General features: G+C 49.1%; 2 protein-coding genes across 6 annotated transcripts; both read left to right on the top strand.

Moving 5' to 3' along the window:
• The first annotated feature begins 1,772 nt into the window (after positions 1 to 1,772).
• LOC119972347 (basic phospholipase A2 nigroxin A-like) lies at positions 1,773 to 64,655 on the top strand. 2 transcript variants are annotated; one of them, XM_038808889.1, is made up of 4 exons: positions 1,773 to 1,939; positions 22,790 to 22,982; positions 59,598 to 59,713; positions 64,273 to 64,655. In XM_038808889.1, exons 2-4 carry the CDS (start codon positions 22,804 to 22,806, stop codon positions 64,428 to 64,430), a joined length of 453 nt encoding a protein of 150 aa, XP_038664817.1. In that variant the 5' UTR covers positions 1,773 to 1,939; positions 22,790 to 22,803; the 3' UTR covers positions 64,431 to 64,655. The 2 variants fall into 2 exon arrangements, with proteins under 2 accessions (XP_038664817.1, XP_038664816.1); XM_038808888.1 differs by lacking the exon at positions 1,773 to 1,939 and adding an exon at positions 17,568 to 17,930.
• A 3,490-nt stretch (positions 64,656 to 68,145) lies between these two features.
• LOC119972346 lies at positions 68,146 to 85,033 on the top strand. 4 transcript variants are annotated; one of them, XM_038808886.1, is made up of 5 exons: positions 68,153 to 68,239; positions 76,072 to 76,323; positions 77,352 to 77,554; positions 80,616 to 80,725; positions 82,119 to 85,033. In XM_038808886.1, exons 3-5 carry the CDS (start codon positions 77,368 to 77,370, stop codon positions 83,583 to 83,585), a joined length of 1,764 nt encoding a protein of 587 aa, XP_038664814.1. In that variant the 5' UTR covers positions 68,153 to 68,239; positions 76,072 to 76,323; positions 77,352 to 77,367; the 3' UTR covers positions 83,586 to 85,033. The 4 variants fall into 4 exon arrangements, with proteins under 4 accessions (XP_038664811.1, XP_038664814.1, XP_038664813.1 ...); XM_038808885.1 differs by having other exon boundaries at positions 76,072 to 76,433; XM_038808883.1 differs by lacking the exon at positions 76,072 to 76,323 and having other exon boundaries at positions 68,146 to 68,239.
• The last annotated feature ends 17,566 nt before the right edge of the window (positions 85,034 to 102,599 follow it).

The following is a 102,599-nucleotide window of genomic DNA, read 5'->3' as shown; positions in this document are numbered from 1 at the left end:
TTTCAAAATTGCTAATATATCTTCCCTCAGAACATTTACCTCCTCCAGCCTACCCGCCTGTATCCTATCTCTTCTGACTCCATGCACAAGTTCCCACTACTGTCCTTGACCCGCCCTAACCTCACCCTGGTCATTCTTTTACTTCTCACATAAAAGTAAAAACCCTTGGGGTTTTCCTTGATCCGACCCACCAAGGACATCTCATGCCCCCTCCTAGCTCTCCTGAGCCTTTTTCTTTTTAGCTCATTCCTTGCTACCTTGTAACCCTCAAGCGACCCAACTGAATCTTGTTTTCTCATCCTTACATACACTTCCTTTTTCCTCTTGACAAGACCTTCAACCTCTTTTGTGAACCATGGTTCCCTCACACGGCCATTTCCTCCTTGCCTGACAGGGACATACCTATCAAGGACACCCAGTATTTGATCCTTGAACAAGCTCCACTTTTCATTTGTGCCTTTCCCTGACAGTTTTGTTCCCATCTTATGCTCCCTAATTCTTGTCTTATCGCATCATAATTACACCTCCCCCAATTATAAACCTTGCCCTGCCGTATGGCCCTCTCCCTCTCCATTGCAATAGTGAAAGACACCGAATTATGGTCACTATCTCCAAAGTGCTCTCCCACAAACAAATCTAACACTTGGCCTGGTTCATTACCCAGTACCAAATCCAATGTGGCCCCACCTCTTGTCGGCCTATCCACATATTGTGTCTGGAAACCCTCCAGCACACACAGTACATTAATTGTTTGAATCCAACCAGCCAAAGATAGAGGAAGGTTGTGCCACGTCTTTAAGTCCATTTTAACATTGTTGATCAGGCCAGGCTTCAGTAGTTCAGTTTCTGAGGTGAGACCCAGTTGTGGGCCACACAGACCCCCAAGTAGCGAAAACTTGTTTAGAGAGGCGGCAAGGTGACGTGCGTAACTGGGGTCGGCTTACAGGGGAGTTAATAGGAAAACATTCACTCTTACCTACATTTAAGTTATAGCCAGAGAAGGAGCCAAAGATATTAAGTATCTTCATTATGCGGTCAATGAAGGGAGTTGGGTCCATAATATATAAAAGTAGGTCATCTGCATAAAGAGATATCCGATGCTCCACCCCATCACGACAAATACCCCTCTTTTGACTAAAGGTCCTCAACACAATAGAGAGTGGCTCTTTAGCCAAGACAAACAAAAGTGGGGAAAGAGGCAGCCTGTCTAGTGCCCCTATTTAAGGGAGAGTAATCTGAGTATAAACTGCTGGAATCTTTACCACACATAGACATTCAAGCAGAGAGTATAATATATTGTATACTTTAGATGAATAGGAACAATGTAAAGTCAAATAACCAGATTAAAACTGCAGGATAAAGAGATGAAAAAGAGATTAAACAGTTCCATTCTTTTCACCTGTACTACCAAGCCACTGACTATTATAGTTACTCCTGTTCTCAGTACAGGTGAGCCATATGGACATCTCGTGCTTCTATTTATTATTTTGTTTCTCTCAGCACACTCAGCTCCTCCAGCTGCCTGCAAATCCATGGTCCTGAAATCAATGTTCGCCACACTGACTCCTGCCCATCTCATTCTATCCCAGGCCCTCAAAATAGGAACAATACCTTCAGTTTCCCCTGTCTCCTACTGGCGGGCTTTCAAAACCACAGCTTTGCAGCTGTTTGACTGTAGTTGCCAAGAATTGCTGGAGGTTCCACCCTTTAGATGATATCTGCCACAACGCCTCATCTGCCTGCTCCAGTAGACATTCAAGATCAAATTACATTATTCGGCGAAGAGTGGGGAGTTCTCCTGGAGTCTCAGCCAAAATTGCTCCTTCAACCAACATGACCAAAAACAGCTTGACTGACTGTTCGTCTGACTTCCATCTGTGAAAGTTCTGTGGGTAACCTGACTGCAACATGCATAACAACAGCCATTGCTGCTGAAACAGTGAATCAATTGGTGTTAAATGTTTCTGACATTATTACAGTGACTAGGCTTCATTAGCTGTAAAATGCTTTGGGGCATCCTCAGATTATGAAAGATGTTAGAGCGTGAGATATGACAAGATATTATTGAAATAAAAGCCTCCCTTTTTTCCCTCTTTCACCATTCCCCTCTTTCTTTGTTTTACATTGCATTGATTAAAAGATGAAGAATAAACCGGGTCATGGGTCCTTTAGCATAAAGAGAAGCGATGAAGTTATGATAAATATCAGGCCCCTCAAAATCAGCTGCTGGTTAACTACTGGGATATATGGCATGGCCCAGTGGTTAGCACTGCTGCCTCACAGCGCTGAGGACCCAGGTGCGACCCTGTCTGTGTGGAGTTTGCATATTGTCTGCGTGGGTCTCACCCCCACAGCCCAAAGATTTGCAGGATCGGTGGATTGGCATGTTAAATTAACCGTCAATTGGAAAAAAATGTTAAAAAACAACTTGAAAAAATCTCACTTCCCCGTTAGAATAAGTCATGGAAATGGAATGGAGGGATAGCATGGTGGCGCAGTGGTTAGCACTGCTACCTCACGGCACAGGGGTCCCAGGTTCGATCCCGGCTCTGGGTCACTGTCCGTGTGGAGTTTGCACATTCTCCCCGTGTCTGCGTGGGTTTCGCCCCCACAACCCAATGATGTGCAGGGTAGGTGGATTGGCCACGCCAAATTGCCCCTTAATTAGAAAAAATGAATTGGGCACTCTAAATTTGTAAAAAAAAGAAGGAAATAGAATGGAGATGCTAAGAGATTATGTGAGCTGTCGGATTCATTTTTCAGAGAGACAGTCACATTACTAAAGATCCCGCTGAACTATTTAAAGAAAGCTGTGAACTCTGAAGGTATATTCCTCCCATAATATTTAACAGCACAGTAACAGGTGATTTAACCCATTGAGCTCGTGCCCATTCTCTGAAATAGCTCAACTTGCTGTGAGCAAATTGATTGTCATGCCCTACGTTACATAGTGCACTTCACAATGTACTTATTGCTGTTCAAGTACTTTGGAAATTTCATGGTCCTGAAGGACGCTATATATACCAAACCTCCTTCTTTCGGCCATGGCTCAGTTGGTAGACCACTCACTTTCGAATGTCAAGGTTCTGGTCCAGGTCTTTAGCACAGAAATTAAGGCTGACATTCCAGCACAGTACTGAGGGAGCACTACATTGTCAGAGGTGTCGTCTTCTGGATGAAATATTATACTGAGACCCCATCAGCCCGCTCAGGTGGATGCAGAAGATCCCGTGGCACTATTTCAAAGAACAACAGGGGAGATATCCCCGGCGACCTGGTCAATAGTCATTTCTCAATCAACATCACAAAAAACAAATGAACTGGACATGATCACATTGCTGTTTGTGGGGGTTTGCTGATTACACATTGGCCGATGCATTTCCTTCACTTTAACAATGGTTACACTTCAAAAAGTACATCATTTGGGCAGTTTGAGCAGTTTGAGATACAAGCCATTCTTTCTTTTGCTTCATTCTGGAATTATTTTAGTAAATTCTTTCTGTACCCTCTCCATAGCCTTAACATCCTTCCTAAAGTAAGAGTACAACATTTCACATGATGTTCTAATTGTGGCCTAACCAATGATTTGTTCATCATTATGTTTTTAAATCAATGCTTACTGTTGATACAACTTGTATTGCACATAACATTTAGTTTTCTGATGTTGCCTTCTCATTCAGATGTATATATCTAAACCCTAAGGCTCAAGATTTTCACTCCCGGGTTGTGTTAATCATAGAATCCCTACAGTGCAGAAGGAGGCCATTCAGCCCATCGAGTCTGCACCGACCCACTAAAAGAGCACTTACCCAAGCCCACTTGTCCGCCCTATCCCAATAACCCCTAAATCTAACCTACCCATCCCTGGACACTGAGGAGCAATTTAGCATGGTCAAACCAGCTAACCCACACATCTTTGGACTAGGGGAGGAAACCAAAGCACCCGGAGTAAGCCCACGCAGACATGGGGAGAAAATGCAAACTCCACACAGACTGTTACCCAGGGCCGGAATTGAACCCGGGTCCCAGGCTCTGTGAAGCAGCAGTACTAACCACTGCGCTACCCTGTGCTCAGAGGTGCGTGACTTCCTGCATCGGTGAACCTGACATTTCAAACTTTAAAAACCTTGGGCTGGATTTTGCGTGCGGTGACACCGAAATCATGAAACGCGATCGGCAGGAGAAGTGGCTCCAACGCTGAAATCAGGCTTGACGCCCGTACAGTACGCATCTCATTATCTGCCGTGACGACCGATTCTCCAGGGCCTCAGCGATTCTGCGCCTCGGATGGGCCAATTTCATAGAATCATAGAATTTACAGTGCAGAAGGAGGCCATTTGGCCCATCGAGTCTGCACCGGCCCTTGGAAAGAATACCCTACTTAAGCCTACACGTCCACCATATGCCCGTAACCCCACCTAACCTTTTTGGATACCAAGGACAATTTATCATGGCCAATCCACTTAACTTGCACATCTTTGGACTGTGGACTGGGGAGAAAACCGGAGCACCCGGAGCAAACCCACGCAGACATGGGGAGAACATGCAGACTCCGCTGGGAATCAAACCTGGGACCCTGGAGCTGTGGAGCAACTATGCTAACCACTATGCAACCGTGCTGCCCTGATTTCCCAACGGCGTGCTTCTAACATTGTTTAACAAATCGTGAAGCTGACGTTCTGGCTGAGACTGCTGCGAGAGGCGGTAGGAGGTGGTGTGCAGGGTCTGCGGGCTCCTGTATCAGACACTAGCAATGTTTTCTGCAGGGGGGGGGGGCCCTGCCAGGGCCGGGGGAGGGGAGCGGAAGAGCGGAAGGGGTGGGGGGGGGGGGGGGGGGGGGAGGACAGGCCGAGCAGCCGGGGAGCCCCCAGCAGGACAAGGCGATGCTTACACACTGAGTGCCATTACGACGGCTACCTTGCTGGTCACCCACACCGGCCCCTGGGTGGACGCTGAAAAAACAGCCATATGGGTCGGTGCCACCACCCTCACGGCCACCCCACTCAACTGGCGGCACCCACTGGGGGACCATCCAGGGCCACATTGATGGCAGTGCCATCAAGCGATGGGCCTGGCAGCGGGGACGAGCACCAGGACCGGGGGCACCGATGGAGCCGGGATGCGAGGTTGGGGGACATGCTTGGCTGGGGCGTGCGGTGACAACCGGGCCAACATGTAGCCTATGGTACCTGGTTGTGCATGGGTGTATGCACCATGATATCATGTTTTCCCCTCAGCCCCAGCAGATAATTATGTTCGGTCATCAACCAGCGATGTTGGTCACCGTGGCGGCGGCCATTGCCCTGCATGCAGCCCTGTGGCAGCCTGAGTCGGGGTGCCTCAGAGAGGTGGCGGAGCCTGCAGCAGAGGAGTGGGCTGCAAAGGGGCAGGTGGCAGCTGCTCAGGCTGGAGCGCTGGCCGCCCAACAGGACGGGGAGGAGGAGGAGGAGGAGGTGGTTTCAAGGAGGCTCCGAATGAGGCCACGCGTATATCGCAACTGCACGTCCTTTGAGGAACTCCCGGACTGGGCTGCATGAGGAGACTGCAGATGAGCAGGGAGACAGCCAGACACATCTGCTACATGATGGCACACCTGGCACCGCGTGGGAATGGGGGAGGACACCCGCTACCGGGGCCATCAAGGTGACGGTAGCCCTCAACTTCTATGCAACGAGGTCTTTCCAGTCGCCGAGTGGGAACCAGTCCAGCATCTCCCAGACATTGGTGCACAGGTGCATCCATGCCATCACGGACGCAGTGTATGCCCTTGCAGACTGGTACATTTAGTACCCAGTAGATCGCACCAACCAGGATGCCCAGGCTGGGGGGTTCGCTGCTGTCGCCGGGATGCCAGGGGGTAATCGATGGGATGCATGTCGCCCTACGGCTACTGGCGGATAAAAGGCCACTGTTCACGAACAGGAAGGGGTACCACTCCATGAATGTTCAGGTGGTCCGTGACCACCAGATGCGGAACCTGCACATCTGCGCCTGGTACCCGGGCAGTGTACATGACTCCTTCATACTGGCACAACCTGTGATTCCCGACATGTTCGAGGGACACCGCCCCGGCTGCGGGGCTGGCTGCTGGGCGACTGGTGTTACCTGTCGTGGCTGATAACGCCTATATGGAGGCCACAGGCCGATACGGAGCACCGTTACAATGATGCCCATTGTGTGACCAGGGGTGTTGTCGAGAGGTGCTTCGGGGTCCTGAAGATGTGCTTCAAGTACCTGGAACGCTCTGAAGGGGCCCTCCAGTACGAGGCCAGGAGGGTCGGCCGCATCGTTGTGGTCTGCTGCGTCCTCCACAATATAGTCCAGCAGAGGGGTGATGTGCTGGAGGAGGATGAGTAGCAAGGGCATACCTCATCAGACGAGGAGGATGAGGGTGAGGGGGACAATGCGCGGGACATGGGGGCTGGCCAGGCATGGGAGGCTGCACAATGGAACTGCCAGGGCCAGCAAGCACATGACACATTGATCGAGACACGTTTCACCAACTAGGGGGGGTTGTTGGGCAGCGGAACGGACACCATAGTACCATACCCCTTCACCACTAGATATTCTCACCTCCCACACCACCGAACGCCCTCATTTCCCATACCACTGAACACCGTCACCTCACATACCACCGAACACCCTCATTTCCCATACCACCGAACACCATCACCTCCCACACCACCGAACGCCGTCACCTCCCACACCACCGAACACCGTCACCTCCCACACTACCGAACACCGTCACCTCCCACACCACCGAACGCCGTCACCTCCCACACCACCGAACGCCCTAATTTCCCACGCCACCGAACGCCGTCACCTCCCACACCACCGAACGCCCTCATTTCCCATACTACCGAACGCCGTCACCTCCCACACCACCGAACACCGTCACCTCCCACACTACCGAACACCGTCACCTCCCACACCACCGAACGCCGTCACCTCCCACACCACCGAACGCCCTAATTTCCCACGCCACCGAACGCCGTCACCTCCCACACCACCGAACGCCCTCATTTCCCATACTACCGAACACCGTCACCTCCCACACCACCGAACACCGTCACCTCACATACCACCGAACACCGTCACCTCCCACACCACCGAACACCGTCACCTCCCACGCAACCAAACACCGTCACCTCCCACACCACCAAACACCGTCACCTCCCACACCACCAAACACCGTCACCTCCCACACCACCGAACGCCCTCATTTCCCATACCACCGAACACCGTCACCTCCCACACCACCGAACACCGTCACCTCACACACCACCGAACACCGTCACCTCCCACACCACCGAACACCGTCACCTCCCACACCACCGAACACCGTCACCTCCCACACCACCGAACACCGTCACTTCCCACACCACCGAACACCGTCACCTCACATACCACTGAACACCGTCACCTCCCACACCACCGAACACCGTCACCTCCCACACCACCGAACGCCCTCATTTCCCATACCACCGAACACCGTCACCTCCCACACTACCGAACACCGTCACCTCACATACCACCGAACACTGTCACCTCACATACCACCGAACACCGTCACCTCACATACCACTGAACACTGAAACCTCCCATCATCGACCACCCTCACCCCCACACCACCAAACCATCCGCATGCATACCCCTCTCTGAATTATATATACCTGCGGCGCTAGGAGCCGGGAGCACTGGGTTGGCAATGACAGTGGGTCTGGTCCATAGGATGGAGGATGATGACAGCCCGCCCTGTGATGAGACTAGCAGGGAAGACAGTGGAACGGCAATGGCAGGAGTTTTTCGGGGTTATTCGGGAGGCACAGCAGAAATTCATCCCAAGGAGGAGGAAACTTGCTAAGAGCAAGTCAAGGCATCTATGGTTGACGAGGGAAGACAGCATAAAAGCAAAAGATAAAGCATATAAAGTGGCAAGGGTTAGTGGGAAGCCAGAGGATTGGGAATCATTTGAAAGCAAGCAGAGGGCAACTAAAAAATCAATAAGGGGGTGAAGGCAAAATGTGAGTGCAAGCTAGTTAGTAATATAAAAGAAGATAGGAAGAGTTTCGTTCAATATATAAAAGGTAAGAGAAAGGCAAAAATAGACATTGGACCACTGGAAAACGTGGCTGGAGAAGTAATAATAGGAAACAAAGAAATGGCAGACGAACTGAATAGTTACTTGAAAATGAAAATGGCTTATTGTCACGAGTAGGCTTCAATGAAGTTACTGTGAAAAGACCCTAGTCGCCACATTCCGGCGCCTGTCCGGGGAGGCTGGTACGGGAATCTAACCGTGCTGCTGGCCTGCTTGGTCTGCTTTAAAAGCCAGCGATTTAGCCGAGTGAGCTAAACCAGCCCCAAGACTTTGTATCAGTCTTCACGGTGGAAGACACCAGTGGGATGCCAGAGCTTCAGGAGAATTAGGGGGCAGAGGTGAGTGCAGTGGCCATCACTAAAGAGAAGGTCTTGGGGAAACTGAAACGTCTGAAGGTGGATAAGCCACCTGGACCTGATGAACTACACCCCAGGGTCCTCAAAGAGATACTGAGGAAATTGTAGAGGCATTGGTGGTGATCTTTCAGGAACCACTGGAGGCAGGAATGGTCCCAGAGGACTGGAAAGTGGCTAATGTAACACCACTGTTTAAGAAGGGAGGGAGGCAGAAGACGGGAAATTATAGGCCGGCTAGCCTGACTTCAGTCATTGGTAAGATTTTAGAGTCTGTTATTAAAGATGAGATCGCAAAGTACTTGGAAATGCATGATAAAATAGGACTGAGTCAGCACGGCTTTGTCAAAGGGAGGTCATGTCTGACAAATCTGTTAGAGGTCGTTAAGAAGGTAACAAGGAAGTTAGACAAAGGAGAACCAGTGGACGTGATTTATTTAGATTTCCAGAAGGCCTTTGACAAGGTGCCGCATAGGAGACTGTTAAAGAAGTTAAGAGCCCATGGTGTTAAGAGTAAGATCCTGGCATGGATAGAGGATTGGCTGACTGGCAGAAGGCAGAGAGTGGGGACAAAGGAGTCTTTTTCAGGATGGCAGCCGGTGATTAGTTGTGTGCCTCAGGGGTCTGTGCTGGCACCACAACTTTTCACAATATACATTAACGATCTGGAAGAAGGAACTGAGAGAGACTCGCGGTTGGTGTGTTGCCTCCCAGGTGCCAGGGTCCGCGATGTCTCGGATCGTGTTTTCGGGATCCTTAAGGGGGAGGGGGAGCAGCCCCAAGTCGTGGTCCACATAGGTACCAATGACATAGGTAGGAAAAGAGATAGGGATGTAAGGCAGGAATTCAGGGAGCTAGGGTGGAAACTTAAATCCAGGACAAATAGAGTTATTATCTCTGGGTTGTTACCCGTGCCACGTGCTAGCGAGTCGAGGAATAGGGAGAGAGAGCAGTTGAACACATGGCTGTAGTGATGGTGCAGGAGGGAGGGTTTCAGATTCCTGGATAATTGGGGCTCATTCTGGGGTAGGTGGGACCTCTACAAATGGGTTGGTCTACATCTAGACCAGAGGGGTACTAATATCCTGGGGGGGAAGTTTGCTAATGCTCTTCGGGAGGATTTAAACTAGTTCAGCAGGGGATTGGGAACCTGAATTGTAGTTCCAGTACACAAGAGGTTGAGAGTAGTGAGGTCATGAGTAAGGTTTCAAAGTTGCAGGAGTGTACCGGCAGGAAGGTGGTTTAAAGTGCGTCTACTTCAATGCCAGGAGCATCCGGAATAAGGTGGTTGAGCTTGCGGCATGGGTTGGTACCTGGGGCTTCGATGTTGTGGCCATTTCAGACACATAGATAGAACAGGGAGAGGAATGGTTGTTACAGGTGCCGGGGTTTAGATATTTCAGTAAGCTCAGGGAAGGTGGTAAGAGAGGGGGAGGGGTGGCATTGTTAGTCAACGACAGTATTACGGTGGCTGAAAGGACGTTTGATGAGGACTCGACTACTGAGGTAGTATGGGCTGAGTTTAGAAACAGGAAAGGAGAGGTCACCCTGTTAGGGGTTTTCTATAGGCTTCCGAAAAGTTCCAGAGATGTAAAGGAAAGGATTGCAAAGATGATTCTGGATAGGAGCGAAAGTAACAGGGTTGTTGTTATGGGGGACGTTCCAAATATTGACTGAAAACACTATAGTTCGAGTACTTTAGATAGGTCCGTTTTTGTCCAATGTGTGCAGGAGGGTTTCCTGACGCAGTATGTAGATAGGCCAACAAGAGGCGAGGCCGTATTGGATTTGGTACTTGGTAATGAACCAGGACAGGTGTTAGATTTGGAGGTAGGTGAGCACTTTGGTGATAGTGACCACAATTCGATTAAGTTTACTTTAGTGATGGAAAGGGATAGGTATATACCGCAAGGCAAGAGTTATTTCTGGGGGAAAGGCAAATATGATGCAATGAGGCAAGACGTAGGATGCATCGGCTGGAGAGGAAAACTGCAGGGGATGGGCACAATGGAAATGTGGAGCATGTTCAAGGAACAGCTACTGCGTGTCCTTGATAAGTATGTACCTGTCAGGCAGGGAGGAAGTGGTCGAGCGAGGGAACCATAGTTTACTAAAGCAGTTGAAACACTTGTCAAGAGGAAGAAGGAGGCTTATGTAATGATGAGACATGAAGGTTCAGTTAGGGCGCTGGAGAGTTACAAGTTAGCTAGGAAGGATCTAAAGAGAGAGCTAAGAAGAGCCAGGAGGGGACATGAGATGTCTTTGGCAGGTAGGATCATGGATAACCCTAAAGCTTTCTATAGACATGTCAGGAATAAAAGAATGGCTGGGGTAAGAGTAAGGCCAGTCAAGGAAGTTGTGCGTGGAGTCCGAGGAGATAGGAGAGGTGGTAAATGAGTATTTTTCGTCAGTATTCACACAGGAAAAAGACAATTTTGTCCAGGAGAATACTGAGATACAGGCGACTAGACTAGAAGGGCTTGAGGTACATGAGGAGGAGGTGTTAGCGATTCTGGAAAGTGTTGAAATAGATAAGTCCCCTGGGCCGGATGGGATTTATCCTAGGATTCTCTGGGAAGCTAGGGAGGAGATTGCTGAGCCTTTGGCTTTGATCTTTAAGTCATCTTTGTCTTCAGGAATAGTGCCGGAAGACTGGAGGATAGCAAATGTTGTCCCCTTGTTCAAGAAGGGGAGTAGAGACAACCACGGTAACTATAGACCAGTGAGCCTTACTTCTGTTGTGGGAAAAGTCTTGGAAAGGTTTATCAGAGATAGGATGTATAATCATCTGGAAAGGAATAATTTGATTAGAGATAGTCAACATAGTTTTGTGAAGGGTAGGTTGTGCCTCACAAACCTTATTGACTTAATTGAGAAGGTGACCAAACAGGTGGATGAGGGTAAAGCAGTTGATGTGGTGTATATGGATTTTAGTAAAGCGTTTGATAAGGTTCCCCACGGTAGGCTATTGCAGAAAATACGGAGGCATGGGATTCAGGGTGATTTAGCAGTTTGGATCAGAAATTGGCTAACTGGAAGAAGACAAAGGGTGGTGGTTGATGGGAAATGTTCAGACTGGAGTCCAGTTACTAGTGGTGTACCTCATGGATCTGTTTTGGGGTTATAAATGACCTGGAGGAGGGCGTAGAAGGATGGGTGAGTAAATTTGCAGATGACACTAAAGTCGGTGGAGTTGTGGACAGTGCAGAAGGATGTTACAGAGGGACATAGATAAGCTGCAGAGCTGGACTGACAGGTGGCAAACGGAGTTTAATGCAGAAAAGTGTGAGATGATTCATTTTGGAAGGAATAATAGGAAGACAGAGTACTGGGCTAATGGTAAGATTCTTGTTAGTGTGGATGAGCAGAGAGATCTCGGTGTCCTTGTACATAGATCCCTGAAAGTTGCCACCCAGGTTGAGAGGGTTGTTAAGAAGACGTACATTGTGTTAGCTTTTATTGGTAGAGGAATTGAGTTTCGGAGCCATGAGGTTATGTTGCAGTTGTACATAACTCTGGTGCGGCTGCATTTGGAATATTGCGTGCAGTTCTGGTCACCGCATTATAGGAAAGATGTGGAAGCATTGGAAAGGGTGCAGAGGAAATTTACCAGGATGTTGCCTGGTATGGAAGGAAGATCTTATGAGGAAACGCTGAGGGACTTCAGGCTGTTTTCTTTAGAGAGAAGAAGGTTAAGAGGGGACTTAATTGAGGCATACAAGATGATCAGAGGATTAGATAGGGTGGACAGTGAGAGCTTTTTTCCTCGGATGGTGATGTCTAGCACGAGGGGACATAGCTTTAAATTGAGGGGAGCTAGATATAGGACAGATGTCAGAGGTAGGTTCTTTACTCAGAGAGTAGTAAAGGTGTGGAATGCCCTGCCTGCAACAGTAGTAGACTCGCCAACACTAAACACATTCAAATGGTCATTGGATAGGCATATGGACGATAAGGGAATAGTGTAGATGGGCTTTAGAGGGGTTTCACAGGTTGGTGCAACATCGAGTGCCGAAGGGCCTGTACTGCGCTGTAATGTTCTATGAGGCACTATTGCTAAGTTTGCAGATGATACAAAGATCTGTAGAGGGACAGGTAGTATTGAGGAAGCAAGGGGGCTGCAGAAGGATTTGGACAGGGTAGGAGATTGGGCAATGAAGTGGCAAATGAAATACAATGTGGAAAAGTGTGAGGTTATGCAATTTAGAAAGAGGAATTTAGGCATAGACTATTTTCTAAATGGAGAAATGCTTAGGAAATCAGAAGCACAAAGGGACTTGGGAACCCTTGTTCATGATTCTCTTAAGGTTAACGTGCAGGTTCAGTCAGCAGTTAGGAAGGCAAATGCAATGTTAGCATTCATGTCAAGAGGGCTAGAATACAAGACTAGAATACTAGATGTACTTCTGAGGCTGTATAAGGCTCTGGTCAGACCCCATTTGGAATATTGTGAGCAGTTTTGGGCCCCGAATCTGAGGAAGGGTGTGCTGGCCTTGGAAAGGGTCCAGAGGAGGTTCACAAGAATGATCCCTGGAATGAAGAACTTGTCGTATGAGAAACAGTTAAGGACTCTGGGTCTGTACTCGGAGTTTAGAAGGATGAGGGGGGATCTTATTGAAACTTACAGGATACTGCGAGGCCTGGATAAAGTGGCTGTGGATAGGATGTTTCCACTTGCAGGCAAAACTATAACCAGAAGACACCATCTCAGACTAAAGGGACGATCCTTTAAAACAGAGGGGAGGAATTTCTTCAGCCAGAGGGTCGTGAATCTGTGGAACTCTTTGCCGTTGAAGGCTGTGGAGGCCAAATCACTGAGTGTCGTTAAGGCAGAGATGGATAGGTTCTTAATTAATAAGGGGAACATGGCCCTGTTGAATAGCTGGAGACGGAGTGATGGGGATAGTCAGGGGAGGGGGTGTGTGGGGGCTGCACGGTCGATCCACTGGGCCCCATTCATCCACCACTCCCAGTAATCATCACCGACCGCCCCACCCCCACACTCATCAGGCAGACCACCAAGGTTGGTTTCAACGGTATGAACATGTGTTTTTTCTGAACAATTAATTATCTACAGTCTGTGCCTTAGCCCCTACAACTCAACTGTGCCCTGCACCCGTGCCAACTTAACTGGTGTCTAACTTTCTGGCCTTACTCACACTACCGCTACGCCTTTGTGGTTCCCCAGACGGACAGTGTTCTCCCGCAGGATAGGGGTCACTTTGGGTTTGTGAAGTCTTGAAGCCTGCTTTCTTTCATGTTTAACACACCACAACAGGACAAAGCACAGCTGCAGCCTGTCTGTCTGTCCTAAAACCCTCATACAGGACAGAGCCATTCTGCAGTTTGCTTCTTGGACAAGCACTTCACTATCTTTGAAGTTTCAATAGGCTCTGTGGTTTACAGTTGCAGTCTGTCTGCTATTATCCCTTTGTACTTTCTGTTTACATTCAGTTCCACACCCCATTGACTTTTAAGTGCCTCTGTGGTTTAGCAAGCCGCTGCCTGCTTCATAGAACCTCTGGCCATTCTGTGTTTACACTGCATTTCATACCCCATTAACTCTCAAGTGCGTCCTGATTGCATGGCCAGTGCCCGGTTGAAATCACTTTTTTTTTTAGTCTATTATTCAGATCTCTGTGGATTGCTTGAGATCCTCTTTTTCCATCCAAGCAGCTGGCTGAACTCGGACATTCAAGTGCAAGGGTTATTTAAAAGTAAACTTTTCACATCCAACGTTGATTTTTCAGGCTGAGCACCGATGGGCTGAGCAGAATCTGCCAGATTTTGAGTCCTAATGGGCTGTGGGATGGAGGTTCCTGATTTGGGTGGAAGGGAGTAATAAGACTGTTGGTTGCCGTCTCCAGGAGCTGCCTGCATGTAACCCAGAGAGAGAGACGCTGGGAAAGTAATGTTCTGGGTGGCTCTGAGAGTTCTTGTGTCTTGTTACATTCCGCCAAGTCATGTTTGTCCAGCCAATTGGCCATCATCATTTATCCTTCACCACTCTCAGCTGCCCTCATTCTCCACATCAGAGATAGGGATGAATCCTTAAGTGTCAAGTGTTGAATGTTGGGTGATGGCCATAGGAGGGAGAGGCTAGCACCTAGCAGCAATGACCACCTGACTGCATTGGGGACTCCAAGAGCCTGAGCGTCCATGTGCCACAACACATGTTGGACATCCATGTGCCACAACACATGTTGGGCATCCATGTGCCACAACACATGTTGGACCCGACTGCTTCCAATGTGAAAGGAAGGGACAACCTGATAGAAGGGTTCAGTGAGTGATGAGTCTGTCATTCCAGGATGTCTGTCACTGTGGGTCTCAAGGGCTCTCAGTATTGGAACTGCTTGGCGGACCTGTCGGAGGACCTGAATTCAGATGGGGAGATAAAACCTCCTGTGGGTAGAGGTCAAATACTGAGATGATGCTGCTTTGCAGTGCGATATTCTTTAAATATGATTACTTACAGTGACAAGCATCCATACCCCAACTATGGTGCATGACGTCACTTGTGTCCACTCTGTGCTCCTAAAACTTACATGGCCCAATGCTGCATCTAGGTTTCCCCCCAGGATGTGAATGTGGCCTGCTGCCTTCCGTGCCTGCAGCCTGAGATGCCCTTGGCAGGCCCGGACCTGGAGGGATCTGGCCGACTTTCAGGTCATTGGTGTCACCGTGCCAGCCTGTTCTGCCCACTGCCACTGAGATGCACAGGTCAGGAAGAGGGGATTCAGAAGAGCTGGATACTTCGAGGGTCTCCGTGGTGGAACACCCCAGGATGGGCTACGGCGCTACCTCCTCTCTCTGGGTGCTTGTGGGATCCTGGAATACTCCATGGGATGGAGGGACAGCTAGAACGATATGGAGAAGTCTCTGCATGACCTGGAACTCCCAGGCCTGAAGGGCCGATATTGTCTGCACTATGGTTTGAAAACCTTCAGCAATGGCCCATTGCTTGAGAGCATGGACCATACTCTTGAGGCCCTCAGCCATGGTCCTCAGGTACTGCTCCATGCCTTGGACTCCACCACTCATGGCTCAGAAGTCCTGCCCCAGGCTTTCCACTGTGGTCGCCACCCTTGCAGTGTTGGCCTGGGTGCCACACAATGCTGGCCTCATCTCCTGCAACTGAAGGCTCCACCAATTAGCCTTGCAGTTGCAGGAATGTTGCTGACACCCCATTCTGGATTTCCCGGCTCTACCTTTGCCTCTCCAGCAGCTCGGGGAGAAATTCTTCCAGATTTTCCGCATTTGGCTGGGGCCAGCTGTGTCCTGGAATTCAGCAGACCTCGCGCTTGGAAGTTCCTGCCCCCACCTGATGTGCATCGGCAGCTGTCTGTTGCTCACCAGATAGTGACTCAGAAGCCTGTCTGCTGATATCGCCCACCGAGACGTGTGTCAATGTACTGATGGAGGTGCGGGTGATGCCTGATTAGTGCTTTCCTCAGAGTTTTCCACCAAGGTGCTGCTGTGGGTCGCAGGAAGGTTGGTGACTCCAGATGGCCCGGCCTCATTGGGTTATGATTGTGCAGGACAAGAGACATGGGTTCAGCAAAGGGGAGTATCAAGTGTTTGGGCAGCTTAGAGCTCACTTGTAACAGGTCATTGGGATGAAGATTCAGCTTAAGCTCACTTCATATGTTCAATGACGGGCTAATCTTTTTTTCCTGCTGATGAAGAGAACGTTGACCAGGACACAGAGAAAACTTGCTGTTACCCCATAAGCGGTAACATCAACCGATGTGACTGAGGTCTTCAAATCCTGCTAGTTGGAGGGAGCTGAATGCTTCATACAAGTGAAATCTTGTCTGTCTGTGTCCTTCTCAGAGTGACCCTGGCACTGCAGTTTAAAATGCTGCTGAAGATCAGTCTTTAAAATCTTTGGAAATGCAGAGGAGCAATTCACTATCTTCAATCCCTGGTCATGCCTGTATATTGGGTGAGCCAATAAAAATCATCTGCGGGATTCTCCATCAGCGGGATCTTCTGTTTTGCCGGCAGCGCATCCATGCCTGCGGGTTTCCCGATGGCGTGGGGCGGCCACAATGGGAAACCCGGGGCTGGATTCTCCAAAAATGGGACTGTGCCCACGCCGGCTTTAAAACGCTGGCGTTTCACGCCAGACTTTCCTTAAAAAAAGAGCAATTCACCTACTTCCAGGGGGCTGGCAGGGCCCTGGAGTGACTCTCGCAGCTTTAGCTGCGGATACGGGCTCCCGCACTTCCGGTTCTGAGTCCACGCCTGCGCATGATGGTGGCCTCCAGCGGCCGCACCGAACGCGATGGAGGACTCAGCCGGCGGACCTGGACCAACAAACAAGGTCCCAACGATCTGCCCTGCGCCGTTCCATCTAACCCGCCCGATCGCCGCACCGGAGCATCGCTGGGTGGGCCTCTGGCAATGGCCCCCCAGCCGCGGGAGGGGTGGTGGGCCCGATTATGGCATAAAAGTGGATTCACCGCCCCTGCGGCAAATGCGATTTTGGTACGGGGCTGTGGGGAATCCAGTCCCCCATTGGCCGGCTGCAGGAACGGAGAATCCCACTGCCGCGGGGGTGGGGGGCACCACGCTGCAAATGGCGGGACGGTAAAATCCCGCCACAAATATTATGGGCTGGATTCACCATCCCGCCATGCCTCATTTCGTTTTCATCCCGCCGGCGGGATGCTCCATTACGCCGGCCAGTCAATGGGGTTTCCCATTGTGGGGCAGCTCCATGCCGTAGGGAAACCCCCCCCCCCGGGCTGCCAGCAAAACGGAGCATCCGGTCGCTGGAGAATCCAGTCCTTTGTTTTCAAAAGAGTTGATTTCTTTCTTCTGTACAGAAGGAACTTTCCATGAGATTAACAACTGGAGCAGGTAATGCTGTCCATTAAATGGTGACATAAAAGGGTGTGATTCCCTCCCACCAAGTACACTGTCATCTCTACTTCAGCCATTCATTTGCCTTGTGCACTCTTAACCATTCACTGCCCTTTGTAACAGTGGGACTATGTTTCTGTGAAGTCCCTAGGATGTTTTTCTAATTTATATGGTTTCTATAAATACAAATTGTTGCTATTGTTGTTGTCAGTCCATGGGAATGATTCATGGATCTGTAGAGACAATATTAAAGTGGGTGCCTGGTTAATCATTAACTAAAATCCACCATCAGTATTAGGTGAGGAGTTGGACCCCTAAATTTCCCCAGATGCTCAGTCGAGGGAGTGAAGGATTCAGGCCAATTTGGCACAACGTGTATTCTCCTAGAAAGTAAATCCGTGCTTCAAGGGATCGGAGGGGAGTGTCAATGTGCGTAACTTTTGCATCTAATTTGCTATAATTACGGCAAATAAAAGCAAGATTAAAACCTCAAAAGAAAGCAGACGGAGTCATTGAGGTTTGGAGGGAACACGCAATGTGCAAGCAGAACAGAAAGTTGTTGAATATGTCAGCTAAACGTGGGATTATCCTGTGGATTTGCACTGGTGAGTAAAAAGCATTTTAATTTCATCAATTTATGGAATCTTCCAGAATAGTAAAGGGTTGATTCAGAGAGACAGGAAGTTTATTAATTCAAATCAAAGTTAATTTCAGTGTTTGAAATGGGCTATTTAGAAAGCACAAAATTCAGAGATTACAATCCCAATTATTCAGCACCGTGAGGCTGAGGGAAACAGTCGCATAACTACAGAAAGACTTGATTTGTATAGCAGTTTTCACGACCATGCTTTATGAAGTGTTGTCACTGTTGTAATGTAATGCAGCAGCTAATTTGTGCTCTCAAGCACCCACAAACAGCAATGTGACAACAAACAGATAATCCGCTTTTGTGATTTTAATTGAGGAAGTAAATATTGGCCAGAACACGAGGGATAACTCCCCTGCTCTTCTTCAATAGTGCCAAGGGATCTTTCACATCAGACTAATGTCTCAACTGAAAGATGGTACGTCCGACAATGCAGAACCCCTCAGCACTGAAGGACCAGACTCGAGTTTTGTGCTGAAGCCCTGGACTGGGACTTGAACCGGGAGGAAAGTGTGACACCAACCTAGCCACGGCTGACATGATTAGCACGGTTTGCACAACCTTCCTCAGTAAGAGCCCTCGATTAGGATAGCAGACAGGGAAATGTGACAAACACAATTTGGTTTGACTCAGATAGTAGCACAAAACAGGCAACGTGGAATAGGCATCAGCTGTTTTCGTTTATTGTCGATAAAGAAAAAGAAGGTCTGACAAACTGCAAACTGAGCTGTCAATTTATGATTGATTGTGTCGTGCTACCACCAAAGTTTAGCTGATTTGGCTGGAGAGCTGGTTTGTGCTGCAGAGTGAGGCCAACACTGGGGGTTCAATTCCTGTACCAGCTGAGGTTATTCATGAAGGCCCTGCCTTCTCAACCTTGACCCTTGTCTAAGGTGTGGTGATCTGCAGGTTAAATCACTGCCAGTCAGCTCTCCCACATAAGGGGAATGTCTATGGTCATCTGGGTCTGTGGTGACTTTGCTTTACTTACAGCTGAAGTGAAATTTAAAACACAGTTTGGTATTTGCTCAGAAGTAAAACCAATGGTGCTTATGAAGAAGAGGCAGAAACTGCTGGAAATACATGACAGGTCATCAGCATCTGTGGAGAGATCGAATGAGTTAATGCTTCCACTGTGAATCTCTTCATTAAATCTGCATTTCAAATAGACAGTGTTTTGAAAAGATCAGAACAAGAAATAGAGAAAAAAAATAACATACGCACTGGTGGATTTTAGCTTGTTTCACCCCATGTCTCGGTGAACTGCTCTTGCAGGGAGCTAGCATGAACGTGATGGGCTGAATGGACTCTTTCTGTGCTGTAACCATTCGATGATTCTAGTATTGAATGCTGACGGGCTCAATCTGGTGTCAGTAGATTTGCCACACCAATTGATAGAACGCCTATTGAACATAAGAGTGAGTACCAGAACCCTAAATTAATTGGTTTGGAAATTCACAATGTGTACCATGCCGGTCGTGGGGGGGTGCTGCTGGGCAAAATAAGATTGATATTATTTTTGTGGGACTTGGGTCTTTCTTTAATGCTCAAGCCCTGGAGTGGGATTTGAACTAAAACCTCATGATTCAGAAGCAAGTGAGTCATAGCTGACACGGCTCGACCAATTTACAAAAACTTCCTCACTACAATTGTTCTGCTGAGACAGAAATAACCTGGACCCCTCTTGACCCAAAACCACTTCCCACTGTGATTATAAACTTTTACCCTGAAACAAACCTTCAGACCATCTCAGGCACCCATGCAATCGTCGAGACTTAATCCAGTGAGGTGCATTACGATGTTGATTTGGCACGGTTACCTCATCAGCAGGCAGTGTGAAAATGGAAGTGATGCTTCAGTTATACAGGGCACTAGTGAGGCACATCTGGAGTACTGTGTACAGTATTGGGCACCTTATTTAAGGAAAAATGTAAATGTATTGGAAGCAGTTCAGGGAACGTCGACTAGACTAATACCTGGAATGGGTGGGCTGTCATTTGAGGAATGGTTAGACAGGCGAGGCTTATATCTGCTGGAGTTTAGATGAGTAAGAGGTGATTTGATTGAAACATACAAGATCATGAGGGGTCTTGACAGGGTGGATGAGGAGAGGACGTTTCCTCTTGTGGGAGAATCTGGAATTAGAGGTCACTGTTTAAAAATAAACGAGCGCCCTAGCCTTTCAATATTGAATCTAAACTTGTTTAATGTGAATCACTCCCTCTTCCAAATGGACTCTTTTCTTTTTTAACCGCTTGCATAACCACAAGACCACTTTTTTTGTTTTACCACTTCCAACTCCATTTCCACAGTTCCTATCTTAATTACAAATTGCTCAGATTCGATTTCATTGGGGAAATTATTGTTCAGCGCTCGTTTGGTGGACATCTTGAAATGTTCTCGGGGGTCGCTGACCCAGAGTCTTTGATCTAAAGGGTGCATTGGAGCAATGCACCAGGGTGTTTTGACAACACCTCCCAAGCCAGCAATCACCACCATTTAGCAGGGGAAGTGAGTCATGTGGTGGGTGGGCTTTACTTTATTTTGACACCACAGAACTTTGCAGCACAGGAGAATAACATTCAACCTCTGTAACTGGCTCCGGGCCAGAATGATCCAAAACTTATCCCACTGCCCCATTTACACCATATATACCTTTATCTTGCTCAGCTTCAAACATTTATCCAATTTTCCCTTATGAGATGCATGGGGCAAAGCAAGCCATATTACAAAACGTTTCCCACACTCGTGAGTGAAAATATCAAATTAATGACCCCTTGGGCTGGATTCTCTGACCCCCACCGGGTCGGAGAATCGCCGGGGGACAGCATGATTCCCACCCCCGCCGTCTCCCAAAGTCTCAGGCACCAGATGTTCGGCGGGGGCGGGAATCGCGCCGCGCCGGTCACCGGCTCCTCCCTCCCGGTGATTCTCCGGCCCACGATGGGCCGAAGTCCCGCTGCTGTAATGCCGGTCCCGCTGGCGTGAATCAAACCACCTTCCTTACCGGCGGGACTGGCGGCACGGGCGGGTTCCGAGGTCCTGGGGGAAGCGCGGGCGATCTGGCCCCGGGGGGGTGCTCCCACAGTGGCCTGGTCCGCGATCGGGGCCCACCGATCCGCAGGCGGGCCTGTGCCCTGGGGCACTCTTTTCCTTCCTCGTCGGCCATAAACTACGCGATGGCCGACGCGGAAGTGACCCCCTCCCCTGCGCATGTGTGGGGATGACGTCAGCAGCCGCTGACGCCCCCGCGCATGCACGGACTTCCGCCAGCCGGTGAAGTCCCTTCGGCCCCGGCTTGCGTGGCGCCACAGGCCTTCCACGCCAGCCGGCGGGACGGGAACCACTCCGGCACGGGCCTAGCCCCTCTAGGTGAGGGTTTAGCCCCTAAAGATGCGGAGAAATCCGCACCTTTGGGGCAGCCCGACACCGGAGTGGTTCACGCCACTCCATCCTGCCGGGACCCCCCGCCCCACCGGGTAGGGGAGAATCCAGCCCCTTATCACTGACTCCACAACCAACGGTCTTTGCTCATCAATCTTCCAAAATCCTTCATAGTTTCATAAATACCTCCAGTAATTCTCCTCTTAAGTCTGTCCAGTGGAAATAGTTCCTGTATCTCTCCTCTGAACTATCGGGCGCGATCTAACCAGAAAAATAGTCAGTTCTGGGCGGGTTTCGCGCTGGGAATGACGCCGCTATCTAGCAGCACTCTGTTTTTTTTAGTGCCCCGGTGGGGAACCCACATCCCCCCCCCTCCCCCCCCCATCCCCGAGGCTACGCTCCATGTCAACAGCAAGTGAAGCTCCTCTGTGCCTCTTGATCCCGGACGCATCCCTCAGACATCCCCTAGCACCCCTGGCTGCTTGGAGTGCTCATGTGGCACTGACAGTGGCAGGGTGCCACCCTGCCCGAAGGTCAACCACCTGGTGGCCTCCAATTGCCGAAGAGACCCCCCTCTCCCCACTACCGTTCCACCTGGCCCCGGTTTGTGGTAACCGGTATGAACGGCACCTGGCTGGGGTCTCCTCAGTGAGGCTGATAGATGCTGGGTGGCCGTTAGATCTGGCGCGAGTAGGATTAACTGGTTTCATAAACTCACTTAGCCGTGCGAGACTGGGCCCCCACCCATTGTTGATGGGACCAAGATCGTGACGTCTGCAAGGCGTAATTGCTGCCGGCAATCTGGGTGAGGCCTTTCCCGTGATCTATTGGCTGAGTCGTGCCCCCGTTCCGGCGGGATGTGGACAGTAGATCGCGCCAATTGTTTCCCATTTCTGACATCCGCTTTATGCATCCACCATCAGTTTAACGCTGGTTAAATTATGAGATGTCAAAACCGCACACAGTGGCTGATCAGTAGATTATTACTTTTTATTCTAGGCCCTAATTCAAAATATCTGAATGAAATCAAGAGTTGATTTAGAGTGTAAATCTACTCAGCACTAACCCTTGGGGTATCCCGCTGTCAACAATCTGAGCAACGTCCATTTAATCAAACTCTATTTCTTGTTCATTGTCCAACTTTCTCTCCATGTTGCTGCATTCTCTCTTGTGTCATATGCCTGATTTACTCTCACAAGCCTTTCATGCGATGAATAAACAAACATTTTCAAAAGTCCCCAACACAATCAACTGCACTCTCTCCACCACTTCTTCAAAACGTTCTTAGTAATGTTGTCAAGTATGTTTCTTCTTTAGCACGTACGCAGTGACTGACATTGACTAACTGTGCATTTCCTGGAACTTTTATCTTGAATGATGGATTCTAAGAATTTGTGCCCACAGTTGAAACCCTGGCTTTCCATTTCTACACAGGCTTCGTGCTCTCAATGCTGGTGGTGCAAGTACATGGACAGCATATGCGTCACAGGCGTGACATCTGGCAGCTAGCTAAAGTGCTGTCCTGCACTACAGGGAAGAACTTTCTTCAGATATCTTGGAGATACATTAACTACGGCTGCTGGTGCGGTGTTCGTGGAGCTGGGAAGCCGGTAGACGGGACCGATTGGTAGTGCCAATTTGAATACTTTACATGAATCTGACTGTTGCCTTCTTTAAAAATCCTTTCCAATTCTGACATCTTTCCTTAAATGGCATGAACTGAACCATGGGAGGAACAGCTGTCTTACAGTGCCGGCTACACTTGGTAACTCTGCTGAGTGGCCATTCTGCAGTGGCATGTCCTATACAAACATATAGATTAGGAGCAGGGGTAGGCCATTCGGCCCTTCGAGCCTGCTCTGCCGTTCAATTTGTTCATCGTTGATCTGATTGTAACTTCAACCCCACAATCCTGCCTCCCAATAACCTTTTACCCCCTTGTTAATCTCCTCCATGAATTTTACCCCCTTGTTAAGCGCCTCCGTAACCTTTCACCCCCTTGTTAAGTGCCTCCGTAACCTTTCACCCCGTTGTTAAGCGCCTCGATAACCTTTCACCCACTTGTTCATCACCTCCATAACCTTTCACCCCCTTGCTAATGCCTCCATAACATTCCACACCCTTGTTAATCACCCTCATTGCCTTTCACCCCCTTGTTAATCTCCTCCAAACCCGTTCACACCTTGTTAATCAACAATCCATGTTGTGTTATGATCCCAGTTGATGTTATAACTGGATGGAAAGATACCAGACTGGAACCCTGGCTCAATGTGCTTAACCTTTACTCTTTGTTTTATAAAATGTGGAGGCACAGAATCACAGGACTGCTCGTTAGTTTTAACAACAAGAAAACAATATTTACTAAACATGAAAAAATTGGATTATGATACAATGCTCCTTCGCTCCCCCTTAGCTTAATAATTAACAATTGGATGGCACTGTGGCACAGTCGTTAGCACTGCTGCCTCACAACGCCAGGGACCCGGGTTCAATTCCCACCTTGGGCGACTGTCAAAAGAACAAAGAACAAAGAAAATTACAGCACAGGAACAGGCCCTTCGGCCCTCCCAGCCTGCGCCGATCCAGATCCTTTATCTAAACCTGTCGCCTATTCCAAGGATCTACTTCCCTCTGTTCCCCGCCCGTTCATATATCTGTCTAGATCTAGATGCATCTTAAATGATGCTATCGTGCCCGCTTCTACCACCTCTGCTGGCAAAGCGTTCCAGGCACCCACCACCTTCTGCGTAAAAAACTTTCCACGCACATCTCCCTTAAACTTTCCCCCTCTCACCTTGAAATCGTGACCCCTTGTAATTGACACCCCACTCTTGGAAAAAGCTTGTTGCTATCCACCCTGTCCATACCTCTCATAATTTTGTAGACCTCAATCCGGTACCCGCTCAACCTCTGTCTTTCCAACGAAAACAATCCTAATCTCCTCAACCTTTCTTCATAGCTAGCACCCTCCATACCAGGCAACATTCAGGTGAACCTCCTTTGCACCCTCTCTAAAGCATCCACATCCTTCTGGTAATGTGGCGAGCAGAACTGTACACAGTATTCCAAATGTGGCCTAACCAAAGTCCTATACAACTGTAACATGACCTGCCGACTCTTGTACTCAATACCCCGTCCGATGAAGGCAAGCATGCTGTATGCCTTCTTGACCACTCTATCGACCTGCGTTGCCACCTTCAGGGTACAATGGACCTGAACTCCCAGATCTCTCTGTACATCAACTTTCCCTAGGACTCATCCATTGACCGTATAGTCCGCTCTTGAATTGGATCTTCCAAAATGCATCACCTCGCATTTGCCTGGATTGAACTCCATCTGCCATTTCTCTGCCCAACTCTCCAATCTATCTATATTTTGCTGTATTCTCTGACAGTCCCCCTCGCTACCTGCAACTCCACCAATCTTAGTATCATCTGCAAACTTGCTAATTAGACCACCTATACCTTCCTCCAGGTCATTTATGTATATCACAAACAACAGTGGTCCGAGCACGGATCCCTGTGGAACATCACAAGTCACCTTTCTCTATTTTGAGACACTCCCTTCCACCACCTCTCTGTCTCCTGTTGCCCAGCCAGTTCTTTATCCATCTAGCTAGTACACCCTGAACCTCATACAACTTCACTTTTTCCATCAACCTGCCATGGGAAACTTTATCAAATGCCTTACTGAAGTCCATGTATTTGACATCTACAGCCCTTCCCTCACCAATTAACTTTGTCACTTCCTCAAAGAATTCTATTCTGTTTGTAAGACATGACGTTCCCTGCACAAAACCATGCTGCCTATCACTGATAAGTCTATTTTCTTCCAAATGTGAATTGATCCTATCCCTCAGTATCTTCTCCAACAGTTTGCCTGCCACTGACATCAAGCTCACAGGTCTATAATTCCCTAGATTATCCCTGCTACCCTTCTTAAACAAAGGGACAACATTAGCAATTCTAGAGTCCTCCGGGACCTCACCCATGCTTAAGGATGCTGCAAAGAAATCTGTTAAGGCCCCAGCTATTTCGTCCCTCGCTTCCCTCAGTAACCTGGGATAGATCCCATCCGGACCTGGACCCTTGTCCACCTTAATGCCTTTTAGAATACCCATAACTTCCCCCTTCCTTATACCGACTTGACCTAGAGTACTTAAACATCCATCCCTAACTTCAACATCCATCATGTCCCTCTCCTTGGTGAATACCGATGTAAAGTACTCATTAAGAATCTCATCCATTTCCTCTGACTCCACCCATAAATTCCCTCTTTTGTCTTTGAGTGGGCCAATCCTTTCTCTAGTTACCCTCTTGCTCCTTATATACGAATAAAAGGCTTTGAGATTTTCCTTAACCCTGTTAACCAAAGATATTTCATGACCCCTTTTAGCCCTCTTTATTGCGCGTTTGAGATTTGTCCTACTTTCCCAATATTCCTCCAAAGCTTCATCAGTTTTAAGTCGCCTAGATCTCATGTATGCTTCCTTTTTCATCTTAGCTAGTCTCACAATTCCACCCGTCATCCATGGTTCCCTAATCTTGCCATTTCTATCCCTCATTTTCACAGGGACATGACTGTCCTGCACTCTAATCAACCTTTCCTTAAAAGACTCCCACATTTCAAATGTGGATTTACCCTTAAACAGCTGCTCCCAATCCACATTCCCTAGCGCCTGCCAAATTTTGTTATACTTGGCCTTTCCCCAATTTAGCACTCTTCCTTTAGGACCACTCTCGTCTTTGTCCATGAGTATTCTAAAACTTACGGAATTGTGATCGCTATTCCCAAAGTAATCACCGACTGAAACTTCAACGACCTGGCCGGGATCATTCCCCAATACCAGGTCCAGTATGGCCCCTTCCCGAGTTGGACTATTTACATACTGCTCTAAAAAACTCTCCTGGATGCTCCTTACAAATACTGCTCCATCTACACCCCCAACACTACATGAGTCCCATTCAATGTTGGGGAAGTTAAAATCTCCCATCAGGACCACCCTATTGCTCCTACATTTTTCTATAATCTGTCTGCATATTTGTACCTCTACTTCATGCTCGCTTTTGGGAGGCCTGTAGTAAAGTCCCAACAATGTTACTGCACCCTTCCTATTTCTTAGCTCTACCCATATTGCCTCAGTGCTCGAATCCTCCATGGTGCCATCCTTAATCACAGCTGTGATATCATCTCTGACCAGTAATGCAACTTCTCCACCCCTCTTACCTCCCTCTCTATCCCTCCTGAAGCATCTATACCTAGGATATTTAGTTGCCAATCTTGCCCTTCCCTCAACCAAGTCTCAGTAATACCAATAACATCATATTCCCAGGTACTAATCCAAGCCCTAAGTTCATCTGCCTTACCTGCTACACTTCTCGCATTAAAACAAATGCACCTCAGACCACCTGTCCCTTTGCGTTCATCATCTCTTCCCGGTCTACTCTTCCCCTTAGTCACAATGAGTTTATTATCTAGTACCTTACTGGCTTTAGTTGCTGCCTCTTTACTGACCTCTAACTTCCTAATTTGGTTCCCATCCCCCTGCCACATTTGTTTAAAACTTCCTCAACTGTGTTAGCAAAAGCACCCCCTAGGACCTTGGTTCCAGTCCTTCCCAGGTGTAGAGCATATGATTTGTAATGGTCCCACCGCCCCCAGAACCGGTTCCAATGTCCCAAAAATCTGAATCCCTCCCTCCTGCACCATCTCTCAAGCCACGTATTAATTCTGACTATTCTTGAATTTCTACTCAGACTGTCTCATGGCACTGGTAGCAATCCTGAGATTACTACCTTTGAGGTCCCACTTTTTAATTTATCTCCTAACTCCCTAAATTCTGATTGTAGGACCTCAACCCGTTTTTTACCGATATCGTTGGTGCCTGTATGCACCACAACTGGCTGTTCACCCTCCCCCTTCAGCATGTCCTTCAGCCAATCGGAGACATCCCCGACCCGAGCACCCGGGAGGCAATATACCATTCGGGAGTCTCGTTTTCGACCACAGAAACGCCTGTCTACTCCCCTTACGATTGAATCCCCGATGACGATAGCCCTGCCAGTCTTTTTCCTGCCCTTCTGTACAGCAGAGCTAGCCACGGTGCCATGAGCCTGGCTACTATTGCCTTCCCCTGGTGATTCATCTCCCCAAAAGTATCCAAAACGGTATATCTGTTTTGGAGGGAGATGGCCGCAGGGGACACCTGCACTGCCTTCCTGCTCTTTCTCTGCCTTTTGGTCATCCATTCCCTGTCTCCCTCACCAATCCTAATCTGCGGTGTGACCAACTCATTGAACGTGCTATTCACGACCTCCTCAGCATCGCGGAGTGGAGTTTGCACATTCTACCCATGTCTGCGTGGGTTTTCTATGGTTTCCTCCAACAGTCCAAAGATGTGCAGGTTAGCTGATTGGACATGCTAAATTGCCCCTTAGTTTTGAAAGATAAGACGGAGATACGGGGATAAGGCTGTGTTAATCTGCCCTTTCAGATGGTCGGTTCAGAGTGGATGGGCCAAATGGCCTCCTTCTGCACTGTAGGGTTCTGTGATTCTATAATTATAGACACATTTTAAGGTTCACACAGATTGCAAAATACATCTTAAGATACAATATTTAAAAAAAAATTAGAGTACCCAATAAATTATTTCCAATTAAGGGCCAATTTAGTGTGGCCAATCCACCTACCCTGCATACCTTTTGGATCATGGGGGCGAAACCCACACAAGCATGCGCAGAATGTGCAAACTCCACACGGAGCCGGGATCGAACCTGGGACTTTGGAACCATGAGGCAGCAGTGCTAACCACTGTGCCCCTGTGCTGCCCACATCTAAAGATACAATGGTCTCATTAAAAAAGTCCTTTTAACTGAAAAAAAATGAAAATCGCTTATTGTCGCAAGTAGGCTTCAAATGTGAAAAGCTCCTAGTCACCACATTCCAGCGCCTGTTCGGGGAGGCTGGTATGGGAATTGAACCCTGCTGCTGGCCTGCCTGGGTCTGCTTTCAAAGCCAGCGATTTAACCCTGTGCTAAACCAGCCTCTACACACATTGACTGTGGTAGGGGAGGTGGTGGTGTAGTGGTATTGTCACTGGACTAGTAAACTAGAGACCCAGCATAATGCTCTGGGGACCCAGGTTCAAATCCCGCTGCTGTAGATGTTGAAATTAGAATTCCATAAAAATCTAGAATTAAAAGTCGAATGATGACCGTGAAACCATTGTTGATTGTTGTAAAAACCCATCCAGTTCACTACTGTTCTTTGGGGAAGGAAACCAGCTGCCCTTACCTGGTCTGGCCTACATGTTACTCACTGCAATGTGTTTGATTATTAACTGCCCCCTCAAGGGCAATAGGGATGGACAGTAAATGCTGACACAGCCACACTCCAGGAACGAATTTTTTAAAACTCCACTCTGGACCCAAGTTAGTGTCTGTGGATTTCTCCTCAGAATCCCACCCAGATGATTATTATACCGTGAGCCACCTTATTTCACTGAACTCGGGCTCCCACATGAGTGATTTCAAATTTGAATATCAAAAAGACACACTTTCAAATCTTCTTTTAACCAATGCTTTCCCTCAACTGCTCCCATCAAAGTTTTGCTTTCAGATTTACACCTCCTTCTTCAGGATTTATTTTGTTTTTAAGGCTTCTACACAAACTCTAAGACCCAGAGTTTCCGAATTATTTCAAATAATGTCTGACAAACTGTAGTAATGATTCACAAACGTTAGCACACTGTCCATATCTTTCTGGCCTCTCATGATCCAAAGCCTTTTCCAACTCTTTGACTTTATTGAACGGCCATTTGTTCTGGCTCTCAGTTCCCTCTGTTCCATTCGCTCCAGATTTTTTGGATACTTCTCTTAATTTCTCTAGTTACCTTACCTAGCTGCTCTTGAAATATATCCACTTGTTTCCTTAACCATTACTCCACAGTATGGCTTTATTCTAAAAATTCTGACAGATATTCCCTTGACCAGCTGCTTCTAGCAGATCTGTGAGAGAGCTGCTTTCTCTTTCACTACCTTATCTCCAAATGCCAATTAATGCAGCTAAAACTACGCTCAAAACCTTTTTACCTTAAAGGCCTCCAGCTGCTGAGCAATGGCCACATATTTCGGCTGGCTTATTTGCTCTTCACGCCGTAGCCCTCTCTAAGCACAATAAAAACGCGGTTGGATCAGAAACAACCCTCACACTGACAAACGTTGTTGTCCAGAATAAATCTAATCTGTAGATTTTACCCTTGAAGTATCAAACGTGCCAATAACCAATTTCCACACAGCAATCTCCCACAAACTGCAATGAAATGGACGAGCAGGTTATTTGCCTGTTTGATATCTAGTTCTGAGTGAGCTGCTCAATATTGGGAAGATCAAAAATATCCCCTGCCACATCCTTCACCACAAATTCCAACCAGGCACTGGCCACTGCCTCAGGTGGAATAAGACTGTTCACAGTAGCAGCAAGCTATTCAACCCTCACCTCAAATGTTTGACCAGACAGCGTCAAGACCACCTCTACATCGCCCATCTCAGCCCACCTCGTGCTAAAACTCTCGTTCATGCCATTGTCACCTCCACAATTGGCTGCTCCATAACCCGTCTGGTGGCTCCGACTTCCAATCCTCCGGAATCTCCTGATCCAAAACATTGCTGCCTATGTCCTAAACTCTCACTGAGTCCTGTTCACCCATCATCCTTGTTATGATGACATACAAATACTTTTGTTCCTCATTCAATTCTCATGTTTGATTTTAAATTCCTCCACGCTCTGAACACTCCCTATTTCTATAACTTCCTCCAATTCACAGTGCAGAAGGAAGCCATTCAGCCCATCGAGTCTGCACCGGCTCTTGGAAGGAGCACCCTATCCAAGGTCTACACCTCCACCCTATCACCAGAACAAGGTAACCCCACCCAACACTAAGGGCAATTTTGGACACTAAGGGGAATTTAACATGGCCAATCCACCTAACCTGCACATTTTTGGACTGTGGGAGGAAACCGGAGCACCCAGAGGAAACCGGAGCACCCGGAGGAAACCCACGCACACACGGGGAGGATGTGCAGACTCCGCACAGACAGTGACCCAAGCTGGGAATCGAACCTGGGACCCTGGGGCTGTGAAGCAATTGTGCTATCCACAATGCTACCGTGCTGCCCTTCCCAGAACCTATTCCTCCAACTTGGCCTCCTGTGCATCCAATCGTCACTTCACCCCACTATAGACAGACATACCTACAGTCATCCAGGCCACATGCTGTGGAGTGAACTAATGAAACTTTTCTGCTTCTGTAAACTCCCGCTCCTACTTTAGGATGTTCTTTAAACCACCTCTAATTGAGCAAGCTTTAGATCACCTGCTCTACTTTTACTTTCTTTGGCTCAGCATGCAACTTTATTTGATTAGACCTCGACATTAAAGGTGCTATATAGATGCAATTTATTGTTGCTGTTATTCTTGATTTTTTTTTTGCTAGTTTTCGCCGTTGTTGCTGTGCTCCTCAGGAGGGCATTTCACAGCATTGTACATTGTACATTGTACAGAGACAGCAAATATCTAGAATCATTCACCATTACTGAGAAGGAAACATCTCCCAATGACCTGTTCAGAGCAATGTGCAATACTAACAGTTAATAATTTAGGGAATGTTTCTGATTAAGTGGATATTAAGTCCTTTTGCTGGGGAACAGATCTTAAGGGAGAAACAGAGAGGAGGAAACATGGCGAGAGACAGAGAGCCGGTCACAAAGAGAGACATATAGGCTGGATGTTCTGAGAGTTCAGGAGACATCACGGAACTTTGAAAAATAATGGACAGGGACAAATATTGGGATTCCCTCCACATTCCTGGCACCCCCAATTTTCACCACTGTGAAATATGGGTGTTGGTAGTAAGCCCATTGCAGGGTAGTCAATTCATTATGCTTGGCTGAGGTCCCAGAATTCATATAGCTTGCTGAAACAGGTGCACACAAGAGAATATATTACTTGATTCAGGGAGGTGGTGATGGTGTTGTCACTGGACAATAATCCAGAGACCCAGGGTAATCCTCTGGGGATCTTGGTTCAAATCCCACCACGGCAGATGGTGGAATTTCAACTCAATAAAAATAAATCTGCTGTTAAAAGTCTAACGAAGACGATCAAACCATTGTCGAGTGTCATAAAAACCCAACTAGTTCACTAATGTCTGATGTGTTATCTGTGCTGGTCTAACATCGACTGCAACTAGATGCAGTAAAACGAGAAACAGGCTTCCAACACACGAGATGGTCCAACACTGTTTTATTGAACCTGTTGATTGCTGTACATAATCTGCTGTGGGTTGGCACTCTATTAACCTAATTTATAATCTCCTACTGGCTTGACCAGACTAGCTCTCTATCACATGGTGATGATGTTCATTAGCCTGTGCACTGTGACTATCTCCTTAGCCATGTCCTGTGAGAGAGGGAGAGCCTTAATGCCCTGTGAGATTTATAGTGGCGGTGTCCTGTCTGGTGATTGGTTGTCCTGTGTCGTGTGTGTTCATTGGTTATCCTGTGTGTCAATCACTGCCTGTCTGCATCTCATGATATACATGAGTGGATATTATGACATCTCCCCCTTTTAAAATAAATTTTGGAACGTGGCTGTATATGCATGCATAACTATGTACAAGTGGGGAATGAATGAACATATGTACATGGGAAGGTGTCTATCGAGCAGATACAGAGCAAACTGAACAAAATTTGTACCCTGAATGCCAGAGGTGAGGTGAGGGTGACTGCCCTTGACATCAATGCATCATTTGACTGAGTACGGCATCAAGAAGCCCTAGCTAAATAGGAATCAGAGGGAAAACTCTCCGCTATTTGGAGTCATACCTGGCATAAAGGAAGGTGGTTATGGTGTTTGGAGGTCAATCATCTCAGCTCCAGGCCATCAGTGCAGGAGTTCCTCAGGGTAGTGTCCTAGGCCCAACTATCTTCAGCTGCTTCATCAATGACCTTCCTTCCATTATACAATTAGAAGTGTGGATGTTTGCAGATGACAGCACAATGTTCAGCACTATTTGCGACTTCTCAGATAATGAAGCAGTCCATGTCCAAATGCAACAGGACCAGGATAATATCCAGGCTTGACCTGACAAGTGGCAAGTAACATTCATGCCACACAAATGCCAGGCATTGACCATCTCCTAAAAGAGAGGATCTAACCATCGGCCTTGACATTCAATGGCGTTACCATTGCTGAGTCCCCCACAATCAACATCCTGAGGTTGCCATTGACAAGAAACTCTGGACTAGCCATATTAATACTGTGGCTACCAGAGCAGGTCAAAAGTTAGGAATCCTGCGGCAAGTATCTCGCCTCCTGACTCCCCCAAAGCCTGTCCACCATCTGGAAGGAACAAGTCAGAAGTCCACTTGCCTGGATGAATGCAGCTCCAATAAAACTTAAGGAGCTTGTCAGCATCCAGGACAAATCAACCCACTTGATTGGCGCCCTTCCACAAACATTCAATCTCAACCACCGATGAACAGTGACAGCTGTGTGTACCATCTACAAGATGCATTGCAGTAACTCACCAAGGTTCCTTAGGCAGCACCTTCCAAACCCATGACCAACTAGAAAGACAAGAACATCAGAAAACTGGGAACAGCGCCACCTGGAGGTTCCCCTCTAAGTCACTCACAATCCTGACTTGGAAATAGATCGCCATTCCTTCACTGCAACTGGGTCAAAATCTTGGAATTTTCTCTCAAACAGCACTATGGGTGTACCTACACCAGAGGGACTGGAACAGTTCAAGAAGTCAGCTCGCCACCACCAATGGGTCCCACGGTAGCACAGTGGCTAGCACTGTTGCTTCACAGCGCCAGGGTCACAGGTTCAATTTCCGGCTTGGGTCACTATCTGTGCGGAGTCTGCACGTTCTCCCCGTGGGTTTCTTCCGAGTGCTCCGGATTCCTCTCACAAGTCCCAAAAGATGTGCTCGTTAGGTGAATTGGACATTTTGAATTCCCTCTCAGTGTACCCGAACAGGCACCGGAATGTGGCGGCTCGGGGATTTTCACAGTAACTTCATTGCAGTGTTAATGTAAGCCTACTTGTGACACTAATAAAGATTATTATTATTCTCAAAGGCAACAAATGCTGGACTAGCCAACGACGCTCAAATCCCGTAAAATAATTTTTTAAAATTGGCATTTTTTACTGAGCCACTTATAGTTTTTGCTGTGGATACTTTTGAGATCTGGTTGAGTGATACCCCTATCCGATATGCACTTTTATACAATACAATAATAATAATAATAATAAACTTTTATTGTCACAAGTATGAAGTTACTGTGAAAAGCCCCTCGGCACATTCCAGCGATATTCGGGTAAGCTGGTTAAGAAAGTTCTGAAAGCGTTTTTAAAAAATGTCCACCACTTTTCACACAGTTTGATACAGAGTACATATTGGTAAATGGCTTAGAGTATATGAGAGCCCATTGGAGCTGAGTGTGGGGCATGGGTTGGCATGGACGGGACAGGGAAAGAGAATGGAGGTGAGGGGACGTGTGTGGTGAGGGTTGGAGGGCTTAATGTTGAACAAAATTGAGAATCGAGGAGGGTCTTTTAACCTGCCCGCCTCGGCACACGGCATCCTCTGGCCTCGTTCTGAATCGTTGCCAGAGGTAGTGGGTTTGACTCCACCACGCACCACCCTCACCCATCCCAGAATGAAAACTCCATCTTTCAGGGCAATTTATCCCAAAGTGGGGGCAACAAACAGCAAGGTTCCTGATTCACGCGACCCACCTGACAGCCTGCATCGAGAAAGAGAGAGAGAGATCTATATAGAGACACACAGATACACATAAACATAGATAAGACAGGGTGAGATTGATAGTTGTGGAAAGGGATAGAGAGAGAGCGATGAAGAGAAAGCAGTAAGGGGAAAGACAATGTGCGGGATTCTCTGTCGGTCGATGCCGAAATCGTGAAACGCAATTGGGCGGAAAATCAGTTCCGATGCCAAAATCGTGGCAGGCGTCGATTTCACGCCAAATCGCAATTCTCCATCGCCTCGACAGCAGCGTCAATGCATTCCAGAATGCATGTACAGTAAACACCTTTGGCATATCATTAGCGGGCCTGACCCTGTATTCTCTGGGGTCTCTGCGATTCTACCCCTCCACTGGGGAGAATTCCCGATGGCAAAGTTCACTTGTGCTTTTAAAACCTATGAAATTGGCGCCGTGGGTGATGAGGGAGAGAGAGAGAGGAGGTAGGACATGGAGAGGTGCGACTGTGGGCTGCTGAGCCAGACATTGGCCGGGCCAGCTGGGGTGGGGGTTGTGTGACGTGGGAAACGGGCCACGTGATCGGGATGACCCCCCATGGGACTGGGGCAGTGCCCAGGCACGGACCGCCATTGTCGCGGCCTGCAAGGCAGCAATCTGGCTGCGCACTCCACTAATCACCCACCCTGGCCTTGGTTCTGTAGAGTGACACCGGCCCTATGGGTGCCCCAGCCCTGCCACCCCCACACCCCACCGTCCACCATACCCCCCCCCCCAACCTGGCCACCACCCGCCGGTGGGGCATCAGGCAGCCCACCCAAGGGCAGCGCTCACTCTAGCCCCTACAGAGGCACTGGATGGGTGCCACAGAGTATACCGCTGGCAAGGGCAGTTTCCAGCAGACCGTTTCCCTGGCAGCAAGGACATGCACCAGGGCCAGAGGCCCTCATGGTGCTGGACACCAACGGGGTCAGGGGTGTAGCGATGGGTGGGGGGGGGGGATGCGAAGGACAGGGTCTGCATTGCCATCTGGGGGTACCATGTAGCCTGTTGGACTTGGTTGAGAAGGGAATACGCACCATGCCGACATTTTGGCCTTTCACCCCCTGCAGATAATGGATATTGGAATACAATAGTGGTCCTCCTGCTAAACGCTGCAGCAGAATGTGCAGCAGCGGAGCGTGCAGCAACAGAACAGGAGTCAGATGCTGAAGATGGAGAGCTGGTTGCCCAACAGGCCGGAGAGGAGGTGCAAAAGCGGCGTCGCTTGAGGCCTCATGTGTACCGGCAGCGCCTGTCATTCGAGGATCTACGGACCGAGCATGCCGTCAAAGACACCGGCTGCACAAAGAGACAGTACGACATATCTGCCAAGATCATGGGAATGGGGGAGGACACCCACTCCCGGTGGCCGTCAAGGTGACGGTTACACTGAACGTTTATGCCATGGGGTCCTTCCAGGTGCCGATTGGGGACCTGTCCAGGAGGTCACAGAGCTCGGTGCACAGGTGCATCCCAGCTATTACCGGGACCACATATGCCCAGATGGCACAATATGTCAATTTCAACATGGGGAGGTGGTGCTCAGGTTGTGGCACTGGCTGGGGGCGGGGGACACTAGATTGACCCACCTCATCCCCAGCATGTCCTGCAAGGCACAAGACAAGATGCACGATTAGACCACAGGCAGGGGGTGAGGGTGGTATGGGGGTGGTGTGGGGCTAAGGGTGGTGTGGGGGTGAGGGTGGGGAAGAGGTGGTGTGGGGGTGAGGGCTGGGGGAGATAGTTGTGGGGATGGTGTTTGGGGGGGGGTGGCGGGGGCAGGGGTTGACCCACAGGTCATGGGGACCAACCTCGCCTACGGCCAACCTCCACCCCGGCGACTTCCCTTTCCCCAGGGCCACCAGCCACATCCAGAAACCAATAATCACCATTAAGTCCTATTTCCATAGAATTAACAGGAGCCACCCCATACCCATCGGCTTCCTGTCATTCAGCAGCCTCCCAGAAAGTCATCACTTTGGTGGCGATTAGTACTCCTTTTTAAAAACATGAATGGGCGGAAGGGCTTCTGTGGGGAGCCAAATGGTGTGTTGACATCTTTGCTCACTGGCAAAGAGGCTGGGTCGCTGGGCTTGCCGCCCCAGTGCAGGGGGAAGGGGGACCCTCGGCTGGAGTTGGAGGGGGGAGTGGGCACGACAGGTACATCCTGGGGCAGTCGGTCATCCCCGCACCTTTGCGGACCACACCAGGATGGGCAGCTTGCTCTTGGGGGATAAGTGGTATCTGCTGAGGACCTGCCTAATGATGCCAGTCAGAAGGCCGGTGACTGAAGCAGAGACCCGGTACAATGAGGCCCATGTGGCCTCTTGGGCTGTCATTGAGCAGTGCATCGGTTTGCTCAACATGTGGTTCCGATGCCCTGCCGTACACCCCCTGGAGGGTCGCCCGCATTGTGGTGGTCTGCCCTATCCTTTACAACCTGCCGCAGGATGAGGAACATGTGGCCACCTCTGAGGAGGAGGACGAGGATGATGAGGCGGCGCCAGACCAGCAGCGGCTGGAGGGCGATCCCAGAGGACCAGCCGGAGGCTGCAGCGGTGAGGGTCCGGCAAGCCTGGAGGGCACGGGAGGCCCTCACACTTGCCCGCTTCACGTAGGACGGCTTGGTTTGTCATTGATACCTTACCCAACCCCCAACCCCAATTCTCCCCCTCCCAGGGTATGTGCCACATCACTCCAAGATGCTGGAACTGTGTCGGCACCGTCAGCGGGTCACTGTCAAGTGTAAGGGGGGGGTGATGATAACCCGCAGAAAGCTGAACGCTGGTGCTCCTGTATCTATGCCACAGTCTGACCCCTGCCTGTCTGCTGAGTCCTCGCTCACACCCATCACCTGCAATGCGGTGTACCCGGAGAAGGGAAGATGCCTGGAGAGATGGGCCAAGAGTTCGGAGGTCGGCCTGCATTGTGGAAGAAAGTGACAGAGGCATCATACTGGTTGTGCTCGAGTGTTTTTAATGTGTCACAGGGCTGGTTTAGCACAGGGCTAAATCACTGGCTTTGAAAGCAGACCAAGGCAGACTAGCATCACGGTTCAATTCCCGTACCAGCCTCCCTGAACAGGCATCGGAATGTGGCGACTAGGGGCTTTTCACAGTAACTTCATTTGAAGCCTACTTGTGACAATAAGCGATTTTCATTTCATTTTATTTTCATTTCATACAATTCCCAACTCTCCCAATGGTGCCGATCCACTGTCCCCATCATCCCCCCCCCCCCCCCCCCCCCATCCTCTCCCCCCGGTGCCCTCCGTGATCCTTGATGTTAGCCTTCCTAACTCTACTGCTACGCCCAGGTGTCTCCCCAAGATGTGCATCTGAGGTGGAGGCAGCCAGCCACTGACCTCATCCCATGACCTTCGATGCCCCTGGCGGGCATCCTCTGGGGGCTGTGGAGCCGGAGGACCCTGACTCACTTGTCGACGGCACATGTACAGCCATGCCGACCTGCCCGTGTACTGACCTTGAGACGTGGCCTCGTCAGAGGGGTGGAACTCGGGGGAGCTGGTGGCCACAATCGCAACTCCATGGGTTGGCACCCAGCACCCTCTCTTCCCATCTGGTGCCATAGGACCCTGGGGTTCACCTTGGGGTGGGGGGAGGGCGGGGGGAGGGGCAGCTGGTTTGATCCCCGGCTGCTCCTGCATCATCTGGCTGTGCCATCTCTGGCTACTCCCTGATTTCTGCACCATTGTGTCGACGCCCTCAGCGATGCTCCTCAGTGATCGAGCCATTCTCTGCAGTGACTCTGCAATGCCCACCTGCGACTGGGACAAGCTCCACGGCACTTCGGCCATTCCCATCTGAGAGCGGGACATGTCCCGCAGAACCTCATCAAGGTAACATCACCGAGCGAGTCGGACATTCTGCCGAGACCATCAGCCATGACTGTCACTGACTGCGCCACGCCTTGGACACCTTCACTCATAGTGCCGACGTCGTGCACCAGGCTCGCCACTGCAGTCGCCACCCTATCAGTGTTGGCCTTGGTGCCACTCATTGCCGGCGACATCTCCTGCACCCGCTGACATCTCCCTCTGAACGTCCCGGCCACACCCTAACGTCTCCATTAGCTCCGGATACCTCTGTACCATAGGCTCAGCATCTGACTGGGACCCAGCTGGGCCTGGGATCCAGCAGACCTCTGACTGCAGTCTTGCCTGAGGGTTCCTGCCTCCACCTGATGTACATCAGCAGCTGTGTGATGCTCCCCAGATTGTGCCCCAGTGCCTGACAGACGTTTCCCACTGATGTGCGTGTACCTGTGCTGGTGTAGTGTGGGGATGACAGCTGTGATGCATCGATCGTGTCTTTCTCGGAGCTCTCCTCCGAGGTGGCCTTCTGGGAGGCTGGAGAGGGGGCTGCCTGGGATGGTCCGGCATTGTCGGCTGGCAGACCTGCAGGAGAATGGACATGTCGTCAGTGGGAGGGATGGGTCAGTCAATATGGCAATAACATCTTATGTTAGACAGGTCCTCTGGGTGGGGCTCAATGGTTCCTCACCTCTGTGGCATCCGCCAACCTCCTCGTTAGTGACCGCTCTGTCCTTGGCCATCCCGTCACCTCCGGGGCCCGCTCCTCGAAGGTGGTGAGGGTTCTTAAGTCCCGCATGCCTCTGCCAATCTGGGCCCTCTCCCAGCAATGGTGCGAGAGCTTCTCCTGTGGAGACACAAAGAAGGCATCATTAGCCACACACGTGGTTCACAGTGATGGGCGGGGGTGTGAAGGAAGGGTTGACGGCTTCATGGAGAGTTGGGGGGTGGATGCTCACGTGGGGGCGGAAATGTCTCGGGCGGGGAGTTGGTGTCAACTCACCCCGTGCTGCCCGGTGTAAGTAATTGACCTTCTTCCTGCGCTGGAGGCCAGTCCTCCTGGTCACACCCCCAGAGCTTACAGCCGCCTCCACCTCGCCCCGGTGGCACTGGCTGCCCTATGGCTCACCCTCCAGGACTCTCGGGGAAACAGGACATCCCTCCTGGACCTGACCGCATTCAGGAGCCTCGCCAGGTCCCCATCACCGAATCCTGGGCCGGTCTCCTTGGTGCCATTGTTGTGAGCTGAATGGGATTGATGGGCAAATGCTGTTTAAATGCTGCACAACCTTGTTAGAGGTGGGTTGGTGACGCGGTTCTGGCGAAATGGCTGGTGAGCCATCATTTGTGGCGAGACGCCTGTGGGGCCTCACTAAGTGGACCAATTAATGTTGAATAGCATTGCCGGCTTCGCTGGGCTGAGCGCCGCAAAGTTCCCGCTCGCTACCTCACATAGAAATCGTTCCGGAGAATCGCACCCAAAGATTCAAAGTTGGAGAAACAAAGGCAGAAACACGTAAACAAAAGGCACAGAGAGAAATACACAGGGGCAAAGATAAACACAACGTCAGAAAGCAGATACCAGGAAGGAAATCTGCCATCCTTACCTGGTCTGGTTTACACGTGACTCCGCACCCACAATAATGCTGTTGACACTTAACTGCTCTCAAGGGCAATGTGTGTGTGGTGATTGTCCCTTTAACGGAAATACAACAGAATAAGGGTCACCTGGTCTGAACGACCAACCGAGACTCAGAGAGTGGAATCACCTCATGGTGTTGGAGGTTCCTAAGCAGAGACATTTTGGGAGCTTGCTAAGGGCATGAAGTTTATGTTTTCTAATTAATAAACACCTTTTGTGTTCATTAATGAAGTCTGTGACAGTGCATCCTTATATTTGGCGACGAGGATAAATTATCCTGCCACTGCCTCTGGCTCGACACCTGTGAGTACCCTGTGAGTATCTAAAAATTAAAGTACTCACTATAATGCCTCTCTTTGGGAGAATAGACCCATTTGACTCCTCCACGGAGGAGTTGACACAATACGTCGAATGCCTTGGGTATTATTTCCACACAAACAAAATAGGAAAGGAGGCGGAAAGCAAAGCAATTCTCCTAAGTGCTTATGGAACTCAAACGTATAATCTTATTCATAGTCTTACAGCCCCAAGCGCGCCCGACTCCAAATCATTACGTGAGTTTGTGGTTTTAATAAAGGCTTAGTTGAACCTCAATCATCAGTCATACTCCAGAGATTCAAATCTAATTCGAGGGTGAGTGCACCAGCTGAATCAATCATGGCTTACATTGCTAAACTCAAGCAATTGTATATTGTCATTTTGGAACCACCCTAAATGACATGTTACGGCATAGGTTAGTCTATGGCATGAACAAAGATTGTTTGCAGAGGTCTTCATCCAGAGAATAGTGAATCTGTGGACTTCGCTACCACAGAAAGTAGTTGAGGCTGAAACGTTGTATGATTTCGAGAAGGAATAGGATATAACTCTTGGGGCTAAAGGAATCAAGGGATATAGGGGGAATGGCGAGATAAGGGTATTGATCATTACACAGTACAGGACACTCAGCACGTTATACAGCACAGGATGCTCAGCACTATGTTATACAGCACTGGAGGCACTGTACACTATACAGCACAGGACGTTCAGTACGCTGTACAGTGCAGGACGCTCATTGCGCTATGCAGCACATGACGCTCAGTACGTTATACAATGCAGGATGCTCAGTACGCTGTACAGCGCAGGACGCTCAGTACGCTATACAGCACAGGACGCTCAGTACATTATACAGCACAGGACGCTCAGTACGTTATACAGCACAGGATGCTCAGTACGTTATACAGCACAGGATGCTCAGTACGTTATACAATGCAGGACGCTCTGAAGTTAAAACTCACCACTATTCTTAGAATTCCCCCTATACCAAAAAGGGTCGATATTCTAAATGGTGAACAGGGATTCACACTCTCTGACTCCGATGCAGGCTTTGGTGGGTGCTATTCAGGTCAAACTATATTTTAAAGTTATCCCCCGGTATAACCCATACCTTCACTGAAGAATTTTACCTACTTACCCCTTAGTAGCATCGATGTCCTGAGTCCTGCGTTGCTAAGTAAGTAAACATAGAACATAGAACAGTACAGCACAGAACAGGCCCTTCGGCCCTCGATGTTGTGCCGAGCAATGATCACCCTACCCAAACCCACGTATCCACCCTATACCCGTAACCCAACAACCCCCCCCCCCCCTTAACCTTACTTTTTTTAGGACACTACGGGCAATTTAGCATGGCCAATCCACCTAACCCGCACATCTTTGGACTGTGGGAGGAAACCGGAGCACCCGCAGGAAACCCACGCACACACGGGGAGGACGTGCAGACTCCACAGAGACAGTGACCCAGCCGGGAACTGAACCTGGGACCCTGGAGCTGTGAAGCATTTATGCTAACCACCATGCTACCCTGCTGCCCAAAGTAGGCTAATAACCACTGTTTCAGGTTAAAACTTTTAAGTTATTTTATTATTATTATTTTTTTCTTTTAAAAGCTGCAAACACTGTCTTTACAGAAAGGTAAAAATATCTTGCTTCTGGATCCTTCTGGTTGGCTGAAGGGACCTTCAGGCCCACCTTGACAATCAATCTTCTTTAAAGTCTGGTCTTCTTGAGATGTGTTCGCTGGTTAGCTCTGTTGCTGTGTCTTGTCGATCCATGTACTGAGCAAAAGAACTGGCTCTGCTAGCTATCTCTCAGCTGACTCTGACTCCTGTTTAAATACTAGTCTTCCTTAGGTGAATAGCTGTTTAAGCTTGGCTGCTTGTCTTGTCTTTCCCATGACCGAGCTGTGAGAGCTGAATATGCTTCTCTCCTCTCTCTCCTCTCTCTGAGTTCTGGTCCCCTTCTGCTGCTGCTCCCTGGGTTTATATACTCTTTCTAATAGTTATCAAGTTTTTATTACCTTATTGTAAATTAATTATTTCCACTTTGATTGTTAAAAAGTATCTTTGATCTAAACATTTTAATACAACTAAGTATTCATTTTTGGCATGGCCTCACCTCTCAGATCTGATTACATTGTCCTTTGTGATGTTCAAAGTATGCTTTGGTTTCAATAGGTGTTACTTTTAATTTCTGTCATTTCAATAGTTTAATTTTCCAATTGTCCCCAGCTCATAACTTTGTCTTTGATTTTGACTTTAAACTATGTTTCTCATAGACTGATAGTCTCCAATTTTCTTTTAATTTACTTGGTATTAGCAAAATGTCACACCTAGAATTGTCAGAAAATTCAAATGAACCTCATCCTTTCCTTTCCAGCTGTTTACTAAGAGAGTTAATTTCAATGAAGGTGTGAAACCTTTGCTTTTAGCTGTATGCTAAAAAATCCACTTAGTTATAACTTGAAAGACCTGCCTGTTTTAAACATTTGTCACTCTATTCAATTGAAACCTTCATCCATGCTTTTCCAGATGCTTCCTAAAATAGTCACTTTCAATGAAGGTGTGAGCCATTGTTTTAGCTTAATACAAGAATCCTGTGTGTTTGCTAAACCTGCTTGAGAGAAAGAACCTGCATTTTATAATCCTGCTCTTTGCAGCTGCTATTAACCCTTTATGGGATCTTTCCCAGTATTCTCTCAGGTTTCTTAGACCAGATATTGCCAGACTTCCATGTTTCAAAAAACACATTTTTCTGTATTTTCTACAACAGCTTAGTACACTGTACAGCGCAGGATGCTCAGTACGTTATACAGCACAGGACGCTCAGTACGTTATACAGTACAGGACGCTCAGTACATTATACAGCACAGGATGCTCAGTACGTTATACAGCACAGGACACTCAGTACGTTATACAATGCAGGACGCTCAGTACACTGTACAGCGCAGGACGCTCAGTACGTTATACAATGAAGGGCACTCAGTATGTTATACAGAGCAGGACGCTCAGTACATTATACAGCACAGGACGCTCAGTACGTTATACAGCACAGGACACTCAGTACGTTATACAATGCAGGACGCTCAGTACACTGTACAGCACAGGACGCTCAGTACGTTATACAGCACAGGACACTTAGTACGTTATACAATGCAGGACGCTCAGTACACTGTACAGCGCAGGACGCTCAGTATGTTATACAATGCAGGACGCTCAGTACATTATACAGCACAGGACGCTCAGTACGTTATACAGCACAGGACGCTCAGTACGTTATACAGCACAGGACACTCAGTACGTTATACAATGCAGGACGCTCAGTACACTGTACAGCACAGGACGCTCAGTACGTTATACAGTACAGGACGCTCAGTACATTATACAGCACAGGACGCTCAGTACGTTATACAGCACAGGACACTTAGTACGTTATACAATGCAGGACGCTCAGTACACTGTACAGCGCAGGACGCTCAGTACGTTATACAATGAAGGACACTCAGTATGTTATACAGAGCAGGACGCTCAGTACATTATACAGCACAGGACGCTCAGTATGTTATACAGAGCAGGACGCTCAGTACATTACACAGCACAGGACGCTCAGTATGTTATACAGAGCAGGACGCTCAGTACGTTATACAGCACAGGACGCTCAGTATGTTATACAATGCAGGACGCTCAGTATGTTATACAATGCAGGACGCTCAGTACATTACACAGCACAGGACGCTCAGTATGTTATACAATGCAGGACGCTCAGTACATTATACAGCACAGGACGCTCAGTACATTACACAGCACAGGACGCTCAGTATGTTATACAATGCAGGACGCTCAGTATGTTATACAATGCAGGACACTCATTACACTATACAGCACAGGACGCTCAGTACGCTGTACAGCGTAGGATGCTCAGTACATTATACAGCACAGGACGCTCAGTACACTATACAACACAGGACGCTCAGTACGTTATACAATGCAGGACGCTCATTACGCTGTACAGCACAGGATGCTCAGTACATTATACAGCACAGGATGCTCAGTACATTATACAGCACAGGATGCTCAGTACATTATACAGCACAGGATGCTCAGTACATTATACAGCACAGGACGCTCAGTATGTTATACAATGCAGGACGCTCAGTACACTGTACAGCGCAGGACGCTCAGTACGCTGTACAGCACAGGACGCTCAGTACGTTATACAGTACAGGACGCTCAGTACATTATACAGCACAGGACGCTCAGTACGTTATACAGCACAGGACACTTAGTACGTTATACAATGCAGGACGCTCAGTACACTGTACAGCGCAGGACGCTCAGTACGTTATACAATGAAGGACACTCAGTATGGTATACAGAGCAGGACGCTCAGTACATTATACAGCACAGGACGCTCAGTATGTTATACAGAGCAGGACGCTCAGTACATTACACAGCACAGGACGCTCAGTATGTTATACAATGCAGGACGCTCAGTATGTTATACAGCACAGGACGCTCAGTACATTACACAGCACAGGACGCTCAGTACATTACACAGCACAGGACGCTCAGTATGTTATACAATGCAGGACGCTCAGTATGTTATACAATGCAGGACACTCATTACACTATACAGCACAGGACGCTCAGTACGCTGTACAGCGTAGGATGCTCAGTACATTATACAGCACAGGACGCTCAGTACACTATACAACACAGGACGCTCAGTACGTTATACAATGCAGGACGCTCATTACGCTGTACAGCACAGGATGCTCAGTACATTATACAGCACAGGATGCTCAGTACATTATACAGCACAGGATGCTCAGTACATTATACAGCACAGGATGCTCAGTACATTATACAGCACAGGATGCTCAGTACATTATACAGCACAGGATGCTCAGTACATTATACAGCACAGGATGCTCAGTTTGCTGTACAGCACAGGACGCTCAGTACACTGTACAGCACAGGACGCTCAGTACATTACACAGCACAGGACGCTCAGTACATTACACAGCACAGGACGCTCAGTACATTATACAGCACAGGACGCTCAGTATGTTATACAATGCAGGACGCTCAGTATGTTATACAATGCAGGACGCTCAGTATGTTATACAATGCAGGATGCTCAATATGCTATACAGGACAGGACGCTCAGTACATTATACAGTACAGGACGCTGAGTACGCTATACAGCGCAGGATGCTCAGTATGTTATACAATGCAGGGCGCTCAGTACACTGTACAGCGCAGGATGGGCAGTACATTATACAGCACAGGACGCTCAGTACGCTGTACAGCGCAGGACGGTCAGTTCGCTGTACAGCACAGGACGCTCAGTACGTTATACAATGCAGGATGCTCAGTATGCTGTACAGCACAGGATGCTCAGTACGTTATACAATGCAGGGCGCTCAGTACACTGTACAGCGCAGGATGGGCAGTACATTATACAGCACAGGACGCTCAGTACGCTGTACAGCGCAGGACGGTCAGTTCGCTGTACAGCACAGGACGCTCAGTACGTTATACAATGCAGGATGCTCAGTATGCTGTACAGCACAGGATGCTCAGTACATTATACAGCACAGGACACTCAGTACGCTGTACAGCGTAGGATGCTCAGTACATTATACAGCACAGGACGCTCAGTACGCTGTACAGCGTAGGATGCTCAGTACATTATACAGCACAGGACACTCAGTACGCTGTACAGCGTAGGATGCTCAGTACATTATACAGCACAGGACGCTCAGAATGTTATACAGCACAGGACGCTCAGTACGCTGTACAGCGTAGGATGCTCAGTACATTATACAGCACAGAACGCTCAGTTCGCTATACAACACAGGACGCTGAGTACATTATACAACGCAGGATGCTCAGTATGCTGTACAGCACAGGATGCTCAGTACATTATACAGCACAGGATGCTCAGTACGCTGTACAGCGTAGGATGCTCAGTACATTATACAGCACAGGACGCTCAGTACGTCATACAACACAGGACGCTCAGTACGTTATACAATGCAGGACGCTCAGTATGCTGTACAGCACAGGATGCTCAGTACGCTGTACAGCGTAGGATGCTCAGTACATTATACAGCACAGGACGCTCAGAATGTTATACAGCACAGGACGCTCAGTACGCTGTACAGCGTAGGATGCTCAGTACATTATACAGCACAGAACGCTCAGTTCGCTATACAACACAGGACGCTCAGTACGTTATACAATGCAGGACGCTCATTACGCTGTACAGCACAGGATGCTCAGTACATTATACAGCACAGGATGCTCAGTACGTTATACAGCACAGGATGCTCAGTACGTTATACAGCACAGGATGCTCAGTACGTTATACAGCACAGGATGCTCAGTACGTTATACAGCACAGGATGCTCAGTACGTTATACAGCACAGGATGCTCAGTACGTTATACAGCACAGGACGCTCAGTTTGCTGTACAGTACAGGATGCTCAGTACATTATACAGCACAGGATGCTCAGAATGTTATACAGCACAGGACGCTCAGTTCGCTGTACAGCACAGGACGCTCAGTTTGCTACACAGGACTGGACGCTTAATATGTTATCCAGTACAGGATGTTCAGTACGTTATACAATGCAGGACACTCAGTATGCTATGCAACGCAGGGTGCTGGCTACTTATACAACACAGGACGCTCGTATAGCACAGGATGAAGTTACTGCTGGGAGTGGGAATGTTGACCAACAGTCCATCCCAGCCCCGTGATTTCCAGCACTTTACAACTAAGTTTCCAGCTCTAAGCTGATAGCACCCTCTGGTGGACAACTGAAGCCAGTCCAACTCTCGCAGCAGGCTGAGAATAAAGGAATTTAAATTTATACAGCAGGCGTGATTCTCCATTTCTGAAACTAGTGTTGATGCCGACAATGAATTCATGGAGTTCCATGACAGCCAAACTGGCGGCACACGTGGACTAATTCTGCTACAGTTAAAGGCGCGCGGTGCGCCTGATGGAACACAATCGATTCCAATGAGGAATAGTGCGGGTTTCGCTGGTTTCTTGATTGACACTCAGGAGGCTGACAAGCTGCAGCCGCACTGCACTCTCCAAACACACCATCCCAGCCAACAAAACGTGTTGCCCCATGCTTCACGGCTGCCGAGCTGGAGACCCTCCTGGACGCGGTGAAGAAGGCGGATGACCCTGTACCCCGGACGGGAAGGAGGCTGCCAGCCGCCGCCATTCGCCGTGCCTGGGCGCAGGTGGCAGAGCGCCGAGGGTAACCTCCACCAGGATCGGCCAGCAGTGCCGTAAAAAACTGCACAACCTCCACAAGGCAGCCAGGGTGAGTAGGCAGCACCACCCACCCCAACACCACACCCCCAAAACCCTCACCCACCTAAAACCACTCCCCCACCACCCTCACCCCTCCCAACACCACCCCCACCACCCTCACCCCCCATCACCCGCACCCCCCAACACCACTCCTCCACCACCCTCACCCCCCCCATCACCCTCACCCCCCAACACCACTCCCCCACCACCCTCACCCCCCAACACCACTCCCCCACCACCCTCACCCCCCAACACCACTCCTCCACCACCCTCACCCCCCCATCACCCTCACCCCCCAACACCACTCCCCCACCACCCTCACCCCCCAACACCACTCCTCCACCACCCTCACCCCCCCATCACCCTCACCCCCCAACACCACTCCCCCACCACCCTCACCCCCCAACACCACTCCTCCACCACCCTCACCCCCCCATCACCCTCACCCCCCAACACCACTCCCCCACCACCCTCACCCCCCAACACCACTCCCCCACCACCCTCACCCCCCCATCACCCCCCCACCACTCTCACCCCTCCAACACCACTCCCTCACTACTCCCCCACCCCCCAACACCACTCCCTCACTACTCCCCCACCCCCCCAACACCACTTCCACACCACCCTCACCCCTCCCATCACCACTCCCCCACCACCCTCACCCCCCAACACCACTCCCCCACCACCCTCACCCCTCCCAACACCACTCCCCCACCACCCACACCCCTCCCAACACCACCCCCACCACCCTCACCCCCCCAACACCACTCCCCCACCACCCTCACCCACCCTCACCCCCCAACACCACTCCCTCACCACCCTCACCCACCTTCACCCACCCCAACACCTCTCCCCCACCACCCTCACCCACCCTCACCCCCCAACACCACTCCCCCACCACCCTCACCCACCCTCACCCCCAACACCACTCCCCCACCACCCTCACCCCCAACACCACTCCCCCACCACCCTCACCCCCCCAACACCACTCCCCCACCACCCTCACCCCTCCCAACACCTCTCCCCCACCACCCTCAGCCCCCAAAACTACTCCCCCACCACCCTCACCCCCCCATCACCCGCACCCCCCAACACCACTCCCCCACCACCCTCACCCCCCCAACACCACTCCCCCACCACCCTCACCACTCCCTCACCCCCCCAACACCACTCCCCCACCACCCTCACCCCCCCAACACCACTCCCCCACCACCCTCACCCCCCATCACCCCCCCACCACCCTCACCCCCCCAACACCACTCCCCCACCACCCTCGCCCCCCCCAACACCACTCCCCCACCACCCTCACCTCCCAACACCACTCCCCCACCACCCTCACCCCCGCCATCACCCCCCCACCACCCTCACCCCTCCAACACCACTCCCTCACTACTCCCCCACCCCCCCCAACACCACTCCCTCACAACTCCCCCACCCCCCCAACACCACTTCCACACCACCCTCACCCCTCTCAACACCACTCCCCCACCACCCTCACCCCCCAACACCATTCCCCCACCACCCTCACCCACCTTCACCCCCCCAACACCTCTCCCCCACCACCCTCACCCACCCTCACCCCCCAACACCACTCTCCCACCACCCTCACCCACCCTCACCCCCAACACCACTCCCCCACCACCCTCACCCCCCAACACCACTCCCCCACCACCCTCACCCCCCAACACCACTCCCCCACCACCCTCACCCCCCAAAACCACTCCCCCACCACCCTCACCCTCCCCAACACCACTCCCTCACCCCCAACACCACTCCCCAACCACCCTCACACCCCTCACCACCCCACCACCCTCACCCCCCCCCCCCCCCCCCCCCACCACCCTCATCACCATTACCCCCCTCCCCCCCACAGCAGTTCATGGTTTAATCATGCAACTTTCCTTGTGTCTTGCAGGACCTGCTGGAGATGGGGCGGGCCTATCGGGCGTCCCCCGCCCCCAGACAGTGCCGACACTGAGAGCAGCTCGGACAGCAGCCCTGCCCCCGAACCCGGGGTTCGAGTCTGAGGCTGACGTCCCATCACATCTGACTCCAACACCCTCCACCATCCCAGGGACACTCACCCCGGTTGGGCATATCAGTGAAGAGGCTCCTGGGACATTATCTGGTGTGCACCACACAGTTGACCCGGTACAGCAGGTGGAGGTAGGAACTCCCAAGAGGGCGGACGGTCGGAGGGCAGGCAGACCCCGGGAACAGATGGGTTTCGAGCTTCTGGAACCGACAGTCCCATCGATCGTGGAGATGCAGTCACAGAGCCAGGGGCTACATGACGGGTGTCAGCGAGCATCCAGCACCTACAGCTGCAGTTGGAGGAGTCCAACCGCCTGCAGGGGCAGGAGGTGGTGCCGAACATACATGCCACCCAGGCCAACACCGCACGGGTGGCGGCGCAGTTGAGGCATTGGGGGCGCTCGGTTTGGCTATGGATCAGCATGTCCAAGGCCTGGGGCATTCTGTGCAGGCGCTGGCCGGGGCCCAGGGCAGGGCTTCCCTCTCACAGGCAGCCATGTGCCACAGCCACTTGGATATTGCAGCGGCGCTCCTGTGTGTGTCCCAGTCACAGCGGGGCATGGCTGGGAATGTTGGCGGCATTGCCCAGCCGCTGGCCGCGCAGACACAGAGGGAGACGGTGCAGTCTCTGGCTGATGTGGCACAAACCCAGAAGGGGTGGCACAGTCAATGGGGAATGTGGTGCAGTCCCAGGTGGAGATGGTTCGCTCCCTGTGCTCCATGACCACGAACATGCCAGGCCAGAGCGGGCCTCTAGGACAGGCAGTGCCAGGTGGTGGGGGAGCCTCAGGGGAGAGAGCCACTCACATCCCATCCAATGGGGTAGCCTGGGGACCATTGGGCAGCCTGAGGGAGGAGGAGGTGATGGAGCCCATACCGATGACTCCTGCAGGGGAGGTGCTGGAACACCGCAGCACCTTGGACTCTCCCCTCCTGCTCCTGGTGCATCTGGTGGGCAGTGGATGGAACAGGGCGTCACCACGCCACACGGGACATCCGAGTAGCAGCCAGGCCCATCCAGGCCCGGGGCCCAAGAAGAAGGCCCCATCAACGGGGACCCAGGTCACAGGGCAGGAATCACAGCAGGCCGCCTCCACTCCTGCTGTACCGTCAGGGACCCACCTAGACGTAGTGTCACGGCCTGTAAGGCCAGAAAGCTAAACATCAGTTAAATTGACGCAGGTGTAGGGCACAGTTTAGATTTGGGGTTGGGGCTTATAGGTGGTATATATGTTGTCACATTAAACATCTGTTCACAATGTTACAACTTGCCTCGGTACTCTGTCAGATGGGTGTGAGGGGTGGGCTGGTCTGGGCTGGCCACAGAGGAGGGGGAGAATGGGTGGACCCTGAGGGTAAGGTGGGGTGGGCTGGGCTCCCCTCCCCCAACCATCCCCACCACCGTCACCCTCGGGATTCGATGGCACTGAGTGATGGAATGGCCAGTTCGTATGCAGGGATCACCCAGGTGAAAAGTGCTACCGTCCACAGGAGTCAGCCATTGTCAAACGATGTGGAGCACCAGAGCCTATTGCAGAGCGGGTTGTCATCATCCTCCATCCCATGGACCAGACCCGATGTTACTGCCAACCCAGGGCCCACATCTCCTAGTTCGGCAGATATGTACCACGGAGAGGGGTGTAGGCGAGGTGGTGGCCAGTCTGGGGGGAGGTTTTTGGGGTGGGATGAGGTGTCCATGTCCATGTACATAGATCCCTGAAAGTTGCCACCCAGGTTGAGAGGGTTGTTAAGAAGGCGTACGGTGTGTTAGCTTTTATTGGTAGAGGAATTGAGTTTCGGAGCCATGAGGTCATGTTGCAACTGTACAAAACTCTGGTGCGGCGGCATTTGGAGTATTGCGTGCAATTCTGGTCGCCGCATTATAGGAAGGATGTGGAAGCATTGGAAAGGGTGCAGAGGAGATTTACCAGGATGTTGCCTGGTATGGAGGGAAGATCTTATGAGGAAACGCTGAGGGACTTAAGGCTGTTTTTGTTAGAGAGAAGAAAGTTAAGAGGTGACTTAATTGAGGCAGACAAGATGGTCAGGGGATTAGATAGGGTGGACAGTGAGAGCCTTTTTCCTTGGATGGTGATGTCTAGCATGAGGGGACATAGCTTTAAATTGAGGGGAGATAGATATAGGACAGATGTCAGAGGTAGGTTCTTTACTCAGAGAGTAGTAAGGGCGTGGAATGGCCTGCCTGCAACAGTAGTGGACTCGCCAACACTAAACACATTCAAATGGTCATTGGATAGACATATGGACGAAAAGGGAATAGTGTAGATGGGCTTTAGAGGGTTTCACAGGTCGGTGCAACATCGAAGGCCGAAGGGCCTGTACTGCGCTGTAATGTTCTATGTTCTAGGTGTCTGTGCCGCTGGCCAGCACCCCCCTGCTTAGTTGGTGAACCTGGAGGCGATCAGAGCATCCATGCGTGTTGACCCTGGCGCACACATGGTGCGGCCTGCCATGCCTGCCTGGGCTCCATGTCCTGCCCACCTTCTCCCTCCCCCCCATACTCCTCATCGGACGAGGCCTGGCATTCCTCCTCCTTCTCCAGCCCATCGCCCCTCTGCTCCGCCACGTTGTGGAGTACGCAGCCGACCACCATGTGCAGATGACCCTCTGCATCATGCTGAGGTCCAGGTCCAGGCACCTGAACTGCGTCTTCAGGAGGCGGATGCAGCGCTCGATCACGCCCCTGGTCACTGTATGGACATCGTTGTAGCGGGTCTCAGTGTTAGTCTGTGGCCTCCGGGTAGGTGTCATCAGCCACGACTGCAGTCGCTTTGTCGCCCAGGAGCCAACCACCCCCACCCCAGGGAGGGTAGGAGGCATCTCTAACATGTCAAGAATTGTCGAGTGTGCCAGGATGAGGGTGTCGTGCACACTGCCCGGGTATCAGGCGCAGATGTGCATGATGGGCAACTGATGGTCACATAGCAGCTGCGCAGTCATCGAGTGGAACCCCTTTCGGTTGGTGTGGAGCGGCCTGTCATCAGCCGGTACTTGTAGGGGGACATGCAGCCCATCAATCACTCCAATATCCGTTATCGGCAGGGGATGAAAGGACGACATGTTAGGGTGGTGCATACCCCCGTGCCCAACCAGGTCTAACAGGCAACATGGTGGCCCCGGTTGGCACTGTGGGATTTGCCCCCACATGTCCCCTCTCCTCATCTCCACACCCCTGGCCAGTAAGCTAATATACAGGTGCAGAACATAATAGGGAAGGCAAATTGAATGCTGGCTTTTATTTCAAGGGGGCTGGAGTACAAAAGTAAAGAGGTGTTGCTGCAACAGTACAAGGTACTAGTGAGCCATATTTAGAGTACTGTGTACAATTTTGGGCTCCTTATTTCAGGAAATATATATTATCATTGGAGAAAGTTCAGAGGTTTACTATGGACGATCCCGGGTATGAAGGGACTGACTGAAAGATTAAACAGGTTGGGTCTGTAGTCCTTGGAGTTCAGAAGAATGAGAGGTGATATGATTGAAATGTTGAAGATTCTTCAGGGGTTAGACAGGGTAAACGTCAGGAGGATGTAGAATTTACAGTGCAGAAGGAGGCCCATCGAGCCTGCACCGGCTCCTGGAAAGAGCACCTTACCCAAGCCCATACCTCCACCCTATCCCCATAACCCAGTAACCCAGTAACCCCACCCAACACTAAGGGCAATTTTAGACACAAAGGGCAATTTAGCATGGCCAATCCACCTAACCTGCACATCTTTGGACTGTGGGAGGAAACCGGAGCACCCGGAGGAAACCCACGCACACACGGCGAGAATGTGCAGACTCCGCACAGACAGTGAACCAAGCCGGGAATCGAACCTGGGACCCTGGAGCTGTGAAGGCATTGTGCTAACCACAATGCTACCATGCTGCCCTTAAAGGGAGAGTGTGGGACCAGGGCATAGACACAATATAAGGGGGTGCTCATTTAAGACAGATTTGAGGAAGAATTTCTTCTCTCTTAAGAGTGGTGAATCTCTGGAAGTCTTTACCGCAGGAAGTTGTGGAGCTTCAATCCTTGAGCATTTTCAAGGTTGATAGGTATTTAGTCAGTCGGGGAATTTAAGGTTATGAAGATAAGGTAGAAAAGTTGACTTAGTGAGTGTTAGGTCAGCCATGATCTCATTAAATGGAGGAGCAGGCTCGAAGGGCTGAATGGCCTACTCCTATTCTTATTTTGTCTGGTCTTACCACAGAGGAAAGGTTTTGGGCTGTCAGGGGGCGAGTTACCCCCTGCTGAAATCCCAATCTCTGATCTGCTCTTGTAGCCACATTATTTACATGGATGGTCCAGTTCAGTTTCTGGTCAGTGGTAACATACAGGACGTTGATAGTGGGGTAGCACAATGGTTAGCACTGTTGCTTCACAGTGCCAGTGTCCCAGGTTCGATTCCCGGCTTGGGTCACTTTCCACTGTCTGTGCGGAGTCTTCACGTTCTCCCCGTGTCTGCGTGGGTTACCTGCTCGAGTTTCCTCCGGTTTTGAGTATCGTAGCAGCTGTACTCATGGAGAGTATTTCATCACTGTCAAGACTTGTACCTTTTAGATAGTGGAAAGGCATTGGGAGGCAGCACGGTAACACAGTGGGTCTGCACGTTCTCCCTGTGTTTGTGTGGGTTTCCTCCGGGTGCTCCAGTTTCCTCCCACAAGTCCTGAAAGACGTGCTGTTAGATAATTTAGATATTCTGAATTCTCCCTCTGTGTATCCAAACAGGCGTCGAAATGTGGCAACTAGGAGATTTTCACAGTAACTTCATTGCAGTGTTAATGTAAGCCTACTTGTGACAATAAAGATTATTATTATAACATCATTGAATGTCAAGGGCCGATGGTTAGATCCTCTCTTGCTGGTGATGGTCATTGCCCCGCACTTGTTATTTACCACTTATCAGGCCTAGACTGAAGCTTGCCCATATTGGCCCAGACTGCTTCAGTATCTGAGAAGTAGTGAATGGCACTGAACATTGTGCAATCATCAATGGGCATCATCAGTTCTGACCTTAATGATGGAAGGCTGGTCACTGATGAAGCAACTGAAGATGCAAACTAGAGTCACATTTAGGCCACGCAGGGTAAGGACGGCAGAATTTCTTCCCAAAAGATCAGCCATGAATTAGTTGGTTTCGACGACAATCCCACAGCTTCCTGGCCACTTTTACTGATGCCAGCTTTATTTTTTTAGAAAATATTTTATTGAGGCACTTATAATTTTAACATTTTAACATTTAAACAGAGAAATCCAACACACGCAAAACCTCCACAATAACATACTCAACTCCCCCAGCCCTAAACCCTAACTACCCATACAGTAGATTCTCTGCCCTTAGTCATCACTTCCATGACTCCCCCTTCTCCCCACCCCACCCTCCTGCTGATGGTCAATTCTGCTTGAAGAATGGCTGTCATCTCCGAGCAAACTCCTGTAATGAACCCCTGAAGTCGAACTTAACTTTCTCTAGCCTAAGAAACCCTGCCATGTCACTGACCCAAATCCCGGACTTTGGAGGCTCCAAGTCCCTCCATCCCAGCAAAATCTGTCTCCGGGCCACCAGGGAGGCAACGGCCAAAACGTCGGCCTCTCTCCCCCCCTGGAACTTCCAACACTCCAAATTTGCCACTTCTGGACTCGGAGTCACCCTCTCTTCCAGGATCTCTGTCATGACATCTGAAAATCCCTGTCAAAATCTCCTCAGCCTCGGACACACCCAAAATAAAAAATACATGGTTCGCAGGACCTCCCCCACAGTGCTCGCACCTGTTCTCCACCTCCTCAAAAAAAACCTACTCATCCGGGACACAGTCATATGAGCCCTGTGGACCACCTTGAACTGGGACAGGCTAAGCCTGGCACACGATGAGGATGCATTGACTCTCCCCGGGGCCTTCTCCCATAACCCTACATCCAACTCCCCTCCCAGCTCAACCTCCCACTTCCTCTTCACCTCCCCAGTTGGAACCCCTTCCCACTCCATCAGTTCCTTGTATATTTCCGAGACCCTCCCATCCCCAACCCCTGTTTCAGACATCACCTTAACCTGTAGTCCCCTTAGTGGGAGGCGAGGGAAGCTCGGGACCTGCCTCCGAGCAAAATCCCATACCTGCAGGTACCGGAACCTATTCCCACCCGGTAACTCAAACTCCTCCTCTAGCTCCTCCAGGCTCCGGAAACCCTCCTCAAGGAAGAGATCCCCAAATAGCTCAATCCCTGGCCGCTGCAACCTCCTGAAGCCCCCATCCAGCCCGTCCGGAGTGAACCGGTGATTATCACAGGATCGCTGACCGCACCGACGCCCCCTCCCGTCTCATGTGCTGCCTCCATTGCCCCCACACTCTCAGAGCTGCCACCACTACTGGCCTTGTGGAGTACCATGGAGTAGGTTTAGCACAGTGGGATAAACAGCTGACAAGGCCAGCAGCGCGGGTTCAATTCCCATACCGGCCTCCACGAACAAGCGCAGGAATGTGGCGACTAGGGGCTTTTCACAGTAACTTCATTGAAGCCTACTTGTGACAATAAGCGATTATTATTACCGATAATGGCAAAGGTGACGTTAACAAAGCCTTCAAGCTCGTGCCCTTACAAGATGCAGCCTCCAATCGCTCCTACACCGACAACTCCCCCACTACCCGTTTCCTAATCATCGATATATTAGCCGCCAAGTAGTAATTAATAAAGTTTGGAAGGGCCAAGGCCCCCTCCCCGCGCCCCCGCTCAAGAGGGTCCTTCTTCATCCTCGGGTCTTTCCCGGCCCATATAAAACCCGAGATCCTAAAAAAAAAGCCTTGGGGATAAAGATTGGAAGACACTGAAACACGAACAGCAATCTCGGGAGGACTGTTATTTTCACAGTCTGTACCGTCCCCGCCAATGACAGCGGGAGCACGTCCCACCTACAGAAGTCCCCTTTCATTTTCTCAACCAGCCTGCCCAAATTTAGTTTATGAAGCTGACCCCGGTCCCTTGCCACTTGAATCCCCAGGTACCTAAAACTCCCTCCCACCACTTTGAACGGCATCTCCCTCAGTCTCCTCTCCTGCCCCCTTGCCTGGATTATAAAAACCTCACTCTTGCCCATATTCAGTTTGCAACCTGAGAATCAACCAAATTCCTCCAGTACGCCCATAATCCCTACAATTCTCCACAATGGGTCTGTTATATAAAGGAGCAAATCGTCCACACAGAGCGAGGCCCTATGTTCTCCCCCCCACCCCTCCCCCCCCCCCCCCCCCCCCCCCCCCCCACCAAATGCTCTCAGCGCCATTGCCAAAGGCTCTATGGCTGGGGCAAACAGCAGTGGGGAGAGTGGACACCTCTGTCTCACCCCCCGGCATAGGCTAAAATATTCTTATCAAAACCGATTTGTCCTTACATTCGCCACCAGTGCCTGATATAGCAACCGGACCCAATCCACAAATCCCTTGCCCAAACCTTCCCAGGACATCCCACAAATACTTCCACTCCACCCGATCAAAGGCCTTTTCTGCGTCCATGGCCACAGCCACCTCAACCTCGCTCCCTTCCGCAGACATCATTATTACCTTCAGAAGCCACCTAATGTTGTGCGTCAGGTGCCGTCCCTTACAAATCCTGTCTGGTCTTCCTCTATTACCCCCGGAACACAATCATCTATGCGTGGGGCCAGGACCTTTTCCAGCAATTTTGCATCCACATTTAGCGGGAGATTGGCGTATGCAACTCACAGCTCTCCGGACCTTTATCCCGTTTCAAAATAAGGGAAATCAATGCCTGCGATAACGTTAGGGGGAGCACTCCCAGCTCCTTTGACTCATTAAAAGCCTTTACCAGAAGCGGCTCCAACAGCCCGGAAAACTTTTTATAAAACTCAACTGGGTATCCATCTGGTCCCGGGGCTTTACCTGATTGCATCACCCCCAACCCCTCTATAACCTCCCCAAGCTTAATTGTGGCACCTAAATCCTCCACCAACTCCTCATCTATCCTCGGGAACTCCAGCCCGCCCCAAAAATTGCTTCACATGCTCCTCCCCGGCTGGGGGTTCCGATTTATACAATTTACTATAAAACTCTCGAAATACGTCACATCCAGAACCACCTTCCCCCTGTATCTCTCACTTTCCCAATATCTCGCCGCCTCCTGTTTCCTCAGCTGATTTGCCAGCATCCTGCTAGCTTTTCCCCATATTCATACACCGCCCCCTTTACCCTCCTCAGCTGTCTTCCTCCTTACCTGTGGAAAGGAGCCCAAATTCCAGCTGCAGTATCTGAACCTCTTTCAAAAGCCCATCATCCGGAGACTTCGCGTACCTCCTGTCCACCTGTAAAATTTTGCCTACCAGTCTGTCCAAATCAGCTCGCTCAGCCTTCTCCTTGTGGGCTCGAATTGAGGTAAATTCCCCTCTAATAACCGCCTTCAGTGCCTCCAAAATCACCCCGCCACAACCTCACATATGTCAGTGATCCCTACATATCCCCGAATGGCCTCCCTCACCCGCTCACATGTCTTCTCCTCCACTAGTAGCTTCACACCCAACCTCCATTGCGGGCGCTGGGCCTTTCCTTCGCTAACCTGCAAGTCCACAGTGTGGGGCGTGGTCTGACACCACTATTGCTGAATATTCAGCATCCACTATCTCAGCCAACAGCGTTTTGCCCATGACAAAGAAGTCTATCCGGGAATACACCTTGCACATGGGAGTAGAATGAAAACTCTTTACTCCTTGGGCTCCAAAATTTCCACGTATCGACCCCCCCCCCCCCCCCTCCCACTTGCGCTCCATGAACCCCCGAAGCTCCTTTGTCACAGCTGATACCTTCCGAGACCTAGAACTCGATCTGTCCAGCTTTGGATCCAGGACGGTATTGAAATCTCCCATAATCAATCGATGTGAATCTAGGTTCGGAATCTTCCCCAGTACCCATCTAACAAACTCAACGTTAAGGCATATATATTTACCAATGTCATGGCCATTCCCTCCAACTTCCCACTAACCATAACATATCTACCCCAGGTACGCTTTTGCATTCCCCACCTCGAATGCCACCTGTTTATTAACCAAGATCGCCAACCCCTCATTTTAGAGTCTAATCCCAAATGGAACACCTGCCCAACCCATCCCTTCCTTAACCTAATCTGATCCCCCACTTTCAGATGTGTCTCCTGCAACATGGTCACGTCCGCCTTCAGTTGCCTCAAGTGCGCGAACATATGTGCCCTTTTGACTGGCCCAATCAGCCCCCGAATGTTCCACATGACCAGCCATGCCAGGGGGGCACCTTGCCCCCCTCCCCTGCTGATCAACCATAACCTTTCCTAGGCCAGTCTGCGGCCCATGTCCCGCACCTCCCCTGGCCCGCCCTTGGGCAACTACCGTCATCAACCTTCCTCCTCCTCCACTTTGAAAGTCCCCTATTTGCCAGCAGTATAATTCCCCCCTCCCACTCAACCTCCCCACTCCCACCCCACCTCCCATCCTCCCCCCCACATCGATCTTCAGCACACCGCCCACTTTGCTTCCGTGAACTAGCCCGCCCAGCTAGCCCGGCAGCCCCCGCCCATGGCGCCTAGCATCCTACCGTCCACTGATTCCCCCCCCCACCTCGCTTTTAGTGCAAACAATCAAAACAAAGGCAAGAAGTAAAAACAAAACAAACAACCCTTCCCAAGGTCTGAACACAAAGGCCCACCCCTCATCCCTTAACAAAGCACAGTAACCCCAAACAGAACCGAAAAACTGAAAGAAAACGAAAGAGATCCAAACAGCATAAATCCAAAGTTTTTCACAATATAGTTCAGCTCTCCTCAATCAAAGTTAAAGTCATCCTTCTCCTGCCAGTCCATTCTCCTTCATAAAGTCTGCTGACTTCTCCGCTGAACCAAAGTCCAACTCCCGGCCCCCATAGGTCACCCATAGGCGAGCCGGGTACAGTAGTTCGAACTTTACACCCTTCTTGTACAGGGCCGACTTGACCTTATTAAAGCTCGCCCCCCTTCTTCGCCAGCTCTGGTCCCAGGTCTTGATACATCCAAATCTCCACATCTTCCCAAGTGCATCGCCTCGTCTACTGATACCATCTTTTAATATCAATGTTATTTAAACTGAATTTAAATTCTCAAACTGTTTTGGAGGGATTTGAACTCAGTCCTCAGGATTGTTAGTCCTGGTCTTTGATTTACTAGCTGCCACACTATAGTGCCCAGGTTTACTGCGAGGGGCTGCTGATTCTGTCCGTTTATTCTGCAGGTGCTGCATGAAACATGACAAATGTTATGAGAGGCTGAACTCACAGTGTCATTTCTTCCACGCGTACCTCACAAGATATTCCTTTCGGTGTACTTCAAGGCAGCTGGTGCAATGTGGTACGTTCACTTACCTTCTCACTTGCTCCCTCTCCTGGTGACAATTACAGTAAGGGCTCTGCCATTCTGGAGGTAACTTGCTCCCAACATAACTGCAGGATATAGTCTCCGCATTCTGAGCTGGTGGTAGTTTCAGCTGGTGCCAGATTCAAAACTGGATTTAGAAAGAAATGTCTTTTTTCAAATTTACACAGCTTTGCCACGGTTGATTTCCTCCAATGCGCTAAGAACATTGTAAGAAGTCTTACAACGCCAGGTTAAAGTCCAACAGGTTTGTTTCAAACATTCGCTTTCGAAGTACTGCTCCTTCCTCAGGTGAGGAAGTGATTCCCGCCCCCGCCGATTCCCGGGTGGCGGAGAATTCCGGCCAGGGCAGGGGCGAGATTTACGCCGGCCCCGGGCGATTCCCCCACCCTGGGGGGGGGGGGGGGTCGGAGAATTCCTCCCCAGATGTTTGATTTACACCGTTAAGAACACAGAGTTCAAGTTAATAAAATGTAATTGAATTGAGAGATGAGCTGAAACATCTCCCATGAGGGAGCAGTGAAGATGAAATAGACTCCCTGGCAAGAGCAGCTGAAGTTGAACAACTTTAATCCAACAATAAGGTGTTGGATAAATGGGATTGGGAATGAGATTGGGTATCAAAGGGGCAAGTATCACCAGTTCCCATTCAATCTCACCCTTCTGGAATACCAATCCTATTAACTCCCCATTTTATCATCCGGCTGTTTCTTAAAGGACCCCCATACCTTGGTCCTCAGAAGCCCATTCGACGTGCACTCCCAGATGCTGATTGTCCTCTGGGTTAGGAATGGTAAAACTTCGTTAAATTGGTTCCTGGGGTGAGAGGTTATTCTATGATGAGAGGCTGAGTAAATTGGACCTATATTCTCCAGAGTTTGAAGACTGAGAGGCGATCAATTGTATCATCCAAGATTCTGAAGGGGCTTGATCGGGTAGGCACTGGGAAATTGTTTCCGCTGGTCGAACAATCTAAAGTGTGCGGGCACAATCTCATGATAAAGGGCCAATCACTTTGGACAGAAAGGGTTGTGAATTTTTGGAATTCTCTACCCCAGAGATTATGGATGCTCCATCGTTGAAAACATTTAAGGCTGGCGTAGACAGCTCTTTCATCTTTAAAGGAATAAAGGGATAGGAGTAGCTGGTGGTAAAATAGAGTTGAAGCCCAAGATCAGCCATGAGCATGAATGGCGAGCAGGCTCAACAGGCCATCTGGTCTACTCCTGCTCCATGATTTCCTATGTTTGACATGGGCAGGATGCTTTCTGTGCTCCTGGGAACTGTTGTCTTAGGATGCTTAACATACCAGAGTGAATATGAAGGGTGAAACAATTTTGTTTTTTGCTGGATTCTGTGAAAAATCAGGAATTTATTATCCAGAATGTTTCTGGAGGAGAGTGAAGGAGGTGGGAGTGGTAGAGTCCATAGGCTTGATTTTCAATTCAGAGTCAAAATCTTGATGCCCAGATAATTTCTGGATCCCGACTTTGTGCAAGGTCTGTGCTGCTGACTCGATGCAAGCCTGAAATGTAGGTGCTCTGATGGAGGTGTGGGTGAGCTCGATGTCAATTAACGGCACCGAATGTAACCACGGGTGGGGGCTGCCTGCAAATCACAAGTGGAAAAGGCAGATGGCAACCCGATGGTGAGGCGTTGGAGGGCCAGCAGACTCACTGCCCACAGAAGCTGGCCAAGCAGCCAAATGTAGACTAACAGACACGATTGAAAGCAAGATCACCAGGTAAGAATTGTCACCCTAAAAACACAATCGTTAATTTCAGCCCACATTGAACCCTACAGATGTGCACGAACATGCACCAGAATGTCCAGGTTTGCTGGTTTACAGGTTGAAAATTCTGTTTTCTTCCTCCCCAGCCGCATTCACAAAATCCTCTAGGAGATGAATTGGCCATCATTTGGAGGTGCCTCAGACACCGTCCACCCACCCTCAATTTGAAAATTCAAGCAGGATCCACAGATGCCTTCATCTGCGGAGTAGCTGATTGAACAAGCCACAATCAGGGCTCAGACATCTATTACAGTACTAAAACATCTGTGCCCCAGAGAAAGCATTGTTTGACAGCTCTTTGATTTCTGCTGTTAATTTTACAATGCTTATTTACACAAGTTGGGTCGTTTCAATTGAGGGTTAATGGTTGTTGTTATTGATACTTTAAAAGGCCTGGATAATTGATAATTTTACTGCAAACTACTAAAAGTATTTTTTTCAAAATAGGAGAAGGTCATCAATCAATGTTTTTTAAAAAGCTTTGTTTTATAGATCCACCTATGCATTTTAGGGTCCATTAGTTCTGGACAGTCCACAGTGTGTCAATGGGCATGAACATGCTATTGCTTGGCATTGGGTGCACGGGCAGCCATAGGCCGGGGGGGGGGGGGGGGGGGGGGGGGGGGGTTAGTAGGTCAGAGCTTGGCAAAGGGGATATGAGGGGTTAGAGATGTCGGTGGAGGAGCACAGCCTGTCTTGTGGGCATGAGCACCCTTCAAACTTACCTTTTAAAAGGTCCAATCTTGCAGACTATGGTTCGCAACTCCTCTGAGGAACCGTGTACCATGACATTTAGAAACCTAACCAGATAGAAAATTACAAAGGAATAAGAGTTGCCTATCTCCGCAAAGGTGCTGGCCAGGTCATGAGTGCTAGATACGGGTTTTTGACGAGAACCTGGCTGCATCCTTTTAAGGCACTCCCGAAAATCAGACAGCCAACAATCTTAAAACTGCATCCATTCTTGCCATGTCCCATCTAGTCCCACCCCAAAGCATGACAGGAAGCGAGGGTCCTTGGGAGGAGATTAAATGAGTGAATATAGAGTCCCTGAGGGCGGTATTAATGGATAGTGGTGGGAATGCTTCAAGGCCCAGTCAGATGCAAGGCTGCCATTCCTTTGTAACAAATCTCACTTGCATATTCGCTGTCAGTCTCCATCAGATAGTTAAAACCGAGGGCAGGTGGATCCAAGTTTCCTTGGTGGACTCGGATGAAATTTACTTTTTTAGATCTATCCTGGCCCCAACTCATCTAGCTTGTCTTTATTGGAGCAAAATCTGCATAATTGAAGAAGAGTCCATGGGCGGGATGACGCTGGAATCGGGAAACGCGATTGGGCAGAGAATCAGTTCCGTCGCCGAGATCGCAGCAGGCGCCGAATTCACGCCAAATCGCAATTCTCCATCAGCTCGACAGCGGTGTCAATGCGTTCCAGAATACATGTACAGTAAACGCCGTTTGCATATCATTAGCAGGCCCGACCCAGTATTCTCTGGGGCTTTCCTGAGTCTCTGCCTCAAATGGGCTGAATTCCCAGTGGCAAGGTTCATTGGTGCTTTTAGAAATTGTGAAACAGTCGCTATGGCTGCTGAGGGAGAGAGAGGGGGTACGGAAAGTGTCCAACATTGCCAGAGTTTGCTGACAGTTGTGCCGCTGATCGGGGGGGGGGGGGACCTTCTGCCAGGGCTGGGGGAGTAGCGGGGGGTGGCCAGGTGGGCTGTGGGGTCGAGGTGGACGGGCATGGAGCACCATTGCAGCAGCCTGCAAAGCAGCCATGCAGCTGCGCACACCACTGACTGCCCACTGTGAACTCAGGGCCACAGCTCGTATGTCCCACTCGGCCAACCTCCCCCCGCCCAGGTGCCCTCTGGCCCCAGCTGACCCATCAGCCATATGAGCACTACAGCACAACCAGTGCCATCTTGTTGTTTGGGATGGTGTGTGTAGGGAGTGAAGTGTGTACATGTGGCTGCAGCATTTTATGATAATAATAATAATCGCTTATTGTCACAAGTAGGCTTCAATGAAGTTACTGTGAAAGGTCCATAGTTGCCACATTCGCCTGTTCAGGGAGGCTGGAACTGGAATTGAACCCGTGCTGCTGGTCTTGCTGCGTTACAAGCCAACTGTTTTAGCCCACTGTGCTAAACCAGCACGATTTTGGCTCCCTGATTGTCGACCCCGAATCCGGCACCGTTTCTCATTGGAATCAATGGTGTTCCACATGTCGTGGAAATCCACGAATCCTGCACTGGCCAACACTTAGTCTCAGGAATGGAGAATCCAGCCGCCTATGTTTTCAGGCTGCTTTTAAGCAGCAGGGCTGACAGTGGGACCCACATGAAGATAGTGGGTTGTGGTAAGAGGGAGGAAAGTCACATTGGACATTTTAATTGCCTTTCCGCCCAGCTTCCACGAGTAGTTGATCAATATCTCCTTCAGCCCTGTCCTCTTGAATGCAAAGAGTGTACACAGTGTGCAGGAGAGTAAATGGGTGGTAAGAGGCCACAAAAGAGTATAGTGTACATGGGTTATGGGATGAGATTAAATTAGTAGAAAGGAATGACCGGAAAAGAGATCCCATGATGAAAATAGGAGCGAACTGAATAGGCTGAATGGTATTTTCCCATTCCCAGACTGGCATTCCAGACTGAAGTTCATACACTAACAATAATCGACCATACCCATACTAACTGGCTGAAATTACCTTCATTCATCAACCTTACCTTTGTTTTCTCAGCCACAGACACCCCGGGAAGTAAATGCAAGCACTTGTTGTGTAAATGTGATCGGCAATTTGCAAAGTGTATCAGCTACCAGAACGACTACAGCTCCAGATACATGCGGTACACACGTCACCATCGGTGCAGCTCAACATTGGCTCAACAAACACAATAAGGACATGAGAGACAGTGCAAATCTGAGAATGGGGGTCTGTCTTCTGCTGTCACAGCTTGCAAAGGACCACGCAACACACAAGATGATCAAGGAGGAAATGTGACAACTGAGAATAACAAAGAGATACAGGAATACCAACATATGCACTGAAAATCACAAAGAGACAGAGTAACACTTGACATGCAAACTAGTCTTCAATAAACAGCTACTTTTTGATTTCCCAAATCTTTTCTGTGTTATTCTTTCTAGTCTTCTCGTGTACCACACTGCCATTCTCAAACCTTCACCTGACTTCCTTCAATTAAAAAGAAATGAATGGATTAGACACAAAGATCACAGAGATAATTGAGTTAACAATAATCAAGATTATTTTCTCTTGTTTGATACTCAACAATGAACATTAAAGTTTCTGAAAATGGATAGTCTGCACTATGGTCATAGCTTGTTCATTATGTGTATCCTGTGTTTGTGATTTCATGTCACTGCTTGATATTTTTCTCAGATATCAAGGTAATCGAAAGAATGAAACACTTTCCTACTTTGAGTGCCTACTGAAGCGTCGAGCATTTTGAGGTGTTTTAGCATAGTTAAATATGGACTAAGATCACTACACTGCTCCACCGAGCACTTCCTGATGTTATAGTATGGTTAGACATGAACTTTTTTAAAATGTATTTTTTCATGGGATGTGGGCATTGCTGGCTAGGCCAGCATTTGTTGCAGATGGTGATCAACCACTTTCTTGAACCACTGCAGTCCATGTGGTGTCGGTACACCACAGTGCTGTTGTGGAGTTCCACGATTTTGACCCAATGACAGTGCAGGAAGAGGACATATTTCCAAGTCAAGATGGTGCGTGGCTTAGAGTGGAACCAGTGAATTCCCATGCATCTACTGACGCTGTCCTTTTAGGTGGTAGAGGTCAGGGTTTTAGAACGTGCTGTCGAAGGAGCCTTGGTGAGTTGCTGCAGTGCATTTTGTAGATGGCACACATGGCTGCTACTGTGCGTCAGTGATGGAGGGAGGGAATGTTTAAGGTGATGGATGGGGTGCCAATCAAGGGGACTGCTTTGCCCTGGATGGTGTCAAGTTTCTGGAGTTTTGGAGCTTCTGGCAAGTGGAGATATTCCTTCACACGTGTGCCTTGTAGATGGTGGGCAGGCTTTGAGGAGTCAGGAGGCGGGTTCTCTGCAGAATTCACAACCTCTGACTCGCTCTTGTAGTGATAGTATGTTTATGGCTGTTCCAGTTCCAGTTCCGTTTCTGGTCAATGGTAACCCCAAGAGTGTTGAGAGTGGGGGGATTTAGCAATGGGAATGATATTGAATGGAGGTACAGGTAGTTAGATGGTTGGAGATGGACATTGCCTGGCACTTGCGTGGCACAAATTTTACTTGCAACTCATCATCCCAAGCCGGATTGTTGTCCAGGTGTTGTGCAAATGGACATGGACTGCTTCAGTATGAGGAGTGATGAAAGGTTCTGAACATTATGCAATCATTAGTAATCACCCCCACTTAGGAGAAAACAGTCCGGACTAGTATTATTATTTCTCCGTTTTATTGGTGTTCCATTTTAAAGTATACAAGACCAGTGTTCTTATTTCCCTGTTTACTGTTTTTTTTCTGGGAGGGAAAGTCAGTGACTAAGGTCGCCACAGTGCTCCATGAAACAGTTCCTGATGTTACAGCAGGGTTAGGCATGGGCTAAGGTGTCACGACATTGCTTCATCAAACACTACCAGAACAGGAACTGCACAAATACAGAGGAAAGCTCCCTCCACACTTGAATCAAACACCCTTAAGGCAGCTTTGCACAGATGAGGGTTGTGGTGGACAGGACTCGGCAGAGACTTTGGCACAGTGCAATCATTGTATTGAAGTGTACACCAGGAGGGCTGTGACTTCCAAGTAAGGCAGCAGGAATTCTGACAAATGCATTCCACTCTACAACAGATATACACAGGAGGGTATGCCTACTCACATCACAGGCTTTCCATACGACAGTGTACATCCTGTGCAACCACAAATGTTTCCCACCTTCTTGCTCCAGGAACATTTATTTCCTCCCCAGGTTCTACTGTATCCACTCTATTATTTAGTATCAACATACTTAATCTATATATATTACTGCTTTCCCAAGCTATCCCTGACTAAACTAAATTTCATTCCACTATAACATTAGATACAATGCAACCATCTCTTTATCCTGGGTCTAAATAAATATAAGTTGTCCTATATAATTCGAGCTACCTATGTATGATGCAGTGACAGAATCCTTTTAAGTATTGAACGTGATCTTGGCTACCTAGAAGTGACTGATCCAGTTACAGCTTAAGCCCTAATCACAGACATACAGCTCACCATCATTCACTGACTGGGTTCAAAGCTGAAGGCAGAGATGTGCAGGCGAGGTAGCAGACAACTACCAGCACCAGCAGAAATACATCTATCCAGGTTTCATGAAAAGAGAAGATATAGGAATGAAAATGGAAAAGGGGAAGAAACTCTGAGACACATTAACATAGGCATGTGCATGGAGGAAATGTTTAACTAACAGACATTTTAAGACTCAGTACATGAGCAATTGAGGCTTGACATGTGGTAAGTGCCCGGGAGAAACAGGTGACTTTGAACCTGGTCTCTGCCACTGGAATTCCTCATCACATATTGTCTGGGTCTGTAGTAATCCACTTAATGGAGGCTGATTGGTAGAATTAGTCAACAACTCCATTAGCAATATGCCCCTCGGCTAGAAGGATGGCGGGAGGTAATTTGGGTTTGTCTCCAACTTCTGCCATGCCTGTTTGCGGAAGAGTTTCACTACCAGAGTGCCAGCTGTGATGGACTTCAGTTCCCTGGAGCAGAGAAGGCCAGGAGATTTAATACAGTCCTTCAACATTGTGAACGGTTTTGATAGGGTACGTAAGGAGAAACTGTTTCCAGTGGCAAAGATGATTGGTACAAGAACCAAAGGCAACAGGATTTGTTTTCACACTGTGCTCCAGAATGTACTGCCCGACAGATTCAATAGAAATTTAAAAAAAGGATAAATACTTCAAAAGAAAATAACTTGCAGTGCTATGGGTACATCGCAGAGGGTATAATTCTCTACCAAAGAGTTTTCACAGATAGGATGGGCCGAATGGTCTACTCTTATGTTGCATCATTCAATGATGCGGAGATGCCGGCGTTGGACTGGGGTGAGCACAGTAAGAAGCCTTACAACACCAGGTTAAAGTCCAACAGGTTTGATTCAAACACGAGCTTTCGGAGCGCAGCTCCTTCCTGAAGGAGCTGCGCTCCGAAAGCTCGTGTTTGAATCAAACCTGTTGGAGTTTAACCTGGTGTGGGAAGGAGCTGCGCTCCGAAAGCTCGTGTTTGAATCAAACCTGTTGGACTTTAACCTGGTGTTGTAAGGCTTCTTACTGTCATCATTCAATGATCAGGGGGTGAGTGATGGGCGGGGGGGGGGGGGGGGGGGGGGGGCGAGAGAGGAGGTCAAAGTCAAACTAAGTTGACGAATACTTTTTTAAATGACGGACATGTCCTTTCAAAGGAAATTCTCCCCCCCCCCCCCCCTTTCGATATTGTACTTTTTTGATGTGGTTCAGGAGAATAAAAATAAACAATAAGCAGCTCAGGGAGTCGATCTAGAATAGGCTGAGGGGAGGGAGCCATGACTCAAATCGATTTCACTTTCGTTTTCCCCTGCTGGAGACTCAGTGCAGGAAGGGGACGGCTGGGCTGGCGGGTCCCAGCGACATTCACCATGAGACGGTGCGAACCCAGCCACTTTGCCCCGGCCAGGTAAGGACTCAGAGAGAGCCTGAGGTTACAGCAATTGCCCCTCTGTCACTGACCCCCCCCCGCAATCCCCATTCCTCAGGCGGGAAAGCGAAACAGCGCGGGACGCTGTCAGAGTATTTCTAACCTTTCCTGTTTTCCTTATTAGTTATGAGGAAATCTGATTCGCAAAATCAGAAAGAAACCTCGATCAAAGTTCGGTCCGGCTTTGGGAGTCCGTGAGTTCTGAGCAGGCGAGGAAGGTCTACTTTTGGGGAGGGATTTGCCAGAATCCGGGGTTTCATTAGCACCAGGGTTGGGGTGGATTGATATGCTCTGACAGTGACATCAGCATTCTTGTGCAAGTGACCACGGAAGGAACAATCTGTTCAGAAGAGAAATGTATCTTTTAATAATAATCTTTATTTTCACAAGTAGGCTTACATTCACACTGCAATTAAATTACTGTGAAAATCCCCGAGTCGCCAAATTCCGGTGCCTGTCTGGGTACACGGAGGGAGAACCCAGAATGTCCAATTCACCTAACAGCACGTCTTTCAGTACTTGTGGGAGGAAACCGGAGGAAACCCACGCAGACACGGGGAGAAAGTGCAGACTCCGCACAGACAGTGACCAAGCCAGGAATCGAACCTGGGACCCTGGCACTGTGAAGCAACAGTGCTAACCACTGCACTACCGTGCTGGCCCTCAAGTGATACCTGAGGATCACCACACCTCAGGCGAGGAGCAAGGTTGAGAAGGTGGGGGTCTTCATGAATAACCTCAGCCAGTACTGGAATTGGCCTCAATCTGCATCACAAACCAACTGTCCAGCCAACTGAGCTAAATTGACTGGCCCATGGGGTGGATTGAAGCTGCTGTGATCATTTGTAAATAGATTTGTGTGTGGGGGGAGGAAGAGGCACAATTCTCCCATTGCGAAGAGGAAGGAAAACAATGGTTAAAGAATCAAGGGGTGGGGAGAGGGGAAGGAAGAAGAATTTTTTTTTGAACAATACAAATTATGACCTTGATTGCACTGCCTGAAAGGCTGGAGGAAGCAAAGATAATAATAACTTTCACAACAAATCTTACAGTGAAAATTGAAAAAAAAATTACAGGACCATGGGAAAGGAGAAGGGGTATGTTGAGCTCCAGATAATTAAGCTGTGTAAAGATGTTCTCCCTCACATCTCCCACCGTATGGCAAAGCGACTAAATGCATTATATGGTTCTGTCTTCACAACTGAGGACACAAATAAGATACCATAAATGATGGGGAACGCCGGGTTTAGGGAGAGGGAGGAACTGAAAGAAATCAATATTAGTAGAGAAATGGGTTTGGGGAAATGGATAGCATTGAAGGCAGATAAATCCCTAGAGCCTGATAATCTACAACTCAGAGTACTTGCGGAAGTGCCTCTAGAAATAGCGGATGCATTGGTGGGTCATATTCCAGGATTGTATAGACTCTAGAACAGTTCCTACAGATTGGAGGGTAGCTAAAAAAAAAATTAAAAGGGGGGTAGAGAGAAAACTGGAAATTATAGACCAGTAAGCCAGATGTTGGTAGTGGGGAAAATTCTAGAATCCATTATCAAAGATGTTCAGCAGAGCACTTAGAAAATAGTGGCAGGATCAAAAAGAATCAGCATGGATTTATGAGGGGGGAATCATGCTTGACAAATCTGCTGGAATTCTTCGAGGTAGAGTTGATGAGGGCGAGCCAGTGTTTGTAGTTTATTTGGACTTTCAGAAGGCTTTTGACAAAGTCCCGAATAAGAGATTAGTGTGTAAAATTAAAGAACATGGGATAAGGGGTAGTATATTGAGACGGATAGAAAACTGGTTGGCAGAAAGAGTAGGAATTAACAGGTCTTTTTCAAATTGGCAGATAGTGACGAGTGGGGTACCACAAGGACCGGTACTTGGACCCCAGCTATTCACAATATTTACTACTGATTAAATAAGTGGGCGAAATGTAATATCTCCAAATTTGCAGATAATACAAACTTGGGTGGGAGCATGAGCTGTGAGGAGGATGCAGAGATCCTTCAATGTGCTTTGGACAAGTTGAGTGAGTGGGTAAAGTGAACGGCAGATGCAGTATAATTTGGAGAAATGTGAGGTTATCCATTTCAGTAGAAAAACGGGAAGGCAGACTGTTATCTGAATGGCCATAAATTAGGAGTGGGGAGTGTGCAACGGGACCAGGGAATCCTCGTACACCAGTCACTGAAGGTAAGCATTGAGGTACAACAGGGGGTAAAGAAGGCAAATGATATGCTGCCCTTTATTGCGAGAGGATTCAAGTAAGGTGCTAAATTGGGGGAAGGCTAATTATAAGAATATTCGGCATGAACTGAAGAATGTCGATTGGGGCGGATGTTTGAGGGTAAGTCAATATCTGGCATGTGGGAGGCTTTCAAATGTCAGTTGATAGGAATTAAGGACCGGCATGTTCCTGTGAGGAAGAAGGATAAGGATGGCAAGTTTCGGGAACCTTGGATAACGAGGGATATTGTGATTCTAGCCCAAAAGAAAAAGGAAGCATTTGTAAGGGCTAGAAGGCTGGGAACAGATGAAGCCCATGAGGAATATAAGGAAAGTAGGAAGAAACTTAAGCAAGGAGTCAGGAGGGCTAAAAGGGGTCACGAAAAGTCATTCACAAACAGGATAAGGAAAATCCCAAGACTTTTTACATATATATATATAAAGAGAAAGAGGGTAGCCAAGGACAGGAGGGAATCTACGCATGGAACCTGAGGAAATGGGTGAGGTACTGAATGAATACTTTGCATCAGTATTCACCAAAGAGAAGGACCTTGTGGCTGATGAGTATGGGGAAGGGCATGTAAATGGTCTGGGTCACATTGAGATCAAAAAGGAAGTGTTGGGCATCTTGAAAAACATTAAGGTTGATAAGTCCCCAGGACCTGATGGGATCTACCCCAGAATACTGAGGGAGGCAAGGGAGGAAATTGCTGGGGCCTTGACAGTAATCTTTGTATCATCACTGGATACAGGTGAGGTCCCAGAGGACGGAGAATAGCTAATGCTGTTTCTATGTTTAAGAAGGGTAGCAAGGATAATACAGGACATTACAGTGAGTCTTACGTCAGATTATAAGAGGCAAATTATCAGAGAGGATTCTTCGAGACATGATTTACTTCTATTTGGAAGAAAATGGATGTATTAGCGAGAGGCAACATGGTTTTGTGAAGGGGAGGTCATGTCTCACTAACTTGTCTCACTAACTTCATCGAGTTTTTCGAGGAAGTGACGAAGATGATTGATGACAGTAGAGCAGTGGATGTTGTCTACATAGACTTCAGTGAGGCCTTTGACAAGGTTCCTCATCACTGACTGGTACAGAAGGTGAAGTCGCGTGGAATCAGAGGTGAGCTGGCAAGATGGATACAGAACTGGCTCAGTCATAGAAGACAGAGGGTAGCAGTGGAAGGATGCTTTTCTGAATGGAGGGCTGTGATTAATAGTGCTCTGCAGGAATCAGTACTGGGACCTTTGTTGTTTGTAGTATACATAAATGATTGGGACAAAATTGTAACTAATAATAATAATCACTTATTGTCACAAATAGGCATCAATGAAGTTACGGTGAATAGCCCCTAGGCGCCACATTCCGATGCCTATTCGGGGAAGCTGGTACGGGATTTGAACCCGCGCTGTTGGCCTTGTTCTGCATTACAAGCCAGCTATTTAGCCCACTGTGCTAAACCAGCCCCTCTGGTCTGGTTTGATTAGTAAGTTTGCGGATGACACAAATGTTGCTGGAACTGCGGATAGTGATGAGGACTGTCAGAGGATACAGCAGGATATAGATCGGATGGAGACTTAGGCGGAGAGATGGCAGATGGAGTTTAACATCTGATGTGAAGTAATGCATCTTGGAAGGTCTACTATAAGTGGGAAATATACAGTAAATGGCAGAACCATTAAGAGTATTGACAGGCATAGGTCACTGAACATTGGAACGCAGGTGGAGAAAGTAGTCAAGAAGGCATACGGCATGCTTGCCTTCATCAGCTGGGGCATTGAGTATAAAAATTGGCAAGTCATGCTGCAGTGAATCGAACTTTAGTTAGGCCACACTTGGAATATGGTGTTCAATTCTGGTCACCACAGTACATAGGCTGGTTTAGCACAGGGCTAAAGAGCTGGCTTTTAAAGCAGACCAAGGCAGGCCAGCAGCGTGGGTTCAATTCCCGTACCAGCCTCCCCGAACAGGCGCTGGAGGGGTTTTTCACAGTAACTTTATTTGAAGCCTACTTGTGACAATAAGCGATTTTAATTTCATTTTATTTTACCAGAATGATGTGGAGGCTTTGGAGAGGGTACAGAAGAGATTTACCAGGATGAGGAGAGGTTGGATAAACCTGGTTTGTTCTCACTGGAACGACGGAGGTTGAGGGGTCTGATAGAAGTTGACTAAATTATGAGGGGTGTGACCGGAGTGAATAGTCGGTAGCTTTTTCCCCAGGGTGGAAGAGTCAATTACTAAGGGACATAGGTTTAAGATGCAAGGAGCAAAGTTTAGTGGAGATGTGCGAGGGAAGATTTTTTGACGCAGAGAGTAGTGGGTGCCTGGAATTCGCTGCCAGGGGAGGTAGTGGAACAGGTACGAAAGTGACGTTCAGGGGGTGTCTTGATTAATACGTGAATAGAATGAGAATAGTGGGATACGGACCCCGGAAGTGTCGAAGGTTTTAGGTTAGATGGACAGTATTGTCGGTGCAGATTTGGAGGGCTGAAGGGCCTGTTCCTGTGCTATACTTTTCTCCATTCTTTGTACAGGAGAAGGGACGTTATGCTGCAATTCTACAGGGCCTTGGTGAGGCCACATTTGGAATATTGTATGCAGTTTTAGTCTCCTTATCTGTAGAAGTATGTTCTTGCTATTGAGGAAGTGCAGCTAAGGTTTACCAGACTGATTTCTGGGATGGTGGGACTGACGTATGAGGAGAGATTGAGTCGGTTAGGATTATATTTGCAGCAGGTCAGATGAATGAGGGGGGAGTCTCAAAGAAACCTTTAAAATTCTAACAGGACTAGATGCAAGAAGGATGTTCCCGATGGTGGGAGTGTCCAGAACCAGTCTGAGGATACGGGTTGACTATTTAGGATAGAGATGAGGAGAAACTTCCTCACCCAGAGAGTGGTGAACCTGCTGCCATCTCGGACAAGGTCTGCATGCTCGCGGCCATGTAGCACAGGGAGTGGATCACCTTTGTCTGAGACTGCGCCACATCACCCGTTGACTGTTTCACCACCTTCTCGATCTGTGCCACATCAGCCAGTGACTGTGCCATCTCCCTCTGGGACTGGGCCACCTCCCTATGTGTCTGTCGGCCGTCGCCTGGGCAAAGCCGCCAATGCTCTTAGCCATGGCCTCCTGTGACTGGGCCATGCTCAGGAGTGCCGCTGTAATGTCCAGGTGGCTCTGGCATATGGCTGCCTGTGAGAGGACAGCCCTGTCCTGGGCCTCGGCCACCACCTGCACAGAGTGCCCCAGGCCTTGGGCATGCTGACCCATAGCCGCAACCCTCGCCCTCAAGGCCTCCACCGCAGATGCTACCCGTGCAATGTGGAACGCATGGTTGGCACCACCTCCTGCTCCTGCAAGTGATTGGATCCTCCACCTTTGCCTGCAGGTGCCTGATGCTCACTGACAATTCCTCTTGTAGTCTGACTCTGCGACTGCACCTTCACGATCGATGGGACTGTCCCTTCCAGATGCCCAAAACCTGTCTGGACGCCATCTAGACCCTGGGGTCAGCCTGCTCTCCGACCGTCCGCATCCTCGGGAGTTCCTACCTCCACTTGACGTACTTCAACATCAGTTGGGTGCGCACCAGAGAGTCTCCCAGGAGCCTCTTCACTAAAGTTCTCAACCGAGGTGAGTGTCTCTGGGAGGTGGAGGGTGTTGTCGACAGCTGTGATCGGAATTCGGTGTCAACATCGGACTGGAGCTCCGGAGTGACCTAGGTTTCGGGCATATGGGTCAACTCTGTCAGTGTCGCCGTCAGTGCTCAGCTCCTGGGGTTCGGGCTGTGGCTGGGGGCATATCCCTGTAATTCCACCAAATCTGCACATCTTTGGACATTAATTTAGCATCGTCAATCCACCTAACCTGCACATCTTTAGACTGTGGGAGGAAACCGGAGCACCCGGAGGAAACCTACGCAGACACGAGCAGAGCATGCAAACTCCGCAGTCACCCTCGGATGCAACAAATGATCAATTCCAAGGCCATCAAGTAAAAACATTGCGAAGGTTTTAAGACAAGTTGAATAATATTTGGACCAAAATTTTAATTATTGATAAAAGGCTGAATAAATTATTTTCAGAAAGCAGTTTGAGTAATTTTTGGGGGAAAGAATGATGCAGTTACATCTGTGCCATGCTCAGGAGTGTGCTGCTGCATTGTACAGTTACAACGTGACAGGAACAGGTTGCCCAGGATTTTTTGACAAATGCAAAGTACAGCAGATGCTGGAAATCTCAAATATAAACAAAAAATGCTGGAAATATTCAGCAGGTCAGGCAGCCCCTGTAGAGAGGGAAACAGAATGAATCCTTCATATTGATGACTTTTCATCACTTTATCAGACTGTACATTTAAAATGTGCACTGTGCACATGGAAATTAATAATAGAAATCTTGAGAAAACAGGGATGGGATATAATAGGATGGATTTTCCGTTCCTTCCTGTTGGCAGGATCTTCCAGACCCGCCGATGGCAACTCCCAGCAGCAGGTTCCATGGCGGCCGAGGGTGCGAGCCATGCGGTGGGGCCAGAATATCCTGCTCACAGCAAATGATGGGCCACTACCACTGCTAGAAAACCCGTCCCGGGCGGGGGGGGGGGGGATGCTGGACAATCCCTCCCAATGTTCCAAGACAAGAATGCATGTGAATATAAGATTAGTAACTATATATGTATGTATAGGTGCAGAACTATGCTTCTTTAATGTGCAAAACTGTGTTTTATAAACAAACAGAATTCAAACTTATATGGTGGGATTTGAACTCCAGTTCTCTGGATTTCAAGTTCATCAGAACACCCTCCTTCCAAATTCTCCTCCAAGTCAAGTACCATTCTGACTTGAACTTATGTCGCCATTCCTTTGTTGCTATTGAATCAAAATCTTAGAATTCTGTACTTAGCAGCGTGGTGAGAATGCCTTCAGCATATTGCTGTGGCTCAAGGGGGCCACCACCAATTTCTGTGGCAACTACTGAGATGCAAGAATTGCCAGCGACACCTGCATTTTGCAAATGAAAAAAATTGTGCACGTTAACTAACCAGTCAGCTAAATAAGGGAAATTTTCTACAGGTTAATCAAAAAGCTTCCTGTGCTACATCAAAGGGAACATGACTTGGTTTTTAATTGTATGGGTTCATCCATTGCGTCGTATCTTTCTGCAAGAGCATGCAGAGGTCTGCAACCACCTTCCATGAGAACCGTCGTCTTTTCAGGCGCGGCTGGTATAAAAGGTTCAAGACGCTGACTCTTAGCCTATAGATCCTGTGCTGATGGTATCACGTTGTTAATGAGGTGTCCTGCAGCCATCCACTCTGCTCCATCCACCTGCAAATGCCTGTGTATAATTGTGTAGCTGCCGCTCCTGTTACAGTGGCTGCTTATCTGTGAGAGGCTGCATCATTTTCCAGTAGCCTGTGCTACTTCAGAATATATGGATCCTATAATGCGCTGTGTAAACGCGCAGTCAAAAAGGTGAATTGGCCCTTAGAATCTTGGCAGTTTCTTGAAAGCTCCACTGAAGCATCATATGGGACTTGAAACGCTAACTCTGTATTTCTCTCTCCACAGATGCTGCCAGACCTTTGAGATTTTCCAGCACTGAAACATAGGGGCCAGGATTCTCCGAGCCTGCGCCGGGACGGAGAATCGATGTTGATGCCGAAAATTCCCGCCACGACACGGGGACGCCATCCTCCGGCGACCGGAGAATCGGCGGCAGTCACGCGCGTTCGACGCATCGCCAGTTGGGGGCCGTTGAAAGCGTCCCCCGTGGCGATTCTCTGCGGTCGACCAGCCAAGTTCCTGCCGAGTTCCGCCGGCGTAAGCTTGGACCCGCGGCCGCAGTGGCCGTCCTGGTGGGGGGGGGGGGCCTTCACGACGGCCAGGCCCGCGATCGGGGGCTAAGTGATCGGCGGGCACACATGGATCTGGTGGGGCCTACCTTCTTCCGCGCGGGCCCGCTGTGACGCTACGCATGTTGTGCGGTGCCGGCCCGGAAACGGCCACACAGTGCATGCACCGATGAGGAGACGGCCACCGCACACATGCGCCGGTGCGGAAGCGGCTGTCGCGCACATGCGCGGACCCATGCCGGCAGTGCAGGGCCGCGTATCCGCGACGGAGCTCTATGGAGCACTCAGCGCCGTGCTGGCCCCCTGTGAGCCACTGAATCGCTGGGCGAAGAGGCCTGTTGCCGCCGGCGTGAAGCACTCCGGTGTTTACGCCGGCATCAACACTTAGCCGGGGTTTTGGAGAATCCCGGCCATTATTCTCAGTGCTGGGGGAGCTCCCAATGTGCAAATTGCCTGCTGCATTCCTTTACATGACAGTAGTGACCACAGTCTAAAGGTTCTTCTTTACGAATTTCTGAGACTGTGACAGGGCTCAGTACAGGTTCTTTCTTTAGGTGCCAACCTCTCGTTCTGTCATCAGGAAGCCCAACAAACCCCCCTTCCTCCAAAGGTCAGGTCAGATCTACTCCAACGTTCAGGAAAGTTGCTTTTGACCCAGTTCCACAATGAGCACCCAGCTTTTGCTGGATCCTGCGCCATTCCCTGTGCCAGCTGCTCAGGAACCACGAGCTTCCACAAACATTTCACTATATCTATCCATGCTTACTGTTGTAACTTTCAACTCATAGAACATAGAACATTACAGCGCAGTACAGGCCCTTCGGCCCTCGATGTTGCGCCGACCTGTGACTCAGCTATCCAGATCTAGGTTCTTAGAAGTGCAAATCATTCCATATCATAACAATTTGTTCTGTTAAAAAGGTTCTGCATCTTTGCTTATCGGCTGTTTCAAAGTCAAAATAAAACCCAACTCAACCAATGGTTTGTGCTCCACAGACGCCAGGAACCAGAAATGATGTCACAAATTCCAAAGAAAATTCAAGTCCTGAATGTTCCTAAAGCCATTCCTGTGCCACGGATGTTGAACAAACTGACCATTCATTTCCAGAAGCCAAGTAACGGAGGAGGTGAAGTGCTGGATGTGGAATATCCAACCAGTGTTAACAACGTTGCTTACATCGTCTTTACGAAGGAGAAAGGTACTGGAGCTGATATTGGGAAGGGGGCAGTCGTGTTTGGAGGCTGGGAAGGTGGGTTGTGGTTGGTGGAGATCAGGAAGGGCACAAGGCATGATCGAGAAGCAGAGGGTCGGTGGGGTGCGGGGGTTGAAGCTTGGGATCTGGGATGTGCAGAGGCCTGGATTTGGAGGGCAGACGTCCAGACCTCGGGAGGAGTAGCGGTGGCAGTGGGCACTGTGCAGATCCCAATCAGAGGGTAAAAGTTGACCCGGCACTCTTCAGAGGGATCTGAATGTTCTCGTACACATCTCAGAATTTCAAGATGCATGAATAAAAAATAATTAGGAAGGCAAATAAACTATTAGCATTCATTGCAAAGGAATTGACATATATGAGTAAATAAGGCTTACTGCAATTATATAGAGCTTTAGTGAGACCTCATCTGAATTACTGTCTACACTTTAGGACTCCTTACCTAAGGAAGCACAACAAAGGTTCGCCAGATTGATTCCTGGCCTTCGGAATTATTCTACAAAGATAAATTGAGTAGACAAGGCCTATATTCCTTAGAATTTAAAAGAATGAGAGGTGTTCTCATTTAAACATACAAAATTCCTTTTTTTTTCAAAATTAGAGTACCCAATTCTTTTTTTTCCCAATTAAGGGGCAATTTAGCGTGGCCAATCCACCTATCCTGCACATCTTTGGGTTGTGGGGGTGGAACCCACACAGACACAGGGAGAATGTGCAAACTCCACATGGACAGTGACCTGGGGTTGGGATCGAATCCGGGTCCTCAACACCATGAGGCAGCAGTGCTAACCACACAACCATCGTGCCATCCCTAAACATATAAAATTCCTCAGGGACTTGACAGAGTAGACGCTGGAAGGATGTTCCTCCTGGCAGAGTAATGAGCAACCAGGGATAATCGTCTCAGAATAATTGATTGGCCACTTAGAAATAGGCTGAAGAAAATTTCTTTACTCCAGAATTGTGATTCTTTGAACATTTGTACTCCACAAAGTTGTGGGTGCTCATTCGTTGAGTATATTCAAGGAAGGTATTGATAGATTTGGGGATTTTAAGGAAATTAAGGAATACAGGGATCGTGTGAGAAGGTGAAGTTGAGCTAGAAGATTAACCATAATCTTAATGAATGGCTTGAAGGTCCGAATAAGAGCAATAGGAAGTAGACCATACAGTCCCTGAGCCTGCTACTCTGTTCAACATGATCAAGAGTCATATTCTGCCTCATCTCCAACTTCCTGCCCCCTTTGTTATTCCACGAGACCAAAACTCTGTCTATCTGTGCCTTGAATGGACTCAGTAATGGAGCATGCACAACTCTCTGAGGTAGAGAGTTCCAAAGATTCAGAACCATTCTTCTCATCTCAATCCTAAATTATATATCCCTTATCCTCGGGCTTGTTCTAGATTTGCCAGCCGGGGGAAACAAGCTCTGTGTCTATCGATCAAACCCTCTCAGAATTATGGAATACCTACAGTGCAGGAGGAGGCCATTTGGCCCATTGCATATGCACCGACTCTCTGAAAGAGTTCCTTACCTAGGCCCACTTCCCCACTCTATCCCCGGAACCTCACCCAACCAGTAGATCCCTGGACACCAAAGGGCAATTTTATCATGGCCAAACCACCAAAACTGTGGCCAATCCGCCTACTCTGCACATCTTTGGGTTGTGGGGGTGAAACCCACGCAGACACGGGGAGAATGTGCAAACTCCACACGGACAGTGACCCAGAGCCGGGATCGAACCAGGGTCCTCAGCGCCGTGAGGCGGTTGTGCTAACCACTAGGCCTGTGCTGCCCTATCTAAGTCAATCCCTCTCAACCCAGGGACCAACCTACTGAGCATTTGCTGTATTGCCTCTGATGCAAGTATATCCTTCTTTAAATTGTAGGAATACTTTTTGTGGTTTTGTTTGCTGCCAATGCGATGCATGCATAGTTGCACCGCATCACTCCATGATGTCATGCAAGTGACAGAATTCAGAACGATATTCATTCCACATTCCATATTTAGTTTTTTTTAATAAATTTAGATTACCCAATTATTTTTTCCAATTAGGGGGCAATTTAGTGTGGCCAATCCACCTACTCAGCACATCTTTGGGTTGTGGGGGCGAAACCCACGCAGACACGGGGAGAATGTGCAAACTCCACATGGACAGTGACCCAGAGCCGGGATCGAACCTGGGACCTCAGCGCCGTGAGGCGGTTGTGCTAACCACTAGGCCACTGTGCTGCCCTATCTAAGTCAATACTAATGGTAAATAACAAAAGAGAAAATGCTGGAAAATCTCAGCAGGTCTGACAGCATCTGTAGGGAGAGAAAAGAGCTAACGTTTCGAGTCTGATGACTCTTTGGCAAAGCTGTCAGATCTAATGGTAAATAGTTGAGTCCGAGCACTAATTATTGCAGCAGTCCACCAGTTACAACCTGACAACTTAAAAATACCACATTTATCCCCCTTCTCTGCTTCCTATACATTATCACCAATCTTCCACCCCCAACTCCATGAACCCTTCTTGGCCTTCAACTTTTTGTGTGGTGTTTTATCAGTTACCAATTTCCTTTTTAAAATCCAGATACACCACTTCTGCTGGCTTCCCATCCAACTTATTAATTACATCTTTGAACAAACTCTTAATAAATTTGTCAAACACGATTTCACTTCCATAAAATCATGCTGATTCTGCCTGCTCATATTGTGATTTTCTGAGTGGATTGTTGAGACTTTTAATAATAGATTCTAACATTTTCTTGATGACTGATGTCAGACTAACTGGTCTGTAGTTCTCTGTTTTATTTCTCTTCCTTTCTTGAATTATATATTCCCACTCCTATTTCTCACGTTTCTTTCTCATGTTGAATGTGGAAATGGAAAAGAATTTCTAGCTGTGTATTTTGGTCAGCATGGTTGAATTCTAATTTTATTGCAATTGGCCTTCAGAGAAGTGCTACAGTCCCCATGATCAGTGACCTAGTTAGGTCTTAGCCTATTTATGAGGTAATGGGATCTACTGTTTGTGTTCCTGAAAATTATTTATTTCTTACAGATGCAAACAATGTCCTTAAACAAGAGCATGTATTGCAGATAGAGAAGAAGACATACAAATTGGAAGTACGTGAGGTTGAAAAAGGACTCCACAACGCTGATAGTGAACAGGTATATACTTTGGGGGAGAAATTCCATTCCAGCCAAAACAGATACCAGTTCATGGTTAATTCTGTTCATAAGCCTTGGCTAAATAGATATTGGAACTTATTTTTTTTTTTTTAATTTAGATTACCCAATTATTTTTTCCAATTAAGGGTCAATTTAGCGTGGCCAATCCACCTACTCTGCACATTTTTGGGTTGTGGGGGCGAAACCCAAACAGACAGAGGGAGAATGTGCAAAATCCACACGGACAGTGACTCAGAGCCGGGATCGAACCTCGGACCTCAGCGCTGTGAGGCAGCTGTGCTAACCACTAGGCCACCGTGCTGCCTATTGGAACTTGTTTGAGAGAAAGCGGTAAGCTAGGGGTACCAGGATTCTGTTTGCCAGTCAGGGCTGACCCATTCCATGGAGCAACTTTCAAAAGAGCTAGGAGAACAATTTATAGAAGAGTGGAGGGCAAGGGTAAAAGGGCCGAAGTGTGGAGGGAAGAACAAAGGGGAGATCTGTGATAGTGTGGAGGTTTGAGGTGATTGCATAACGGAAAGGATGGTAGTACAAAGCAAGTGGCAATAAGACAGGTAATGAAACAAAAGATACGTTCAGTCCAGGTGTGAATGGACCTACAGTCTGAGAAAATGGACTATGATCTAAAGCAGGGGTGGGGGGGGCTGTTGGGTTACTGGTATAGGGTGGATACATTGACTTGAGTAGGGTGATCATTGCTCGGCAAAACATGTGTTTCATGTAAAGTTTCTACTTTAAAATATTAATTAATAAAAATTAATTGCTTTTTTTTCTTTAAACTGAGTTACTTTGTTTTTCAAATAAATGTGTTTCATGTAAAGTTTCTACTTTAAAATATTAATTAATAAAAATTAATTGCTTTTTTTTTCTTTAAATACCTTTTATTTTGGCTATTTTAAATATTAATTATTTTACTTAATATACTATGCGGCCCTTTAAAATTGTGAATTTCTGAATGTGGCCCTTGCACGGAAAAGTTTGCCCACCCCTGATCTAAAGTGTTGGACTCAGTATTGAATGTCGAGTGCCCAATCAAAAGAGGAGGTGCTGTTCTTCACGTTTGTATTGAGTATCAATGGAAGAGTGATAGGCTGCAGACAGTGAAGTAATAGTAGGAGCAGGAATTCAAATGTCAAACACCTGGAAACTTATCAACTCAATGGAGGTGTTCACTAGGCCATTACCCAGTCTATGTTCGATCTTCCCAATGTAGAGACGACATTGTGATCAGTGAGTACAACGTTCCTCAGTTGGAAGGAGTACATGCAAATTGGCACTGCACCTGGAAGCAATGTTTGGGCCCAAGATAGTGGGAAGGCAGGCAATGAAAGGGTATGTGGTACTAATTAGATATTCCTTTTTTATCTTTCAGGTGATACAGTTTGTGACTACAGCACTGGACACAAGACACTTTCCCAAAGAGAAGGCTCTTCAATTAATCTTCAGACATGATCTCGAAATTGTACATTCCAGTGGTTGCATTGTGGAGGTCAAAGGCTCTTTCCCTTCCTTAAGGAAACTTCGGAGTGACCTTATGGACTTGATTCACCATTCGTCTCCACAGCAAGTCACCAACCTAACACATTTGGCCAAGGCGAAGGGTCTCAATAAAGATGAGAGATCCTTCAAATCTGGATCATTTAGAAATTACAGGCAAGCAAATGACTCTGGGAGTAGCTCAAATTCATCAACAAATAGTGATGAGGATGATAATAGTGCTGACCAATATGCCTCAAATATCCAATCAAGATCGTCTATGTCACGAATCCATTCTGGTAAAAGCAAAAGTTCCCCATTGCCTTTGGTTTCTTCCCCATCTTCTCTGCCAGTTACCAGTTCCAATAGCCTTCAAGCTAAATCTCCACACACTCATAGGAGCACTTGGAGACTTCAAAAAACAGTGGGGCAAAGCAGTGCTGAAAAGAACAAAAGTAGCCTCAATGAATATTCACCTCATTCTTCAGATCGCTTTTCTTTTCCGCCTACCTTAAGCTTCACAGTTGATAAATTGGTTTTCGACTACCTGGAGGTTTTTGGCACGCAAGAGTTCAATCACCTTCTTGAAATGTGTTTCATTAACATTAAAACAGTTTATCCTGGTGATCTGTATGAAATGCTTTTATGCCCAAGAAGAGCATCAACCAATTACCGTGAAATGCTATCCCAAACCAAGTCAGCAATTTGTGAGCACATCGAGAACACCCAACAACAACTGAGGGTCCATCAGGTTGATCTAACTATGAAGAAACCTTGTAAGCAGGAGATATTGAAGAGGTGCCACTCTGTCCCTTGGGATTCAGTAAAAGTTCTATTGGTGACCAGTGATCAAACCATAAGTTTGGTGGGTCCATCATCTGAGAGTTTTCTTGTACTACAGTATATTTTGGGGAAAAGTCCCATGTTCTTTCCAACTGGAAGCAGTGGGCCATGTCAGCGAGGAAGGAGATTGAACCGCACAGAACGCCCCAAACGCAACTCCTCATGCCCTCCAACTGGTAAGGAAGATCCATTGGATGATTCCAATGCCAACCACCAAACAATCAAAAATGCCAACCAAACCCAGGCCCAAACCACTGACCAAACGAAGGTCCTCCCAAGAAAGCCAAGTCCTGGCAGCACCAACCGAAAGAGAAGGTCCTTATCAGAGAGCAGGAAGACAACAAACAAGCAGAGGTCTCCAATTGACTTTGGTGTTCAAGAGACACAAACGAAAGTCGGCAGAAGTGTTGAGTCTCAAAGAATGCAGGATAACAAACAGTCAAAGTTCCCAGGGACCCGTCAAAGCTTGACCCCAAATTTTGGAATATTTTCCTGTAAAAATAAGAAGAGAGGACAATGAGCAATAAATGTCTAACATCCCACGGGGACACTGCTGTTTCATTTTCCTCCTCAGATATGGAGCATCAAATTTGAATATGAGAGGAGAAGTTGAAACTGTTGCCATGTGTTCATTAGTCTGTTCTTGAGGGAAGAGGTGAGGTTTTCTTTATTCCTTACATTACAACAGTGATTACATGTCAAAAGGACTTTATTGGTTGTAAAGCTCTAAGCAATCTCCTGAGATTGTGAAAGATGATATATAGTACAAGATCTTTCTTTCTTTCTTTCTTTACATGTCCATTCTCACTGACCCTGCAAAAAGTACCAGAGTCAGTGCTGCAGGGTGCATCTGCAGAATAGTGGCAAGCTCCCGTTTCCTCTAATCCTCTATCCAGCTCCCAGTTCAGATGTTAATTACTCTGAACTACTCCCAAACATCTGTCCTGCATTTGCTTTCAACCATCTGGTTCCATATGCTCCCTTATCAAGGAGTCATGACTCAAAAGAGATACTGCAACATTATAATTTAGTTAAATAATGATATAAAGGACATGAGTTCAAATCCTACTATGGCAATTTGAAAATTCAAATTCAGATTTTTTTTAAATCTGAAATAAAAGCGGGTAAAAGTGACCATGAAGCTGCCAGATTGTCATAAAAACCCAACGCTTTCACGAATGTTGATGTAATCTGCCGATCTTACTCGGTCTGACCTAAGAAAAGTGCTTTGTGCTTGATCTGATTTGTTACCTGTGACTCTAGTCCCACATCAGTGCGGTTCACTCTTAATTGGTGTCTCAATCCGTTCAGTTGAATCAAGTCCCTAAATGCTATATTCAAGAAGATCTACCACCACCTCTCCAGGGCAACGAGGGATGGCCAGTAATCGCCAACCTTGCTGGTGATGCCCACATGTTAGGAATGTATTAAAGCTTGAATTTTAATATTTATAATTCTCTACTTATAAACTCCCCTCTTATTCTCCCCCAGCTGCATATTTCTCACTGCGCACCATTCAATGCCGGCGGGATTCTATCTTCCCACCCCTTGTCAATGGCATTTCCCATTGAAACCAACCCACGTTGCCTTGAAACCCAGTGGCGGGGGTGTTTTGCCAGCGGGAAGATTTAATCCTGTCGACCAGAGAATTCTGGCCACTCTCTCAAAGCTACCGAGGTTGTGCCTTTCTGGACCTCTCCTAACTCAAGTAGTCTGACAATGAGGGGGACCATCATGGTCCCTTTGCTGCGCTGCTTGAAGTGACAACTGGGAGAGGCATTGGAGGACTGCTAGTGCTGGTGCAACTGGATCCCAGCAGGAGTGAGCTTCTTAAGGAGAGGACACGGAATTGGAGATCATAAGACCATTTTGCTTCAGCAATAGGTTAGCTCCAGGTTGACATATAAGGCATTCTGACATTGCTGTATTATGTCACTGCTTATTTTTAATAAAGACAACTAAATCTTATAACTTTTGAATTGCCAATCGTATTTGAGGAAAATGTAGTTCACCCTTCAGACCATCACAGACCACAGGTAACCCATGTTTGTCTGCAGTTGGCCGGAAAACACCTGCAATCTCTCACTTTCCATTCGAAGGACCGGATGAGAACTGCCTCTTGATAAGCAGGCACACTTATCTGCTGCAGTTTGTGACCAGCCAGGATTGGCCAATGGTGCCTCAGAAAAATACTTGGAGTCCGCAAATGCTGCTGTGTTATTTTAGGTTCCAGAAAATGTGTTATTTTCCAGCTTTCTAATTTTTAAAAAATCATTCATATTTTATTGCCCACATTTAATTGTCCTTGAGAAAGTGTGGCTTCTTAAACTGATATAGTCCATCTAGTGCAGGTACCCTGACAGTACGATTAGGTTAAGAGTTCCAGAGCGTTGACCCAGCAGCAATGAAGGAATGGCAAATGCTTAGAAGTTAGAATGATGTGTGATTTGGAGGGAAAGTTGGTGATAGACTTATGTTCCAAGCACCTGCTGTCCTTTTACCTTCTAGGTAGTAGGCATTAGGGAGGTGATGTCAAAGAACTTTTGGCAAGTTGCTGCATTGAAGCTTGTATGCGATTTACACTGCAGCCATTGAGCAATGGTGATGGAGTGAGTCAATGTTTAGGTGGCCGATAGGGTGCTAATCATGCAGGCTGCCATGTCCTCGGTGGTCTCGAGTATCTTCTGAGTATCATGGCAGCTGTACTCATGGAGACTATTTCATCACTGTCATGACTTGTACCTTTTAGATAGTGGAAAGGCATTGGGAGGCAACACGGTAATGCAGTGGGTAGCACACTGTTGCTTCACAGCTCCAGGGTCCCAGGTTCGATTCCCGGCTTGGGTCACTGTGTGGAGTCTGCAAGTTCTCCCCGTGTCTGCGTGGGTTTCCTCTGGGTGCTCCGGTTTCCTCCCACAAGTCTCAAAAGACGTATTGTTAGATAATTTAGACATTCTGAATTCTCCCTCTGTGTATCTGAATTCTGGAGTTAACATAATCGGAATATAGTTGGGTAGAGGCCAGTACTGTAACTGTACTGGAGCAGCTTTACTGGAGACACAGCTAGTTCTGGAGCACAGTCTTCCAGCACTATCGGCGGAATGTTTCAGGACCCATAGACTAAAGTGTCTTCAGTGTGCATATGGATTAAAGCTAATTGGCTGAAGATTGGCATCTGTAGTGGTGGGGATCTAGGGAGGAGGCTGAGATGGATCATCCACTTTGCAGTAGATGACTGTAAACGCTTCCACCTTGATTTTTTTCATGCATGTTGGCTCTGCTATCTTCGAAGTTGAGGATATTCATGGAGTCTTCACAACAGGATGTAGTAGCACCACAGAGCTTTGATCTGACCATTGGTTGTGAGATTGCCCAGCTCTAGTCTATCGCATGCAGATTCTATCGCATGTGAAGAGTTTCTGTGTTTTAGCTTTACCAGATTGGCGTCTCATTTTTAGGTAGGCCTGCTGCTACTCCTGCTATGCTTTAATGCAGCCCTCATTGAACTAGGGTTAATTGCCAGGTTTGATAATAATCATAGAGTGAGGGAAATGCAAGGCCATAGGTTACAAATTGTGATGGAATACAATTCTGCTGCTAATGGCCTTAGCAAGTTCTGGATGCCCAGTTCGGAGCCACAAGATATGTTCTGAATTTAACCCATTTGGCAAGGTGAAAATGTACTCAACACAATGTTGGGCTTCCTTCCTGTAAAGATGAGACTTTGCCTCCACAAGGTCTATGTGGTGGTTACTCCCACCAATACTCTCATGGACAGATGCACTTGCAACAGGTAGATTAGTGCGGATGAGGTCAGATAGCTAAGGAAGAATATATTTGCCTCAGAAGGGGTGCAACGATTCCGGCTTGTGTCTTGTCTGTGCAGAGTCAATACGTTCTCCCTGCATATGTGTGGGTTTCCTCCGGGTGCTCCGGTTTCGTCCCACAGTCCAAAGATGTACAGGTTAGGTGGATTGGCCATGCTAAATTGCACTTAGTGTCCAAAAAAGTTAGGCGAGGTTGCGGGAATAGGGTGGAGGAGTGGGTTTAAGTAGGATGCTCTTTCCAAGGGCCGGTGCAGACTTAATGGGCCGAATGGCCTCCTTCTGCACTTTAAATTCTATGATTCTACTAACAAAGGTTCTCTAAATTGATTCCTTCAATGATAAGGCTACCTTATGTTGAGAGGTAGAGAAGAATGGCAGGGCAAGCTGAAAGGGCTGAATGGCTGTGCAGTCCAAAGTCTTATTTAGAACCCACCTATATTTTGTGAAGTTTTGAAGAACGAGAGGTGATCTCATTGGAACATTTAAGACTGTGAGAAGACATGGCAGCTACTGAGAGGCTGTTTCCTGGGAACATCGTCTCAGGACTTAGATGTGCCAACATTTCTTTATTCAGATGATCTTTGATGCTCTGCAGTCCAGAAAGCTGTAGATGCTCAATCATTGAGTACATTCAAGGCTGAGATCATAGATTTTTGGATTCTATGGGAATCAAGGGATTTGGTAATTCAAGAGGAAAGTGGAGCCAGACACCCAACAGCCAAGTGGAATTTTACTCGATCCTCGTGGAATCAGAGATGAAATCATAGAAAGCACAGTAGAGAGTAGGCAAGAAAAGAAAACTGAAACCATGGTTTTCTAAAAATGCTTTTATTTTTGTTTATTTTTAAAACACGCTGAGAGAGGCTTTCCTGCAGAATGGTAAGGCGGACAGTGTTTTTGAGTAAAGGGCTCCATTTGCATCACACAGTCAAAAACAGAGGGTCTGGCTGTTTCAGGTCACTGTAGTCTCAAGAACCAAGGGCCACAAATAGGCAAAAGAGGAGAAATGAGCTGCAGAGATTCAGGCTGGGTTTGTCAAGACACTGAGAAGCACGCTGACCCCCCCCAAAAACTAACTTTCCAGATGAGCCATGCCTAGTTTTAGTTGGAGCAAGGCCAGTCAGTGTGTGCTTGTCATAGAATCCTAATTTCTAGCGAATGTTGCCATGGCCGCACCAGAACCGGGGCAGCAGGTCATTGTCCACCATTGCCAGAGTAGTACACCCATCCTTCTGTAAATTCATATATTAATTCAATAATTCATTAAAACACACTCACTCAATAATTTATTACTGTAACACTAGCGGGTTCCTCAGTCTCACCTTTGACAATTCGCTGGGAGTGACGTAACGGTGACGGCGATGTCGGTGCTGGTGTCACCAATGTCGGTGCTGGCGGTGCTGGTGCTGGCCTGCTGTCGGATGTCTCCGGGAGCGTGCCGAAAACTTCTTCGTCCTCTTGCGTGGGCAGGAGAAGGAGGGATGGGCCTGGTAGGGTGAATGTTGGGAGCGCCAGGGGAGGGGAGGATGGCGCCTGGGTGGGGAAGTGTGTTTGGTTGGAACCTGACGGTGCCAGGTCCCTGAGGGAGACAGTATCTTGGCGGCCGTAGGGGAACTCCACGTAGGCATACTGGGGGTTGGCGTGGAGCAAGTGTATCCTGTCCACCAACGGGTCCGCCTTGTGGAGTCGGACGTGCCTAGGACCAGGAACGGTCCAGGAGCTGCGAGCCAAGTCGGGAGCAACACCCTGGATGTGGACTTCCTGGAGAAGGTAAAGAGATGTTCATGGGGTGTGTTATTCGTAGTGGTGCACAGTAGTGACCGGATGGAGTGTAGTGCATCAGGGAGGACCTCCTGCCAGTGAGAGGCTGGGAGGTTCCTGGACCGTAGGGCCAGCTGGACGGCCCTCCAAACCATCCCGTTCTCCCTCTCTACCTGCCCATTTCCCTGAGGATTATAACTGGTCGTCCTGCTGGAGGCGATACCCCTACTGAGCAGGAACTGATGCAGCTCATCACTCATGTATAAGGATCCCCTGTCACTGTGGATGTAGGCGGGGAAACCGAACATAGCGAAGATTGTGTTGTGGGCCTTGATGACGATGGCAGACGTCATATCGGGGCATGGGATGGTGAAGGGGAATCTGGAGTACTCATTGACCACACTGAGAATATACGTGTTGCAGTCGGTGGAGGGAAGGGGCCCTTTGAAATCCACGCTGAGGCGTTCAAAGGGGCGGGAGACCTTGACCAGGTGCGCACGGTCCGGCCAGTAGAAGTGCGGCTTGCACTCCGCACAGACCCGGCAATCCCTGGTGACTGTCCGTACTTCCTCGACGGAGTAGGGCAGATTGCGACCTTTGACGAGGTGGTACAGTACTGCCTTGACAAAGGCAGTTGTGCAGGGCCCGGAGTTAGTCTACTTGTGCGCTGGCACATGTACCTCGGGAGAGGGTGTCTGGGGGCGCGTTGAGCTTTCCGGGGCGATACAAAATCTCATAATTATAGGTGGAGAGCTCGATTCTCCACCGCAAGATTTTATCGTTTTTGATCTTGCCCCGCTGTGTGTTGTTAAACATGAAGGCTACCGACCGTTGGTCAGTGAGGAGAGTGAATCTCCTGCCGGCCAGGTAATGCCTCCAATGCCGCACAGCTTCAACGATGGCCTGGGCCTCTTTTTCGATGGATGAGTGCTGAATGTCTGAGGCATGAAGGGTGCGGGAAAAGAATGCCACGGGTCTGCCTGCCTGATTTAAAGTGGCGGCAAGGGTGACATCTGAAGCGTCGCTTTCTATTTGGAAGGGAAGTGTCTCGTCTATTGCGTGCATCGCGGCCTTGGCTATGTCTGCTCTGATACGGGCGGAGGCCTGTTGTGCCTCGGCCATGACGGGAAATTGGGTGGACTGTATGAGTGGGCCGGCCTTGTCCGCATAGTTTGGGATCCACTGAGCGTAGTACGAAAAGAACCCCAGGCAGCGTTTGAGGGCCTTGGGACAGTGGGGGAGGGGAAGCTCCATGAGGGGGCGCATGCGGTCGGGATCGGGCCCCAGAAGTCCATTCTGGACTACATAGCCAAGGATGGCTAAGTGGGTCGTGCTGAACACACACTATTATACGTAAGGTTGAGAAGAGCGGTGGTGCGGAGGAATTTAGCGAGGTTGGCATCGTGCTCCTGCTGATCATGGCCACAGATGGTGACATTATCTAAGTACGGAAACATGGCCCGTAAATTGTACCGGTCGACCATTCGGTCCATCTCCCTTTGGATGACTGAGACCCCGTTAGTGACGCCAAAGGGAACCCTAAGAAAGTGATAGAGCCGAGCGTCCGCCTCGAAGGCAGTGTAGGGACGGTCCGATTTACGGATGGGGAGCTGGTGGTAGGCGGATTTCAGGTCAATTGTTGAGAAGACCCGGTACTGCGCAATCTGATTGGCCATATCAGATATGCGTGGGAGGGCGTACGCGTCGAGCTGCGTGTACCGATTGATGGTCTGGCTGTAGTCCACGACCATTCTGTGTTTCTCCCCAGTTTTAACTACTCTCCAGGGGCTGTTGCTGGCCTCGATGATACCCTCCCGAAGCAGCCGCTGGACCTCGGACCTGATGAAGGCCTTGTCCTGGGCGCTGTACCATCTGCTCCTGGTGGCAACGGGTTTGCAAATCGACGTTAGATTGGCAAAGAGGGAGGGGCGGTCAACATTTAGGGTCGCGAGGCCGCAAACGGTGAGTGGAGGTAGGGGCCCACTGAATTTGATGGTGAGGCTTTGGAAATTGCGCTGGAAATCCAGGCCCAGCAATAGTGCAGCGCAAAGATTAGGAAGGAATTAGAGACGGAAACTGCTGAATTCTACGCCCTAGACTGTGAGAGAGACCGTGCAGAACCCTCGGATCAGGACAGAGTGGGATCCGAAGGCCAGGGTGATCCTTTGTTTGGCGGGGTGGACCGCGAGGGAGCAGCACATTATCGTATCCGGGTGTATGAAGCTTTTGGTGCTCCCGGAGTCCAGCAGGCAAGAGGTCACGTGGCCGTTGATTTTCACCGTTGTCGAAGCGGTGGCCAGGTTGTGTGGACGAGACTGGTCTATGGTCATCGAGGCGAGCTACGGGTGATCGTCAGAGGTTTCAGACAGAGAGCGTTGGCGGCCCAGGTCGTGGGATGTTGTTGGCGTTCCTGCCCCGTGGGTATGACAAGATGGCGGCGTCCAGAGGTCCTGCGAGGAACAAAATGGCGCCACCCATAGGGCACACATTCTGGGGGCGGGACAAGATGGCGGCGCCCATGGGCCGCAAGTTAATGGAGCTGGACAAGATGGTGGCACCCATGGGCTGCACGTGGACTGAGGGGAAGGAGATGGCGCAGCCCACTGGCCGCACGTGGTCCCGGGGGGAGAAGATGGCACTGCCCATTGTGCATTTGGCAGGGGGAGGGGGCGATTTCGGTGACTGCGTGGGCCTGGCAAACTGCGGTGAAGTGGCCCTTTTTGCTACAAGACTTGCAAGTGGCGGCGCGGGCCAGGCAGCGTTGGCAGGGGTGCTTCTGTTGGCTGCAGAAGTAGCAACGGGGACCTCCGGGGTGCGCGGACTGGCATGCGGCGCCGGCGTATTGGCTAGGCAGGGCCCCAGCTGGGGGGTTCATTTGCGGGGTCTAGGAGGGATAGGAGTGGTGGGCCGCGCGGCGAGAGGGGTAGGCCTGAACATTACAGGAGGCGACCGTCATGGAGAGCGCTAATGTTTTTGTCTCTGCTAGGTCGAGCGTGGTCCCTTCCAGCAGTCGTTGTCGAATGAGGTCCGACCCAATCCCCGTTAGGAACGCATCGTGCATGAGGAGATTAGAATGTTCGGTGTCTGTAACGGCCTGACAGTCACAGTCCCGGACGAGTGGGATGAAGGCCCGCCAGAAGTCTTCGATGGACTCACCAGGGAGTTGAGAGCGAGTGGCGAGTACGTGCCTGGCGAAGAGCAAGTTCCATTTCTGCGCGTAGTTCTCTTTTAGGAGTGCCATGGCTTCCGCGTAATTCGGGGCGTCCTGGATCAATGGGAACACGCTTGAGCTCAACCTGGAATACAGGACCTGTATCGTCTGAGCCTCCGTCGGTGTGGGGGTCGCTGCGTTGATGTAAGCCTCGAAGCAAGCTAGCCAGTGATTAAAGTCCTTTCTGGCGTCGGGCGAGTGTGGATCCAGCTGCAGGTGATCTGGTTTGATTCTGATATCCTTCTTGTTGAAAATCTGACTGCAATAAATTAATGCACAATCAATTGCACGAAAGACTCAGATTGGTACAACTATGGCTTTATTGCAGTCAGATGCGTGGCTTCCTTCTGCAGCTGGCGAAATGGCAGATCAATGGAGGACATGCATATTTATGCAGCTCCTACTGGGCGGAGCCAGCAGGCAGGGGCTACTGGCGAACCTGTAATACAGGTTCTACCTTACATCCCCTAATACAGGTGTACAGTGGTTCACCACAGAGTTGAAAATAAATCGTTCATCTGGTCTTGAGCTTTATCTTGGGGTGGCTGAGCTATATCAGGGGGTGGACTGAACTATATCTGACAGGGATGAGCTGAGCTGTATCTTGAGAGATGAGGGTTTTTTTTATTTTTTTATTTTTTATAAATTTAGAGTACCCAATTATTTTTTCCAATTAAGGGGCAATTTAGCGTGGCCAATCTACCTATCCTGCATATCTTTGGGTTGTGGGGGTGAAACCCACGCAGACACGGGGAGAATGTGCAAACTCCACACAGACAGTGACCCAGGGCCGGGATTCGAACCCGGGTCCTCAGCGCCATATGCAGCAATGCTAACCACTGTGCCACCGTGCTGCCCCAGAGGTGAGGGGGTTGAGCTGTGTCGTGATGGGGCTGCTGAGCTGTATTTGGGAGGTGGGTCATCTCTACTGGATTGTTTCAGACACCCCTCAAGTTTGAAAACTGCTCAAATCCCATCCAATCTTTCTACCGTAACTTTAAATCTAAGCCTCCAGTTATTGACCTCTCTGTTATTGGAAATAAGTCATTCCAATTTCTATCAATAACTTGCCAACAACCACATTCCACAAGTTCACCTATGCTGATGATATCTTTGCCACCCAAGCTCAGTTTTGTGGCTGGGACCAAGTCCTTAACAAAGATTTTACAAAGTTGGTGATTTATGTCGGCTCATGAAACTTGACGTTAAATCCCTCGAAAACCATATCCAGTGTATCCCGCCTTCACAATGTCTATGCCAAAAAAGAATAGCATATCTACATGGATAGCCAGAGACTGAAGCATGATTACAACCAACATACTTGAGAGTCACTCTAGGTGGAGCTCTGTCCTTTCGGGAACATCTGAACAAAACAACAGCAAAGGTCAAAACCAGAAACAACCTACTCACCAAAGTTGCTGGACCTATTTGCTACCACACCACTCCAGACCTCAGCAGTTGCCCCACCATACTCACGCAGCAAAGTACTGTGTACATGTCTGGCAAAGGTCATCATACATCTCAATTTAATGTACCAATGAACTCTCCGCTCAACAGCTCTCCCTAGCTTCCTGCCCTCACTCCCCCACACATCTGCCAATTGCAAAACAAACTCACAAGCTTGCAAAATCATCCGTGCTGCACCTTACCACTCCATGATGACGTTTTCGGCCCACCTATTACCCATCTCAGTGCCCCATATGGAGCAACCTTCTTGAGCAAGATCTATCAGCAGATATCCTTTGGATCAAGGAATGGAAAACATTGGAAGAAAACAACAAGTTCCTTGTGATAAACCCTCTGTCGAATGCTTTGAACTACCATGGCGACAGCGATCCTGATAAAAGAGGTTCAGGACGGGCCAAGGCCCCTATGCAGCCAAGCTCCTTTTGCACTTGTGAAAAGACATAAATAATGCAGAACATTACCCAGGAGGCCTCATGCAGCATCTCCTATTCCTCCTCCTCGGCCAGTTGGGCAGCTGGCTCTCTCTATAAACGCACACAATGTTCATGGGGAACCTGGCGCTGTAGCTTCCTATTCCTCGAGTAGCTCCAGCTCGTACAGCCACAGTGCATCCTGCAGGGCTGTGGCGACTAGGAGGAAGGCCTCCATTGCTGGTTGAACTTCAATATCTATTGTCTATATGGGGTGAAAGGCCGACTTGTTAGCATGGTGTGTACCCCCGTGCCCAACGAGGTCCAACTGCAGACCCTGCCGTTGCATGATCCCCCCATCCCCGCACGCCTGGCCCTGTCGGTGCCTGGCACCCCGGGGTCTTCTGGCACACATCCCTGCTGCGAGAGGTACAGCCGGCTGGTGGGGCCCATGCAAGTGGTACACTCTACAGCCCCTGTGCAGCAGTCCCATGCAGGGTCTACTGTGACTGTTGCTATTTGGCAGGCTGTGTTGGGAGGGCGGGGGGGGGGGGGGGGTGGTATGGCGGATATTAGTGCGGTGGGGGGGGGCGGCTGGGGTACAGGTGTGGTGGGGTTGGGCACCCAGTTGCACTCTGCGGAACCAGGGGTCAGGGTGGGTGGTGAGCGGGGTGCGCAGCAAGATGGCTGCCTTGCAGGTCACGGCAAAGGCGGTCTGTGCCTGGACATTGCCCCCCCCCGTCACCTCCCCCACACACCCCACGGCCCTGGTAGGGCCCCCCCACCCCAGCCAACCCGGCCAGTGTCAGGACTGGGAGTCCACAGTCGTGCCTCTGCATGTTCTACCTCCTATCTCTCTCCCTCATCAGCCACGCCGTCTGTTTCCCATTTTTAAAAGCACAAGTGAACCTCACCAGGAATTCCCCCCCAGTGGCGGCGGAGAATTGCGGAGGCCCCGGAGAATACCGGGTCAGGCCTGCTAATTATACGCCAATGGCGTTTACTGTGCGTGTGGAGTGGAACGCATTGACGCCATTGACGAGGCACCGGAGAATTGCAATTTGGCATGAACCCGACACCCACCACGATTTTGGCATCAAACCCGATTCTCCGCCCAATCGCCTTTCCCGATTTAGGCATCGACCGACAGAGAATCCTGCCCACGATGCCTCAGCTAATAAAGGAAAGTATCCCTCCCATATATATCCTTGACTATTTAGTCAACCTGTCCTGCTACTATAGCCATTTGTGGGCATACACGCCATGGCCCCACTGATCCTCTACACTTCTCAGAATCCAACATTTGTTGTACATTCCTTGTATTCTTTGCCTTCACTTGTCTCATATTCATCTGGATTGAATTCCATTTGCCACCCCACCTGGTCCATTGATATCTTCATACAGTCTACAGCTTTCTTACTCACTATCAACGATGGGACAGTTTTTATAATGTTTGCTACCTTCTTAATTGTACCCCCTAAATTAATCAAAATCATTAATATAAACCATGAAAAGCATGGGGCCCATTTCCAGTCCCCAGCCCTACAGAACCCCACTTGAAGCAGCCTTCCAGTCAGAAAAAACAGTTGCCTCACTGAATTAAATCTTTGCTGAGTTAATAACTATCTCCTTAAGTGTATGTCACTACTTCTGGCCTCCATTTCAACTTAGTTTCCCAGTTCACTTCAGACAGCTCTGCTTTCAAAATCTTTATTTGGTTTTTTTAAAACTCGTCTTAGGGGTAGAGAAGGATTCCTCAAATAAGGAAGATAAAGAATAGTATCAAATTGAAAGGAACACTGTACATTTCAGTGAAGGTTCGTGTTTGGTCAGGAGATTCGACAGATCTTAATAACCAGGAAATAATTGTTTTTTTCTTTTTAAAATAAATTTAGAGTACCCAATTCATGTTTTCCAATTAAGTGGCAATTTAGCGTGACCAGTCCGCCCACCCTGCACATCTTTGGGTTGTGGGGGCGAAACCCACACAAACACGGGGAGAATGTGCAAACTCCACACGGACAGTGACCCAGAGCCGGGATGGAACCTGGGACCTTGGCGCCGTGAGGCAGCAATGCTAACCACTGCGCCACCGTGCTGCCCAGAACCAGGAAAGAATGACGACAAAAATATAGAGTGGGAATTTTCCCGCTACCCTCCATGTGTTTGGTGGCGGCAGACACAGCCTGCTATTCGTCTGTGGCAGGATGTTCTGTTCCCACAGTTGTCAACGGGGTTTCCCTTTGAATACATCTCCTGCTGCTGGGAAGCCATGGCGGGAGTGCTCCATTGACGGGACCAGATGATTGGTGTGAATGACCAGAAAAGTCCGGGCAAAGAGAGACAGCCAGCTAGTGATATAAAAGCAGATGTTAGGTATTTAAACAGGAATAGAGCAACTAATGGCCTTCTCCTCCTCTAAGTCCTATGTCTCTCGTAAAAAGCAGAGAGGAGACTTGCCGGAACTGTACCAGAGGTAGGCCAATAATGGAGCTCTCAACTATTCTTTATGTGGGCTAGGACCAGCTTCCAGTAGAAAAAGATGTGTCAATGTTCCACATAGGGCATGGTTTAACATATAACGGGATGTGTGAGAGCTCCACTGAGAACCTTGGTCTTTGTATAACGCCATGTCTGTCCCAGCCTCCACCAGAACAGGGTGGGTGAAAGCTTCCTCTCGGGTGCAGCCTCCAGCATAACATGGTGGTTTAGACTTCCCTCTGAAGTTTTGCCACCAATATGTGGCTAAGGTGGTTAAGAGCTTCCCCTAGGGACTGGTCTTTGTTACAATAAGATAGTTTAACAACAACATAATCTAAGACGCTCATTGGCACAGTCGCCAAAATTCTGACTGATGGTTTGGTTCGCCATAACTAAGGGGCTAAAGGTGTTTACTACTCAACTCCTTTGAAAGAGAGCAGGTTAGATAGGGTGCAGAAGCCACGTGGTTACGATATTTTGATAACTATCCAGAGCTTATGAAATGTTCCAGCTGTGTCTTGATAGAGAGATAAAAGTGAATCCAGACAATGCCAATGGAATAGAGACGGTGGAGCAGGATAGCATGATCAATGTGCCACAGAAATACCAATACAGATGAACAGGAATCATACACCATGTAGCAAGCTGTGAAATTGAATTCGGGAAATTTGATAATTTGTTGGGTTGTACAAACTAAACTGGTTCATTAGTATCAAACAGGTAAGTGAACCTATAACCCTTCCACAGGTTTGCATACACTAGACTCCCTGTTATACTACTGGCAAAGCCCCAGGGAGCTCTCACACCCTGTTATACTGCTGGCAAAGCCCCAGGGAGCTCTCACACCCTGTTATACTGATGGCTCAGCCCCAGGAAGCTCACACACCCTGTTATACTGCTGGCAAAGCCCCAGGGAGCTCTCACACCCTGTTATACTGCTGGCAAAGCCCCAGGGAGCTCTCACACCCTGTTATACTGCTGGCAAAGCCCCAGGAAGCTCACACACCCTGTTATACTGATGGCTCAGCCCCAGGAAGCTCATACACCCTGTTATACTGGTGGCTCGGCCCTAGGGAGCTCTCACACCCTGTTATACTGGTGGCTTGGCCCTAGGGAGCTCTCACACCCTGTTATACTAGTGGCTCGGCCCTAGGAAGCTCACACACCCTGTTATACTGATGGTGAAGCCCCAGGGAGCTCTCACACCCTGTTATACTGGTGGTGAAGCCCCAGGGAGCTCTCACACCGTTATACTGCTGGCAAAACCCCAGGGAGCTCACACACCCTGTTATACTGGTGGCTCGGCCCTAGGGAGCTCTCACACCCTGTTATACTGATGGTGAAGCCCGAGGGAGCTCTCACACCCTGTTATACTGGTGGCTCGGCCCTAGGGAGCTCTCACACCCTGTTATACTGGTGGCTCAGCCCCAGGAAGCTCACACACCCTGTTATACTGGTGGCTCGGCCCTAGGAAGCTCTCACACACCCTGTTATACTGGTGGCTCGGCCCTAGGGAGCTCTCACACACCCTGTTATACTGGTGGCTCGGCCCTAGGGAGCTCACACACCCTGTTATACTGGTGGCTTGGCCCTAGGGGGCTCACACACCCTGTTATACTGGTGGCTCAGCCCCAGGGAGCTCTCACACCCTGTTATACTGGTGGCTTGGCCCTAGGGAGCTCTCACACCCTGTTATACTGGTGGCTCGGCCCTAGGAAGCTCACACACCCTGTTATACTGATGGTGAAGCCCCAGGGAGCTCTCACACCCTGTTATACTGGTGGTGAAGCCCCAGGGAGCTCTCACACCCTGTTATACTGCTGGCAAAACCCCAGGGAGCTCACACACCCTGTTATACTGGTGGCTCGGCCCTAGGGAGCTCTCACACCCTGTTATACTGATGGTGAAGCCCGAGGGAGCTCTCACACCCTGTTATACTGGTGGCTCGGCCCTAGGGAGCTCTCACACCCTGTTATACTGGTGGCTCAGCCCCAGGAAGCTCACACACCCTGTTATACTGGTGGCTCGGCCCTAGGAAGCTCTCACACACCCTGTTATACTGGTGGCTCGGCCCTAGGGAGCTCTCACACACCCTGTTATACTGGTGGCTCGGCCCTAGGGAGCTCACACACCCTGTTATACTGGTGGCTCGGCCCTAGGGAGCTCTGACACACCGTGTTATACTGATGGTTCGGCCCTAGGGAGCTCTCACATACCCTGTTGTACAGATGGCTGGGCCTCAGGAAGGTCTCACACACACTGTTATACTGGTGCCTGGGCCCAGAGTCCACTCTATTGGCTGTCTGTGGTAACAGGAAGGCAGACAGCATTATCAGAGACCCCTCCCACCCAGGCATTGCCCTCTTCCAGACCCTTCCATCAGGCAGAAGGTACAAAAGTCTGAAGACCCGCACATCAAGACAGAGGAACAGCTTCTTCCCCACAGCTACAAGACTCCTCAACGACTCCCCCTTGGACTGATCTGTTACCTGTAAGAACACTATTCATGCCGCCCTATGTTGCTCTTGCTCATGTATTTGCTTTGTTTGGCCCCTTGTTCCGCACTGTAACCAATCACTGTTTGACGATGTACCATGTGTCAATGTTCTCTGTTGATTATTCTTTTTGTCTACTATGTATGTGCTGTGTACCATAATTCTTGGTTGAAGTGGCACTCTTTTAGCTGCAATATTCTGAGCATCACACTTTAGGAAGAATGCCCCGGTCTTGGAAAAGGTGTAGAGATATACCAAAATGTTACCAGAGACAGGCAATAGAGTGGACGCTCAACTACCTTTTATGTGGCCTAGGGCCCAGCCACCAGTATAATAGAGTATGAGAGCTCCCTCAGGCCCAGCTACTAATATAGCAGAGTGCACGAGTCCCGAAGGCCCAGCAACCCATATAACAAGGTGTGTGAGAGCTGCCTAGGGCCCAGCTGTGAGAATAACAGAGAGAGCTGCTGAGGACCCAGCTGTGAGAATAACAATGTGAGAGCTCTCGAAGTCCAAGCCGCCAGTATAACAGTGTGAGAGCTGTCTCGGAGAGCCACCAGTATACTAATGTGAGAACTGCCTAGGGCATGGCTTTTAGTATGACAGGGTGTGAGAGCTACCTGGGACCCAGCCACTCATATAACAGGGTGAGTGAGAGCTCCGTGGCACCCTGCTGTCAGTATATTGGCGTGTGAGAGCTGGCAAAAGCCCAGCAACTGATTTTGCAGGGTGCGAGAGCTCCCTAGGGCCTAGCCGCTAATATAACAAAGCAGTTCAGAGCTGCCCTAGGGCCCAATCTCCATATAGGGCCGATGCACATCCAGGCTTCCACTATAGCAAGATGGATAAGACCCATTGCCTAGCTTCTAGTACTGCATGGTTCAATACGGGCGACATGGTAACACAGTGGTTAGCATTGTTCACAGCGCCAGGATCCCAGATTCAATTCCCGGCCTGGGTCACTGTCTGTGTGGATTCTGCACGTTCTCCCCGTCACTACGTGGGTTTCTTCCGGGTGCTCCGGTTTCCTCCCACAAGTCCCGAAAGGCATGCTGTTAGATAATTTGGACATTCTGAATTTCCCCTCCGCGTACTCAAACAGGTGCCGGAATGTGGCGACTAGGGGCTTTTCACAATAACTTCATTGCAGTGTTAATGTTAGCCTACCTGTGACAATAAAAAATATTATAAAAATAAATACAAATTACCACTTCCTCTGCAAGCTCCCATCAAATACTCCCAAACCAGGTGCTGCAATGATTAGATGTAGAGAAAAACATTATCCCATCAAACATCCCCAGAACTGGGTCTGCACAAATTTGATACTGAATAAAAATCCCTCTACACTGTACTATATTAGACTATCAAGGACACCAAACTCTTCTATAGTTACTTCTTTCACTGTAATTTTGTGGTCGGTATGTATCATTGTGTTAACCTACCTCCCATGTTCAAGTGAGAACAGGACGTTGACACCTCACTGCATTACCTTATTTATGCTCCAACTATTTGCAAACGGAAATGTTAATGTCATTGACCACATGAAGTGTCACAAAGTGTAGACAGGAAGTGCAGCCGCCTTAAAAGCTATTCCTGACAGTATGGGTAAAGAAATAACATACTTTGCACATTCTCCCCGTGACTGCGTGGGTTTTGCCCCCACAACGCAAAGATGTGCAGGGTAGGGTAGATTGCTAAATTGCTCCTTAATTGGAAAAAATGAATTGGGTACTCTAAGTTGATATTGAAAGAAACACCATACAACAACTGTTTGAGAAAAACAAAGGCCCATATGGGTGGCATTGTGAGAAAATCAATTTTGGAGGTACAGGAATATTTCAAATTGATTCGACCTAATATTCTGCTGTTGAGCGCAGTTGCAGAAGATTCAGTTCTCCGTTGCTGAACAGAGGAATGGGGAGTCCGATATCTGCTACATATACGGAGGGATTCCCCGGTTGCTGACGCTGAAATCGCGTTCGACGATCGGCCGGAGAATCAATGTTTCGGGGGCGGCGCCACTTTCACGATGCTACGCCCCCGCCAAAGCAGCAAACTCTAGGAGTATGTCGCACGCCGCATCGATGGCCCCCCCCTCCTGATGCTCCACCCCCGACTGGCCGAGTTCCCTTGGCGTGGGTCCCTCATGCTATTACTTGTCGGGAACTCAGCATAGCGGCTGCGGACTCAGTCCAGCGCCGTCTCAGTCAGGGGAGGGTCGATCAGCGGGCAGGGGGGATTTGGCAGGGGCTGGGAGAACTGTTGAGGGGCGGTCCGGGGGTCACGAGAAGGCCAAAGAGGGGCACTATTTCGCAGGTCGTGTCTGCGCGTGGCCACGGACTCGGCAATTCTCCAGCCATATCGGTAGCTAGAGCTGGGTGGTCTACACTGCTTGCCCACGACTGGAGGATCGTAGGCCATTTTGCACCAAATTTCCGTTCCCACGATGTCATCAGGACATAGCCTGAAAATCGGAGATTGCAGCCCCAGGTTTTCAAACCTTATTCTGCTTCACTTGGATTGCCGATAATTTTCAAAGAGGGCATACCCAACCTTTGGCCTGCATCAGATGAAGATCGGGTGTGACGATGAAGCAGGCATTTACACTTTCTTCGGTGGCACAGTGGTTAGGACAGTACCAGGGACCAGGGTTCGATTCCAGCCTCAGATGACTGTCTGTGTGGCGTTGGCACTTTCTCCCCATGGCTGCCTGGGTTTCCTGCGGGTGCTCCTCTTTCTCCTCATAGTCCAAAGATGTGCAGGTTAGATGGGGTTAAGGGGTTATACGGATACAGCGGGGAAGTGGGCCTCAATAGGGTGCTCTTTCACAGGATCTCTGAAGACTCGCTGGGCCAAATGGCCTCATTCTACAATCTAGGGATTCTATAGATTATATGGAATCCTTTGGCAGGATTCTCCATTTCGGAAAGTATAAGGGCCCAATTCACTTTTTCCAATTAAGGGGCAATTTAGCGTGGCCAATCCACCTACTCTGCACATGTTTGGGTTCTGGGCTGAAACCCATGCAAACACGCGGAGAATGTGCAAACTGCACACGGACAGTGACCCAGAGCCGAGATCGATCCCGGGTCCTCGGCGCCATGAGGCAGCAGTGCTAACCACTGCACCACCGTGATGCCCTGCAAACTAAGTGTTGACGCTGGGACTGAATCGGCGGTGTTCTATGATAACAAAATTGGTACCATTCCCAGAGCAATTCATCAACCGTTAATGGGCTGGCACCGGCTCCACGTGGAACGCGATCGATTCCAATGGAAAACAGTGTCTGATTTGCCAGGGTCGGGATTGGCAGTCAAGAGGCTGACAAGCTGCAGCCGAATATCAGTACTCCACTCCCCACACACACGCATCACAGCCAACAAGGTGGCAAAAAGAAGTGCGGCACCCCGATTCACTGATGCTGAACTCAAGACCCTGCTAGACGCAGTGGAGGAGAGGCAGGCCACCCTGTACCCCTGTGTGAGAAGGGTTGCTGCCCACCGCCGTGTACTAGACCTGGGCGTAGGTGCCAGAGGTTGTGAGCACCGTGGGCAAAACCACCAGAATCGGCCAGCAGTGCCGTAAAAAACTGATGGCCCCCCTCAGGGTGGACAGGTGAGCACTGTACCCCTGGCACTAACCCCTGACCCACACACCCATAACCCCATGCTCCTACCCATCCAGAGGATGACCGAACCCCCACCTTGCACACCTGCCAGCACCCATACCAGCCACCATGCCTGGGTGCCCTGGCCATGAAGGCCAACAGCTACCCACCCCCTGTGCTGCATGTGTCCGAATGTCTAACACTGTGGGCGGAATTCTCCGCAGAGGGCCGAATTCGTGAAGGCCGTCGTGAACTCGGCCGAGGTTCACGACGGC

The sequence above is a fragment of the Scyliorhinus canicula genome, chromosome 10 (assembly GCF_902713615.1).
Source record: "Scyliorhinus canicula chromosome 10, sScyCan1.1, whole genome shotgun sequence".
NCBI lineage: Eukaryota > Metazoa > Chordata > Chondrichthyes > Carcharhiniformes > Scyliorhinidae > Scyliorhinus > Scyliorhinus canicula.
The sequence above is the reverse complement of the archived record's forward strand: the minus strand, read 5'-3'. Positions and strand labels throughout refer to the sequence as shown.

Coding starts and splice junctions, on each gene's coding strand:
- LOC119972347 (XM_038808888.1), top strand. CDS start 17,861: ATGTGCAAGCAGAACAGAAAGTTGTTGAATATGTCAGCTAAACGTGGG. Junction 17,931..22,789: donor TATCCTGTGGATTTGCACTG/GTGAGTAAAAAG, acceptor ATTTCTACACAG/GCTTCGTGCTCTCAATGCTG. Junction 59,714..64,272: donor AAGGCAGCTGGTGCAATGTG/GTACGTTCACTT, acceptor TTGTTTTCTCAG/CCACAGACACCCCGGGAAGT.
- LOC119972346 (XM_038808883.1), top strand. CDS start 68,202: ATGAGACGGTGCGAACCCAGCCACTTTGCCCCGGCCAG. Junction 68,240..77,351: donor AGCCACTTTGCCCCGGCCAG/GTAAGGACTCAG, acceptor TGTGCTCCACAG/ACGCCAGGAACCAGAAATGA. Junction 80,726..82,118: donor ACAACGCTGATAGTGAACAG/GTATATACTTTG, acceptor TTTATCTTTCAG/GTGATACAGTTTGTGACTAC.